The sequence below is a fragment of the Petromyzon marinus genome, chromosome 63 (assembly GCF_048934315.1).
Source record: "Petromyzon marinus isolate PM22_M1 ecotype Great Lakes invasive population chromosome 63, UKy_Petmar_22M1.pri1.0, whole genome shotgun sequence".
NCBI lineage: Eukaryota > Metazoa > Chordata > Hyperoartia > Petromyzontiformes > Petromyzontidae > Petromyzon > Petromyzon marinus.
In genome coordinates, this window is record NC_133729.1 from 3656750 (window position 1) to 3797944 (window position 141195).

Here is a 141195-nt window from a genome sequence, read left to right on the forward strand (position 1 = left end):
GCTCCGTGGAGGCGCTCCGCTCCGCTCCAGCGCCACAGTCCGAGGAGGTTTGCGCGCCCGACGCTCGCCCCGCTCGCTCGCCCCGCTCGCTCGATCGCCCCACTCGCTCGCCCCACTCACCCCGCTCGCCCGCCCCGCTCGCCCGCCCCGCTCGCTCGCCCCGCTCGCCCGCGCCGCTCGCTCGGTCCGCTCGCTCGCCATCAATATTTTATCGGTTCATATTTCATCGTTTCTTTTTCTATCGGTTCTTTTTTTATCGGTTCATATTTTCGTAATTCGGTAACGAACGCGAACGGGGAAAAAGTTCCGGCATAAAAAAAAAATCGGCCGCGTGAGCCGCAGTGCCACCCCTCCCCCCCGCTGTCCCCCACCACCACCCCCCCCCCACTACCACCCCCCACCACCACCCCCCCCCACCACCACCACCACCCCCCCCCCCCACCACCACTCACCACCTCTCGCCGGGTCTTCCCCACCCGCCTCCCGGCGTGCGGCGCAGGAGGCGGCGGCCGAGCGGGAGAGGCAGGGCCGCATGATGCGCGCGGCGCTGCAGGACGAGCGTCTCGTCGGCCTGCAGCTGGAGGGCGGCGCCACGCTGGCGCGCCTGCGCAAGGAGAGCACCGGCGCCACCGCCTCGCCCGACTGCAGGTGGGGGGAGGGGGAGGCTCTGCCTGCCGTCCGCTGTGATGTGCTACCTGCACTCTCTTGTTACCTGGTACCAGCTGTACTACCTGCACCCACTGTGTTAGCACCAGGGACTGGGTCTACCTGTGCCCACTGTGTTAGAACCAGGGACTGTTTCTACCTGCACCCACTGTGTTAGCACCAGGGACTGGGTCTACCTGCACCCACTGTGTTAGAACCAGGGACTGGGTCTACCTGCACCCACTGTGTTAGAACCAGGGACTGGGTCTACCTGCACCCACTGTGTTAGAACCAGCGACTGGGTCTACCTGCACCCACTGTGTTAGAACCAGCGACTGGGTCTACCTGCACCCACTGTGTTAGAACCAGGGACTGGGTCTACCTGCACCCACTGTGTTAGAACCAGGGACTGGGTCTACCTGCACCCACTGTGTTAGAACCAGGGACTGGGTCTACCTGCACCCACTGTGTTAGAACCAGGGACTGGGTCTACCTGCACCCACTGTGTTAGAACCAGCGACTGGGTCTACCTGCACCCACTGTGTTAGAACCAGGGACTGGGTCTACCTGCACCCACTGTGTTAGAACCAGGGACTGGGTCTACCTGCACCCACTGTGTTAGAACCAGGTACTGGGTCTACCTGCACCCACTGTGTTAGAACCAGGGACTGGGTCTACCTGCGCCCACTGTGTTAGAACCAGGGAATGGGTCTACCTGCACCCACTGTGTTAGAACCAGGGACTGGGTCTACCTGCACCCACTGTGTTAGAACCAGGGACTGGGTCTACCTGCACCCACTGTGTTAGAACCAGCGACTGGGTCTACCTGCACCCACTGTGTTAGAACCAGCGACTGGGTCTACCTGCACCCACTGTGTTAGAACCAGGGACTGGGTCTACCTGCACCCACTGTGTTAGAACCAGGGACTGGGTCTACCTGCACCCACTGTGTTAGAACCAGGGACTGGGTCTACCTGCACCCACTGTGTTAGAACCAGGGACTGGGTCTACCTGCACCCACTGTGTTAGAACCAGCGACTGGGTCTACCTGCACCCACTGTGTTAGAACCAGGTACTGGGTCTACCTGCACCCACTGTGTTAGAACCAGGGACTGGGTCTACCTGCACCCACTGTGTTAGAACCAGGGACTGGGTCTACCTGCACCCACTGTGTTAGAACCAGCGACTGGGTCTACCTGCACCCACTGTGTTAGAACCAGGTACTGGGTCTACCTGCACCCACTGTGTTAGAACCAGAGACTGGGTCTACCTGCACCCACTGTGTTAGAACCAGGGACTGGGTCTACCTGCACCCACTATATTAGAACCAGGGACTGGGTCTACCTGCACCCACTGTGTTAGAACCAGGGACTGGGTCTACCTGCACCCACTTTGTTAGAACCAGGTACTGGGTCTACCTGCACCCACTGTGTTAGAACCAGGGACTGGGTCTACCTGCACCCACTGTGTTAGAACCAGGGACTGGGTCTACCTGCGCCCACTGTGTTAGAACCAGGGACTGGGTCTACCTGCACCCACTGTTAGAACCAGGGACTGGGTCTACCTGCGCCCACTGTGTTAGAACCAGGGACTGGGTCTACCTGCGCCCACTGTGTTAGAACCAGGGACTGGGTCTACCTGCACCCACTGTGTTAGAACCAGGTACTGGGTCTACCTGTACCCACTGTGTTAGAACCAGGGACTGGGTCTACCTGCACCCACAGGAAAGCCTCACTAAATCTCACGACGCTTGGGGGGCGACCATTGGTAAGTGGATTCCAACCGAGTCATTTGCGGTGCAATTTTACAAACGTGGCAACAATGTTGATTGTGACACCGGTAACCACAACTGCCTCACTCTTGCCAACGATACCAGGGGGATCTTTAACATCCGCCGTGAAGCCGATGGCGCGTAGTGTTTTCACCGTTAATGGCAGTCAACCCACCGCAGCATTAACCAGGGCGGCCTGCCGGACTCGAACCGTGAACCTCTGCAACAGGTGGCAAACAGGGGCGCCACGGTGGCTAGGAGATGTTAACTGCCTCGCCTGGTATACAGGAGGTCGTGGGTTTGATCCAGACCCTGACCCCTGCTGTATATTTGCAGGGGTCAGGGTCTCTCTATCTCCCCGTGGTGGTCACGTGGATTTTTGTCCGGGTCCTCTGATTTTTTTCCATCCACGTGTTTTGAAATAACATGCGTTTAGAGTATTCGCTTGCTGTTAGAAATTTCCAAGCGACGATGATACGCCACCTTTGTCGCTAGTCACAGATCCCCTTCTGAAAACAGCTGTTATAGTAGCTCAGTTGGGGGCCTTACCTGGTTTAAAAAAAAATGTTGTTTAAACGCGCCTTTGCTGTGCAATGGTGACTTCGCAATCCAGCGGCCACCGGTTCCATCTCCATGCCTTCCGTCCGCCCTGGAGTATGAATGCGAGTGCCACGGTTAGTCTATGGTCGGCAGGTCGCTCGTGGTGGGGTGAAGAGTAGGCCAAAGTTCCCTCTAGAAAGAGCTCTGCAGAGCTGCCTCTGGTGGAGGAGGCCCTTCCGCCAGCAGTGGTGTAAGAGCGAGCAGTTGCAGGGGCTTCGCCTTTACCTTCTGCTGTGCAACTACGCTGGCGAGATTGAATACAGATAGCCCCCGACTTACGACGGTCCCCGACTTACGACGGTCCCCGACTTACGATATTTCGATCTTACGATGGCGATAGCGATACGACAAAATTGTTAAATATATTACATTTCGCGCGTGCAGGCAAACGCAGCAGCGTACTACGAGGTACGATGCTGTACGTTGTTTTTTTTTATATATATAGCAGATAGGATTGTTTCCTGAAAAAAAACTTTCTATGAAATTGCAGGTCATATAGGTAGGCTAAGAATTTACCTTGTTTTTTTTTACTTTACATTTTACTGTGCAATACAGTATTGTAATTCATAAATACACACAGTATATAGTTTATACAGTACAGTACTGTAAATTGCTCTGTTTTGCTAAATTATCACCATCCTTTAAGACTCCTGGGTAGGCTAAGGCCATCTTCGACTTACGATATTTTTGATTTACGATGGGGGTCGTCTTAACGCATCTCCATCGTAAGTAGAGGACTACCCTGCATTAAAAGATTGCGTTTTAATGAATTTGCATCCCTCTGTTAATCCGCTGCTGGATGAAGACGCATCCTTACCGTCTCACGCCATCGGCGGTAGTTTGACCGTACTTCACCGCGCCGGTTGGTGTGTGTTGGTGTACGTCTGGGTTGGTGGGAGGGGTTGGGGGGGGGGGGGTTCTACCCCGATTCCGATCTCACTCCCCACCGATGTTCGACGGGGCTCGGAATGCAACTCGCGTCGCAGGGTTCGCGGACGAGAGCCGAGCGCGATCCACAACGACGCCACGGCTCCACCCTGCGGCCGCACGACGGCGAGCGACGCGGCAGGCGCGGCGTGAGGTTGGGCAGGTGTGGTGGAGCACTTCAGTGTGGTGGTGGAGCACAGCGGTGTGGTGGCAGGGTGTGGTGGAGCACTTCAGTGTGGTGGTGGAGCACAGCGGTGTCGTGGCAGGGTGTGGTGGAGCACTTCAGTGTGGTGGAGCACACCAGTGTGGTTGCAGGGTGTGGTGGAGCACTTCAGTGTGGTGGAGCACACCAGTGTGGTGTCAGGGTGTGGTGGAGCACACCGGTGTGGTGGCAGGGTGTGGTGGAGCACTACAGCGTGGTGGAGCACTTCAGTGTGGTGGAGCACACCAGTGTGGTGGCAGGGTGTGGTGGAGCACTACAGCGTGGTGGTGGAGCACACCAGTGTGGTGTCAGGGTGTGGTGGAGCACACCGGTGTCGTTGCAGGGTGTGGTGGAGCACTTCAGCGTGGTGGAGCACTTCAGTGTGGTGGAGCACACCAGCGTTGTGGCAGGGTGTGGTGGGGCACACCAGCGTGGTGGCAGGGTCTGGTGGAGCACACCAGCGTGGTGGTGGAGCACACCAGCGTGGGTGGTAGCGTGTAGCGGGAAGGGTGGGGCGGGTGGAGGCACGCACAAACGGCACTTGGCAGGGAAGCGGGCGATGATTTGCACAGCTGTGCGAGTGCTGGGCCGTGCGCCGCACATAGCACGGCCTGTTCTCACGCGAGGGAAGCACGGTGCCTGCGTGCCACACTCCTCCTCCTCCGCCTCCCCGAGTGCAACCAACGCCCACACCGCTCCGCGAGAGCCACTTCCAGCTCCGCATTCCTCTCGCAGCAGCAGCAGCGCTAGCACCGCACGCGCGCGTGTTTACGCAGGGCTCCCGGCTCGCATACCTTCACGTACGCGGGACGGACGTACACACGCGTGTTTCGACTCGGCCTCCAACGAGTGCCTGGTGCGGCGTGTAAACATCGCCGCCGGGGAGGCAAAGGCGGCCGGGCGAGAGGCCGGCCACACCGCCGCCCCCCGCGTTGCTCCGTGTCTTGCCTTCATTAGCCGGTTGGTTGGATTCCCGAGCCGGCCGCCTGTTGTGCGGAGTTTGTTCTGCACGGGCTTCCTCTGGGTTCTCAGTTCCCTGCCGTGGATTGATTTATAAATAAATAAAAGCTACGGCGTAGCTATGGTATTGGGCAAAAAAATAAAAACCATCGCAAAGGCCGAAAGATTACCCCTGAAACTGGAATAAAACACAGCAGCAGCACCAGCAGCAGAATCCCCTCCACTGTTGACAACGTCTTGGCAGGACCCTCCTGTAAAAGAGTCTTCAGACTCAGGCTTTCCTGGTTCAGTAAGTGTAGGAATAATAATAATAAATCAATGCGTGCATATGCCGCACTGTGGGTTCACATGCCTGCACGCATACAGATGAATGTCCGTGTGCGTGTGTGTGTGACTTAACATTAATGTACGCCAAGTCCAGTTGCAAAGATCCCTCGTGTAGCCTGTCGCAGCCTGTTGGGGCAAGTGCAATTGGCAAGAAGCACCTATAAAGGCCTGCACTGGACACGAGGCGGATGTGTGGCGAGCACCACACCGAGCTGCCTTTGTCTCCTCGATGCCGCTGTTTACAAACCCGCACCAGGTACTAATTTAAGTCTGAGTCAACCTAGGGGAACCCCAGGACTGGTTCATGGTATTCCTCACTGGTGTAGGCCGTGAGCGGGGATCGAACTCGGTGGGGGGAGGTTCGGGTTCGTAGCGCAGCTCGCATGTGGCGCGAAAATAAGTTTCAACATCCATAAATACACTCCCACTCCCCAAAACGTATACAAGGACAAACATCCCCTGCATATCCTTAACAGACTGTAGGGGCAAGTGCTGTTAGCGAGAAGCACCTATGAAGGCCGGCACGGCACACGAGGGGGTGGGTGGCCAGCACCACGCCCGGCCGCCTTTGTCTCCCCAGTGGCGATGTTTACTACACACCGCACCCAGGTACTCATTTGAGACCGAGTTGACCTAGGGGAGGCCCAGGACCGGGTTCAGATAATCGTCACCGCGTTGGCCGCGAGCGGGAATCGAACCCGGGTACCGCCGTGATCGTAGCGCGGCGCGCTAGCCGCAGCGCTGCCGCTCCCCACAAAACGTGCACGTACACACTTACACACACATGCGCACGCACGTATAAAGTACGCCCTGTTTTCCGAGCCAAGTGAGAGTCCACCGAGACCGCGTGCAAGCGCTCTGTCTTTTTGTCAAGGGAGTCCCGAGCTGCAAAACAATCGGCAAAGAGCGGAGACGGAAACAAGAGTGGGGCCTTGTCAAAGAGAAAGGCACCAATTGACATTTAAAGAAATATTTTACTTCTTCTCCTTGAGTGAGTCTCAAGACTTATTTTTCAGGGTGCGTGGGACATTTCTTCTTCTTATTATTATTATCATTCGGGAATGCTGAACCGAGTCCCAAGACTTTTTTTTTTCGTGGAGGGTCCTGCCAAATGTTTTTTTTTTTCCGCGGTAGGGAAGCGATGTCGCTGCTGTGCGTGATCTCCTGGTTGAGTCGTCTGCAGGTAGTTTTTCAGCGTTGGCATGTTTTTGGCCAAGAACCAGTGAACATTTTCCTGCGCTGTGGGAGGAAAGATGAGAACCCCGGAGGGAAACCCCACGCAGAGCCAGGGGGAGAGAATACAAACACCGCACACTCTCAAACTCCGCCCACTCGCACGCACTGGCTCACACGCACTCACGCACACTCTGAAGAACGTGCCAAAGACAAAGATCCCCCGTGTAGCCTGTAACAGACTGTTGGGGCAAGTGCTGTTAGCGAGCACCTATGAAGGCCGGCACGGCACACGAAGGGGTGGGTGGCCAACACCACGCCCGGCCGCCTTTGTCTCCCCTTTTGTGATTTTTACACACCGCACCGGGTACTCATTTGAGGTTGAGTCGGCCTAGGGGAGGCCCAGGACCGGTTCAGAATATCGTCACTGGTGTTGGCCGTAAGTTGGAATCGAACTCGGGTCGCCGGGTTCGTAGTGCACCATGCTACACTACCGCTCCACACTTGGAGAACATATCGAAGTGGCGGTGACGTCACCACGGCTTTGTGCCAGGCCAGGTGCACTCCGAGGCCACGCGAAGTGTCGAAGGCTCGCTGACAGGAAGTCACGTGACAGACCCAGCAGGTGCCATGTATTGACTGCCCGAGATGAGTTGACAGCTGTGCGCCCCCCCCCCTTACTGTGCCAACTTGCTGCGTTTTATCCGCCCGGCGCTCCGGGGCGGTGGCTGGGCACTCGCGCGGCGAGCCTCTGCCACAGGCGGCAAAACGCACCACCACTGGGCCACCGCGACAGCGGCGACGATGGCGGCAAGCAGCGCGCTCGCACGTTCGCGAACGGACGAGCACGTATGCGGCGGTAAATGCTAAGTGGACCGCCACGCGTTCTGCCCTCTGCGCCACCCCCCCCCCCCCCTCCAGAGACGCGGTGGAGAGAGCGACGCGGCTGTACGGGCAGGCGGAGGAGCAGGTGCACAACCTCGTCATGCTGTCCAACGCCTGCGCGCACCGCCTCGACCGCCTGCTGGCGTACTGGCCCTTGCAGAAGAGGGCCGCGCAGGTATGGGCCCTCTTGCGCGTGTGTATCTCTAGATCTCTGTGTGAGTCTGTGTGTGTCTATGTGAGTGTATGGTTACTGTACGTGAATCTATAGATCTCTGTGTGAGTCTGTGTGTGTGTCTATGTGAGTGTATGGTTCTGTACGTGAATCTATAGATCTCTGTGTGAGTCTGTGTGTGTGTCTATGTGAGTGTATGGTTACTGTACGTGAATCTATAGATCTCTGTGTGAGTCTGTGTGTGTCTATGTGAGTGTATGGTTCTGTACGTGAATCTATAGATCTCTGTGTGAGTCTGTGTGTGTGTCTATGTGAGTGTATGGTTCTGTACGTGAATCTATAGATCTCTGTGTGAGTATGGGTGTCTATGCGAGTCTATGGTGTGGATCTATAGAGACGTGTGTGAAAGACCTGGGCAAAGTCCCATCGGTGAGCTCCTCTGGCAGGCAAGGCTGCGTTGGCTGGGTCATGTAGCCCGCATGCCCAGCCACCGCATGCCTAAACAGCTTTTGTTCGGCCGGATCAAGGGGGCTAAACGGGCGTGCCACGGGCTAGAAAAGAGATGGAGTGATGTGGTACAGGAGGACGTGGAGGAGGCTCATGAAGGACGCTACTGGGCAGTTGGAGGCAGTCGCCCTCCAACAACAACGGAGGGTGGCTAAAGCGCAGCAAGTTGGCACAGGAGGGGGCACAGGTGGTGCATCAGCCAGTCATCTCACTCATCTCAGTCAGTCGACCCGTGGCACCTGGGTCTGCCCCGTGACCTCCTGCCAGCGGATTTTCGACACTTCACGTGGCCTCAAGGTGCACATGGCCTGGCACAAGCATCGTGGTGACGTCACCGCCACTTAGTGGCGAATGGCGGTTGTTGTTGTCTATGTGAGTGTATGTATGGTTCTGTACGTTAATCTATAGATCTCTGTGAGTCTATGGGTGTCTATGTGAGTGTGGTTCTGTATGTGAATCTATAGATCTGTGTGGGTTTATGGGTATCTGTGAGTGTATGGTTCTGTATATGAATCGATAGATCTGTGTCTATGGGTCTCTATGCGAGTGGTTCTGTATGTGAGTCTATAGATCTCTGTGAGTCTATGGGTGTCTATGTGAGTGTATGGCTCTGTATGTGAATCTATAGATCTGTGTGATGTGAGTCTATGGTTCTGTATGTGAGTCTATTGATCTCCGTGTGAGTCCATGGGCCTCTGTGTGAGTCATTGGTTCTGAATGAGGCGGCCATTGCGTGCCAACGTCGTGGTCCAAATTCGAAAAATTGCACCGCTGGGGATTGGCGTGGCAATCATCGCCCCCTACTGCGAAAACTTGGCGGGACCCTCCTGGAAAAAGAATCATGAAGACTTGGTGAGGCTCTCTGGGGTAAGCAAAGTGTCGTCGTAATATTCTATGGTTCTTTCGGTAAAGTCACGTAACCAAAATAAAGTGAATACAAATATCACGACGTTTCGATCGCAACACAAGCGGCCCTCATAAGGAACAGGGAGGTTAGTCTCTGAGGGCAAACTGTTTATAAAGGTTTAGAGATGGGCGGGGCAGCTAATGTTAATGTAGGAAAGGGCTCCGACACCAACAGTAGGTCTACACCAATCAGAGAGCTGTTTATAGAGGTTTTAGAGATGGGCGGGGCAGCTAACGTTAATGTAGGAGAGGTCTCTGACACCGGCAGTAGGTCTACACCAATCAAAGAGCTGTTTATAAAGTTTTAGAGATGGGCGGGGCAGCTAATGTTAATGTAGGAGAGGTCTCCGACACCGGCAGTAGGTCTATACCAATCAGATTTATAAAGGTTTTAGAGATGGGCGGGGCAGCTAATGTTAATGTAGGAGAGGGCTCCGACACGGGCAGTAGGTCTACACCAATTAGAGAGCTGTTTATAAAGGTTTTAGAGATGGGCGGGGCAGCTAATGTTAATGTAGGAGAGGTCTCGACACCGGCAGTAGGTCTACACCAATCATAGAGCTGTTTATAAATGTTTAGAGGTGGCCGGGCCAGCTAATGTTAATGGAGGAGAAGGCTCCGACACCGGTAGTAGGTCTACACCAATCAGAGAGCTGCTTGTAAAGGTTTAGAGATGGGCGGGGCAGCTAATGTTAATGTAGGAGAGGTCTCCGACACCGGCAGTAGGTCTACACCAATCAGATTTATAAAGGTTTTAGAGATGGGCGGGGCAGCTCATGTTAATGTAGGAGAGGGCTCCGACACCAGCAGTAGGTCTACACCAATCAGAGAGCTGTTTATAGAGGTTTTAGAGATGGGCGGGGCAGCTAACGTTAATGTAGGAGAGGTCTCCTACACCGGCAGTAGGTCTACACCAATCAGAGAGCTGTTTATAAAAGTTTTGGAGATGCGCGGGGCAGCTAATGTTAATGTAGGAGAGGGCTCCGACACCGGCGGTAGGTTTACACCAATCAGAGAGCTGTTTATAAAGGTTTAGAGATGGGTGGGGCAGCTAATGTTAATGTAGTAGAGGGCTCCGACACCGGCAGTAGGTCTACACCAATCAGAGAGCTGTTTATAAAGGTTTTAGAGATGGGCGGGCAGCTAATGTTAATGTAGGAGAGGGCTCCGACACCGGCAGTAGGTTTACACCAATCAAAGAGCTGTTTATAAAGGTTTAGAGGTGGGCGGGGCAGCTAATGTTAATGTAGGAGAGGTCTCCATAACCTGCAGTAAGTACACCAATCAGAGAGCTGTTTATGAAGGTTTTAGAGATGGGCGGGGCAGCTAATGTTAATGTAGGAGAGGGCTCCGATACCAGCAGTAGGTCTACACCAATCAGAGAGCTGTTTATAAAGGTTTAGAGGTGGGTGGGGCAGCTCATGTTAATGTAGGAGAGGGCTCCGACACCGGCGGTAGGTCTACACCAATCATAGAGCTGTTTATAAAGGTTTAGAGATGGGCGGGGCAGCTAATGTTAATGTAGGAGAAGGCTCTGACACCAGCGGTAAGTCTACACCAATCAAATAGCTGTTTATAAAGGTTTAGAGATGGGCGGGGCATCTAACGTTAATGTAGGAGAGGTCTCCGACACCGGCGTTAGGTTTACACCAATCAGAGAGCTGTTTATAAAGGTTTAGAGGTGGGCGAGGCAGCTCATGTTAATGTAGTAGAGGGCTCCGACACCGGCAGTAGGTCTACACCAATCAGAGAGCTGTTTATAAAGGTTTAGAGGTGGGCGGGGCAGCTAATGTTAATGTAGGAGAGGTCTCTGACACCGGCAGTAGGTCTACACCAATCAAAGAGCTGTTTATAAATGTTTAGAGATGGGCAGGGCAGCTAATGTTAATGTAGGAGAGGGCTTCGACAACGGCGGTAGGTCTACACCAATCGAAGAGCTGTTTATAAAGGTTTAGAAATGGGCGGGGCAGCTAATGTTAATGTTGGAGAAGGCTCTGACACCGGCGGTAAGTCTACACCAATCAAAGAGCTGTTTATAAAGGTTTAGAGGTGGGCGGGGCAGCTAATGTTAATGTAGGAAAGGGCTCCGACACCAACAGTAGGTCTACACCAATCAGAGAGCTGTTTATAGAGGTTTTAGAGATGGGCGGGGCAGCTAACGTTAATGTAGGAGAGGTCTCTGACACCGGCAGTAGGTCTACACCAATCAAAGAGCTGTTTATAAAGTTTTAGAGATGGGCGGGGCAGCTAATGTTAATGTAGGAGAGGTCTCCGACACCGGCAGTAGGTCTACACCAATCAGATTTATAAAGGTTTTAGAGATGGGCGGGGCAGCTAATGTTAATGTAGGAGAGGGCTCCGACACGGGCAGTAGGTCTACACCAATTAGAGAGCTGTTTATAAAGGTTTTAGAGATGGGCGGGGCAGCTAATGTTAATGTAGGAGAGGTCTCGACACCGGCAGTAGGTCTACGCCAATCATAGAGCTGTTTATAAATGTTTAGAGGTGGCCGGGCCAGCTAATGTTAATGGAGGAGAAGGCTCCGACACCGGTAGTAGGTCTACACCAATCAGAGAGCTGCTTGTAAAGGTTTAGAGATGGGCGGGGCAGCTAATGTTAATGTAGGAGAGGTCTCCGACACCGGCAGTAGGTCTACACCAATCAGATTTATAAAGGTTTTAGAGATGGGCGGGGCAGCTCATGTTAATGTAGGAGAGGGCTCCGACACCAGCAGTAGGTCTACACCAATCAGAGAGCTGTTTATAGAGGTTTTAGAGATGGGCGGGGCAGCTAACGTTAATGTAGGAGTGGTCTCCTACACCGGCAGTAGGTCTACACCAATCAGAGAGCTGTTTATAAAAGTTTTGGAGATGCGCGGGGCAGCTAATGTTAATGTAGGAGAGGGCTCCGACACCGGCGGTAGGTTTACACCAATCAGAGAGCTGTTTATAAAGGTTTAGAGATGGGTGGGGCAGCTAATGTTAATGTAGTAGAGGGCTCCGACACCGGTAGTAGGTCTACACCAATCAGAGAGCTGTTTATAAAGGTTTTAGAGATGGGCGGGCAGCTAATGTTAATGTAGGAGAGGGCTCCGACACCGGCAGTAGGTTTACACCAATCAAAGAGCTGTTTATAAAGGTTTAGAGGTGGGCGGGGCAGCTAATGTTAATGTAGGAGAGGTCTCCATAACCTGCAGTAAGTACACCAATCAGAGAGCTGTTTATGAAGGTTTTAGAGATGGGCGGGGCAGCTAATGTTAATGTAGGAGAGGGCTCCGATACCAGCAGTAGGTCTACACCAATCAGAGAGCTGTTTATAAAGGTTTAGAGATGGGCGAGGCAGCTCATGTTAATGTAGGAGAGGGCTCCGACACCGGCGGTAGGTCTACACCAATCATAGAGCTGTTTATAAAGGTTTAGAGATGGGCGGGGCAGCTAATGTTAATGTTGGAGAAGGCTCTGACACCGGCGGTAAGTCTACACCAATCAAAGAGCTGTTTATAAAGGTTTAGAGGTGGGCGGGGCAGTAGGTTTACACCAATCAAAGCATTGCACCTCACTCCACACACCCACACTGCTGACGGTGTAGTAGTAATAATAACAATAGTTGGTTTCCATGATGCATTTCGGCCCTCATACCAATTGAGTGCATTGCCATTGGTGCTCTCGTTCTCATAGCGACGTTGTCTGCAGGATTTTCATAGTGGGGGAGGCGATGTTGCTGCTGTGTGTGATCCCGATCGAGTAATTTCCGGTGTCGTATTTCGAATTTGTCGCGCCGTGACGCCGGCACACCAACGGCCTCCTCTCTTCGCACGACGTCCCTGGGATCTCTAACGTCCGCAGCGAGCGAAGCGGAACGGCGCGTCGCCGCATCTTGCGGTTAACGCGCGCCGCCAGTAATTGACCAGGGCGGCCTGCCGGGTTCGAACCGTGGCATTCGGGAGAAGGCACTGCCGCCGGGGGCCTCGTCACCGCCACCAATTACATTTCAAATTTGCACTGTCAACTTTCCTCCATCGATGTCACCGTCCACAGGAACCGTCGTTATCCTCCACGTCGTCGTTATCCTCCACGTCGTTATCCTTTACGTCGTTATTATCCACGTCGTTATCCTCCACGTCGTCGTGACCCTCCACGCCGCCACGTCTTCCCGCAGGGTCGCTCGGCCTCCGTCCCCTGCCCACCTGACCTGCCCCCGTCCTAACCCCACGCTTTCTCGTCCGCATCCGAATTCCATCATCACGCGAACTGCCGGTCATCCTCGCATAGCAGCAGCGGCTTTTGTCTACGAAGCGAACAGAGACGGTGGTGGTCACCGCGTCGCGCGCGTTCAGATGTCCTTCCCGCGGCCGTCTGGAACGCGCTTCCTGCCGACGCTAGGAAGCCGCTGGAGCTGTGCACTTTTAAATCACCGACATTGAAAACTCATTTCTTTAGAAACGCTTTGTGTTTAGATTGTTGTCCTCCGCCCGCACCTGCGATTTTCTCGGTTCGCTACGTACGGTGCGAAAGAAGTTTCACGTACATACGTAGACTGACACAGGGACCCATAGGCTCGCGCAATGACCCATAGACTCACGCAGAGACCCATTTCTTTAGAATTACTTTTCTTGATTAGATTGTTGTCCTTCCCCCCCCCCCCCCCCCGCAACTACGATTAGCACGGTTGGCCCCAACGTATGGTGCGAAAGAAGTTCAACGCGCTGTTCTGTTTAGAATATTTCTCGTGCCCTTTCCCCGGCGCTTCACGGCACAAACCGACGGCGGTACATTAAGGGGCAGAAGGGGAGCAACGGGTGCGGTGGAGCGGCTGTCCGCGGGGGAGGTGACGGAATGGATGGAGGGACAGTGGCTGGGAATGGAGCTGCTGTTGCAGGGGTTAGGGAAGGAGGAATAAGGTGGAGTGTGATGGCGAAGGAGGGTGACAGATGGGTGCAACGTGGATGGGAGCCAGCGGGGCACGCGCGTGATGTGATACGATAGATGGACGCTGTTGCTGGGCATGGATGGGGGCAGGTGAAGGGTGGTCGTAGGAAGGAGAGGTCTTGTGTCCGGATAGAGTTGGGCTGATTGAGGAGCGCGGTGGAGGGCTCGGGGTTAGTGATTTGGTTCGACGCACGTGGACATCGCAAACCTCACTCGTCGCCCCCGGGGCTCCGCGTGGCGTTCAGATGCAAAGCTGGCTGGAGCAAGAGGGAGAGGGAGGGCTGCGGAGTACGGACGTTCTCCCGGACTCTCTGGCTTGCCTGCGCACCACTCACCAGGAGTTCCAGAGCTTCTACGCGAGAGCCAAGGTGATCCAGAAACAAACCCCGCGTCACATCGTTGTCGTTGAGCCGCCGTGGCCTGGAGATGTTAACTCCCTCGCCTGGTGTGTAGGAGGTCGTGGGTTCGGTCCCAACCCTGATGCCTGTTGTATATTTGGAGTTTGCGTGCCTCTCCTCGTAGTCGCGTGGATTTTTCTCCCGCGTCCTCCGGTTTTCGCCTCCACATTTAGGATCAACGTGCGTTTAGAGTATTTGGCTGCGATACATTTTCACACGTGATAAGCCGCTTCGTTGAGCTCTCATTTGTGACAGCCTTGTCGTTTCTGAGAAAGAGCTACACGTAGCCCAGTGGACAACATTGACGACGACGATGACGACGATGATGACAACGTTGACGACGATAACGACGACAATGGCGACGATGTTGACGACGTTGACGATGCTGACGACGACCTTGACGACGACGTTGACGACGTTGACAATGACTACGACGTTGACGACGATGACGATGTCGATGACGGTGTCGATGACAACGTTGATGACGTTGACGATGTCGATGACAACGGTCATGACGTTGATGACGTTGACGACGACAACGGTGATGACGTTGATGACGTTGACGACGACAACGGCGACGACCATGACGACGACGATGTTGGTGGCGTGCAGGAGCGCTGCGACGACGCCGCCGATGTCCTGCGGGAGCTGGAGCCATTTGGCGACGCGGAGCCCGGCCTGGAGCAGTGCGCCAGAACCGCGCGGGAGCTGCGGCCGCGCGCCGACGACTTCCGCCGGCGCCTGGAGAGCCGACGGGCCCACGTCCAGCAGGCCGTGCGGCTCTACACCTTCCTGGACAGAGTGAGCGAGGCCCAGGAAGGGATGGACTTGAGCGCGCATGTCGGGTGGCAAGGCCACGTGTGCTGCTTATATCCTGAGTAGCGTGCTTAAATCAGCCTTTGCCCTGTTGGTAACCACCCTACCACACTCCACTGACCTCCCCGCCAGTGTATCGTAAGGATGTGTTGCTTATATGAAGACTGTCCATAAATCCAGCTCCCAGTGTATTTACCCCTTAAACGGTGAGGTTAGGGCCCCTTCTTTGATGTCGTCGCCCCAGTCGCCGACCAGCGGAAGCCAATGACGCTGTGCGTGTGCACGTAGACACGACTAATCCCCTTGTAAATGTATGTGTGTGTAAAGCGTGTGAAGAGCGTGTGTGTGTGTTTGCGTGGGGAGCTGGGGGCATCTACTAGTCTGGTCCATCTGCGAGACTTCGACAATTCACGTGGCCTCAAAGTGCGCATGGCCTGGCACAGGAGCGCAGCGGTGACGTCACCGCAACTTAGTGGTGAACGGTGGTGGTGGGTGTTGTTGTTGTTGTTGGAGCAGTGGAACAGTGGTTCACACAGTGGTGGTGAGCACATCCCAGGCTCAGCTCCAGCTACTTTCGTTGGTGCCCAGTAATAACAGAGATTCACAGTGCAAAGCAAAGCGAGCTTGGCCGGGCCGAAGGGACATTCGGTGGTCCAGGGCCCCCCCCCCCCCCACCTCACCCCAGCCACCCAGCCCCCCTAGCGCCGCCGGCCCTGGTACCGTCCGCAGGCTCCGGCATGCGTGTTGTGGCAAAGCCTCGCCCACGGCGAAAGGGAGCCCCCCCCCCTGCCCCCCCCCCCCCCCCCCGTGTGCCGAGCTCGCCCCCTTTAGCCAGCCCCTCCCACGCGGCGGCGATATTCCCCGCTGCCAATTCGGCTGCGGGGTGCCGTCACCGCCGCCGCTGTCGTACGGGGGGTGTGCGGCAGACGCGTCCGGGCAGCGCCGGTGCCACGCGCAAGGGCGGTAGTTGCACGGCGGTGTCGTCGTCGTCGTCGCGACGTTCCGTGCCGGCTCCCCCCCCCCCCCCCCCCCCCCCCCCCGCCGCCACGCGGTTGCGTGTCTTCCCGAAGGACTTCTCGTGACAGGCGGGGCCGAGAGTAAAAGGGAAGGGTTCCGTTCCGAGAGGCCTGCGATGTGGTAAGACCCGTCGGGAGGACTCGTGGCTCGCGACCGTTCCGGACGTTCACCGTCGCGCCGCGGTCCGCCCTCGCCCCGCGAATGCGCCGTTGTTCGGAAACTTTGAAGGCCCCTCACCGTCGAGACGATGCTGGACTTGGCGGGGGCGGGGGGGGGGGGTGGACTTACGGAGGGACAGTGAGGGCTGCTCGTAAGCGCGGCAGGGTCTACGGGTTTGGCATTGTCGGGTTGGCATAGGCGCGGAGGCTGTTGGAGCAGCTGCTGCCGGTTATACAGCGGACGTGCGTGCGATGATGCGTGGGACACTTTCTATTATTATTCAGGAAAGATGAACCGAGTCCCGAGGCTCCTTTTCGGGAGGGTCCTGCCAAGTGTTTTTTCACAGCTTAGGGGGGCGATGTATGTGGCAATCCCATTGGAGTCATTGGCAGGTGATTTTTCAGCATCGGCGGGATCGGTTTTTGGTCAATACCGGTTACGTTGTATGGGTTTTTCTGTGCAATCTATCGGCGGTAACGAGAGAACCCAGTTGGAAACCCATGCAGGACAACAGGGCAAGAGAGACCGTACAAATCCCTCGCAGAAAGGTGCCCCTAGTCGGGGGTTGAACCCAGGTGCTACTTGCTGTGAGGGCCTCCCTGCTGCCAAACGTGACGAGAGTTCACAGGGATGGTTGCCGCCGCCGCTGCTGCTGCTGCTGCTACTGTTGCTGCTGTTGCTGCTGCTGCTACTGTTGCTGCTTTTGCTGCTGTTGTTACTACTGTTTATGCTGCTACTGTTGCTACTGTTGCTGCTGCTACTGTTGCTGCTGCTACTGTTGCTGCTGTTGCTGCTGTTTATGCTGCTACTGTTGCTGCTTTTGCTGCTTTTGCTGCTGCTGTTACTACTGTTTATGCTGCTACTGTTGCTACTGTTGCTGCTGCTACTGTTGCTGCTTTTGCTGCTTTTGCTGCTGCTGTTACTACTGTTTATGCTGCTACTGTTGCTACTGTTGCTGCTGCTACTGTTGCTGCTGCTACTGTTGCTGCTGTTGCTGCTGTTGCTGCTGCTACTGTTGCTGCTTTTGCTGCTTTTGCTGCTGCTGTTACTACTGTTGCTGCTGCTACTGTTGCTGCTGTTGCTGCTGTTTATGCTGCTACTGTTGCTACTGTTGCTGCTGCTACTGTTACTGCTGTTGCTGCTGCTACTGTTACTGCTGTTACTGCTGTTGCTGCTACTGTTACTGCTGTTGCTGCTGCTACTGTTACTGCTGTTGCTGCTGCTACTGTTACTGCTGTTGCTGCTACTGTTACTGCTGTTGCTGCTGCTGCTACTGTTGCTGCTGTTGCTGCTGTTGCTGCTGTTGCTGTTGCTGCTGCTGTTGCTGCTGCTTCTGTTGTTACTGTTGCTGCTGCTACTGTTACTGCTGTTGCTGCTGCTCGTGCTATTGCTGTTTGTGCTGCTGTTGCTGCTGTTTGTGCTGCTGCTGTTGCTGCTGTTGCTGCTGCGCGCGACACGGAAACGCAAATCGGAGTAAATGACTCACGGCCGTGAACAAGGACCCGCGTGTCAGCAGTGTGTGACAGTGAAGCCGCTGTGTTTTTGTCGGATGCCTTGGCATGGCCACGAAATCCTTCCAAAATACAATACCCGTTTGTGAACTTTCATCGAGTGTCCGTGCCCCCCCCCCTGCCCCCCCCCGCCCCTCCCACCCCATTCCTCTGTGTGTAGTCCGTGCTCACTCAAGAGGCGCCCGGGAAGGTCGTCGGTTCCAATTGGCCGGTTCACCCCTATCCCCCCCCCCCCCCCCCGAAACAGACATTGCCACACGCGAGAATAGAACCCCTCCATCCTCGTCAGATTTTATGGGTAGCGTAGAAATATATAAATATATATCAAAAAATAATTATTCATCCAATTTGTGCGGGGTTAGTTGTGGAATGTCGGAGCGCCGAATGAAAATGACCCCCCCCCCCCCCGGATGGTTCTTTTGGTTGGGCCTGGAGCGCACACCGCATACCGACGGTTAGCAAACCTTCCGGCACGGAGAGCCTGCCTCCTCCTCCTCAATTATACCACACGTCTGGAGTGATGAGCACTGTGGTGGGAATTACTATCAAGGTAACGCTTGCAGCAGATCCATTTGGTGGCGGGGTGGCGCTTTGTTTCCATCAACTTGTACGCGCGGTGTAGGGTGGCGCCAGCGGTAAACACTCGTGCCCCGCAGCAAAGCCGAAGGGGCCTTGGTCAGATTCCCGACTCGGGACCTCTTTCTGTACGCCACTTTAACACGAGGTAGGCTTTCGCGAACAATTTTATTCACACTAGAGGGGTTTCTTTTGGGTTGGATCGCGTTCCCGGTCTTGGCAGGAGGAGGTTGAAATTACTGGCGAAACGTCGTACTCGAATTGTAAACGTTGTGGGTTTACTCTCCAACACACCGGTGTGCTGAGCCCGTGGTTTACGTGACACAACCACAGTAATTGGATGTGTCGGGTGGGGGGCGGGTGTAACGACACATTTATATTCACGTGATCTAACCCAACAAAACTCTTGTGGAGTTTTGTGCGCTCTCACCTGTTCTGCAGAGAGTGTGAGTGAGTGAGTGTGAGAAGAGTGGTGAATGTTCTCTCCCCTGTTCTGCAGAGAGTGTGAGTGAGTGTGTGAGAAGAGTGGTGAATGTTCTCTCCCCTGTTCTGCTGAGAGTGAGTGAGTGTAAGAGAAGAGTGGTGAATGTTCTCTCCCCTGTTCTGCTGAGTGAGTGAGTGAGAGAGAAGAGTGGTGAATGTTCTCTCCCCTGTTCTGCTGAGAGTGAGTGAGTGTGAGAGAGAAGAGTTGTGAATGTTCTCTCCCCTGTTCTGCTGAGCGTGAGTGAGTGTGAGAGAATAGTGGTGAATGTTCTCTCCCCTGGTCTGCAGAATGAGTGAGTGAGTGTGAGAAGAGTTGTGAATGTTCTCTCCCCTGTTTTGCTGAGCGTGAGTGAGTGAGTGTGAGAAGAGTGGTGAATGTTCTCTCCCCTGTTCTGCTGAGTTTGAGTGTGAGAGAAGAGTGGTGAATGTTCTCTCCCCTGTTCTGCAGAGTGTGAGTGAGTGTGAGAAGAGTGGTGAATGTTCTCTCCCCTGTTCTGCTGAGTTTGAGTGTGAGAGAAGAGTGGTGAATGTTCTCTCCCCTGTTCTGCAGAGTGTGAGTGAGTGTGAGCAGAGTGTGAGTGAGTGTGAGAAGAGTGGTGAATGTTCTCTCCCCTGTTTTGCTGAGTGTGAGTGAGTGAGTGTGAGAAGAGTGGTGAATGTTCTCTCCCCTGTTCTGCAGAGTGTGAGTGTGTGAGTGAGTGAGAAGAGTGGTGAATGTTCTCTCCCCTGTTCTGCAGAGTGTGAGTGAGTGTGAGAAGAGTGGTGAATGTTCTCTCCCCTGTTCTGCTGAGTTTGAGTGTGAGAGAAGAGTGGTGAATGTTCTCTCCCCTGTTCTGCAGAGTGTGAGTGAGTGTGAGAAGAGTGGTGAATGTTCTCTCCCCTTTTCTGCTGAGTGTGAGTGAGTGAGAAGAGTGGTGAATGTTCTCTCCCCTGGTCTGCAGAATGAGTGAGTGAGTGAGAAGAGTGGTGAATGTTCTCTCCCCTGTTCTGCTGAGCGTGAGTGAGTGAGTGAGAAGAGTGGTGAATGTTCTCTCCCCTGTTCTGCTGAGCGTGAGTGAGAAGAGTGGTGAATGTTCTCTCCCCTGTTCTGCTGAGCGTGAGTGAGTGTGAGAGAAGAGTGGTGAATGTTCTCTCCCCTGGTCTGCAGAGTGTGAGTGAGTGAGAAGAGTGGTGAATGTTCTCTCCCCTGTCCTGCTGAGTGTGAGTGAGTGTGAGAGAATAGTGGTGAATGTTCTCTCCCCTGGTCTGCAGTGTGAGTGAGTGTGAGAGAGAAGAGTGGTGAATGTTCTCTCCCCTGGTCTGCAGAATGAGTGAGTGAGTGAGAAGAGTGGTGAATGTTCTCTCCCTTGTTCTGCTGAGCGTGAGTGAGTGAGTGTGAGAAGAGTGGTGAATGTTCTCTCCCCTGTTCTCCAGAGTGTGAGTGAGTGAGAAGAGTGGTGAATGTTCTCTCCCCTGTTCTGCAGAGTGTGAGTGAGTGAGAAGAGTGGTGAATGTTCTCTCCCCTGTTCTGCAGAGTGTGAGTGAGTGAGAAGAGTGGTGAATGTTCTCTCCCCTGTTCTGCAGAGAGTGTGAGTGAGTGTGAGAGAAGAGTGGTGAATGTTCTCTCACCTGTTCTGCAGAGTGTGAGTGAGTGAGTGTGAGAAGAGTGGTGAATGTTCTCTCCCCTGTTCTGCTGAGAGTGAGTGAGTGAGAGAATAGTGGTGAATGTTCTCTCCCCTGTTCTGCAGAGTGTGAGTGAGTGAGAAGAGTGGTGAATGTTCTCTCCCCTGTTCTGAGATAGTGTGAGTGTGAGAAGAGTGGTGAATGTTCTCTCCCCTGTTCTGCAGAATGAGTAAGTGAGTGAGAGAGAAGAGTGGTGAATGTTCTCTCCCCTGTTCTGCTGAGCGTGAGTGAGTGAGTGTGAGAAGAGTGGTGAATGTTCTCTCACCTGTTCTGCAGAGTGTGAGTGAGTGTGAGAAGAGTGGTGAATGTTCTCTCCCCTGTTCTGCTGAGTGTGAGTGAGTGTGAAAAGAGTGGTGAATGTTCGCTCTCCTGTTCTGCTGAGCGTGAGTGAGTGAGTGTGAGAATAGTGGTGAATGTTCTCTCCCCTGGTCTGCTGAGCGTGAGTGAGTGTGAGAGAGAAGAGTGGTGAATGTTCTCTCCCCTGTCCTGCATGGGTTTCCTCCAGGTTCCCCAGAACAATGTCACTGGTCATCGACTAAAAACTTCCCAATGCTGAAAAAAAAAAAATCGACACTGCAAATGACTCAGTTGGGATTACACGGCAAGTAGCGGCATCGCCCCCCCCTTGCTGCCAAAACTTGTCAGGACCCTCGTGAAAACGAGTCTTGCAACTCAGTTCGGCTCTCCTGGGTAAACAAGCATCATCATCATCATAACAGTAATGATCAAATATCCCAGGCCTCAGCGCACGCATGTCCACTGTACAGCGGGCAGACAGCTGCTACAGCAGCTTCCGTCTGTCGGACCTCAACAGCAGCGCCAAACCCTCTTTGAGACTCGGCGAGGCTTCCCTCGGGTAAAACGTAATGACGACTACCACACTAATAATGCCGCAGCGACTGAGAGAGTCACCCGTGAGTGGCTTGTCCCGTGTCGCGTGTCTCCCCACCGCGGAGTGAAGTCACAGTTGGCCCCTGGGGGGGTGGGAGCGAGGTGGGTGGTGGGGGGAGCGCGTTGGCTGTGAAGGACGCTGCTCTTGTTCATACCACCTGGCCAAGCCGGTTACTCCGCCACGTCGCGGCTCCCCGTCTCGTGCCACGTACGCGACGGCTGCGTCGCGTCCCGTACGTTGCTGGGGGTGGGGGGTGGCGGGGAGGTAGGGGGGGGGGGGTCCAAACATCGTTGGTTGCCAAGCGCAGGGCCCGAATTGACCCCGAAAAGGCCAAGCGGCGAGCGTCGTACTGCACCGTCGAAGGTGCAGTGGATAAGCGAGAGTAGTTAGCGCGTCGTCTCGAGCTGAGCCAGATTGTTGTTGTCGGAGCTTGGCGGTAATCGAGACTGACGCCCGTCGTTTTGTTCCCTCGTGGCGGCCCGGGAGCTTTTTCAGTCCCGTTGGAGAAGAAGCTCCCCCCCCCACCCCCCACCCCGACATGGTGGGGAGGGGTGGCGGGGGTGGGTGGCGAAACGTCGGACGTCGCGCCAATCGACAAGCAGCGGTAGAATTCGAAAAGGTATCGGAGAGAGGTGGGATATTTAACCTCTCTACCGTGGCACTCTCTGGATTGTCTATGATTATGATGAATTATTGTTAGGCGTGTTTACACGAGGAAGTAAATTGTCGGCCGTGTGCAATCTCAAATGAGCCACCTGCGTAGTCATTTTTTTGACTTGGCAAAGTTGGTACGGTGACACCGGCACACACGATGTCTCTCACCCGTTCCGCATGGCAGTTAACACGCACGCACGCACCGCAGTATTAACCCGGGCAGCCCGCCGGATTCGAACCGCGGGCATCCGCGTCACCGCCCCACCGAGACAGTGTGTTCGCGCAGCAAGCCCGGGCACGTGCTTCTTCAACTAACCCACCCAGTCGACGCCAAGTGTGTAATTAATCCTCAAATTTAAATCGAAGCAAATGACGACTGTCCGTGGTTATCCGAGCGCAGGTTACGTATTGCGAGTGGCTCTGCAGCCGAAGGTAATGCCGTTCTCGCGGTGGCTCGGCTTGCGAGCGGCCGCAAGCAGCTCGGGGTTTGTTTGATGTTCGTGACTCTAACCCTCTTCTTCTTTGGTTCTTTCGGTAAAGTCACGTAGAATGAGAATAAAATAATAAATTGATAAAATAAAATAACACAATAATATTCTCACGACGTTTCGGCCACAACACAAGCGGCCTTCATCAGGTGAAGGGACGAGACTGTCTGGAGGACAGGAGGGCAGCGCTGTCCTACCAGACAGTCTCGTCCCTTCACCTGATGAAGGCCGCTTGTGTTGTGGCCGAAACGTCGTGAGAATATTATTGTGTTATTTTATTTTATCAATTTCTTATTTTATTCTCATTCTACGTGACTTTATCGAAAGAACCAAAGAAGATTAATCCTTGCAGTCACGAAAGCTTTAAATCGAAATCTAACCCTCTTGTCCGTGTCGTTTTTCGAACTCCAGTTTCACAGAGTTCGCGCATTAGGCTCGCCGGTGTCTGGCCGTCTTGTGTGTAACGTGGGGGGGGGGGCGGGGTCAGGGGGTCACGGGGTCACGGGGTCACGATGACACCCCGTGAAGGTGACCCGATGCACACGTAACAGTTGCGTCGCTGTTAGGGACTCGCGCAGTCGAAAGGCAGGGTATTCCATCAAACTTGGCCAACGCACGCCGGGGCAAAGAGGAATATTTGCAAATACGACCGCACGAGTTTTGTCCTAATCGCTCTTCCGCCCCCCACCCCGCCCCCCCGCCCCCCCCCCCCCCCCCCCCCAGGCGTACGCGTGGTCCTTGGAGCGGATCCGCGGGCTGGCGAGGCTGCACTCCGTCCGCGACGCCGGCGCCGCCGCCACCGCCTCGGAGAAGCACGACGCGGCGGTGGCGGTGGTGAGGCGCTTGGAGGCGCTCTCCCGGCGCAGCCCCGACATCCCGGCGGCCGAGTTTGCGGAGATGGAGGAGGTGGCGCGGGGGTTGGCGCGCGACGCCGGCCACGTCGGCGCCCTGCGCCAGCTGCACTTCGCCCGGGGAAAGTGTCGCGAGGCCGGCCAGGCCTTCTCGCGCAAGCTGGAGGCGGCGCTCCTCCGGACTGCCGCCACGCGCGGCCGAGCGGAAGGCGGCGCGGCGCCGGCGGGCGGCCGGGAGCCCGACGCGTTCGGCGGGGACGCGTCGGACGGCCCGCCGGGGAGCTCGCGCGCGGACGAACCCGCGGGGGCGCGCCGCGACCCCCGCCGGGAAGAACGCGAATCGCTGGAGAGTTTGGTCTTCGAAGGGATGGAGTACTGGACATCGGACCGCATGGTGGGCGACCCGGGGGATGCGGGAGACTCGGAGGAGGCAGGCACGCCGAGCCCCGCGCCCAGAAGCGAATCCCGGCAGCGGTGCTACAGCGTGAACGACATGCGCGTCGACGAGCGGTCGGAGCCCGGGGGGCTGGCCGCGGAACGGCCGCCGCCGCCGCCGCCGCCGCCGCTCCTCGCCGGCCGCGGGGAGAGGCGGCTGCTGAGCGCGCCCGCGGGCGGGCCGAACCCGCGGGACGACTCGGGCGAAGCGCGCCACGGCGGGAAGGGCGGCAGGGAAGCTCGCGGCAGCTTCGCCCTGGAGCACGCGCACTCGTTCCTCGCCAACTGCAAGGCGGTGCTGCTGCGCGACAGGCGGAGGCTCTCGCGGGCGGCGGAGGACCGCACCGACGGGCGGTCGGCCGCCGCCGATTTGCGCAGGAGCCTGAGCGCCCTCGAGTCGATCGACGGGGGCTCCGTCGCCCGCGGCGACGGCGCGGCGCGCTCGCCGCAGCGGAGTCCCGCCAGGTCGCCCTCGGCCCGCGGCGGCGGCGGCGCCGACGCCGGCGGCTCGCGGCAGAGGGAGCAGCAGCTGGGCGGCGCCCGGCCGCCCCTGCGGAGGCTCGTCAAGGTGCAGAGCGTGGACGCCGGCATCGGGCGCAGCACGGAGGCGCTGGGCGGCACCGCCGCCGCCGTCGCCGTGGGTCTGTACCGCCGCGACGAGCCCGTGCTGCGGCACGGCAACACGGGGCTCTACATCCGAGGGCTGGAGGTGGGCAGCACGGTGGCCGTGGAGACCGGCTTCATGCCGCGGTCAGCATCGCACAGCGCCCTGCACTCTACCGTGAGTAGCGGTCGTGACGTCGTGGTCGTCGTTATTGTCGCTGGGCTTCCAACGGTTCCCCTTGGTGGGACCCTGCTGTGAGAAACCACGCGGGCGACAGCGTTGACCCCCCCGCGGTTGACCGAGCGCAACTCGCCCACCCTCGCTCCGCCGATGCGATGATTAGAAATCGCCCTTGTCACGTGATCGATGTTACTTTGTTTCTTTAGAACTGCGTTTTGTGTTTAGCTTGTCCCCACCGCCTCAACCTCCGATTAGCACTGTTCGGCTACGTATGGCGCACGAAAGAAGTTAAAAATTACATTTATTCTCTTTCCCGCTTGTCTTTCGCTCCCGACAGCAGCAACAACACCAGCAGCAAACAGCAAGTCAGCAGCCGTCGCCCACGCACCGCCGGCCTGCGCTCCTCCGCTCGGGCAGCCTGCCCGTGGCGCCCGTGCAGCGCCGCTTCTCCGAGACGGAGAGCCACAGCCGCGGGAGGTGAGTGGGCGACACTCTCGCTCGGGCAGCGTGTGAGCGCTTGTGTGCGTATGTGTGGCACGGTTGGCACCGTGCGAGAGCGGGGCGGGGGGGGGTGGTGGAGCTGCCAGTCATCTCGGTCGATCAACCCCGTAATACCTTGGCGGTGACCTGTATCAGCCGTGTCAAGATCGGCCTCTTTGGAGGCTCGTGAAGGACGCTACTGGATAGTTGGAGGCAGCCGCCCTCCAACAACAGCGGAGGAGCGACACTCAGGAAAACTTTGTGGAGTGCCGGGTGGTTAAAAATACGCTTGCAGCACTTGCCCCAGCCGCCTGTGTAGGCTACATAAAGGATTTTTTGTGTATAGGGAGTGGTGAAGCAATGGTTTGCAGATTGCCATATGAACCCGTCAACCCGAGTTTGATTCTAATAGCCCTATCCGAGAATCAAACCCACGCAATGAGGTTTATTGGCCGATGTAAAGTTTATATCAGAACCTGACCTGGTGAAGTGGGTTAATATCTGCGCTGGGGAGACAAAGAAGGGCTTGCTGCTGGCCACACGACCCGCCCATGCGCCTTGCCGGCCTTTATCGGTGCTTGCTAACAGCACCAATGGCCTGTTCAGGGCAATACAAGTAATCATTGGCACAGTGGGGAGCACAGGTGGTGCATCTGCCAGTCATCTCAGTCAACCTGTGGCAGCTGGGCTGGTGTCGAGACCTCCTGTTTGCGAACCTTCCAACAGTTTCCGTGGCCTCAAGGTGCACTTAGCCCAGCATAGGATCCACGTCACCGCCACCTGGTGGCGAACGACGACTGTTGTCGAGTGGGTTCTTGAGTAGCTGGTGCGACAAGAGTGGATTCGTGAGCGAGCTTGCTGTCGTCACTTGCGGGCGTGGTGGTTGAACATCCTCCCTCAAGTGAACCCGTGGCACCTGGGGGGGTCTGTCCCACGATGACACCCCCGAAAACCTCGCGTTCGGCCCGTCTCGCTCGCGCTCTTTTCCGCCGCCGCCACAGCAAGCTACGGCACGTGGTGGCGGAGATGATCGACACGGAGCGCGAGTACGTGCGGGCGCTGGCCTTCGTGGTGGAGCACTACGTGCCGGAGCTCGACGGCCCGGGCGCCGCGACGCCGCCCCCGCCGCCGGAGCTGCGCGGCCGCCAGAACGCGCTGTTCGGGAACCTGCGCGGAATCCTCCTGTTCCACGAGGGCTACTTCCAGCGCGAGCTGGAGCAGTGTGCCGTGCACCCGCTGCGCGTGAGCCACTGCTTCCTGCGACACGTGAGTGCAAGCGGCGCGAGTGGAATTATTTTTTTTTTTTCCTCTTTTTCCCTTTTGCGGCTAAGAGCTCCCGTCGTCGTGCGGCACTTCGCCAGTCCGGCGGCGCTCTATTAAGCCGCCATCGGTCGTAGATGGCGGTACAGGTCTTAACAGTGAATTGTAGATGTCGTGGGGTTTACTCTCCGACACACCGGTGTGCTGAACGAGTAACGAATGGACACGTTTTATTTACGTGATAAATCTTACTAATTGGTTGTGACGGGTGGTGGTGGTGGTGGTGGTGGGTTTAACGACAGATTTCTATTTACGCAAACTAACTCAGAAACCTCTATTATGGAGAGCGTCTGCTCTCTACGTGTATATTTTTAAAGGGCAGTCTCATCTCGGCATATTTCAAAGGGGTAAACCCCCCTCCTAGTGGCAGTTGGTCCCATGGCTCGGCAACTACCTACGAACATTGCCCAGAGACTTACATTTGCGCACGGATCACAGCGCTCCGCGATGATGACATGAAACGTACCCGGGAGGCGGCCTGGCTGGTGAACTCTGGATCAGAGCGGCCTCACGGATGGCTTAGTCGCTGCTGAGGCTCGTTTGTCCAGGCAAGCCTCAGCAAGGCCGCTTGTGGCACACCGATTGGCTCGGTGCGGGGCTGACCTGGGTGGCAAGGACGATGGGAGGGCAGGGGCGGTGGGCACGGGTGGAGCGGGAGGGGGGTAGCAGGCCCCCTTTTTATTCGTGCAACTTTTTTTTATCCGGCTGTGTCTCGCCATTGTTGGGCCACACCTGGCGGGGTAGTCCACACCTGGGCAGGGGGTAATGGGATTCGTTGATTCCAGGGGCCACGCAGATGTGGCGACCACAAGCGGAGGCAGTTTTAATGTCAGGATGCCGTTTAATAATGCATGAGCGGACCCTACTGTTGTGCACGCGAAACGGTAAAAGGCAGACTTTTCAATTAGATTAGCGATCGCAGTGGCTCGCTACGTTTTGGCGTTTGTAGGCCCTGTCGTTCCTGCGGCACGGGGGGCGATGGGCACGGAGGCACCGCACGGCTGTGTGCGTCACAAACACGGCCGCGCGGTGGTTTCGCATAAGGGGATCTTGATCCAAATTGAGTAGTTTGCGGTGTCGTTTTGTTTAAGTATGGCAAAGGGCATCGGTTTCCTCCCGCATGTACGAAACGCTCTTTAAATGGAGCTGGCCAAACATCCCAATATAGGGTCACAGTGTAGGTCTATGGGAGCCTTCAACATTGAAGTCTTTGGGAGCCTTTAACGTTGAAGTCTATGGGAGCCTTCAACATTGAAGTCTATGGGAGCCTTCAACATTGAAGTCTATGGGAGCCTTCAACGTTGAAGTCCATGGGAGCCTTCAACGTTGAAGTCTATGGGAGCCTTCAATATTGAAGTCTATGGGAGCCTTCAACGTTGGAGTCTATGGGAGCCTTTGACATTGGAGTCTATGGGAGCCTTTAACATTGAAGTCTATGGGAGCCTTGAACGTTGAAGTCTGTGGGAGCCTTTTACGTTGAAGTCTATGGGAGCCTTTAACATTGAAGTCTATGGGAGCCTTTAACATTGAAGTCTATGGTAGCCTTCAACGTTGAAGTCTATGGGAGCCTTCAACGTTGAAGTCTATGGGAGCCTTTAACATTGAAGTCTATGGGAGCCTTCAACGTTGAAGTCCATGGGAGCCTTCAACGTTGAAGTCTATGGGAGCCTTCAACATTGAAGTCTATGGGAGCCTTCAATATTGAAGTCTATGGGAGCCTTCAACATTGGAGTCTATGGGAGCCTTTAACATTGGAGTCTATGGGAGCCTTCAACATTGAAGTCTATGGGAGCCTTTAACGTTGAATTCTATAGAAGCCTTTATCAGAATCAGAATCTGAATATTTTTTTCAGATTCTGAAATAGAGTTTCACTTGGGAAATTGCTCGTGGGAGTACTGGCTGCCTTCCCACTTTGTGGTTTCTCACACACACACACACACACCTCCGAATCATTAAGTCTGTCCCAGATCGAATGAAAACGTCAGCGTTACGAATTCTAAACGATTTATTCCTCACCTTCCCCAACCCACCCCCCCCGCGCCTCCACGTTGCAGGCGAAGCAGTTTGAGATGTACGCCCTCTACAGCAAAAACAAGCCGCGCTCCGATGCCCTGCTCGCCAGCCACGGCATCGCCTTCTTCCGGGTACGCCACCAGCACACCGGCCACTCGAGCCAGCCAGCCCCCCCACCTCCTTGCGTCGCTCTTCTACCGTTCGCTGGCGTGGTCGCCGTTAGCTAGCCCGCCCCCCCCGCCCCCCCCCCTGCCTGCCATCCTCCCCCCCCCCCTCCCCCGACCGTTTTCGTCTCCAGCCACGGTTACGTTCAGCCAGGGGGGGTGACAGGGTGGTGACATTCTGCGTGTAAGTGTACGACGCTCGGTCTGGCGGACGCGGTGCAACTGCGTTGTCAGAGCGTGTCGCCAACCGATGGCGTCTGGCTCAACAGCCTGACTCTCTCTTAATCATTCTTGAAATTAACATTTGTTGAATGTCACCCCGGCCTGAAATCCTGGCTCCGCCCCTGCGTTCAGCCGAGAAACGGCGTCTTGACTCCCTTTGCCCCTTACGGCTTTGAAGGTGTCGGTTTTCGGTGGGGGGCGGGGGGGGGTGGTCACGTGGGGGAGGGGAGAAGCCTGTGCACTGCAACCGTTCAACATGTTTTTATAATAATAATAATAAATAGCAAATTAAAAACCCGCACAAACACATTGGGGAGTTTAAGCGAAACGCAGGTTAGGTTTCGAAGATGCGCCAAGAGGGTTTATAAGAGTGGCCAGCCTTGCCCCCAAACCTGCACAGTGTGCCCCTCTCTCCACGAGTTCTGCATTCGCGAATTTTCTCACATGTTCACGGCTTTCTAAATGTATACCAAATTCTATTTCAATGAGCCATTTCAATGCTAAATTATATGCTAATTCCTTTGTCAAAGCCCGTGGTCTTCTTCTTCTCACACAGCTTAAATGTCGGGATCTAAGCGTGGCTTCTTCCACTCCAGCGCTGTCCTCCAGACAGTCTCGTCCCTTCACCTGATGAAGGCCGCTTGTGTTGTGGCCGAAACGTCGTGATTTTTGTTATTTTATTTTCACCTACGTGACTTTACCCAATAGAACCAAAGAGTATGTATACCAAATCCCTATTCGCGACCCCATTTTTTCCCATGGAAAGCAAGATAATCTGCATTCGCGAATTCTGCATTCGCCAGTGTTTTCAAGAACGTAGCCTTCACGGATGAAGAGGGTTTTTTTACTTTAATTATCTAAAACTTATTTTGCACCGTACGTAGCCAACCGTGCTAATTGTCGGTGCGGGGGAAGGACAACAAACGAAACACAAAAAGCAGCTCTAAAGATATTAGTTTTCAATCTTGATGTAAAAGTGCATAGCTCCAGTGGCTTCCTAATGTCGGAAGGAAGAGCGTTCCAGACGGCCTCATAAGTGCATCTGAAAGCACCGCGCGATGCGGTGACCACCGTCTTTGCCGCGAGGATGACCGGAGTTGGCGTAGTAGTAGTAGTGCTGCACCGATACACCGAAATCACCGCGTGTAAACTTTTTACAACCGCGTAGGCGAGCGCGCAGCCCGGCACGGTGGTGTAATGGTTCAGCACGTGAACGTGGCCACCCGCCCAACTTTGCCGATTTGATCTCGAGGAGCGACAGTTGAAACAAAGGGGGGGGGGGGGGGGCAGGCCTTTGTTGGGACGGCTAGTCAAAAGCCGCCGCGAGGGTGACCGGAGCTCACTCGATGGCGGGGCTTGCGCTCCTTGCTGACGAGACCCGGCGAGGCATCGCCGGGTCTCGTCTTTTGTGGCTGGCTCTCGGGGCGTGTGCAACGGGCGCGGCGGCCTGCTCGTGGACCCGTCGACCGGTGCGCTGTCCGTCGTCGCGCGTGCGCAGCGGAAGCAGCTGGAGCTGGAGGACAAGATGGACCTGGCCTCTTACCTCCTCAAGCCCATCCAGCGCATGAGCAAGTACGCGCTGCTGCTGCGCGACATGATCAAGGAGAGCGCGGGAGCAGAGTCGGCGGGCCGAGTTGGCGGGGGGGCCTCCTCCCCCCTCCCGGATGGCCCCCCCGCCGCCGCCGCCGCCGGCGCCGCCTCCGAGCAGGACCTGGATGAGCTGCGCGCCGCGCTGGATCTCGTCAAGTTCCAGCTGCGGCACGGAAACGACCTGCTGGCCATGGACGCCATCCGCGAGTGTGACGTGAGTACCACCCCCCCCCCCGCCCCCCGCCTCCCCCACCATGCCACCACGGTGGCTATGAGATGTTAACTACCTCGCCTGGTGTGCAGGAGGTCGGATTTTTCTCCGCATCCTCTGCGGTTTCTCACTCCGCATTTAGAAACGGGCACTTCGAGTGTGTGGCTGCTGTAAATTTCCACACGATGCCAAGCCACTTTGGTTGGGCTATCATTTGTGACGGCCAAGGTCACTTCTGAAAAAGAGCCAAAAAGCTCTGTGGGCCTTACCTGGTTAAAATTAAAAAGAGTTCATAGTTTCGGACTTGCCACCTATGACTAGCAACTCCACGAGATTCGCCCGCTCGTGATTTAGCCGTTCGGTCGCTTTGTCTGAGAGTTGCCGATTTGCAGATACACCCCACACCCGCCTGGGCTCTTCAAGGCATCTACCACGTCTGTGTGCGTTTGTGGGGAACAGCAGCAGCGCCGCAGCAACGGTTCGCGCGCTGCGCTATGAGCCCGGCGACACGACTTCACTTCCTGCTCACAGTCAGCGCCAGGGACGTAGATCTGAAACCGTTCTTGGGCCACCCCCTATGGTTGATTCGGCCTGAAAGGAGTACCCGGTGCCGTGTGTAAACATCACCACTGGGGAGACAAAGGCGGCCGGGCGCGGTGCCGGCCGACCCAACCCCTCGTGTGCCAACAGTGCGGCATAGCATTGGGTGCTGCTCGCTAACAGTACTTGCCCCAACAGTCTGGTGTGGTGGGGGGGGGGTTGAATCTTTGTCGTTTTTTCGCGTGCGCTTGCAGGTGAATCTCAAAGAGCAGGGCCAGTTGCTGCGTCAGGAGGAGTTTGTGGTGTGGCACGGACGCAAGAAGATGCAGCGCAGGGTGTTCCTCTTCCAGGAGCTGGTGCTCTTCAGCAAGACGAAGCGTGCCGAGGGAGTGCAGGATGTATACGCGTACAAGAGCTCCTTTAAGGTGCGGCACCAGGCCCGGCAAGGCCGGTGGGGGAGGGGGGAGGTGGGGGGTTTAACCCCCCCCCCCCACCATAATAGCGCCAAGCAGAGTGAATTTGGTTCGGTGGTCCCGGGGCTCCTTATAACCGAGCTGGCGACGCCGGGCCCCATCCTGGCCTCTCGAGTTTAAACCGGTGAAACGAAAACGCGCTTGAAATGTTGCTCGGTGTCAAACGGGGTCAACTGGGCGGCGAGAGCTTGACCCTGGGTGGCCAGGGTCGTCCGTGACTGCCGTCAGGCGGGGAAGATGTAAACCTCTGGGTGGAGCCGGTCCTGCCCCCTCCCCCTGTGTTGCGTGCGACGAAAGTCCCAGTTCCCGGATTGTAGGAAACGGAACGAAACGGCCGCACGGTCGGCGGCGCGTGGCGCTTGCCCGTTGGCCGCAATTGTGGTTCGACTGCGCGCCGACGAGGTTGGTGACGATGCGATGACGACGTGAAACCCGGCAGACGGCGGAGCTGGGGCTCACCGAGAGCTTGGGCGAGGAAGGGCTGCGCTTCGAGATCTGGTTCCGCCGCCGGAAGTCGAGCGACGCGTTCGTGCTGCAAGCGCCGACGCCCGAGCTCAAGCTGGCGTGGACGAGGGACTTGTCGCGCATCCTGTGGCAGCAGGCGACGCGGAACCGCCGTGAGTACAGTACAACGCCCTTCGCCAGCAGCAAGCAGGTCCCGAGCGTTTGTCAGCGGTGGGAGGAGCTGCCGAGCGTTTGTCGACAAATTGTCATCTGTGAATGGAGCCAGAAATCGGCGCAGTACCAAGAAAACGAATCTAAGAACACACGCGCACACACACGTGTGCGTGCGCGACGTGGCATGTGCAAAAGCCTTGTCCAGATCACCAGCTCAAAAGAACCACATTTGGCCACGTTGAAGTTTTTCGGCCGACTGAGGCATGGCAGCGCAGCTGGCAATCGGTGATCGCTGCTATCCAGATGAGTCTTCACCTTTTCCCGTCCCGAGACGTCTGCAAGTTGCACGGTTTTTGTCCCCGTTCACCGCCGAAGCTCGGAACGCGCAAGCCCCGTTCGGGGTTAATTTTGTTTCGAGAGGCGTAGTAGCGGCGTTCTTTAAATTAAAGACACTGTACTCAACGCGGAGGATAGCTGGTGCGAAACCGTGCCACGCGCCCTCCCGCCGCGGCCTTATGGGAGACGACTCGGTACCGATGAGGTTCTTGCATTTTAGTTTTTCTCCCGGCTCCGATGAATGAGAACCAAAAATGGGTCCACGGTCGTTGTCGCCCCCCCCCCTGCCCCCCCCCCCTGCAGAGGTGCGCATGCAGGAACTGTCCTGCATGGGCGTGGGGGGGAAGCCCTTCATGGACATCCGGCCCAGCGCCGCGGCCATCAGCGACCGCGCCATCGACTTCTTCACCAGGGGCCGTGGTGAGAGTCGCCCCCCCCCCTCCCCTCTCTCCCCCGACACCACCCGCGGCTCTTACAGACGCCCCCGCGCTTCTCCCGCTCACGTTTTCGTGAAATGTCGCGAGCGGTCGACGGCCTGTGGGGTCATCTGTGGGTCGGGCCTTGGAAATCTTTTTTCTCCCACAAGCGGCATCATTGGCAGGCATCTTAGCCACACAAAATGGGGTGGGTGGTGGGGTGGGGGGGGGCGGCGGCGGGGGGGGGGGGGGGCGAGATATTGCGGACAATCCTGGCACGATCACAGGAGCCCCCCCCGCCACCCGAAGAGCCGAGGCTCAGCCGGGCTTTCCCCCGTGCGAGCAAGAAGAGTCGTAACAACGAGTGAATGTGGCCCGGCGTGCCTTCCGGGGGGGCTCCCCCCGCCCCCGCCCCTTTTGACGCGGCGCATTTTTCTCCAGGGACGCGGTCGCGAGCCTCCATTGCCGTGTCGTCCTTCGACCACTCGGGCCAGACCTCGCCGCACCGCCCCGCCTTCCTGTCGCAGACGGGCGGCCAGGCGTTCGGCGGCCCCTACTCCTGCGTGGGCCCCGTCGGCGGCGGTCCCTTGGTCAGCCCCGGGCGGATGGCGGCCGCCACCAGCGAGTTCCAGTCCTGCATCCAGGAGGAGGAGGACGCGACGGAGCCGGAAACGGGCAGCCAGCCGTCCGTGGGTGAGAGCAGTGGGCCCCCCCCCCCCCACCAACGCACTCGCCACCGCTACTGTGTTGGTGACATGGCCCTGCGGTAGCGCGCCAGCAGCGGAGGTTTGCGGTTCGAGGGCAGAGCGGCCTCCCTGGTTAATGCTGCCGTGTGCGTATCAATTGTAGAAAAACCACCTGCCGACGGCTTCGGCCTCGGTGGGCGTTACGTGCAGGGTGCAGGAGTAGGCCCATTGTGTGTGGCGTCCAAGTTCAAAGTACGCTGCAGATTAGTGAATTGGTGTTACACGTTGCGGTCTCGGCCCCATACCGGCAGACTCGTGTCCGCTCGCAAGTCAGGTGCCAGGTGATCTTGTGCCGTACGGGGGTCACGCTAACCTCTGCCAAAAGGAGTGTTGCAAAATTCCCGCGTTTGCGCGCACGTACACACACACGAGGAGTAAGCAGCTTGTGTGTGTGGGCACGCACACACGAGGAGCAAGCAGCGCACGCTTCTCTTGCAGCCACCGCCAGCACAGACTCGCTGTCGCAGTGCACGTCCAGCGGCAGCGGCGACAGCGGCTGCAGCTCGCGCTTCCTGTACGACGCCCCTGCCGAGGAGGGGGGCGCCCCTCCGCCTCTCGCCCGAGCCCCTCTCGGCCCCTTCCCCGGGCGAGGGCTCGGCCCGCCCGGCGCGCCGCCATCCCCGGCGTCGTCGGGCGACGAATTGCAGGCCCTCGCCGCGGGCCGCGGGCCGCGCTGCCGGGCCCTGCGGGCGAGCGGCGCTCCCGAGGGCGGCGCGCGTTATGGCCCCCGTGGCAACCGGGCAGAGGGCACGCGCTGGCAGGAGGACGACGCTTCTCGGCGTAACGGTGACAAGGTGAGGAGAAGCTCAGACTGTCGGTCCTGTCTTATTTGTCCACAGTTATTTGATTGTTTGGCCAGCGTGGGCCACGATCCACTCCTGTTAAGAGTTGCTCGTATCCTAGAGCTCCTGTTAGGAAGAGGGCCTTGTAACCAGAAGGGCCTCCCCTAGCAGTTGCCCACCAGGCAATGGAGCACACTGCCAATTGAGATCAGATCCGCCGAGTCAATCTCCACCTTTAAGTCTCAAAAACTCATCCGTTCAAAAGGTCTTACCGTCTGGCTTGAATTCCCTGCTCTACCCTCCCACCTTGTATATTCCGTCCCTTGAATTCTCCATGCTGCCCTTACGTTTCATACGTATGCCGTTGTTTTTTTTCATGTGGCAATTTTTTTTTTAGTATGTATAATATTGAATATTTGTTTTACTGTTCGGTGCCTTGAGCGTGGGAAGAGCGCCATAATAAGTAAAATGCATTACTATTATATTCTTAGCTCTTTCGGTAAAGTCACGTTGAAGGGAAACAATAAAATAATAAAATATATATAAAACAATAAAAATTCTCACGACGTTTCGACCATAACACAAACGGTCATCATCACCTGATGCTGACCGTTTGTGTTATGGTCGAAACGTCGTGAGAATTTGTATTGTTTTATATATATTTTATTATTTTATTGTTTCCCTTCAACGTGACTTTACCGAAAGAGCTAAGAATATGAATTACTGCAGTCACGAAAGCTTTAAATCAAAATTTGCATTACTATTATTATTATTAGAAGTGTTGTGAAGCAACACCAGGGCTTCCCCCCCCCCCCCTCGACCTTCAAGAGGTATCTGGCGACTGGGCGCTCTGAGAATTGTGTTGCCTCCATCTCCCTTTTTCAGAAGGGAGACGGCTTCCCGTGCAGCCCATCGACGCTCTTGTGACACCCTCCCACCTTCCTGCTCCCAAGTGAGAAGACACCACCACCCCCTTTTTGCCGTGTTTCTTTTTCCTTTGGGAGACCTCGATTTCACGCTCATCTCTTTGCCCGGCGGAATTTTAGACGCCCGAGGGCGCTTCGCGAGGAATCGAGGAACGGCACAACGACGGGCGTGATAGTGACGGCGGAGAGATGGGGGCCGGATGAAAAGCTAGTCGAGGGGAAGCGGCGGGCAAAATCTCCGCGAACCCGCGAATTCGGTGAAAGCGAAATTGATGACGTCTTGGCGCATCACCTTCCCTCACCGTTTGTTGGTCGCCCCCCTCCGCTCCGTCACGCCCCCCCCCTCCCCCCTCCCAGGTTTCCACTGCGCTGGAGAGATGAGGCGTCGGGAGGGCATGTGGACGGAGTGCCTGAAGACGTGTTTACACATTTCCACCGTCCTTGTGCCATCGGCGTCCGCTGCAGTCGCCGTTAATTCACAAAATGGGGGCAATGGTGGGCGCGGGGGAAAGAGGCATTGTCGTTTCTTGGTTCCCACGCGAGCACTGCATCGGCCACTATCGTGCAAAGTGCAATACGACATTGTGGTACTTGCTCTAAATTAATTGCCAAGGTCGGCTGCACTTCATCAAAAAGGGTGGCTTTAAATATCCCGCATTGTAGCAGTGGCATTTATTAGCTCGTCCATTGCAGTATGTCAGGTGTTTCACTTTTATATAATTTTAAAGCAACCCTTGTTCCTCACAGTAACTGTCTTTATAATATATATTTGAATCGTCTTGCGTTTATTTAAAGAGTTTTACGATTCCCTTGAACGTTAGCACTTAACGTTTTGTCCGTCGCTCGTCTCTCCGAAAGCTCTGACGCAACTGCTGCCCCCGCTGCCCCCGCCGCCGCCACCACCGCCACCACGCACTGCCGTGTGTTGGGGATAGGTTCAACGCCAGTTAGTGGAAGGGGCATTGTGACACCACCACCACCGTGCATGCGCGTGTGTTGGCGATTAGTTCAAAGCCAGTTAGTGGAAGGGGCATTGTGACACTGCCACCACAACCCCCCATGTTAAATCTGCTTTTGAAACAAGCGGCCAGTAACATTGCATGTAAAGTAAGTGGCTTGAGATTAAAGGCTGGTGGCTAGGGGGTGATTGAGCCACCATTGCCCGTCCACCATTGTAACTCACTCCGTGGGCATGCACGTGTCGGGGGTACGGGGGTGGTGGGGGTTTGAGATGAAACGACCGTCAAATGGAAACGTTACCCCCACGGCACCTCGAATTGACCCACCCTTGAAGGAAGCCATGTCCGTGTAAATAAAGTGGTGTGCCCAGCGGTGCCGGATGAAGCTAGTGCGGGGCCTGTAGCATGTGTTGTTATGAAGGGGCCCAAAGTTACCAAAAAGAACACGTAAATATGAAAACACAAATTTGTTACTTGAACGGTAAAGTAATTGTATTGTTTCATTTGCTCTACAGCCAGATAATGCGACAAATCGCTAACCTTGAACACCCAGTCCGTAAACGTCGAAGGCGGTATAGTACTATAGTAATAGAGCAAGTGCAGAATCACTGAACCGGAATTGATAGCTTCAAAGCATTTCGCGCGTGGGCCCTTGAAAGTGCGGTGCCCGTAGCTACATTTGTAGCCACTTTCGCTACGAGGATCATCCGGCACTGGTTCTTAGTGTTTGGGGGGGGGGGGGGAGGGTTGGTGGTGGTGTGTAAGGGGAGCCTTGATGACTCCGCTGTCAGGCGCAGGTGATCAGGGGGTCTTCAGGGGGCGGACGGACGGGGGGGGGGTGGGGGTCGCGTTACGTTGACCTTGCGTGGCCCGTTGGCCCCGAGGTGTGTGGCTGCGACGCGTTCGGCATTGCAGCACGCGATGTCTACGCGGACACCTGCCGATCCGGTACACTTTCGCTTCCTTTGTTGGTGGGAGTTTGTTTACGCGTTTCGTGAAGTGAGCGCGTGTTAATTAACGTGGCAGCAACGCGGCTCGGGGTTTTTTGTGTGTGTGTGTATGTGGAGATGTTGAGTGTCACTCCGCCGTGGGCCTGTGTCGGGGAATCAAATCCGTCATCTGGGAAAGCACTCCCAGCGTGTTCACAGCGTCCGAGCATCTTTCGTCACGACGACGTGTTCCCGTGTAGCCGACAAATGCGGGCATTTCTGTTGCTGTTTGTTATTGCCGACCCATTGCACTGACTTTGCAAGTTCATGTAAAGAAATCAAACTCTTTTGTCGTTCTGTGCCCGGTTATTAAAGTGCTCGCCAAGTTCGGAACGTGGAGTTGCTGCTGCCCCGCTGTGTCGTGGTCACGTGTCGGGTTGGTGGCTCGTGTCGGACTCTGCTGCCCTCTGTGTTGTGGTCACGTGTCGCCCTCTGGTGGACATGAGACGAACTACACCAATACCAGAAGAACGAACATACCCCCAAACGACAAGCCCCCCCCCCCAACCGACAATCCCCTCCCCCAACCGACAAGCCCCCCCTCAACCGACAAGCCCCCCCCCTCAACCGACAAGCCCCCCCCCAACCGACAAGCCCCCCCCCCAACCGACAATCCCCTCCCCCAACCGACAAGCCCCCCCTCAACCGACAAGCCCCCCCCTCAACCGACAAGCCCCCCCTCAACCGACAAGCCCGCCCCCTCAACCGACAAGCCCCCCCCCCTCAACCGACAAGCCCCCCCCCTCAACCGACAAGCCCCCCCTCAACCGACAAGCCCCCTCCCCCTCAACCGACAAGCTCCCCTCAACCAACAAGCCCCCCTCAACCGACAAGCCCCCCCTCAACCGACAAGCCCCCCCTCAACCGACAAGCCCCCCCCCTCAACCGACAAGCCCCCCCCCTCAACCGACAAGCCCCCCCCTCAACCGACAAGCTCCCCTCCTAACCGACAAGCCCCCCCTCAACCGACAAGCCCCCCCCCCTCAACCGACAAGCCCCCCCCCCCCCTTGTCGTTCTGTGCCCGGTTATTAAAGAGCTCGCCAAGTTCGGAACGTGGAGTTGCTGCTGCCCCGCTGTGTCGTGGTCACGTGTCGGGTTGGTGGCTCGTGTCGGACTCTGCTGCCCTCTGTGTTGTGGTCACGTGTCGCCCTCTGGTGGACATGAGACGAACTACACCAATACCAGAAGAACGAACATACCCCCAACCGACAAGCCCCCCCCCAACCGACAAGCCACCCCCAACCGACAAGCCCCCCCCCCAACCGACAATCCCCTCCCCCAACCGACAAGCCCCCCCTCAACCGACAAGCCCCCCCCAACCGACAAGCCCCCCCCCAACCGACAATCCCCTCCCCCAACCGACAAGCCCCCCCTCAACCGACAAGCCCCCCCCTCAACCGACAAGCCCCCCCAACCGACAAGCCCCCCCCTCAACCGACAAGCCCCCCTCAACCGACAAGTCCCCCCCCTCAACCGACAAGCCCCCCCCCTCAACCGACAAGCCCCCCCTCAACCGACAAGCCCCCTCCCCCTCAACCGACCAGCTCCCCTCAACCAACAAGCCCCCACCCCTCAACCGACAAGCCCCCCCTCAACCGACAAGCCCCCCTCCCTCAACCGACAAGCCCCCCCCTCAACCGACAAGCTCCCCTCCTAACCGACAAGCCCCCCCCCCCTCAACCGACAAGCCCCCCCTCAACCGACAAGCCCCCCTCAACCGACAAGCCCCCCCCCAACCGACAAGCCCCCCCCTCAACCGACAAGCCCCCCCCTCAACCGACAAGCCCCCCTTCAACCGACAAGCGCCCCCCTCAACCGACAAGCCCCCCCTCAACCGACAAGCCCCCTCCCCCTCAACCGACCAGCTCCCCTCAACCGACAAGCCCCCTCCCCCTCAACCGACAAGCCCCCCCTCAACCGACAAGCCCCCCTCAACCGACAAGCCCCCCCCCTCAACCGACAAGCCCCCCCCTCAACCGACAAGGCCCCCCTCAACCGACAAGCCCCCCCCCCTCAACCGACAAGCTCCCCTCCTAACCGACAAGCCTCCCTCAACCGACAAGCCCCCCCCTCAACCGACAAGCTCCCCCCTCAACCGACAAGCCCCTCCCCCAACCGACAAGCCCCCCCTCAACCGACAAGCCCCCCCCCTCAACCGACAAGCTCCCCCCCCAACCGACAATCCCCTCCCCCAACCGACAAGCTCCCCCCCAACCGACAAGCCCCTCACCCAACCGACAAGCCCCCCCCCCTCAACCGACAAGCCCCCCCTCAACCGACAAGCCCCCCTCAACCGACAAGCCCCCCCCTCAACCGACAAGGCCCCCCCTCAACCGACAAGCCCCCCCCTCAACCGACAAGCTCCCCTCCTAACCGACAAGCCCCCCCTCAACCGACAAGCCCCCCCTCAACCGACAAGCCCCCCTCAACCGACAAGCCCCCCCCTCAACCGACAAGCTCCCCCCTCAACCGACAAGCCCCTCCCCCAACCGACAAGCCCCCCCTCAACCGACAAGCCCCCCTCAACCGACAAGCCCCCCCTCAACCGACAAGGCCCCCCTCAACCGACAAGCCCCCCCCCCCTCAACCGACAAGCTCCCCTCCTAACCGACAAGCCCCCCCTCAACCGACAAGCCCCCCTCAACCGACAAGCCCGCCCCTCAACCGACAAGCTCCCCCCTCAACCGACAAGCCCCTCCCCCAACCGACAAGCCCCCCCTCAACCGACAAGCCCCCCCCCTCAACCGACAAGCTCCCCCCCCAACCGACAATCCCCTCCCCCAACCGACAAGCTCCCCCCCAACCGACAAGCCCCTCCCCCAACCGACAAGCCCCCCCCCCCCCCGACACATGGACATCCTCAACCCAAAGAAACCCACCACCAATGTCAGAGACCCCCCCCCCCCCCCCCGTGTAGCCTGTGGATGTCGGAACACGGCACACGAGGAGGTGGGTGGCCAAGCACCATGCCCGGCCGCCTTTGTCTCCCCGGTGGCGATGTTTACACACCGTGCCAGGTACTCGTTTCAAGCCGAGTCGACCTGTGGGGGAGACAGACCCAGGACCGGTTTTAGATATTCGTCCTCCGGTGTCAGATCCGAACTTGGATTCGTAGCTGGACACACCGACCGCTCTACGACCTCACCCCACACGGCTCCGGCGCGTCCTCTGGGACCCCAAACCCCCATTGGAACGCACACAACAAGCCGACAACTCGAAATCCTACGGAAGCATTTCACGTTGAAGTCTACGGGAGCCTTTAACATTGAAGTCTATGGGAGTCTTTAACATTGGAGTCTATTGGAGCCTTTAACATTGAAGTCTATTGGAGCCTTTAACATTGAAGTCTATAGGAGTCTTTAACATTGAAGCCTACGGGAGCTTTTAACATTGAAGTCTATGGGAGTCTTTAACATTGGTGTCTATTGGAGCCTTTAACATTGAAGTCTATGGGAGTCTTTAACATTGAAGTCTACGGGAGCTTTTAACATTGAAGTCTATGGGAGTCTTTAACATTGGAGTCTATGGGAGCCTTTAACATTGAAGTCTATGGGAGTCTTTAACATTGAAGTCTACGGGAGCTTTTAACATTGAAGTCTATGGGAGTCTTTAACATTGGAGTCTATTGGAGCCTTTAACATTGAAGTCTATGGGAGCCTTTAACATTGAAGCCTATTTGAGCCTTTAACATTGAAGTCTATGGGAATCTTTAACATTGGAGTCTATTGAAGCCTTTAACATTAAAGTCTATTGGAGCCTTTAACATTGAAGTCTATTGGAGCCTTTAACATTGAAGTCTACGGGAGCCTTTAACATTGGAGTCTACGGGAGCCTTTAACATTGAAGTCTATTGGAGCCTTTAACATTGAAGTCTATGGGAGTCTTTAACATTAAAGTCTATTGGAGCCTTTATCAGAATCTGAATGTTTACACTGCAGGAATCCGATGAGCGATGCAAATCTTTCTCACAGATGTCCAGTAGGGTCGGCTTAGAGCGTTGCAACAACAGTTACAAAAAACACGACAGTAGTGCAAAGTAGAAGAAAGGTGAACACACCACCCAACAAACATTCAACTGAAACATCACCATCCCTGCCAGGCAACACCCACAGATTTAAATCATTCTTCAGAAGCGACATGGCCATCACAAATGATAGCTCAACAGTGTGGCTTATCAATTGGACATTTAGAGCAGCAAAATACTCGAATCACAATGCATGTTTATTAACGTGGAGGGGAAAAACCCGGAGAAAAAAAATTCACGCGACCACGGGGAGAGAGAGAGAGAGACACGCCAACTCCAAATATACAGCAGCAGCAGCAGGCGTCAGGGTCGAGATCCAACCCACGACCTCCTGTACACCAGGCGAGGTAGTTAACATCTAGCCACCGTGATGATGGTGAGAGAGAGACACGCAAACTCCAAATATACAGCAGGTGTCAGGGTAGGGATCGAACCCACGACCTGTATACCAGGCGAGGTAGTTAACATCTAGCCACCGTGATGATGATGAGAGAGAGAGAGAGACACGCAAACTCCAAATATACAGCAGGTGTATATGCACACCAGGCGAGGTAGTTAACATCTAGTCACAAAATAAAGTATATAAGTTCAAATAGCATAATCAATTCCCAAGATTCTGAAAGGTGCAGTCAAACAACAGCAAAAACAGTCCCAGACCACTTCAAGACAAGAACAGCCTCTGCATAAAATTGTACATTAACAAAAAAATGCACTCTTAATACTTCGTTAAGGATAAAATTCATAAATCACATTTGCAAACGTGGCTCTAGCCAGCACTAAATCTTCGGCATTTTAAAGAATACTTTTGATACTCTTTGGTTCTATTCGGTAAAGTCACGTAAAAAAAATTCACGACGTTTCGGCCACAACACAAGTGGCCTTCATCAGGTGAAAGGAGCAGACTGTCTAGAGGACAGCGCTTTTTATTTTTTTATTTGTTGTTGTTTTTTACGTGACTTTACCGAATTGGACCAAAGAGTATGGATCCTTGCAGTCACGAAAGCTTTAAATCTAGAATAGTTTTGATGGCAATAGAGGAAACGAGGTTGTTGTTCCAAAACGTTGGTGGTGTGCTGCAAACGGCAAAGGCTTTGTCATCGATTACAATTTTTGTTCTTGGGAAAGTTAAAAAAGCAATTTAGATGGGGACGCCTTGGGTTTTCTTGGATTTAATGATGTGGTTAATGAATTAGCTAAGCATGGAGCAGATTTCCGAGTGATTTTATGGATGAACAAGGCCCAATGTCGATGTTTGTTTGCATCAAGTGATGAGAGGTTGAATCACAAGTCCGAGGTCACAATGGTGAGCCCTGTATGGTACATCCAGTGCAAATCGAAGATCAGAATAATAAAGGTGGGTTTAGGTCTGTTGAGTGATTCCTTAGTAGCTGATCTGTAGACAGCATCACCATAGTCAAACAATGGTAGCATGGATAGCTTCAACAATTTGCAGGCGTAATCGAATGGGAAAACAATACTTCTATATAAACATCCTATTTTTTAAAATTTTGATTTAAAGCTTTCGTGACTGCAGGGATTCATATTCTTGGTTCTTTCGGTAAAGTCACGTAGAAGGGAAGCAATAAAATAATAAAAAAATATTTTTATTGTTTTATATTTTTATTATTTTATTGTTTCCCTTCTACGTGACTTTACCGAAAGAACCAAGAATATGAATCCTATTTTTTACTTGATTTTCTTCAAGATATGATCAATATGGGGGTGGCAGTGTAAGTTTTTTTATCCATTAGTAAACCCAAGTATTTGAAGCACTCCGTTTTGTTCAACGATGTTGTTTCTGATATCAGTAATAGGTGAAGAGAACGATTTTTTTAGGAAAAGATATTGTTTTCTTTAGGGTTTAGGAGCAGTTTGAGTGATAGCAATTGATGTTGAATTAAATCGAAATCGTGTTGGAGATTGTTTGACTTCGTTAGATTTACCCGATACTAGCATGACAGTGTCATCAGCAATGACATTTAATTCTGAGTGATTTAAGTTTAGTCCAAGATTTGTTTAATTATAATGAGAACGGAATTGAACCCGGCACGAAACCTTGTAGAACACCTTTTGTTATTTTAATATTTGTGTACGAGATATTATCACTATGTACCCTTTGAGAACGGTCTGTTTGAGAGGTTGTTCTTAAGCCATTTTATTGTACTGTTTGAATGTTTTAGTTTGCAAAGTCCTGTTATGGAATATCACGGTCAACATGTATCAACGGTAAAGTCACGTAGAATGAGAATAAAATAATAAATTGACAAAATAAAATAACACAATAATATTTTCACGACGTTTCGGCCACAACACAAGCGGCCTTCATCAGGTGAAGGGACGAGACTGTCTGGAGGACAGCGCTGGAGTGAGAATATTATTTGTGTTATTTTATTTGATCAATTTATTATTTTATTCTCATTCTACGTGACTTTACCGAAAGAACCAAAGAAGATGAATCCTTGCAGTCACGAAAGCTTTAAATCGAAATGTATCAACGGCTTTTGTGACAAGGCGAGGAATGTGGCACAGCAGTAGTGGGCCTTTTACCCAGGTTACTGGAGACAACATTTAATACATCCAACCTTGCCGATTGCTTCTGTTGCAATCGAAACGTCGTGATAATTTTATTGGTTTATTATTTTTTATTATTTTATTATTTCCCTTCTACGTGACTTTACCGAAAGAACCAAGAATATTGCTGTGATGGTGCAGTAATCCTCTCGACAACCAGGCTGTTTACTGTGAAGGAGGTCGTGAGTTGCTAAGAACGCCTGTTTGCTACGGACCACTGTTGCTATGGACGTCGTTTTGATTTAAAGCTTTCGTGACTGCAGCGATTCATATTCTTGGTTCTTTCGGTAAAGTAGAAGATTGATTCTGGCTTAGCAATCATTGGAAGGATTTGGTAAACCATTTCGGGTCTTAATTGATTGTTCACGCTTACGGTGGCTGTCAGACAGCACACATTAATTTTTCGTCTCCCCCCTCCTCTTTTCCGAACATAATTGGACTCGTCCATCTAAACAAACTGTCAAATCGCTCTCCATGGTGCTAACGTTTAAAAATAAATAAAGAAAGAAATATATAAATACAAACCGCCACTTCTTTCAAATGTTCTTGCCGTTGGTTTTCACACCTGATGATGACTGCTTGTGTTGCAGTCGAAACGTCGTGAGAATTTTATTGTTTTATATATATTTTATTTTATTGTTTCCCTTCAACGTGACTTTACCGAAAGAACCAAGAATATGGACGTCGAAGCTACAGACACCTGTTGCTATGGACGCCTGTTGATACGGACACCTGTTGCTAGGGACGCCGTTGCTAGGGGCGCCGTTGCTAGGGACGCCTGCTGCTAAGGACGCTTGCTGCTACAGACACCTGTTGCTAGGGACGCCTGTTGATACGGACGCCTGTTGCTAGGGACGACGTCGCTAGGGACACCGTTGCTAGGCACGCCGTTGCTAGGCATGCCGTTGCGAGGGACACCGTTGCTAGGCACGCCGTTGCGAGCGACGCTGTTGCTAGAGATGCCGTTGCTCGGGATGCCGTTGCTCGGGACGCCGTTTCTAGGGACGCCTTCGCTCCGAAAGCCGTCACTAGGGACGCCTGCTGCTAGGGACACCGTTGCTAGGAACGCCGTTGCGAGGGACGCCGTTGTGAGGGACGCCGTTGCTAGGCACACCGTTGCGAGCGATGTTGTTGCTAGGGAGGCCATTGAGAGGGACAGCCGTTGCCGTGGACGCTTTGAATCGATTTCCCCCACAGTTTACCACGTGGGAGGCTTTCGGTACCAAATATCATCCACAATAGAGGTGTTTTTTTGGGTTAGATCGCGTAAATATATAAATGTGTCGTTAAAGCCGCCACCACCCGACACAGCCAACTAGTGAGGGTTATCACGTAAACAGAACTTGACCGATTCGTCACTAGTACAGCACCAGTGTATAGTGTAGTGTGTAGTGTATAGTAGTGTATAGTGTAGTGTATAGTAGAGTATAGTAGTGTATAGTGTAGTGTATAGTAGTGTATAGTGTAGTGTATAGTAGTGTATAGTGTAGTGTATAGTAGTGTATAGTGTAGTATACTAGTACAGCACACACCGGGTGTGTTGGAGAGCCGAGCCGCAACATTTACAATCTGAGTACGACGTTTCGCCAGTAATTACAACCAGCTTCATCAGGCGACAGCCAGATTTGTGGAGAAGTCCACCTGTTGTGTTCCTTATACAGAGGCGTAGATGTGGTGACCACGCTTCTGCGCTCTTGCACAAAGTGTGTGTGTGTGGGGGGGTGATTAATGAGTCAACGTAAATTATGCATGCGCATTATACGAGCCCTTTGTTCTTACTAATAGGGTGTTCCCCCCTTTTTTTCTGGCAACAAAACTGACACCTTTTGCAAGGGATCACGTTTACATTAACCACACATACTTGCAGTCAAAATGCAAACGAAAAAAAAACAAACAATACTCTGATAATGTATGCATTGTCCTTGAAACTGATTGGGCCACACCAGAGACAGCTTTTCTTTGAGCCTAGCCTCATGCGGCGTTCGACCCAGATGACGTTCCATCCTGTCCGTTGCGTGACAGCCGGCCAGCTGGGTTGCTCCATGCCCGTGGCCACTTCCCCATCCTGACAAGAGGAGCCGCCAGGCCGGCCCGGGGGGGGGGGGGGTGGTCGCGGGTCGGTCGTGGAGCGACGCAAGGCCTGACGGGACCCCGCCCGGGCAAGCGGCACACCGTGCAGATGGCCCGGGCGGCCGCGGTGCCGCTAACTGCGCTGTGCCCGACGGCGCTGCCTTGCGCCACCGGTCTGCTGCGCGCTCGACGTGTGGACATAGAACAATGACGTCACTGCCGGGCTGACACTTCCACGCGACTGCTTGTTTGGACGTACGGCACGGCGTCAACTACGTAGACCATTTCTCGCGCCTGGATATGAAAATGAAGCATGACGTCGCTACGTAGCTCCCCCTTCGAGTCCGCTCATAATATGGATGTGGTGCGTGACGTAATTCCGCAGTACAACCTTCCACCCCGCTCCTTATGGAGACGTGGAGCGTGACATCACTCTGCTGCCCACCCTTCCACTCCGCTCCTAATGTGAACAAGGAGCATGACATCACTACATAGCCCCCTTTCTACTCCACACATGGTCAAGGACAATGACGTCACTCCATAGCCCCCCTTCTCCATATATGGACCAGGAGAATGACGTCACTCCATAGCCCCCCTCTTCTACTCCGCATATGGATAAGGAGAATGACGTCACTCCGAAGCCAGCAGCCCCCCTTCTACTCCACATATGGACATGGAGAATGACGTCACTCCACAGCCTCCCCCCTTCTACTCCACATATGAACAAGGAGAATGACGTCACTCCGAAGCCAGTCGCCCCCCACACTCCTATAGGCAACTTTGCTTTGTCGACTCATGAGGAAGGGCCAGAGTTAGGATCGATATTTCCTCTTCGACTAAAAAAAGAATTAATCAAAATCATCTCAATGCATGTTTCTCAATGCGGAGGGAGAAAAATAAAAATCTAAGCCACCACGGGGAGAGAGACATCGCAAACTCCAAATATACAGCAGGCGTCAGGGTCGGGATCGAACCCACGACCTCCTGTAGACCAGGCGAGGTAGTTAACATCTCATAGCCACCGTGATGATGATGAGAGAGAGACACGCAAACTACAAATATAGAGCAGGCGTCAGGGTCTGGATTGAACCCACGACCTCCTGCACACCAGGCGAGGTAGTTAACATCTCATAGCCACCGTGATGCTGAGAGAGACACGCAAACTTCAAATACACAGCAGGTGTCAGGGTCAGGATCGCACCCACGACCTCCTGTGTACCAGGCGAGGTAGTTAACATCTCATAGCCACCGTGATGATGATGATGAGAGAGAGACGCACGCAAATTTCAAATACACAGCAGGTGTCAGGGTCTGGATTGAACCCACGACCTCCTGTATACCAGGCGAGGTAGTTAACATCTCCTAGCCACCGTGATGATGATGATGATGAGAGAGACACGCAAACTACAAATATACAGCAGCAGGCGTCAGGGTCAGGATCGAACCCACGACTTCCTGTACACCAGGCGAGGTAGTTAACATCTCCTAGCCACCGTGATGATGATGAGAGACGCAAACTCCAAATATACAACAACAAGCGTCAGGGTCGGGATCGAACCCACGACCTCCTGTATACCAAGCGAGGTAGTTAACATCTCCTAGCCACCGTGATGATGATGAGAGACGCAAACTCCAAATATACAACAGCAAGCGTCAGGGTCGGGATCGAACCCACGACCTCCTGTATACCAGGCGAGGTAGTTAACATCTCCTAGCCACCGTGATGATGATGAGAGACGCAAACTCCAAATATACAACAGCAAGCGTCAGGGTCGGGATCGAACCCACGACCTCCTGTATACCAGGCGAGGTAGTTAACATCTCCTAGCCACCGTGATGATGATGAGAGACGCAAACTCCAAATATACAACAGCAAGCGTCAGGGTCGGGATCGAACCCACGTCCTCCTGTATACCAGGCGAGGTAGCTAACATCTCCTAGCCACCGTGATGATGATGAGAGAGACACGCAAACTCCAAATATACAACAGCAAGCGTCAGGGTCGGGATCGAACCCACGACCTCCTGTATACCAGGCGAGGTAGCTAACATCTCACCACCGTACCCCCTATGGCCATATCGGTCATGGGTGGCAAGGGGGCTGGGGGGGGAGGGAAGAGGGAGGGTAGAGGGGGGGCAGTTGGCCATACTTCACCACGCTGGTCAATCGCGAAGTTTTTCACGTGGCCATCACGAAGGCCCAAACACCGGAACTCGAGCTGAATTGCTTCAGCTACGGGATGGCGCTTTTATCATTGATTCTGACACGGCCAATATGAAGCCAGCACCCCCCCTCCACTCCACCCCCCCGGAGAGAGAGAGAGAAGGAGAGGAGAGAGGGGAGGGACACCCATTCTGGGTATTAATCAGGGGTATGTATTCTCAGTGGCTCGCATAACAATGTTTAGAAACATCCCATCAGCGGGAACCCAATTAAAATCATCCCGCACGCAGCGAAAGGCCCCGAGCCCTGAACGCGAGTATTCAGGAACAGATAGGGAATAATAGTAATATGTGACCGTGACATAATTACAGTGAAATATAAAAGTACATTGTGATTATTACTGGTGGCCATACGCGCGCGTGCGTGTGTATTTGTGCATCGGGGAGCGGTGGCGCAGCGGTTAGCGCTACGCTGCGCTACGAAACCCGGCGGTCCCGAGTTCGATTCCCGCTCACGGCCAACAGCCCAGTGGCGATTATCTGAACCGGTCTTGGGGCTCCCCTAGGTCGACTCAGCATAAAATGAGCACCTGGTGCGATGTATAACAATCGCAACTGGGGAGACAAAGGCGGCCGGGCGTGGTGCTGGCCACCCACTTCCTCGTGTGCCGTGCCGGCCTTAATAGGTGCTGCTCGCTAACAGCACTTGCCCCCTACAGTCTGTTCAGGCTGTAAGTGGGGATCTTTGTCTTTTTTTTGTTTGAGTGTTGTATAGAGCACGTGGCCCAAAAGTCTGTGAAGGCCATACAGGGAATTTTGGTCTTTTTGTGTAGATTGCAGTGGTTATCGAAACGCGCTACAAACCCTTCCGAGACCCGAGTTGGATTCCTGCTCATGGTCATCAACCGGTGACGATGATCAGAATCTGAATCGATCCCGGCTCTCTCCGAGGTCGACTCAGCCTCAAATGAGTAACTTGGTGCGGTGTGTAAACACCGCACATTGGGGAGACAAAGGCGGTCGGGCGTGGTGCTGGCCACCCACCCCCTCGTGCGCCGTGCCGGCCTTCGTAAGGTGCTGCTCGCTAACAGCACTTGCCCCATCAGTCTGTTACAGGCTATACGGGGGATCTTTGTCTTCGTATGGGTGTGAGTGTCTGTGTGTGTGTGTATGTGTGCATATCTCATTGTTTAAGGACCAACGTCCATAGCTATACATTCCTTATAATTTATCTATGCTCTAATAACTTATGTCAGGGGCGATTTCCCATTGAAGAACATTCTCTGGGGCATTTAAAAAAAAACAGAATATTTTTCATATGCACGTCCCCATTATAACCTATTAGATGATAGAATTCTAATTCCCTTTAAGTGGACCACTGCGTAGTATTTAAATATATTTATAAATCTTGATACGTTTAAGGTATACTATGCGGTATTTTTTTAATCTACAAAATCTGACATATTTTTTTTCGGGAATATCCTGAGATTGCAATAAAATTAATACGGTACCTAATTTATAGCACATTTGCCGATCCACTGCTGGATGACAGTCTCCTTGTCTGTCATGGGGGGGGGGGGGAGTGGTGGTATTTGACCATACTTCACCACGCTGATTGTCGAGAGGGAGTTCACATGACACTCGCCGCTGATGTTAGCCCGCTGAGTTCGATTTACACACGGCAATAGCCTCGGTTGAAAAACTAAAATTTCTTTAGAACTGCTTTGTTGTGTGTTTAGTTTGTTGTCCTGCCCCCCCGCCCCGCACCTCCGATTAGCACGGTTGGCCACGTACGGTGCGAAAGAAGTTGAATATACACACATACACAGACTCACACAGAGACCCATAGACTCGCACACAGAGACCCATAGACTCACACACAGAGACTCAAAGACTCACACAGAGACCCATACACTCACACAGAGATTCATAGACTCACACAGAGACCCATAGACTCACATGGAAACCCATAGACTCACACGGAGACCTATAGGCTTACGCAGAGACCCATAGACTCACACACAGAGACTCACAGACTCGCACAGGGACCCATACGCTCACACAGAGATCAATAGACTCACACGGAGACCCATAGATTCACACAGAGACCTATAGACTCACACAGAGACCCATAGACTAACACAGAGACCCATAGACTCACACAGAGACCCATAGACTCACACACAGAGACCCATAGACTCACACACAGAGACCCATAGACTCACACACACAGAGACCCACAGACTCACACAGAGACCCATAGGCTCACACAGAGACCCATAGACTCACACAGAGACCCATATAATAACACAGAGACTCATAGACAAACACACAGAGACCCATAGACTCACACACAGAGACCCATAGACTCACACAGAGACCCATAGACTCACACAGAGACCCATAGACTCACACACAGAGACCCATAGACTCACACATAGATCCATAGACTCACACAGAGACCCATAGACTCACACATAGACCCGCAGACTCACACAGAGACCCATAGACTCACACAGAGACCCATAGACTCACACAGAGACCCATAGACTCACACAGGTATCCATAGACTCACACAGAGACCCGTAGACTCAAACAGAGATCCATAGACTCACACAGAGACCCATAGACTCACACAGAGACCCATAGACTCACACAGAGACCCATAAACTCACATATAAACCCATAGACTCACACGGAAACCCATAGGCTCACGCAGAGACCCATAGACTCACACAAAGAGACCCTCGGACTCGCACAGAGACCCATAGGCTCACACAGAGATTCATAGACTTACATGGAGACCCATAGATTCACACAGAGACCCATAGACTCACACACAGATACCCATCGACTCACACACAGAGACTTATAGACTCACACAGAGACCCATAGACTCACACAGAGACCCATAGACTCACACACAGAGACCCATAGATTCACACATAGATCCATAGACTCACACAGAGACCCATAGACTCACACAGACTCCCATAGACTCACACATAGATCCACAGACTCACACAGAGACCCATAGACTCACACAATGATGATCATAGACTCACACACAGAGACCCATAGACTCGAACAGACTCCCATAGACTCACACATAGATCCACAGACTCACACAGAGACCCATAGACTCACACACAGAGACCCACAGACTCACACAGAGACCCATAGGCTCCCACAGAGACCCATAGACTCACACAGAGACCCATAGACTCGCACAGAGACCCATAAACTAACACAGAGACCCATAGACAAACACACAGAGACCCATAGACTCACACACAGAGACCCATAGACTCACACATAGATCCATAGACTCACACAGAGACCCATAGACTCACACACAGAGACCCATAGACTCACACACAGAGACCCATAGACTCACACAGAGACCCACAGACTCACACAGAGACCCATAGACTCACACAGAGACCCATATAATAACACAGAGACCCATAGACAAACACACAGAGACCCATAGACTCACACACAGAGACCCATAGACTCACACAGAGACCCATAGACTCACACAGAGACCCATAGACTCACACACAGAGACCCATAGACTCACACAGAGATCCGTAGACTCACACAGAGACCCGTAGACTCAAACAGAGATCCATAGACTCACAGAGAGTCCCATAGACTCACACAGAGACCCATAGACTCACACAGAGACCAATAGACTCACAAATAGATCCACGGACTCACACAGAGACCCATAGACTCACACAAAGAGACCCATAGACTCACACAGAGACCCATAGACTAACACAGAGACCAAGAGGCTCACACACAGAGACCCATAGACTCACACAGAGACCCATAGACTCACACAGAGACCCGTAGACTCACACAGAGACACATAAACCCACACAGAGACCAATAGACTCAAACAGAGATCCATAGACTCACACAGAGACCCATAGACTCACACATAGAAACCCATAGACTCACACAGAGACCCATAGACTCACACAGAGACCCATAGACTCACACACAGAGACCCATAGACTCACACAGAGACCCACAGACTCACACAGAGACCCATAGACTCACACAGAGACCCATAAACTAACACAGAGACCCATAGACAAACACACAGAGACCCATAGACTCACACACAGAGACCCATAGACTCACACATAGATCCATAGACTCACACAGAGACCCATAGACTCACACACAGAAACCCATAGACTCACACACAGAGACCCATAGACTCACACAGAGACCCATTAACTCACACAGAGACCCATAGACTCACACAGAGACCCATATAATAACACAGAGACCCATAGACAAACACACAGAGACCCATAGACTCACACACAGAGACCCATAGACTCACACAGAGACCCATAGACTCACACAGAGACCCATAGACTCACACACAGAGACCCATAGACTCACACAGAGATCCGTAGACTCACACAGAGACCCGTAGACTCAAACAGAGATCCATAGACTCACACAGAGACCCATAGACTCACACAGAGACCCATAGACTCACACAGAGACCCATAGACTCACACATAGATCCACAGACTCACACAGAGACCCATAGACTCACACAAAGAGACCCATAGACTCACACAGAGACCCATAGACTAACACAGAGACCAAGAGACTCACACACAGAGACCAATAGACTCACACAGAGTTCCGTAGACTCACACAGAGACCCGTAGACTCAAACAGAGATCCATAGACTCACATAGAGACCCATAGACTAACACAGAGACCCATAGACTCACACAGAGACGCATAGACTCACACACAGAGACCCATAGACTCACACACAGAGACCCATAGACTCACACACAGAGACCCACAGACTCACACAGAGACCCATAGGCTCACACAGAGACCCATAGACTCACACTGAGACCCATAAACTAACACAGAAACCCATAGACAAACACACAGAGACCCATAGACTCACACACAGAGACCCATAGACTCACACAGAGACCCATAGACTCACACAGAGACCCATAGACTCACACACAGAGACCTATAGACTCACACAGAGACCCATAGACTCACACAGAGACCTATAGACTCACACAGAGACCCATAGACTCACACAGAGACCTAGAGACTCATACACATCCTTTTGTTAGATCTTCTTGTTAATGTTTGGTTTGTCGTCGCCCCCCGCACCTCCGATGAGCACGGTTGGTGGCTCCGTACGGTGCGAAAAAAGTTCAACGTGCACACAGACACACTGAGGCAGAGGAAAAGAGAGGCAAACACAGACACACGGACAACAACAACAACAACCGCCATTCGCCACTAAGTGGCGGTGACGTCACCACGACGCTTGTGCCAGGCCATGTGCACCTTGAGGCCATGTGAAGTGTCGAACGCCCGCTGGCAGGAGGTCACGGGGCAGACCCAGGTGCCACGGGTCGACTGACTCAGATGACTGGCTGATCCGCCACCTGTGCCCCCTGCTGTGCCAACTTGCGGTCTTTCAGCCACCCGGCGCTCCGCTCGTTGTTGTGAGCGTGGCTCCTCCGCCCTCCGTTGTTGTTGGAGGGCGACTGCCTCCAACTGCCCAGTAGCAGCGTCCTTCACGAGCCTCCTCCACAGAGGCCAATCTTGACACCGCTGGTACCAGTCATCGGCAAGTCCACTCAGCTCCACGTCCTCCTGTACCAGATCACTCCATCTCTTCTCTAGCCCGTGCCGCATCCGTTTAGCCCCCTCTATCCGGCCGAACAAAAGCTGTTTCGGCATGCGGTGGCTGGGCATGCAGGCTACATGTCCCAGCCAACGCAGCCTTGCCTGCCGGAGGAGCTCACCGATGGGACCTTGCCCAGATCTTTCAAGGATTTGTGAGCTCCTCACACAATCCAGTCTGGTTAAACCCAGGATGGATCGTAGGCAGGCCAGTCTAAATAGTTCTAACTGGTGAAATTGTTCCATTAGGGAGGTCCACGTTTCGCAAGCGAGAAGACCTGAAGCTTCGTGCGGAGTGATAGACCAGGTAGCTTCCACACAGCGTTACGCAACCGATGAAAAGATAATGCCGCTCGACTGATTCGGAGTGAGACCTCTGCTGTTAAACCGGAGCCGGTCATGAGCACACTGCCCAGGTATCGGAAACTCTCCACTCTCTCCACAATTGCCCCATCACCAATTGGGAGTTGTGGGGGTAGAGTTTCCGATGGTACAAAATACCCAGGCAGATGCTTAGTTTTGGTGGGGCTGATGGTAAGGCCCCACCTCTTAGTGGCAAGCTCCAGGTTCAGCAGCAGTGCCTCCAACTCCTCCTCTGAGTGAGCAGCTATTACCAAATCATCGGCATACATAACGTGGTTGAGCAATAGGGAGCCATCCCTTGACCGCACCCGGGCATCGATCAGCCTCCCATTGTATCCGTACCAGATGGAAATTCCTCCGGTACAGCCATCGAAGGCTTCACGAATTGCGTGGTCGAAATAAATGTTAAATAATGTGGGAGCCAGAGGACATCCTTGTCGCACCCCAAGGTCAACAGGGAATGGCTCTGACTCCCGTCCACGTAGTTTTACCCGTGCCCACTCACCATCATGAAGGTCCTTAATGATCGTGAGCAGAGTCAGGGACTCCAAAATAATGAAGAACAAACCAGAGCCCAGGCCTACTAATGGTATCATAGGCCTTGACCAGGTCAATAAAGCAGAAATGTAGGTCTTGTTGGAATTTCTTCCACCTCTGCTGTAGCAGACGGACAGAACATATGGCATCTGTGCAGGACCGCCCTTTACTGAAACCACATTGGGGCTCCGCAAGCCTCTCGTCAGTGTGTCTGGCAAGGCGGTGTTGAATAATCATTGGCAGGACCTTTCCCGGCACGCTGAGGAGTGAGATGCCCCTCTAGTTGTTACAAACACACACACAGACAGTCACACACACACAGACACACACAGACACAGACAGATACACACAGACACACACACACGGACACAAAGATCCCCCGTGTAGCCTTAACAGACTTTCGGGGCAAGTGCTGTTCGCGAGCATCTGTGAATGCCGGAAATGTGGCACACGACAGGGTGGGTGGCCAGAATCACGCCCGACCGCCTTTGTCTCCCCAGTGACAATGTTTACTACACACAGCCGCACCAGGTACTCATTTGAGGCTGAGTCGACCTAGGGGGAGGCCCAGGAACCGCTTCAGAGAATCGTCACCGCTGTTGGTGGCCGTGAGCGGGAATCGAACTCGGGTCGCCGGGTTCGTAGCGCGGCGTAGCGCTAACCGATGCACCACCGCTCCACCGACAGCAAAGATCCCCCGTGTAGCCTTAACAGAGTGTTAGGACGAGTGCTGTTAGCGAGTAGCAGCTATGAAGCCCACTCCCGGCCGCATTTGTCTTCCCAGTGGGTGGGTGGGTGGGGGGGGGGGGAGATTGACCAGAGTCGCCACACCGCTACTGGAGACTTTAAAAAAAATAAAAAAAATTCCATCAGGACCTCAATGACGTCTCGCCGTATCGCTAAGAAGTTCCATTCTGGGCGACGCAGGCCGACGGAGGAGACACGCGGAGAGAGACGAAGCGAGGGGTGATGGCGAGGTGGCCACCGGGGAGATGTTTAAACACTTCATGCGTCCAGCACCTGCCACTAGAGTTCAGTGCCGGATGAAGCGAGCGCGGGGCCTGTAGCATGATGATGTTATAAAGGGGCCCCTAAATAAAAAAAACACACACGCAAATATTCAAACGCATTTTTTTTTAAGTTGCGTAGTAAAGTAATTGCATTTTTTCATTTGCTATAGAGCCAGATAATACGACGAATCGCTATCCTTAAACACGCGGTCGTTCTTCGTAAAAGTTGAAGGCGGTATAGTACTATAGTAATAGAGCAAGTGCAGAATCACTGAACCGGAGTTGATAGCTTGAAAGCATTTAGCGCGGGGGCCCTTGAAAGTGCGGGGCCCGTAGCTACTACATTTGTAGTAGTAGCTACTACATATGTAGTACATATGTAGTAGTAGCTACTACTACATATGTAGTAGCTACTACTACATATGTAGTAGCTACTACTACATTTGTAGTAGTAGCTACTACATGTGGAGTACTACATGTGTAGTAGCTACTACTACACATGTAGTAGTTACTACACGTGTAGTAGTAGCTACTACACGTGTAGTAGTTACACAAGTGTAGTAGCTCCAAGTGTAGCCACTACACTTAGAGCTGCTACACTTGTAGTAGTAGCTACTACATATGTGTAGTAGCTACTACTACAAATGTGTAGCTACTATACATGTGTAGTAGCAGCTACACTTGTGTAGTAGCTACTACACTTGTAGTAGCCACTTTCGCTACGAGGATCATCCGGCGCCTGCTCGAGTTGTTGATTTTTATCGCTCCGTCTCCCCTTACGACGTCCATCCCCTCTCCAGGACGCGCCCAACCACTGGGTCCCCCGCTCTGTTATTAGTCTCAAATGTGTGCCTGTGTGTGTGTGTAGAGTATAGTGCAGTGGTGTAGAGCGGAGTGTGTACGTATGTTTGTTGTTGGACTTCTTTCGCACCGTACGTAGCCAACCGCGCTAATCGGAGGTGCAGCGGGCGGTGGTGGGTGGGTGGGGGGGACATCAAACTAAACACACACACACAAAAGCAGTTCTAAACAAATGAGTTCGTCAATCGAGATGATGATGATGATGACTTCAAAGTGCCATAGCGCCCAGTGGCTTCCTGACATCGGTAGGAAGAGAGCGTTCCAGACGGCCGCACGCAACGACGACGATGCGGTGACCTCCGTCTCTGTTCGAGGGCCCGGCAGCCAGGAGCCGCTGCCGCTTAGAGAATGACCCGGAGGTTGGCATGGATGGGTGGCTGATGTCCCCTTGGAGACATCAGCCACGGTACAGCCCGTTCATTTGCGGCGAGCGCTCTCTGCGTGCAATTGCCTGGAAGCTTATCACGACATACACGTAGGCTTTCGCGACCAATATTAATTGTGTCGTAACCCTCCACCACCCGACACGGGCCAAACAGTAAAAAAAAATAATGTGTCACGTTTACAAAGGACAAATAGTTGTGAACTGATAGTAGTGGAACTATTTGTCCTTTGTAAACGTGACACATTTTTTGTTGGGTTAGATCGCGTAAATAAATATATAAATGTGACGTTAAACCCGCCACCACCCGACACAGCCAATTAGTATGGGTTGTTACGTAAACAGAACGTGACCAATTCTTTACTAGTACAGCACTAGTGTATAGTGAAGTGTATAGTAGTGTATATTGAAGTGTATAGTAGTGTACAGGGTAGTGTATAGTAGTGTAGTGTATAGTGTAGTGTATAGTGAAGTGTATAGTAGTGTATAGTGAAGTGTATAGTAGTGTACAGTGTAGTGTATTGTAGTGTAGTGAATAGTGTAGTGTAGAGTGTAGTGTATAGTAGTGTAGTGTATAGTGTAGTGTATAGTGTAGTGTGTAGTGTAGTGTATAGTGTAGTGTACAGTAGTGTAGTGTATAGTGTAGTGTATAGTAGTGTAGTGTATAGTGTAGTGTAGTGTATAGTGTAGTGTGTAGTGTAGTGTATAGTGTAGTGTATAGTGAAGTGTATAGTGTATAGTAGTGTAGTGTAGTATGCTAGAACAGCAACACCGGTGTGTTGGAGAGCCAAGCCACAACATTTACAATCTTGAGTACGACGTTTCGCCAGTAATTACAAACTAGCTTCATCAGGCGACAACCCTTACTAATCGTCTGTGTCGGGTGGTGGCGGGTTTAACGACACATTTATATATTTTTACGCCGTCTAACACCGCCCATGAAAACCCCTCTATTATGTAAGATGTTAACTACCTCGCCTGGTGTGCAGGAGGTTGTGAAGATTATACGCACGCTGCGCGTACGTTGAAACTTCTTTCGCACCGTACGTAGCCAAACCCGTGCGTGAACGCAATTGAACAAATCGCGGAACGCCTTTTTTAAAAATGATGAAATCGATTATTTTTTTTGCCGCGTGAACAAAAAAAACATAGCTTCGAAGCCCATCGGATTCCTTCGGCAGTCTCAACACAAAGATGATCTCATTCTGGTTCGCGACACCGTCACGGTTATCCCCGCTTCCAGAGCGCCTTTACAGTCGCTCCAACATGAAGCGATGGTGCCACGGTGGCTAGGAGATGTTAACTACCTCGCCTTGTACGCAGGAGGTCGTGGGTTCGATCCCGACCCCGACCCTGACACCTGCTGTGTATTTGGAATTTGCGTGTCTCTCTCTCTCTCAACATCATCATCACGGTGGCTAGGAGATGCTAACTACCTCGCCTGGTACGCAGGAGGTCGTGGGTTCGATCCCGATCCTGACACCTGCTGTGTATTTGGAGTATGCGTGTCTCCCTCTCATCATCATCATCACGGTGGCTAGGTGATGTTAACTACCTCGCCTGGTATACAGGAGGTCGTGGGTTCAATCCAGACCCTGACGCCTGCTGCTGTATATTTGGAGTTTGCGTGTCTCTCTCTCATCATCATTATCACGGTGGCTAGGAGATGTTAACTACCTCGCCTGGTTCGCAGGAGGTCGTGGGTTCGATCCCGATCCTGACACCTGCTGTGTATTTGGAGTATGCGTGTCTCCCTCTCATCATCATCATCATCACGGTGGCTAGGTGATGTTAACTACCTCGCCTGGTATACAGGAGGTCGTGGGTTCAATCCAGACCCTGACGCCTGCTGCTGTATATTTGGAGTTTGCGTGTCTCTCTCATCATCATCATCACGGTGGCTAGGAGCTGTTAACTACCTCGCCTGGTACGCAGCAGGTCGTGGGTTCGATCCCGATCCTGACACCTGCTGTGTATTTGGAGTATGCGTGTCTCTCTCTCATCATCATCATCACGCTGGCTATGAGATGTTAACTACCTCGCCTGGTATACAGGAGGTCGTGGGTTCGATCCCGAACCTGACGCCTGCTGCTGCTGTATATTTGGAGTTTGCGTGTCTCTCTCTCTCTCTCATCATCATCACGGTGGCTAGGAGATGTTAACTGGCTAAGATTGTTCATCACGGCTCAACAAGTAGCGAATAACTAGCGTGGTGAAGTATGGTCACCTGTAGTGTAACTAGAATGGTGAAGTATGGTTATCTGTGTAACTAGCGTGGTGAAGTATGGTCACCTGTAGTGTAACTAGCGTGGTGAAGTATGGTCACCTGTAGTGTAACTAGCGTGGTGAAGTATGGTCACCTGTAGTGTAACTAGCGTGGTGAAGTATGGTCACCTGTAGTGTAACTAGCGTGGTGAAGTATGGTCACCTGTAGTGTAACTAGCGTGGTGAAGTATGGTCACCAGTAGTGTAACTGGCGTGGTGAAGTATGGTTACCAGTAGTGTAACTAGCGTGGTGAAGTATGGTCACTAGTAGTGTAACTAGAGTGGTGAAGTATGGTTACCAGTAGTGTAACTAGCGTGGTGAAGTATGGTCACCAGTAGTGTAACTATCGTGATGAAGTATGGTCACCTGTAGTGTAACTAGAGTGGTGAAGTATGGTCACCAGTAGTGTAACTAGCGTGGTGAAGTATGGTCACCTGTAGTGTAACTAGCGTGGTGAAGTATGGTCACCAGTAGTGTAACTAGAGTGGTGAAGTATGGTCACCAGTAGTGTAACTAGCGTGGTGAAGTATGGTCACCAGTTGTGTAACTAGAGTGGTGAAGTATGGTCACCAGTAGTGTAACTAGCGTGGTGAAGTATGGTTATCTGTAGTGTAACTAGCGTGGTGAAGTATGGTCACCAGTCGTGTAACTAGCGTGGTGAAGTATGGTCACCAGTAGTGTAACTAGCGTGATGAAGTATGGTCACCTGTAGTGTAACTAGTGTGGTGAAGTATGGTCACCAGTAGTGTAACTAGCAGTGTCAATAACAACAACAAAAACACGCATTTTAAAACGCGATTTTAATTAAAACAAATTTCAAGTTTTCACTCTCATGCTCCACGTTTTGTTGTTTCCATTTAATAATTTAATTTAATCCGAGAAGCAGTCAAGGTCCGGGCAGCCCCCTCCCCTATAGTGTAGTGTATAGTGTAGTGTATAGTAGTGTAGTGTATAGTGTAGTGTATAGTAGTGTATAGTGTAGTGTATAGTTGTGTAGTGTATAGTGTAGTGTATAGTAGTGTAGTGTATAGTGTAGTGTATAGTAGTGTATAGTGTAGTGTATAGTGTATTGTATAGTGTAGTGTATAGTGTAGTCTATAGTGTAGTGAATAATGTAGTGTAGAGTGTCGTGTATAGTGTAGTGTATAGTGTAGTGTACAGTGTCGTGTATAGTATAGTGTATAGTGTAGTCTATAGTGTAGCGTATAGTGTAGTGTATAGTGTAGTCTATAGTGTAGTGTATAGTATAGTGTATAGTGTAGTGTATAGTGTAGTATAGTGTATAGGATAGTCTATAGTGTCGTGTATAGTGTAGTGTATAGTATACTGTATAGTGTAGTGTATAGTGTATAGCAGTGTATAGTGTAGTGTATAGTGTAGTGCATAGGATAGTCTATAGTGTCGTGTATAGTGTAGTCTATAGCGTAGTGTATAGTGTAGTGTATAGTGTAGGGTACAGTGTAGTCTATAGTATAGGGTATAGTGTAATGTATAGTGTAGTCTATAGTGTAGTGTATAATGTAGTCTATAGTGTAGTGTATGGTGTAGTGTATAGTGTAGTGTATAGTGTAGTCTATAGTGTAGTGTATAGTGTAGTCACTGTAATGTATGGTGTAGTGTATAGTATCGTCTACGGTGTATAGTGTAGTGTATAGTGTAGTGTATAGTGTAGTGTATAGTTGTATATAGTGTAGTGTATAGTGTAGTCTATGTGTAGTGTATAGTGCAGTGTATAGTGTAGTGTATAGTAGTGTAGTGTATAGTGTAGTGTATAGTGTAGTCTATGGTGTAGTGTATAGTGTAGTGTAAAGTATAGTCTATAGTGTAGTGTATAGTGTAGTCTATGGTATAATGTAGTGTATAGTGTAGTGTATAGTGTAGTCTATAGTGTAGTGTATCGTGTAGTCTATATTATATAGAGCGCACCTTGTGAGTGCAGTGGTTCTTAACCTGGGGTGCAAGATGCCCTTTCTGGGGGAGTAGCGATACGGCCAGACTTGTTGTGTTTGTAAGTTAAATAATCGAAAACACAAATTAAGCACGGGACACGTTCAGTTACAACTTACTTTGTTTAATCAAACCCTACAACTACTACGTGTTTATTAACATTGCAGTAAATGTTAAGGACCACTGATGTCGAGGATGATGATCCTCATGATTCTGTAATGAGGGCGATGATGAGAGGGATAGTGGCAGTGGTGGTGATGATGATGTTTCTATTGACGATGATGCCTGTGATGATGATGTTGCTATTGACGATGATGCCTGTGATGATGATGATGTTGCTAGTGACGACGATGCCTGTGATGATGAAGGTGCATCATCTTCTAAACAAGACAACGTTCGCTTTCAGATGCGCTTTCGGCGGCCGTCTGGAACGCTCTTCTTTCCGATATTTGGAAACCACTGGAGCTGTATGGCACTTTAAAATCGTCTAGACAAGTGGGTTATTACCCTTTAACCTGCAGTCTTGCACCCGTTCGGTTGTCAATCCTTACACAATGTACAATGTTACACAAGGGGACATTTCTTGATCAGTGTCAATGTATAAGAAAAGGTTTCACCCTTGCTGGCAATATTATCAGAGCGTGTTTTTGGTTTTTGCATGTTCACCACAAGCACGAATCCAGACACGATTCATTGCCAAAAAGGTTTCTGTTTGGTCATTTAGCATCTTAACGCAACTGTTTTATTGCTAGAAATGGTAAAACCGCGTCTTATATATTGATGCTGGCGATGGAGGTCCCGTGATGTGGCTTATCGCCCCGAGCTGTCAATGTCCTGATAGTGGAATTGTCTTTGTGCTGTTCGCATTTTTGCCGTCCTCCTCTGGTCGAACGCCGTTTTGAGACCGAGGCTCTAAAGAAAACTGGTCTCTGGTGTGGACCAATCAGTTTCAAAGACAATGCGTCATCATCATACACTACACGAACATGCTTTTTAGCTTGCACCTTCACCACAAGTCTACGTCTGTGTTTAATGCACACCTGGTTCCTCGTAATGGGTATCTATTTTGTGGTTTGCACATCTGAACACAGCTGTTTTATTGCCAAGGGTAACGCCGATTCTGAGAATGTACAATGTTAATAAACACACAGAGTGTTTCGATGAAACAAAGTAAGTTGTAACTTACCGTGCCCGTGCTTAAATTGTGTTTTCGTTGATTAACCTTCTAAATCAGTTTTTTTCAAACTTCCGGCCATGTCTCGCTCCACCCCTCCACTCCCCCCCCAAAGGGCATCTCGCACACCCAGCGTGGTGCAACGTGCACCATCAGGTTAAGAAGAACCACTGGTCGAGATCGACACGCACATGTCTTCTTTGGTGCTTTCGGTAAAGTCACGTGTGTTGTGGCCGAAACGTCGTGAGAATTTTATTGTTTTATGTTATTACTTTATTCTCACTCTACGTGACTCTACCGAAAGAACCAAAGAAGATGAATCCTTGCAGTCACGAAAGCTTCAAATGGACACTCATGTCTGTTAGAACTGCTCGTTGTGTGCAGCGCCGGATGATACTAGCAGCAAAAGTAGCTACAAATGTAGCCACTTTCAAGGGCCCCCGCGCGAAACGCTTTCAAGCTGTCAATTCCGGTTCAATTATTCCGCCCTTGCTCTATTACTATAGTACTAGACCGCCTTCAACTTTTACGAACGACTGCGTGATTAAGGTTAACGATTTGTCATCGTATTATCTGGCTGTATAGCAAATGAAAAAGTACAATTACTCATTCACGCGTTTATTTTTTGTATTTAGGGGCCTCTTTATATAGCAACATATGCTGTAGGCCCCGCACTCGCTTCATCCGGCACTGGCTCTGTGAGGTGTGTAGTTTCTTGTTCTCAGCCCCTCCGCCCCCCACCACTGCTGCTCCGATGAACTTACATTCGTACAATTTGCGTTAATTCCCACTACCCTAGGTACACGTGCATACATCCGCCCCCCCCCCCCCGCCCCCAAATGAACAATTCGAGTGCATCGCTGAGCGCGTTGCAGATCTGATGAACACGATTCCTTATTTTTGTTTACTTTACCCCCCCGCAACAGCATCGAGATTCTCCCTGGAAATCATTATGTACGTGTAAAAAAAAAGAAAATAAAAAAATCTTATTGTAATATACATTAAATAAATTAACTGCCGCATCAACATTTGCCGTTCGAGCCATCGAATGACACTCAAAACACCCATAATGCCGTGCTGTTTGTCAACAGAGGCCGTTGCTCGGCACTAAATTTTGCGGTAACGTCACCACGGCGCTTGTGCCAGGCTAGGTGCACCTTGAGGCCAGGTGCACGATGGAAGGTTCGCATACCGTGTCAACCCGTACGGTTTACCCCGTATTCTTGTACAGGGAAATTGGGTTTCAAGGTTCATACGGCGTCACAGCCGTTTCAATACGGGCAACAAAAACCCACAAAGTTTGTGTTTCTCCCTGATGATGGAACTTTGCAGGATGAACGTTGAGATTTATAAGGGGCACGGGGTGACCAATAAGGTCTGAATTGGTCTGTTATAAAGTAGGGCACTGATAAGGGGTTGACAGGTATGGGATCTCTGCTGGCAGGACATTATGGTACAGACCCAGGCGCCATGGGTTCACCAACTGAGATGAATGGCAAGATGCATCATCTGCGCTCCCCACTGTGCCAACTCGCTGCGTTTTAGCGGCCCGGCGCTCCGCTCGTTGTTGTGAGCGTCGCCCCCCTCCGTTGTTGTTGGAGGGCGACTGCCTCCAACTGCCCAGTAGCGTCCTTCACGAGCCTCCTCCTCCACAGAGGCCGATCTTGACACCGCTGGTACCAGTCATCGGCAAGTCCACTCAGCTCCACGTCCTCCTGTACCACATCACTCCATCTCTTCTCTAGCCCGTGCCGCGCCCGTTTAGCCCCCTCTATACGGCAGGGCATGCGGGCTATGTGACCCAAGCCAACGCAGCCGCTATTTCCGGAGGAGCTCACCGATTAATGGGGACTGTGTACAGGTGGTTTAACAATCTGTGAGCTCCTCGCACAATCCAGTCTGGCTAACCCCAGGACGGATCGAAAACAGGGCCAGCCTGAATGTTTCAAACCGGCGCAGTTGTTCAACAATCAGAATATTTATTTTATACTGCGAGGAATACGATGGGCCTTGAAGCTTTTTTTCACAGATAGTCCGGTAAACGGCTCCAGGTTTCGGAAGCAGAGTCAAGGGAGGGCACAACAGTGGCCCGATACCAACAACAACAACAATAAACCCGAAGCTTCCATGGAGCAGCGTTACGCAGATTTTCAATATGAAAAACAAACAAACATTCGACACATTCAAAATCCACGGTTACATTTGGGTTTAAAATTTCTCTAATCAAAGCTAGCAAATACAATCGAGCAAACGAACTTGTTTGCATAGTGCATACGGTGGTTATTTTAAATTAACATTAGGCTCAAGGCTCAAGCAAGTACGTGGACGTTCGTATTATGGTTTCGGTTCACGTACACACAAAGACAAAGATCCCACCCACCCTGTGATAGCCTCAGCAGACTGTTGGGGCAAGTGCTGTTAGCGAGCAGCACCTATGAAGGCTACCGGCACTGTGGCAAACGAGGGGGATGGGTGGCCAGCACCACGCCCGGCCGCCTTTGTCTCCCCAGTGACCATGTTTGTACACCGCACGTGGTATTTATTTGAGGCTGAGTCGAACTAAAGGAGGCCCAGGACCGGTTCAGATATTCGTCAGCGGTGTTTGCTGGCCGTGAGTGGGAATCGAACTCGGGTGGGCTGGGTTCGTGGTGCGGAGCGCTGACCGCTACACTACCGACACACACAACAAAGACAAAGAGCTCCCCTATAGCCTTAACGAACTCTTAGCGAGCACCCACACACATATACATACACTCCGATATATATAACATGCACGTGTACAGCAAGACCCTGCTGTCAATCCACTGCTGGATGAGAACCTCTCCCACGCCATGCGGGTTATTTGACCATACTTCACCACGCTGGTCTGTTGGGAGCATAGACGTCAGAGTCACCAACCCCGCCTGCTGTCCAATACGCAGGCCCCAAAGTCTATCAGGTCTCAGGGGCTGTTCATAAATGACGTCACGCGATTTTGGACGACTTTTGACCCTTCGTCACACGGCGTCACAAAAAGTCAGACCCCCCCCCCTCAACTATGACGTCATAAAGCTCTGCCCCCCACCCCCCACAAATAAAACATGCTTCAAATCGCTTTAAACTATTAAACTATTGTCATTGTAGTGCGTATTTAATGTGGCGCTGCACTCTGATGTTGTAGGAGACGACATTTATTAAAAAGTATATTTTATTAAGTAGAACATGTTGTCTATATTTATTTAACGTTGCGCATTTTGATGTGACGTCACATTTCTCAAACTCCCCCCCCCCTCGTCACACATCGTCACAAATGTCTGCCCCCCCCCAGGTGCGTGACGTCATTTATGGACGGCCCCTTATTAAAAATACACACGTCTCGTTTATTTGGGCCTATAATTAAATTCACGTTAGTTTTGGATGCGCATGAGATGTTAACTATCTCGCCTGGTATACAGGAGGTCGTGGGTTCAGTGATCACAAATCACAGTTCGACGAAGTGGCTTATCACGTGGAACGGCGTGGTTGGGGAGGACATGATGCATGAGCCGAGTCTAGCCAATGGGAAGCGATTGCCACGCAATGACTGACCAATGAAAAGCGTCGAGGGGGTCGCGCCACGGGATGCGAGGCCGTTACGGGGTCGAGCATGGGATCGGAATCGCAATTAGTGGATTCGGAATGGCTATTCATTATCTCGATTCCTGATCCATAACTCCTATAGTGGGGAGATGTTAACTAATTCGCGAGGTATACAGCAGGTCGTAGGTTCGACCCCCCGACCCTGACGCCTGCTGCTGCTGTATATTTGGAGTTTGCGTGTCTCTCTCATCATCATCATCATCACGGTGGCTAGGAGATGTTAACTACCTCGCCTGGTGTGCAGGAGGTCGTGGGTTCGATCCCGACCCCTGACGCCTGCTGCTGTATATTTGGAGTTTGCGTGTCTCTCTCTCTCATCATCATCATCACGGTGGCTAGGAGATGTTAACTACCTCGCCTGGTGTACAGGAGGTCGTGGGTTCGATCCCAGACCCTGACGCCTGCTGCTGCTGTATATTTGGAGTTTGCGTGTCTCTCTCATCATCATCACGTTGGCTATGAGATGTTAACTACCTCGCCTGGTGTACAGGAGGTCGTGGGTTCGATCCCGATCCCGACCCCTGACGCCTGCTGCTGTATATTTGGAGTTTACGTGTCTCTCTTTCTTCAGGGCCCTCTGCGTTTTTCTCCTCCACGTTTAGAATCAACGTCACCACGCGCTTAGAGTATTTGGCCGCTGTTATGAATTTCCACGCGATGATGATGATGATGAAGCCACTTTCGTTGAGCTCTCATTTGTGATGGCCAGGCCCAGTGGGGCCTTACCTGGTAAGATGAAAAATTGTTTAATAGTTTAGTTTAGTTTACAGTGTTTCGAAATGCAATATTTTTTATGTATTACTTTCTCTTCCAGCGATGTTAGATACCGCTTTTTTTCTTTGTTATCAACGATGCTATATGTACAAAAAATAATTCTCACAACACCTGTAATGCACTGTGATCACCCATCCAAACATTATCCAGGCTCAGACCTGCTTAGCTTGCGAGAGCCAGACGAGCCCCATACTCAACTGAGTGGTGGAAATCCCACGATCCCACGACGGAGCCAGTACATCCGTATATTCGACTGCCAGTGTAAACACTTCACGAAGTTGTAAACTGTACTCAAATTTTACCTGCCCTGAAGCGATGATGGGCTGAATTGCCAAACCCACCCTCCGGAACAATCCTTCGTTAACGCTGCTCAGACCCGCATGGGTGTAGGGCGTGTCGGCGTAAGGCACTACCAATAGAGTACGCCGATATATGAAGGCCTGAGTGTAGCTCAAATGCCATCGCATTGCACGTCCATTGGACGCCACGCGGTTCCCAGAGGAGATAGAGGCGCAGCCCTGCAACGCCTTGCAGGGCGAGGTGAGTAGTGGTGAGGTGAGGAGGAATTGCGAGTTGACTCGGTGGGTGAGGGTGGGGTGAGGCAGGAGGCGCCACGGAGCGAGCGGCATCCGCGATGAGGCGAAGAAACCACGGGGTTCGCTTCTTCTTCTTCATCATCATCAACTGGAGCCTCCGTCGCCAGCCACTAGAGGCCGCTCTTCCCCCCCCCCGCCCTTGTGTTGCACAAGGGCGGGTCGCCGCGTGGCGGTCGCTCCCACGACGGTTCGTGTCACGGAGACTCTCGGTCTGGGGTTCATCACGGCCAGCTGAGACCCGGACTCAAACCCAGGCTCTCAGTCTGTGTTCATCACGGGCAGCAGAGACCCGGACTCAAACCCAGGCTCTCAGTGGTGCTGGCTATGCGACTTTTGACACGGCCATTATGAACTCAACCAAAGAGAGACGAGGGTGGAGTGGTGGCACAGTGGTTAGCGCACTGCACAAGTGGGATTCCCAGGCACGGCTAACATCAGTGGCGAGTGATGCCACAAACTAGGCCTTAACCCTTCCCCTGACCAGCGTGGTGAAGTATGGTCAAAAACACCACGCAAAGGCATGGTACGGGGAGGCCTCCTTCAATTGGTCAATTGAGAATGACTGGATTGCTCACGTATTTCGAGAGAGAGAGAGAGAAAAATACCCAGAGATACAGGTGTCAAACCCATGCTGTTGAAGCTGACGATTCAGACGGAGACAGAGAGGGAAAGACACTCAGCCACCCCTCCACATGCACCGTGTGTGTGTACGTTGAACTTCTTTCGCGCCATACGTAGCCAACCGTCAGAATCGGAGGTGCGGGATAATGACAACAAAAATCAGTTCTAAATAAATGGGTCTCTGTGTGAGTCTATGGGTCTCTGTGTGAGTCTATGTCTCTGCTGGAACCGAGAATAGAGACTCACACAGAGATCCATAGACTCACACAGAGACCAAAAGACTCACACAGAGACCCATAGACTCACACAGAGTCCCATAGACTCACACATAGAGACCCATAGACTCACACAGATACCCATAGACTCGCACAGAGACCCACAGACTCGCACAGAGATCCATAGACTCACACAGAGACACATAGACTCACACATAGACACATAGACTCACACAGAGTCCCATAGTTTGTTGTCCTTCCCCCCCCCCCACCGCACCTCCGATGAGCACGATTGGCTACGCACGACACCAATAAGTTCAACGTACATGACGTACATGACGTACATGACGTACATGACAATTCGCATTCTTTTCCGCACTCGCTATTTACAAATGGACCGAGATTTTACATCCGGGCTGAACTGCACTGACCCCGGATAGATCCCTGCACTCCTGCCAACACCTCTATCCTGGAAGACATCACTCGCGTCTCCCAGCATCTCCTCCTCTTCCTCCTCCTCCTCTTCCTCCTCTTCCTCCTCCATCCCGGTCTCCTCCTCAACCTCCCCCTCCTCCGTCTCCTCCGTCTCCTCGTCTCCGTTGAAATATTCCCCACGGTCCAGCGGTCCCGACGTTTCGTGGAGACCACCGCGGCCGTCGCCACCGCCCCCACCGCTGCCACCACCGCTGCCACCACCGCCGCCGCCACCACCACCACCACCACCGCTGGCACCACCGCTGGCACCACCGCCACCACCACCAGCACCGCTGCCACCACCACCGCTGCCACCACTGCCACCACCGCCGCCACCGCCGCCGCCGCCGTGAGCAACAGCGGCGCGAGTGAAGGGAGGCGCCGCCGTCACCGTCGCCGCGTTGAGAATCACGGCGGCGTTGGTGGAGCGACGGTGATCCGGCCAGAGAGCCAGGTTCGTGTGGCCGCCAGCGCCGCCAAAGCTCCCGACTGGAATTCCTGGCGAGGGAGCGGGGAGGGTAGGGGTGAAGACGTTGAGGCGAGACGGCATGATGATGACGGTGGTGTTGGTGGTGATGGTGGTGGTGGAGGTGTCAACTTGTAACGCTGCACCACCACCGCACAGCTTCCACTCCTCGCTCTCGCGGGGAGAAAGGAGAGGGGGCAGAATCAGAAGATGATACCCTTAGGTTCCTTCGCTGGCTGTTGCGATCGTAACGTCATGATCTTTTATTGATTTATTTTCCTATCCACGTGACTTTACCGAAATAACAGAAGAGTATGAAATCCTGCAGTCACGAAAGCTTCTAATCAAAATCAGAATATGGATTTATACTGCAGGAGAAATCCGATGAGCTATGAAGCTCTTTGTTCACTGGTGTCCAGTAGACTCGGAGGCCCCAGGAGGAAGAGGAACCACAGATGAGGAGCCGGGAAGGTCAGCGGCCGCCGCAGCAGCAGCCGATATTAGGAAGCCACTGGAGCTATAGCTCTTTTAAATCATCATCTAGATTGTCAACCTCACTATACACTCACACAGAGACCCACAGACTCGCACAGAGATCCATAGACTCACACAGAGACCCATAGACTCGCACAGAGACCCATAGACTCGCACAAAGACCCGTAGACCCGCACAGAGACCCGTAGACTCACACAGAGATCCGTAGACTCGCACAGAGACCCGTAGACTCACACAGAGACCCATAGACTCGCACAGAGACCCATAGACTCGTACAGAGATCCATAGACTCGCGCAGAGACCCATAGACTCGCACAGAGACCCGTAGACTCGCACAGAGACCCGTAGACCGGCACAGAGATCCGTAGACTCACACAGAGATCCATAGACTCGCACAGAGACCCGTAGACTCACACAGAGACCCATAGACTCGTACAGAGATCCATAGACTCGCACAGAGACACACAGACTCACACAGACCCATAGACTCACACAGAGACCCATAGACTCACTCAGAGACCCATAGACTCGCACAGAGATTCATAGACTTACACAGAGACCCATATACTCGCACAGAGATCCATAGACTCACACAGAGACCCATAGACTCGCACAGAGGTCCACAGACTCGCAGAGACCCGTAGACACACACAGAGACCCATAGACTCGCACAGAGACCCGTAGACTCACACAGAGACGCGTAGACTCGCACAGAGATCCATAGACTCACACAGAGACCCATAGACTCACACAGAGACCCATACACTCACACAGAGACCCGAAGACACACACAGAGACCCGTCGACTAATACAGAGACCCATACACTCACACAGATACCCATAGACTCGCACAGAGATCCATAGACTCACACAGATACCCATAGACTCGCACAGAGATCCACAGACTCGCAGAGACCCGTAGACACACACAGAGACCCATAGACTCGCACAGAGACCCGTAGACTCACACAGAGACGCGTAGACTCGCACAGAGATCCATAGACTCACACAGAGACCCATAGACTCACACAGAGACCCATACACTTACACAGAGACCCGAAGACACACACAGAGACCCGTCGACTAATACAGAGACCCATACACTCACACAGAGACCCATAGACTCGCACAGAGACCCGTAGACTCACAGAGAGACCATAGACTCGCACAGAGACCCATAGACTGACACAGAGACCCATAGACTCATACAGAGACCCGTAGACTCACACATAGACCCATAAACTCGCACAGAGACCCGTAGACTCACGCAGAGACCCATAGACTCACGCGCCTGCGATTAGCACGGTTGACTACGTACTGTGAGCACGGACTGCACATACCGATGGATCAGCTGTGATGCACCCAATTAAACCGATGGCGGATTTTGAGAACACTTGTATTATCGTCATCATCATCGTCGTCATCATCATCATCGTCATCATCATCATCATCATCGTCGCCGTCGTCGTTTCAGCTGGCGACCTCCGGGGGGGAGAAGGGATGAGGGGGATGGGTAGAGGGGGGGAGTTGGGGGGATTGGGGGGGGGGGAGCTCGTTGTGGTGAGCGTACCCGATGGTAACGCGGAGGAGGTGGGGGGGAGCCCGCTGAGTAGGAGGAGGGGGCCCTCCAGTGACACTCGCCTGCCCCTCCTCGTGACGGTGCTGTTGCTCCACACGTGGGTGCCCATGTGCACCTGCAAAGACAAAGATCCCCCGTGTAGCCTTCACCAGACTGTCAGGGCAAGCGCTGCTCGCGAGTAGCGGCGCCGGTGAAGGCCGGCACGGCACATGAGGCGGTGGGTGGCCAAGACCACGCCCGACCGCCTTTGTCTCCCCGGTGGCGGTATTTACACACCGCACCGCACCCGGTACTCATTCGAGGCCGAGTCGACCTAGGGGAGGCCCACCAGGACCGGTTCAGGTAATCGTCACCGGAATCGACATTGGGTCGCGGGATTCGTAGCGCGTCGCCCTAACCGCTACACCACCGCTCCACACCTGCATCATAATAGGCATCGTTATCGTAATTTTCATCATCACTTTCATCATAAAAGTAGGGTTTGTCATCATCATCATTGCCGCAGTCATCATCATCGTCACCATAATAGTAATCGTTGTCATCATCGCAAACTTCATCATCGCTGTCACCATCGTCATGATGACAGTAAGTCGTCAACGGTGCGTTCCACGCGTTTCCGAACGGAAGAACCCACGTGACGGCAGAAGCCCCCGTGAATCGACCTTCCGGGACGTACCTTGAGGTTGCCCTTGGTGGTGAACGCTCGCCCGCAGACGCTGCACGCGAAGGGCCTCTCCCCCGTGTGGGTGCGCTCGTGGATCTGCAGGGCGCTGCTCGAAGAGAACGCCTTGCCGCACGTGGGGCAGTCCCGCTGCTTGTGCGAGCGCCGGCCCGCCGCCGCCGCCGTCGGCGACGACGGAGACCCCGCCGGCGGAATTCCGTGCGAAGACGCGACGAGCGACGGTCGCTCGCCGACGCCCGCGGCCGGAGCCGTCCGCGCTTCGCCCGCGCCGCCGACCGCCGAGATCGGCGGGAAGCACCCCGGCTCCGCGCCGCCCGCCGCGAACAGGGCCACGGCGTCGGCGGGCAGGTCGGCGCGGTGGGTCATCAGGTGCTGCTTCAGGTTGCCCTTGGTGCTGAAGCCGCGGCCGCAGTAGGTGCAGAGGAAGGGCCGCTCCTTCGTGTGGCTCCTGTGGTGGATCTCGAGCGCGCTCTGGCACGAGAAGGTCTTGCCGCACGCGAGGCACGCCACGCAGCGCGCGCGCTCGCGGTCCCGGCCGGCGAACGCCGGGCGGCCGCCGCTGCCGGGACGCGACCCCTCCGCTCCGCCGGCCCCCGCCTCCACCCTCGGTTCGGGGCCGGCGTCCCGCGGCGACGGAGGTGACGCCGAGGCCACGGAGCTCTCCGACGCCCGGTCGCCCGGCGGGCTCGGCGGCGACGCCGTCCCCGAGCCGCCGTGGCCGCGCGGCCGCTCGCGGGGCTCCGGCCCGACGCCCGTCGTCCGCGGCGCCGGAGAATCCGGGCTCGGCCAGCGGGCGGCGGGGGCTCGCCACCCGTCGTGGTCGCCCGCGTCGGAGCTCCCGTACTCGGACGTCCAGTCGTCCCGGTCCGCAGCGCCGCCACCCCCCTCCTCTTCCTCCTCCTCGACCTCATCGACCTCCTCGTCCTCCTCGTCCCCGCCCGCGCCCCCTTCGGCTTCGGCGTCCGGGCTGCCACCTCCTCCTTCTCCTCCGTTCGGCATCACCGCCGCCGCCGCCGCCGCCGCCGCCGCGACGCCCTTGTGCACCGAGTAGTGCGCCTTAAGGTTGCCCTTGGTGGAGAAGGCACGGCCGCACACGCGGCACTGGAAGGGCCTCTCCCCCGTGTGCGTGCGGTAGTGCATCTTGAGCGCGCTCTGGCAGCTGAGCACGCGGTGGCACACGAAGCACCGGTTGGGCTCGGCCGGACGGCGGTCCATCCGCTCCACGAGCTGCTGCAGCTTGGACGTCTCGGGCGCTCGCGGGGGTCTGCCCGCGTCTCCCGCCGCGTCCCCGCCTCCCGGTCCCTCGTAGCCGAACGGAACGGCGTGCGGCTCGCGGCCACGAGGCCCGCGCCGCCACGAGGCCCGCGCTCCGACCAGGCGCGATGACAGCGACGCCGGATCGCCGCCGAAGCCGGACATCGACGACGATGACGCCGCCAGCATCGCCGCCGCCGCGTCCTCGTCGCCGCTGAAGGTTGCCCCGAAAGGGATTCGCGGGCGCTCGGGAAAGCCGACGCGGGGGTCATGGCCGAGGCGCGTCAACGCCTCCCCATGACCGCGCAGGCGCGAGCCGAGGCCCGCTCGGCCAGCCTGGCGGTTTCCGAGCGCCCGGCGCTCGCCAGAGCCAGAGCGTGACTCCGGGGCCCCGTCTCCGCCGAACGCCTCGGACTTCACCTTGATCCTGGGCGCGCTCTCCGGAGAGAGCCGGCCGTCTGCGAAGTCGTCGGTGGCGACGGGCTGGCTGGCGGCCATCGATCGGGTCGCGGTGCCGCCGGCGGCGGACGTCCCGCGGAGGCGGGAGCGGAGTCCGATGGGGTCCGCGCCGAACGGCGACGCGTTCGCATTGCGCCGCGGGGAGGAGGAGGACGCCGCCGGCGGGGACGCGGGGCCGCTCGGGATGGAAGGGAGCGGTGGCTCGTCCCCTCCGTCGAAGTCTCTGCAGAGCTGCTGGGCTCCCGGGGAAGGTCCGCCGGCGGTGGGACGCGGCCGCTTGCCCCCACGGGCCGTAAAGGACGCGTGCGGGGCGATGAGCACGATCTGCTCGCGGATCTCGTCGATGAGCCGCAGCTGCTGGACCTGCTGCCGCTGCAGCGCCACCAGCTGGCTCACGATGGCCGGCAGCGTCGAGGGGCATAGCGGAGGAGGGGCAAGAGGAGGAGGAGGAGGAGGGGGGGCAGGGAGCAGGGGAGCCCCGCTCCCGTTCGGCGAGCTTCCGTCACCGATGTCATTGTCGCCGTCGCTGCCGGACCGCGGGTCCTGGCGGCGGTCCGGAGCGTCGGCCTCGCTCTCCGCCTCGTCGCCCCCTCGTGGTCTCTGCCCGTCCCCGTTGGGCGACGTCAGCGGACGTTGTTGCTCGACGCGGTGTCGCGGCGACGACGCCGCCGCCGCCGCCGCCACCGCGAGTCTCTTCGAGAGTTGCTCCTCCAGGCGCTCGGAGCGCAGTCGCTTGAGGCCAGCGGTGGCGGCCGGCTCCGCCGAGGCCTGCGAGCGCCTCTCCGGGTGGAACCCCAAGGCTCCGTTCCCGTTCTTCTCCCGGCTCGAGCCGCCTGCGTGGAGAAATATAAAAAGAAAAAATTAATATTTTTGTCAACTTATTTTACCAGGTAAGGAGGCCCCGCCTCCGTTCGGCATCACCGCTGCCGCCGCCGCGACGCCCTTGTGCACCGAGTAGTGCGCCTTAAGGTTGCCCTTGGTGGAGAAGGCACGGCCGCACACGTGGCACTGGAAGGGCCTCTCCCCCGTGTGCGTGCGGTAGTGCATCTTGAGCGCGCTCTGGCAGCTGAGCACGCGGTGGCACACGAAGCACCGGTTGGGCCCGGCCGGACGGCGGTCCATCCGCAACCGGGGCCACAAACGATCGCAGCTGAATACTCTGAACGCGCGACATTCGGTCTGATTGTGGAGGGAGAAACCCGGAGGACCCGGAGAAAAATCCGCGCGACCACGGTGGGAGAACATGCAAACTCGAGCGCATGACCTGCTACACCAGGCGATGTAGTTAACATCTCGCCACCGCGGCACCCCCATGTACTGAGATAACAAGATGGTGGGCAAGATGAATGAATGAACGTGGTGTTGACTGGGAGCAGTAGAAATAAAAACTGAACTATTTGTTTTTTTTATATATTGCACCAGGTAAGGCCCCATTGAAGCTGTGTAGAAGCAACGCCGGCCATCACAAACGATAGCCCCCACGAAAGTGGCTTTATCATCATCACGTGGACATTTATAGCGGCGAAACACTCTAAACGCATGCTTCTAGGGAGAGATCAGAGATCCAGAGAGACCCATACTCAACGAGACCCATACACCCACAGAGACCCACAATAACCCACAGAGACCCATACTAAAACTAAGCTACTTTTTATTTCAGCAGGTAAGGCCCCACTGCTGAGCTGTGTGGCTCTTTTTCATAAGCGACCCTGGCCATCACAATTGATAGCTCGACAAAAGTGGCTTCATCATCACGTGGGCATTTATTGCAGTGGTGGTTGATTAAAAATGTGGAGGGTAACAACCCATGGCGAGAGAGAGAGGGAGACACGCAAACTCCAAATATACAGCAGGTGTCAGTGTCAGGTTCGAACCCACGATCTCCTGTACACCAGGCAAGGTAGTTAACATCTACCACCGTGGCACACACGCACGCTGGCAATACGGTGTATCTGTCATACGGTGTATAGCAGGGGACGATGCCAACGCCGGCTGCAAGTGATGATGAAATTGTCACTTGCAACTTTCATCATTTAGCTGAGACCAGGCCAACATGGGTTTGAATCGGGTCCTGAGTGTACACCCACCACCGGAATGGCAGGCACATCTTACAGATGACAAGTCGATGGTCAGTGGGCAGATTAGCTCCATGGTAGGTCCTGGTGTCAAGGACATGGGCCCGCATCCGCTGTCCCGTCACTATGTAGTCCAGCAGATGTTTTTGCTTGGACCCGGCATGCATCCATGATGTTGTGTGGACGCGCCAATGCCGGAACAGCATGTTGGTAATTATAAGCTCATGGGCTGCACAAAAATCTAGCAGCCTCCTACCGTTGTTATTGAGCTGATCTGGTCCATGCCTTCCAATCACTCCAGACCAGGTGCCAGCATCATGACCAACTCGGGCATTGAAGTCACCCAACAAGATGGCCTGTGACAGGAGGTCATAGAAGGCATCTGACTCATCGGCCTTGCCTGCATCCATCTATGGATGTTCGTCTTCGGTGGGGGCATAAGTAACCACGACCACCACTCCTCGCCTCTGGTTGATGGGAAGGCGAGTACCAAAGTAGCCCGGAGCTTACAGCTTCCCACACCTCACTGCCACGCTCCCATGCTCCCTTCATTTTTTTGTTCAGAAGAAGAAACACTCCCTGTTGTTTGGCAGACACCTCCTGCCCCGAGTAGAGGACTGTTCACTCCTCATGGTGGCAGGAGCCAGAGCCGGTCCACCGGACCTCCTGAATACCACAGAGATCTAGGCGATACCGGTCCAGCTCCCAACAGAGGAGTGGCAGCCTCTCCTCCGCAGTGAGCATTCAAACATTCGACGTGGCCACCCGTAGTGGTTTTTCGTTCTTTCTGGAGGAGCCCCGAGGGTAGATATTCAGTCTCCTGGCTCCGCCAAATGAGGTTTGACCAGGAGACGTCATAGACGCCTGCCCCCCCCCCCCCCACCGGGGCCTCCGGCACAAGCTTAATTAAAGTTTTAAATCGTGGTTTAGTGGTAATTCATTGAAGGTGGAGGGGTTACCAGCCCCTCGCACCCATCCAGAGCCCCCATTTGGCCGCTGTGGTGGTTACAAACGCCATGAGGGGAATGGCCAATCTAAATTGGCCCTCCCCCCCCCACGGCACTGCTCACCACAGCGTTGCCGTCCGGCACCAACGCGGAGGTAGGGAGGTGGTTTTGCCGGACACACGCACGTCGACTCACACACACACACCGACTTACACTCACACACACATACCGACTTACACTCACAAACACACGCATCAACTTACACCCACACACACATCAAGTTCACACACACGAGCACGACAATTCACAAACGCAGCAACGGCCAACACGTGGTCGACTCGTGGCCCAGCCAAGCCCAGCCAGCGCTATGGGCCACGTGTCTCTCTGTCTCTCTCTCTCTCTCTCTTATCACCTGTGGTGGATCGTCCATCGATGGAGCGACGATCTAAAGGTCAACTTGGCTTGACCTCTGCGAGAAGAGGATGGAGGGGGGGGGGTGCGGCGGTTATGGAGGGTGGGGGGGGGAATGGCTTTTGTATAGCTGCATTGGGCCAAAATGCATTGTACTGTACTTCCTTGCAAAGTTTCCCCGAAGCCTGAACGTCCTCTCGTGAATACACGATGTGACGTGAATATACGACGTGACTGACAAAGATCACCCTCCCCTGTGAGCGAGTGGCGCGGTCTATGAAGGCTACTGGGAAGCCACGTGGAGCTGGACGCTTTTAAATGATCTCGGTTGAAAGCTCATTCGTTTCGCAACTGCGTCTTAGTGTGTGTTTAGTTTGTTGTCCTTATCCCCTCCCCAGCCGCACCTCCGATTATAACGATCACGGTTGGCTATGTACGGTGCGAAAGAAGTTCAACGTACATACACTACGCTATACACTACACACACTTCGCTATACACAACTCTATATATGACAATACACTACACTATACACTGCAATACACGATACACCACACTACTATACACTACTATACACGACACCACGATAATAAATTGAATTAAACGAACTTCTTTAGAACTACTTTTGTGTTTAGTTTGCCGCCCTTCCCCCGGCATCTCCGATTCGCGCGGTTGACGACGTACAGTGCGAAAGAAGTTCAACAGACAGCACACAATACACTATACACTACAATATACACTACACTATACACTAGTATAGACTACACTATACACTACACTATACACTACACTACTATACACTACACTATACACTACACTATACACTACACTACTATACACTACACTATACACTACACTATACACTACACTATACACTACACACGCCACGCTATACCAGGGCCGTATTATCCAATAGGCACAGTTGGCACTGTGCCTTAGAGCCGACGAAAAGTAAAGGGCCTACAACACATATACAACATATCTACAACATACATGCAACATACATACAACACACATGCAACATACATACAACATACACGCGACATAATGCAACATGCATACAACATGTAACATATCTACAACATACATGCAACATACATACAACATACATATAACATACATGCAACACACATACAGCATACATATAAAATGCATGCAACATACATACAACATACATGTAACATACATACAAATTGCAACATATCTAAAACATACATGCAACATGCATGCAAACATACATGCAACATACATGCAAATCGCAACATACATACAACATACATGCAACATACATGCAACATACATATAAAACATACATACAACATACGTGTGAGTCGCAGGGTAGAGTGGCCAGCACCTTACATCCGGCCGTCTTTGTCTTCCACAGCGCTGACGTTTTTGACAGATCGCATCGAGAATTCAGTTAAGGCCGAGTAGACCTAGGCGAAGGCTCAGGACCGGTTCGGAAAAAAATCCGCCGTCGAAGTCATCGCTCGCGAGCGGGAATCCAACTCGGGTCGCCGGGCGGCTCGTAGCGCAGTGCGCTAACCACTGCGCCCACCGCTCCCCACAAATTAACTATTTTTGTTTATAAATTTGACCAGGTAAGGCGCCACTGAGCCACGTGGCTCGTTTTCAGAAGCCACGCGGCTAGCCACGAATGATAGCTCAACGAAAGTGGCTTCACGTCGTGTGGAAATGAAGAGCAGCCAGACGCTCTGGGAACGCGCAGCGATGATTCTAAAATGTCGAGGGGAGGAAACCCGGAGGCAAATCCACGCGACCACGGGGAGAGAGAGAGAGACACGCAAACTCCAAATATACAGCAGCAGGCGTCAGGGTCGGGATCGAACCCACGACCTCCTGCACACCAGGCGAGGTAGTTAACATCTCCTAGCCACCGTGATGATGATGAGAGAGAGAGAGACACGCAAACTCCAAATATACAGCAGCAGGCGTCAGGGTCGGGATCCAACCCACGACCTCCTGCGTACCTAGCGAGGTAGTTAACATCTCCTAGCCACTGCTGCGCCCTTTATAAAGGCAAAGGACAAGCTACCCCCCTCCCACCCCCACTCTCTACCTCTAACAGACATTTTGGGGGCAAGTACTGTTCACGAGTGTAGCCAGCACCTCTGAAGGCCGGCAACGTTAGCACACGAGAGAGAGAGAGAGGGGGTGGGTGGGGGGGGGTGTCCAGCCACTACGACCGCCCGTACGCCTTTTGTGTGCGCTAAAGCACTCGGATCCCAGCTCGCTACGCCCGATAGCATTCTGCGTTAAGCGTCCGTCAGGGTAATTGATGATCCCGGCCGTCACCCATTCAACCCCAGCGGTTCTCGCTCACCTGCGGTCAGTCGCCTCCTCGTCGCTCTGCTGTCGCTACTACCGCACGGAGTCTACGCCACAAGTTGCACTCGAAGGCGATGGATCGAAGTCCGTGTCGAGGACTCGGTCTCGACTCGGACTGGCTGATTCGTCTCGTCCACCGCGCTGTGTTCAACGACTGAATACAGTGCAGGTCACAATCACCTAGTCACCCACTCACTCATCAACTCACTCACTCACTCACCTACCCACCCAACCACCTAGTCATCCACTCACTCAATCACCCACCTACCCACCCACCCACCTACTCACTCATCCATCCATCTACTCACCCACTCACTCATCAACTCACTCACTCACCTACCCACCCACCTAGACGCCCACTAACTCATCAACTCACTCACTCACCTACCCACCCAACCACCTAGTCATCCACTCACTCAACCACCCACCTACCAACCCACCTACTCACCCACTCACTCATCATCCACCTACTCACCCACTCACTCACCTACCCACTCACCTAGTCGCCCACTCACTCATCAACTCACTCACTCACTCACCTACCCACCCAATCACCTAGTCATCCACTCACTCAATCACCCACCTACCCACCCACCCACCTACTCACTCATCCATCCATCTACTCACCCACTCACTCATCAACTCACTCACTCACCTACCCACCCACCTAGACGCCCACTAACTCATCAACTCACTCACTCACCTACCCACCCAACCACCTAGTCATCCACTCACTCAACCACCCACCTACCAACCCACCTACTCACCCACTCACTCATCATCCACCTACTCACCCACTCACTCACCTACCCACTCACCTAGTCGCCCACTCACTCATCAACTCACTCACTCACTCACCTACCCACCCAACCACCTAGTCATCCACTCACTCAACCACCCACCTAACCACCCACCCACCTACTCACCCACTCACTCATCCATCCACCTACTCACCCACTCACTCATCAACTCACTCACTCACCTACCCACCCACTTAGTCGCCCACTCACTCATCAACTCACTCACTCACCTACCCACCCAACCACCTAGTCATCCACTCACTCAACCACCCACCTACCCACCCACCTACTCACCCACTCACTCATCCATCCACCTACTCACCCACTCACTCACCTACCCACCCACCTAGTCGCCCACTCACTCATCAACTCACTCACTCACCTACCCACCTACCCACCTAGTCATCTACTCACTCAACCACCCACCTACCAACCCACCCACCTACTCACCCACTCACTCATCCATCCACCTATTCACCCACTCACTCACCTACCCACCCACCTAGTCGCCCACTCACTCATCAACTCACTCACTCACTCACCTACCCACCCACCCAGTCATCTACTCACTCAACCACCCACCTACCAACCCACCCACCTACTCACCCACTCACTCATCCATCCACCTACTCACCCACTCACTCACCTACCCACCCACCTAGTCGCCCACTCACTCATCAACTCACTCACTCACCTACCCACCCACCCACATAGTCATCTACTCACCCACCTACAAACCCACCCACCTACTCACCCACTCACTCACCAATCCACCTACTCACCCACTCACTCATCCACTCACTCACTCCCCTACCAACTCCCCCCCCCCCGTCGTCGTCACACGGCGTCACAAAAAGTCAGACCCTCCTCAAATATGACGTCACAAAGCTCTCACTCACCCATCCACCTACTCACTTATCAACTCACTCACTCACCCACCAACCAACCCACCAATCTACTCACCCACTCACTCAACCACCCACCTACCTACCCACCCACCTACTCACCCACTCACTCATCAATTCACTCACTCACCTAACCTACCCACCCACCTACTCACCCACTCAACCACCTACTCTCACACAATCGCCTATTCACTTGCTCATCGACTCCCTCACTCACCCACTTACTCACCCAATCATTCACTCACACACTCACTCCCTTACTCACCCACCCACTCACCCACTGACTCACTCATCAACTCACTCACATACTCACCCACTCACCCACTCACCCATCTACTGTCACACTCACACAATCGCCTACTCACCCACTCACTCACCCACTCGATCACCGACTCGCTCATTCACTCACCCACCTACTCACCCAATCACTTACTCACCACACTCACTCACCACACTGCAGGTAACGACAACACACACACTCACCCACTAACCCCGTTAACCACTCTCTCAATCAAACAAAGATCCCCCGTGTAGCCTGAACAGACTGTAGGGGCAAGTGCTGTTAGCGAGCAGCACCTATGAAGGCCGGCACGGCACACGAGGGGGTGGGTGGCAAGCACCACGCCCGGCCGCCTTTGTCTCCCCAGTGGCGACGTTTACACACCGCACCAGATACTCATTTGAGGCTGAGTCGGCCTAGGGGAGGCCCAGCACCGGTTTAGATAATAATCGTCACCGGTGTTGGCCGTGAGCTGGAATCGAACCCGGGTCGCCGGGTTCGTAGCGCAGCGTAGCGCTCACCGCTACCACTACCTCCCCAAATCCAAGACGCGCGTTACGCTCTTATCCATTACAGCGCTGCTAGTTGCTGGCCGTTTGGCCGCGCATTTATTTATTTATTAATGCGCGTGTGCGTGCGCGCGTGTTTAGGAACGGCGATAAAAAACAGAGACATCCTCCCCCAAACACTCCCGTTGCTCTCCCTTGCCTCCGGCTCGATGTCCCCCCCCCCCCGACCCCCTCGGCTGTGAGCGGAAGAGAGTTCTCGTTGGGGGAATTCTTCCTGCAGCTAGGCGGAAAAATGTGGGTCACCTTTCCTCCGCCGAGTCGTACAATTTAACGACGGCACCAAACGAGAAGCCGGCGAGTGGACAATTGAAATCGTGCCCCGTGCGCTCTGCGTCTGTCGATTCCTCCCTCCCCGTCGTTGGCGTCGGAAGCGGCGAACTCCCGAAATAGCACGCGGCATGCTCTGCTGCTGTCGCCGTTAAAGCGTCGCCTGTGTCGAGCAACCGGGGCCAGACGTGGCTCTGTGATGCCCTCTTCCGCTGACCATTCCGCGTGGACCAGAGTGTCACGTGATAGAAGGAGGGTCGGTCTCAGACGTGGCTCTGTGATGCCCTCTTCCGCTGACCATTCCGCGTGGACCAGAGTGTCACGTGATAGAAGGAGGGTCGGTCTCAGACGTGGCTCTGTGATACCCTCTTCCGCTGACCATTCCGTGAGGACCAGAGTGTCACGTGATAGAAGGAGGGTTGGTCTCAGACGTGGCTCTGTGATACCCTCTTCCGCTGACCATTCCGCGTGGACCAGAGTGTCACGTGATAGAAGGAGGGTCGGTCTCAGACGTGGCTCTGTGATACCCTCTTCCGCTGACCATTCTGTGTGGACCAGAGTGTCACGTGATAGAAGGAGGGTTGGTCTCAGACGTGGCTCTGTGATACCCTCTTCCGCTGACCATTCTGTGTGGACCAGAGTGTCACGTGATAGAAGGAGGGTTGGTCTCAGACGTGGCTCTGTGATACCCTCTTCCGCTGACCATTCCGTGAGGACCAGAGTGTCACGTGATAGTTGGAGGGTTGGTCTCAGACGTGGCTCTGTGATACCCTCTTCCGCTGACCATTCTGTGTGGACCAGAGTGTCACGTGATAGAAGGAGGGTTGGTCTCAGACGTAGCTCTGTGATACCCTCTTCCGCTGACCATTCCGCGTGGACCAGAGTGTCACGTGATAGAAGGAGGGTTGGTCTCAGACGTAGCTCTGTGATACCCTCTTCCGCTGACCATTCCGTGTGGACCAGAGTGTCACGTGATAGAAGGAGGATTGGTCTCAGACGTAGCTACCACTTCCGCTGACCATTCTGTATGGACCAATATGTCACTTGAAGAAGGAGGAGGGTTGGTCTCAGACGTGGCTCTGTGATACCCACATCCGCGGGCCATTCCGTGTCAGACTAGAGTGTCACGTGAAGGAGTAGGAGGGTTAGTTTCAGACGTAGCTCTGTGACATCCACATCCGCGGGCCATTCCGTGTCGGACCAGAGTGTCACGTGAAGGAGTAGGAGGGTTGGTTTCAGACGTAGCTCTGTGATTGCCGCTTCCGCGGGCCGACGGCGGAGAGGAGGAGGGGGAGCAGGGAACGGAGTCGCGTTGCCTTACGCCCCCTCCGTCTCTCCCTCTCAACCCGCACGCCCCCGTGCAAGTGTCGCTTTGCGTGTCGCTACGACGTGAAACGCCACTGGGGATGACGCAGCTGTGTCAACAAAGGCGGCCCTGGACAAATAAATCGGTCACGAGACCCAGGCACCATCGCCCCGCCACCCGTAGGCCGCACCGGGCGAGTCCGTTGCGGCTCGCGAGTGGACTTAGCCCCCCCACCCACCCACTTACTCACCCACTCACCCACCCACCTACTCACCCAACCACCCACCCACTCATCCACCGACCCACTCACTCATCCACATACTCACCCACTCACCCACCCACCCACTCAGCCCCCGCCCAACCACCCACCCACTCACCCACCTACTCACCCAACCACCCACCCACTCATCCACCCACCCACTCACTCACCCACCTACTCACCCAACCAACCACCTACCCACTCACCCAACCACTCACCCACCCACCACACCCACTCACCCAACCACCCACCCACTCACCCCCCACCAACCCACCCACTCACCCACTCACCCCCCACCCACCCAACCACCCACCCAACCACCCACCCAACCACCCACCAACCCACTCATCCACCCACTCACTCACCCACTCACCCAACCCCCCCACTCACCCACTCACCCTCCCAATCCGCTCAACCCCCCCACCCAACCCCCACCCCCCCAGAACCCCCCCCTCCACCCCCCGCTTGGTTGAGCAATGTCTACCTGTCCAGCAACTCGCGACGTTGTGTGTGGTGTGTGTGTGTGGTGTGTGTGTGGTGTGTGTGTGTGGTGTGTGTGTGGTGTGTGTGTGTGGTGTGTGTGTGTAATGTGGTGTGTGGTGTGTGTGTGTGGTATGTGTGTGGTGTGTGTGTGTGGTGTGTGTGTGGTGTGTGTGGTGTGTGTGTGGTGTGTGTGTGTGGTGTGTGTGTGTAATGTGGTGTGTGGTGTGTGTGTGTGGTATGTGTGTGGTGTGTGTGTGTGGTGTGTGTGTGGTGTGTGTGGTGTGTGTGTGGTGTGTGTGTGTGGTGTGTGTGTGTAATGTGGTGTGTGGTGTGTGTGTGTGGTATGTGTGTGGTGTGTGTGGTGTGTGTGTGGTGTGTGTGGTGTGGTGTGTGATGTGTGTGTGTGGTGTGTGTGTGGTGTGTGTGTGGTGTGTGTGGTGTGTGTGGTGTGTGATGTGTGTGGTGTGTGTGTGGTGTGTGTGTGATGTGTGCGTGTGTGCTGTGTGTGTGGTGTGTGTGTGTGTGATGTGTGTGTGTGGTGTGTGCTGTGTGTGTGATGTGTGTGTGGTGTGTGTGTGCTGTGTGTGTGATGTGTGTGGGTGTGTGTGGTGTGTGTGGTGTGTGTGGTGTGTGTGTGTGGTGTGTGTGTGTGGTGTGTGGGGTGTGGTGTGTGGGGTGTGTGTGTGATGTGTGTGTGGTGTGTGTGTGATTTGTGTGTGTGGTGTGTGTGTGATGTGTGTGTGTGGTGTGTGTGTGGTGTGTGTGGTGTGTGTGTGGTGTGTGGGGTGTGGGGTGTGTGTGTGTGGTGTGTGTGTGTGGTGTGTGGTGTGTGGGGTGTGTGTGATGTGTGTGTGATACGTTTGTGTGGTGTGTATGTGTGGTGTGTGTGTGGTGTGTGTGTGGTGTGCGTGTGTGTGTTGGTGTGTGTGTGGTGTGTGTGGTGTGTGTGGTGTGTGTGTTGGTGTGTGTGTGTGGTGTGTGTGGTGTGTATGTGTGTGTGTTGGTGTGTGTGTGTCCGGCAAAACAACCCCCTACCTCCTCGCGGTGCCGGACGGGCAACTCTGTCGTGGACAGTGCTGTGGGGGGAGTTCCAATTTTGATTGGCTCCTCCCCTCATGGCATATGTGTCCACCACAGGGGCTAAACGGGGGCTCTGGACGGGTGCGAGGGGCTGGTAACCCCTCCACCTTCAATTAATTACCACAAAACCACGAATTAAAGTGAAATATGTAACAACTAAGCTTGTGCCGGAGGCCCCGGGGGGCCAGGCGTCTATGACGTCTCCTGGCCAAACCCCAATTGGCGGAGCCAGGAGATTGAATACCTACCCTCGGGGCTACTCCAGAAACAACGAAAAGCCACTACGGGTGGCCACGTGGAATGTTCGAACGCTCACTGCAGAGGAGAGGCTGCCACTCCTCTGTCGGGAGCTGGACCGGTACCGCCTGGATCTATGCGGCATTCAGGAGGTCCGGTGGACCGGCTCTGGCTCCTGCCACCATGAGGGGTGGACAGTCCTCTACTCGGGGCAGCAGACTGCCAAACAACAGGGTGTGGGTCTTCTTTTGAACAAAAGAATGAAGGGGGCGTGGGAGCGTGGCGGTGAGGTGTGGGAAGCTGTAAGCCCCAGGCTACTTTGGGCTCGCCTTCCCATCAACCGGAGGCGAGGAATGGTGGTCGTGGTTACTTATGCCCCCACCGAAGATGAACATCCGTGGAGGGATGCAGGCAAAGCCGATGAGTCAGATGCCTTCTATGACCTCCTTTCACAGGTGCTGGCTAAAGTGGCCCCTCGGGATAGAGTCATCATGTTGGGTGACTTCAATGCCCGAGTTGGTCATGATACTGGCACCTGGTCTGGAGTGATTGGAGGGCATGGGCCAGATCAGCTCAATAACAACGGTAGGAGGCTGCTAGATTTTTGTGCAGCCCATGGGCTTGTAATTACCAACACGCTGTTCCGGCATCGGCGCATCCACACAACATCATGGATGCATGCCGGGTCCAAGCAAGAACATCTGCTGGACTACATAGTGACGGACCAGCGAATGCGAGCCCATGTCCTTGACACCAGGACCTACCGTGGAGCTGATCTGCCCTCTGACCATCGACTAGTCATCTGTAAGATGCGCCTGCCATTCTTCCACTCCGGTGGTGGGTGTACACCCAGGACCCCATTCCAACCTAAAGTGGCCTGGTCTCAGTTATCTGATGAAAGTTGCAAGCGAGAATTTCATCATCGCTTGCGGCTGGGATTGGCATCGTCCCCGACTCCTCCTGATGTCGAGGGTAAATGGGCGAGGTTTAGGACTGTGACTCATGCAGCTGCAATGGCTGCTTTGGGTACGCGGTCCAGACCTCCCCAGACACCCTGGATGACAGAGGAGTTGTTCAGGATGGTTGAGAAAAAGCGACAGGCCCACTGTCATCGGCTACAGAATCCCACGTCAGCAAATGAGGAGGCTTACTGCAGCCTTCGCTCGGAGGTTCGGAGAGCCGTGAGGCGCTGCAAGGATGGGTGGTGGTCGCGGGTTGCTGAGGAGATGGAGTCTGCCTCAGTGGCCCGTGATCACAAATCGCTATTTAACTCCATCAAAAAAGTAACCTGCAGCGCCACACCTATTACCATCATTAGGGGAAAAAACGGTGATCCAATTTCCGACCCCCAGGAACAGGTTCGCAGATTTGCTGAGCATTTCTGTGAGGTCCTGGGGGAGGGAAAATCCCACAGCCAGGAAAACATCGTGGCACAAAGTGAGGATGACCCTGCTGAGGCTGCGGTGCCTCAAATATTGGATGAAGTCACCCCCTGTGAGTGGCTGGCTGAGGTGCCATCTGCTGAGGAAGTATTGAAGGCGATACGGAGTCTGAGACCAGGAAAGGCAGCGGGCAGAGATGATCTCCCAAGCGAAATGCTGAGGGAGGGTGGCGTTTGTGCACAGACTGCCCTATATGACATCATAACAACAGTCTGGACCACTGGACGGGTTCCGCAGGATTGGAAGGATGCCCTGGTGGTCCCCCTTTTTAAGAAGGGGGACCGCACAGACTGTAACAACTACAGGGGCATCTCACTCCTCAGTGTGCCGGGAAAGGTCCTGGCAAGGATTATTCAGCATCGCCTTGCCAGGCACGCTGAGGAGAGGCTTGCGGAGCCCCAATGCGGTTTCAGGAAAGGGCGGTCCTGCACAGATGCCATATTTTCTGTCCGTCTGCTACAGCAGAGGTGTAGGGAATTCCAACAAGACCTACATCTCTGCTTTATTGACCTGGTCAAGGCCTATGATACCATCAGTAGGCCTGGGCTCTGGGTCGTTCTTCGTGCTTTTGGAGTACCTGACCCTCTGCTCACGATCATTAAGGACCTTCATGATGGTGAGCGGGCCCGGGTAAAACTACGTGGCCGGGAGTCAGAGCCATTCCCTGTACACCTTGGGGTGCGACAGGGATGTCCTCTGGCTCCCACATTATTTAACATCTATTTTGACCACGTAGTTCGTGAAGCCTTCAATAGCTGTACCGGGGGAATCTCCATATGGTACAGATATAATGGGAGGCTAATCGATGCCCGGGTGCGGTCAAGGGATGGCTCCCTATTGCTCAACCACGTTATGTATGCTGATGACTTGGTAATAGCTGCTCAGTCAGAGGAGGAGTTGGAGACGCTGCTGCTGAGACTGGAGCGTGCCACTAAGAGGTGGGGCCTTACCATCAGCCCCACCAAAACTAAGCACCTGCCTGGGTATTTTGTACCATCGGACACTCCACCCCCACAACTCCCAATCGGTGATGGGGCAGTTGTGGAGAGAGTGGAGAGTTTCCCATACCTGGGCAGTGTGCTTATGACTGGCTCCAGTTTAACAGCAGAGGTCTCACTCCGAATCAGTCGAGCGGCAATATCTTTTCATCGGTTGCGTAACGCTGTGTGGAAGCTACCTGGTCTGTCGCTCCGCACTAAGCTTCAGGTCTTCTCGGCCACGGTCATTCCCTCCCTTCTCTACGCTTGCGAAACGTGGACCCCCCTAATGGAACATCTTCGCCGGTTAGAAACATTTAGGCTGACCTGCCTACGATCCATCCTGGGTTTAACCAGACTGGATTGTGTGAGGAGCTCACAAATCCTTGAAAGATCTGGGCAGGGTCCCATCGGTGAGCTCCTCCGGCAGGCAAGGCTGCGATGGCTGGGTCATGTAGCCCGCATGCCCAGCCACCGCATGCCGAAACAGCTTTTGTTTGGCCGGATTGAGGGGGCTAAGCGGGCGCGGCACGGGCTAGAGAAGAGATGGAGTGATGTGGTACAGGAGGACGTGGAGCTGAGTGGACTTGCCGATGACTGGTACCAGCGGTGTCAAGATCGGCCTCTGTGGAGGAGGCTCGTGAAGGATGCTACTGGGCAGTTGGAGGCAGTCGCCCTCCAACAACAACGGAGGGCGGAGGAGCGACGCTCACAACAGCGAGCGGAGCGCCGGGTGGCTAAAGCACAGCAGGTTGGCACAGTAGGGGGCACAGGTGGTGCATCAGCCAGTCATCTCAGTCAGTCGACCCGTGGCACCTGGGTCTGCCCCGTGACCTCCTGCCAGCGGGCGTTCGACACTTCACGTGGCCTCAGGGTGCACATAGCCTGGCACAAGCGTCGTGGTGACGTCACCGCCACTTAGTGGCGAATGGCGGTTGTTGTTGTTGTTGTTGTGTGGTGTGTGTGGTGTGGTGTGTGTGTGGTGTGGTGTGTGTGGTGTGTGTGTGTGGTGTGTGTGTGTTGGTGTGTGTGGTGTGTGTGTGGTGTGGTGTGTGTGGTGTGTGTACGTGTGGTGTGTGTGGTGTGTGTAGTGTGTATGTGTAGTGTGTATGTGTGGTGTGTGTGTGTGGTGTGTGTGGTGTGTGTGGTGTGTGGTGTACGTGTGGTGTATGTGTGTGGTGTGTGTGGTGTGTACGTGTGGTGTGTGTGGTGTGTGTAGTGTGTATGTGTAGTGTGTATGTGGTGTGTGTGGTGTGTGTGTGGTGTGTGGTGTGTGTGTGGTGTGTGTGTGGTGTGTGTGGTGTGTACGTGTGGTGTGTGTGTGGTGTGTGTAGTGTGCATGTGTAGTGTGTATGTGGTGTGTGTGTGTGGTGTGTGTGTGTGGTGTGTGTGGTGTGTGGTGTGTGTGTGGTGTGTGTGTGGTGTGTGCGCTATGCTGCGCTACGAATCCGGCGACCCGAGTCCGATTCGCGCTCACTGCCAACGCCAGTGGCGATTATGTGAACCGACCCTGGGCCTCCCCTAGGTCGACTCAGCCTTTGACGCCTACTGCTGTATATTTGGAGTTTGCGCGTCTCTCTTTCTCATCATCATCACGGTGGCTAGGAGATGTTAACTACCTCGCCTGGTGTACAGGAGGTCGTGGGTTCGATCCTGACCCTGCCCCCTGTGTGTGTATATGTATTGAGAGCTCTTTGTCAGAAGCGACCTGGTCACGAATGACAGCTCACCGGAGTGGCTCATCGTCTGGAAATGTTTGGCAGTAGCCAAAACACTCTGAGCGTGCGATGTGGATTCTAAACGTGGAGGGAGCAGCCGGAGAAAAATCCACGCGACCACGGGGAGAGAGAGACGCAGACTCCGAATATACAGCAGCAGCAGCAGGCGTCGTCGGGGTCGGGATCGAACCCACGACCTCCTGTACACCAGGCGAGGTAGTTAACATCTCCTAGCCATCGTACAGGCAATGACACCCCCCCAACCCCCACATCTCCCTCTCAGGCACGGGGGCCCAGTGCAAGGCGGAGCTGCCCGCGATGCACTCAGCGGCTTACGGCGAGACCCGCGGACTCACCACGCGACGCATCCACGAGATGAAACCCCCCTAAGACCCCCACCCTGACCCCTCCACCCCCAACCCCAACCCCCCCTAACCCCCCCACCCCCCCTAACACCCCCACCCCAACACCCCCTAACCCCTCCACCCCTCAAACCGCTCCACCCCCAACCCTCCATAACCCCTCCACCCCCAACCCCCCCCCTAACCCCCTCCACCCCCCTAACCCTAGTAGCTTGTAGCTACTACTACTACACATGTAGTAGCTACTACTACACATGTAGTAGCTAGTAGCTACCACTACATTTGTAGTAGCTACTACACATGTAGTGGTAGCTACTACATGTGTAGTAGCTACCACTACATGTGTAGTAGCTACTACATGTGTAGTAGCTACTACATGTGTAGTAGCTACTACACATGTAGTAGCTACCACTACTACTACACATGTATCTACTGTAGTAGTAGTAGTAGCTACTACATACGTATGAATGTAGTAGCTACATATGTAGTAGTAGATACATGTGTAGCTACTACAATGTGTAGTAGCTACATATGGAGTATTAGATACATGTAGTAGTAGCTACTACAAATGTAGTAGCTACTACTACATGTGTAGTAGTAGCTACTACTACACATGTAGTGTAGCTACTACTACATTTATAGTAGCTACTACACGTGTGTGTTTATATTTATGTAGCAACCGCTTTATAACATCATGCTACAGGCCCCGCACTAGCTTAGTCCGGCGCTGGCTGGGGGCCCCTGGTATTGCATCCGCCAGACGAGTCAAGGCATGAGAAGAGGTTTTCCCCTTTTCTCTGCCAACAAAACAGCTGTGTTGAGATGTTAAAACATCAAACTGAAACCTTTTACAAGGAAATCATGTCTGCATTAACCACGATGCTTGTGGTCAGAATGCAAACAACAAAAAATATACTCTGATATTCTATGATGCATTGTCCTTGAAACTGATTGGTCCACACCAGAGACGGCTTTCTTTCGAGCCTCGTCTCAAACGGTGTTCGACCAGAGGCCGCCAAAAGGCGTACACACCACAAAGACAACGCCACTATGAGAGTAATGAGAGCCCGGGGTGGCCAGCTACATCATGGGGCCTCCTTTGCCGGTACCAAAATGTGGGGTGAAGGCAATGTCACTCCGCTTCTCCCGACTCGTTGAGCAAATCGGCGGGGCTCGCATTCCCCAGGTCTCACAGCGCTGCTGCCACCAGCGGGAATGTCCACGTTTCTATGACGAAGGAAATGCTTCCCCTCCTGGTGGTTTCCCTGACAAAGTGGTACCTATTTTATCGCCCCCCCCCCTCCCCTCCCATGTGTGGGTCTATGGGCTCGAATCTGTGTGTGAGTCTATGGGTCTCTATTTGAGTTTTTGTGTCTCTGTGTGAGTCTATGTGTCTCTGTGTGAGTCTATGTGTCTCTGTGTGAGTCTATGTGTCTCTGTGTGAGTCTATGTATCTCTATGTGAGTCCATGGGTCTCTGTGTGAGTCTATGGGTCTCTGTGTGAGTCTATGGGTCTCTGTGTGAGTCTATGTATCTCTATGTGAGTCCATGGGTCTCTGTGTGAGTCTATGGGTCTCTGTGTGAGTCTATGGGTCTCTGTGTGAGTCTATGGGTCTCTGTATGAGTCTATGTGTCTCTATGTGTCTCTATGTGAGTCTATGTGTCTCTATGTGAGTCTATGTATCTCTATGTGAGTCTATGTGTCCCTCAGTGAGACTATGTGTCTCTATGTGAGTCTGTGTCTCTGTGTGAGTCTATGTGTCTCTATGTGAGTCTATGTGTCTCTATTTGAGTCTATGGGTCTCTGTGTGAGTCGATGTGTCTCTATTTGAGTCCATGGGTCTCTGTGCGAGTCTATGGGTCTCTGTGTGATTCTATGTGTCTCTATGTGAGTCTATGTGTCTCTATTTAAGTCTATGGGTCTCTGTGTGAGTCTATGTGTCTCTATGTGAGTCCATGGGTCTCTGTATGAGTCTATGTGTCTCTATCTGAGTCTATGTGTCTCTGTGTGAGTCTATGGGTCTCTGTGTGAGTCTATGGGTCTCTGTGTGAGTCTATGTATCTCTATGTGAGTCCATGGGTCTCTGTGTGAGTCTATGGGTCTCAGTGTGAGTCTATGGGTCTCTGTGTGAGTCTATGGGTCTCTGTATGAGTCTATGTGTCTCTATGTGTCTCTATGTGAGTCTATGTGTCTCTATGTGAGTCTATGTATCTCTATGTGAGTCTATGTGTCCCTCAGTGAGACTATGTGTCTCTATGTGAGTCTGTGTCTCTGTGTGAGTCTATGTGTCTCTATGTGAGTCTATGTGTCTCTATTTGAGTCTATGGGTCTCTGTGTGAGTCTATGTGTCTCTATTTGAGTCCATGGGTCTCTGTGCGAGTCTATGGGTCTCTGTGTGATTCTATCTGTCTCTATGTGAGTCTATGTGGCTCTATTTAAGTCTATGGGTCTCTGTGTGAGTCTATGTGTCTCTATGTGAGTCCATGGGTCTCTGTATGAGTCTATGTGTCTCTATCTGAGTCTATGTGTCTCTGTGTGAGTCTATGTGTCTCTGTGTGCGTCTATAGGTCTATGTGAGTCTATGGGTCTCTATGTGAGTCTATGTGTCTCTATGCTAGTCTATGGTTCTCTGTGTGAGTCTATGGGTCTATGTGAGTCTATGGGTCTCTATGTGAGTCTATGTGTCTCTATGCTAGTCTATGGTTCTCTGTGTGAGTCTATGGGTCTATGTGAGTCTATGGGTCTCTATGTGAGTCTATGGGTCTCTATGTGAGTCTATGTGTCTCTATGTGAGTCACCCTCCCTTCCACCAAAGGCCTCCCTCGTCACCCCACCCCTACCGCTATCTGATGTTGAGAAGCGGCGAAATGAACGAGAACGATCTTTACAAACTCTGCCGACAAGCGTGGGGCGCACACGTGGAAAAAAATAAGAATTGCACAAAACTTGTGGTCGACCAAAACGCAATCTTTGTCTTAAGCAAACCCCCCTCCCCCCTCCCCAATTGAGAATGCTCGCGTGTTTTTATTTAATCATTTAATGATTTCGTTCCATATTGCAATCGCTCCACCACCACCACCACCGTCTCCGCAGAACGCCCAATCAGTGAATTTCTTAAACGTATTTGCCAACAACGCGGGCACGGCGAGGGCCACGGACGGGGTCGGGGGTCACCGGCGGTGCCTCAAAGGTCACGGGGACGCTGAGCCGGCTCACACAGAGACCCACAGACTCACATAGAGACCCACAGACTCACGCAGAGACCCACAGACTCACGCAGAGACTCACAGACACATACAGAGACCCACAGACTCACATAGAGACACACAGACTCACACGGAGACCCACAGACTCACACAGAGACCCACAGACTCACGCAGAGACCCACAGACTCACGCAGAGACCCACAGACTCACGCAGAGACTCACAGACTCACGCAGAGACCCACAGACTCACGCAGAGACCCACAGACCCACACAGAGACCCACAGAATCACATAGACAACCACAGACTCACACAGAGTCCCACAGACTCACGCAGAGACCCACAGACGCATGCAGAGACCCACAGACTCACACAGAGACCCACAGACTCAGAGACCCACAGACACACACAGAGACCCACAGACTCACGCAGAGGCCCACAGACTCACACAGAGACCCACAGACTCACACAGAGACCCATAGACTCACGTAGACAACCACAGACTCACACAGAGACACATAGACTCATGTAGAGACCCACAGACTCACACAGAGACCCACAGACTCACACAGAGACCCACAGACTCAGAGACCCACAGACACACACAGAGACCCACAGACTCACGCAGAGACCCACAGACTCACACAGAGACCCACAGACTCACACAGAGACCCATAGACTCACGTAGACAACCACAGACTCACACAGAGACACATAGACTCATGTAGAGACCCACAGACTCACACAGAGACCCATAGACTCACACAGAGACCCACAGACTCACGTAGACAACCACAGACTCACACAGAGACACGTAGACTCATGTAGAGACCCACAGACTCACACAGAGACCCACAGACTCATGTAGAGACCCACAGACTCACACAGAGACCCACAGACTCACACAGAGACCCATAGACTGACACAGCGCGGTTGGCCGTGTCGTACGGTGCGAAAGACGTCCAACGTACACACAGACACACGCACACACGCACGGTAGAAACACCACGTGGAATACCATCAAGATATTTGCACGGAGTGGTGTGGGGGCGGGTGGCCTCCGATAAGTACAGCGCGCGTTGTGCAAATACTGCAGCATCGTAAACGCCGCATATGCAATAACAAGACAGCTGCATTTCGCAATAAAGTTGCTTGGACTAACGTGCCCTCTCTGGACCCCACCCCCGGTGCCTATGGAGAAGAGATTGTTGCCAGAGGCCTGCTCCCTGTAGCGAGGTCACCTCGAATGAACTCCTCCAGAGAGGCAGAGTCAAGCTGTGCTGGGGCTGCGCCTTTGCCCGTCACCTTCACTGTGCGTGTGACGAGACATGGCTGTGCGTGTGGCTGTGTGTGTGTCTGTGTGTGTCTGTGCGTGTGTCTGTGCGTGTGACGATTCGTGTCTGTGCGTGTGGCTGTGTGTGTGTCTGTGTGTCTGTGTGTGTGTGTCTGTGCGTGTGTCTGTGCGTGTGACGATTCGTGTCTGTGCGTGTGGCTGTGTGTGTGTCTGTGTGTGTCTGTGTGTCTGTGTGTGTGGCTGTGTGTGAGTCTGTGTGTGTCTGTGCGTGTGTCTGTGTGTCTGTGTCTGTGTGTCTGTGTGTGCGTCTGTGTGTGTGTCTGTGCGTGTGTCTGTGTGTGTGTGTCTGTGCGTGTGTCTGTGTCTGTGCGTGTGTCTGTGTGTGTCTGTGCGTGTGTCTGTGTGTGTGTCTGTGTGTGTGTCTGTGCGTGTGTCTGTGTGTCTGTGCGTGTGGCTGTGTGTGTCTGTGTGTCTGTGTGTGTGTCTGTGCGTTTGGGGAGCGATAGTGTAGCGGTTAGCGCGCTGCGCTATGAACCTGGCGACCCGGGTTCGATTCCCGCTCACGGACAACACCAGTTACGATTATCTGAACCGGTCCCGGGCCTCCCCTAGGTCGACTCAGCCTCAAATGAGTACCTGGTGCGGTGTGTAAACATTGCCACTAGGGAGACAAAGGCGGTCGGGCGTGGTGCTGGCCACCCACTCCCTCGTGTACCGTTCCGGCCTTCATAGGTGCTCGCTAACAGCACTTGCCCCTACAGTCTGTTAAGGCTATATGGGGGATCTTTGTTTTCTTTATTTGTCTGTGTGTGTGTCTGTGTGTGTCTGTGCGTGTGTCTGTGCGTGTGTCGGCGTGTGTCTTTGTCTTTGTGTCTGTGTCTGCGTGTGTGTATATGCTTGTGTCTGTATGTGTGGGGAGCGGTGGTGGAGGGTTGTAGCGCTACGCCGCGCTACGAACCCGGCGACCCAATGTTTGATTCCCGCTCACGGCCAACACCCAGTGACGATTATTTGAATCGGTCCTGGGCCTCCCCTAGGTCGACTCAGCCTCAAATGAGTACCCGGTGCGGTGTGCAAACATCGCCACGAGGGAGACAAAGGCGGTCGGGCGTGGTGTTGGTCACCCACCCCCATGCGTACCATTCCGGTCTTCATAGGTGCTCGCTAACAGCACTTGCCCCAACAGCTTGCCAAGGCTACGCGGGGGATCTTTGTCTTTATATTTGTATAACGTTGTTGATATACGAGGTGCACATTTAGGGGTGCGTCCAATTGTGCAATTAGCAGTCATTAATTAGACTTATTTGTTTTGTTTCCCCAAGCAGTAATTTTCAGAGCAATAAACGTGCACGGTGATTGATGTAGAGGTCTCCTTGTCGCTCCACTGCTGGATGGAAGTACTTCTTCTTTGGTTCTTTCGGTAAAGTCACGTAGAATGAGAATAAAATAATAAATTAATAAAATAAAATAACACAGTAAAATTCTCACGACGTTTCGGCCACAACACAAGTGGCCCTCTCGTTATTTTATTGTATTAATTTTTTATATTTTATTCTCATTCTACGTGACTTTACCGAAAGAACCAAAGAAGAGGAATCCTTGCAGTCACGAAAGCTTTAAATCGGAAGTACTTCTCTCGCAGCCGTTATCGTCTGACCCATACTTCGTGATTCTGCTCACGTGTGTTGTCGGCTTGGTGCAGGGCACTGGTCCTTAACATTTACTGCAGCTCTGCATCCCCTTTGTTTTGAATCGTTAAACGATGTACAATGTTAATAAACGCGCAGGCTGAGATGAAACAAGGTAAGTTGTAACTTAACGTGGCCCCGCGTTTCCGACGATTTTCGTTTAAAAAAAAAGAGAAAAAAAAATATCCGTCCGCGTCACGCTACCCCCAGCAACCACGCCCGGCCGCCTTTGTCTCCCCAGTGGCGACGTTTACTACACACCACAGCAGGTACACATTGGAGGCTGAGTCGACCTAGGTGAGGCGCGCAGGCTCGGTTCAGATAATCCTGGGGGGGGGGGGGGGGTGCGTGCGTGCACCCCCCAGGTTAAGGGGGGATCATTGGTGCGGAAAGCGAGGCCAAAGGCGGTTTTATATCACTCAAGAGTCAACGCTGACGTCGTCCCACAGTGTCAATCAAAGCGTTTAAACCGCATCGTGGCATGTCTACCGTGGCCGTCCTGCGATGATAACTGACACGCTGCCGTGGGTAACGTGGAATTTCCACTGCCTTGCTCGTGGCGGGGATGCCGCGTGTCACGGGCATGACGGAGTTGGCTTTTGTGACGTCACCGATGACCGCGAAGCACGTGGTTAGCCGCGTCCCGGACTCAAACCCGGAACTATCAAGATATCTGGCTCAGTTGATCGAACACGGCCCAATGCGAACGCTATGAGAGACTACTTTTTGGTTATATTCTTGGTTCACGTAGAAGGGAAACAATAAAATAAAAATGTTTTATATTTTTTTATTATTTTATTGTTTCCCTTCTACGTGGTGACTTTACCGAAAGAACCAAGAATATGAATCCCTGCAGTCAAGAAAGCTTTAAATCAATACTCTTTGATTATTTCGGTAAAGTCACGTGTAAAGAAAATAAATTAAATAATATAATAATACGACGTTTCGATTGCAACACAAGCAACCGTCATCAGGTACGAATGAATGAGAAAACAAACATAGTGAACTTAGAAATATAATGCCATACAACCCACAGAGTCGGCTAACACAACAGTCAACACCCTACCTGGTTGATTAACGTTCTTCCAAAGAATGCTAAATTTGAGAAAGAGAGACAAAACACAGACACGGAGACACACAGACAGACACACACAAGCAGAGAGAGAGAGAACACACAGAGAGGGACACACACACACAGAGAAACACCCAGACCCAGGGCTCGAACCCAGTTTAGCAGCGGCTTTGGCAGCTCGGTTATCTCCGACGCTGCCATTGTGAATCCCGTGAGAGATTCATCGAGGTACAGAGACAGAGAGAGAGATACCCAGACCCAGGGCTCGAACCTAGGTTCAGGCGCGGTCATTATGAAATCGCTCGAGGCCCGCTCCTCAGCAGTCGCCCGCCTCTTATCTCGATGCTCGCAGAGGGCTCCGTCCGTCTGTCGCAAGGACCTCCAACTTCGTTGCAAATTATGGAAATGATCCTGGACGCGGCCAATGGAACCCTGCCATTGACAAATCCGAACGGCGTTCGAGAAGTTCACAGCGCGTCGACGCACGTGCGGTGTGACGTCTGAACCGGTCCTGGGGCTCCCCCCCTCCCCTAGGTCGACTCGGCCTCAAATGAGCACCTGGTGCGGTGTGTAGTAAACATCGCCACCGGGGAGACAAATGCGGCCGGGCGTGGTGCTGGCCACCCACATACCTCGTGTGCCACATTGCCGGCCTTCATAGGTGCTCGCTAACAGCACTTGCCCCAACAGTCTGTTGCAGGCTACACGGGGGATCTTTGTCTTTGTTCCATCCCGGTGCATTTGCCGCTGGCGTTGTATCGTGATTCGCTGGCCGCCTCTCGCATCGCATTCCTCCGGTACAAACACCGATTCTGACGTCAGAATCGGTACAAACCCCAATTCTCACGTCAGAATCGGTACAAACGCCGATTCTGACGTCAGAATCGGTACAAACACCGACTCTGACGTCAGAATTCGAGGCGACAGGACGCGCGCAAAGGCGCAGCCCTGCAACAACTTGCGGGAGGAGCTCAATTTAGACCGGGCCGGTTTTGGACAGCGAGTGAAAACAGGGGGAACATAGACATAGAGTAGGGAGAGAGGGGGTAGAGAGAGAGAGAGAGGGGCGGGGGGGGGGTAAGAAGGAGGAGAGAACAGCGTGACATCTTTTGTGTGAATCATTCCCATCATTCACACTGCCGCGCCGGAAGATCTCTGCGTCGCAAAAAAAAAACCCGCGGCCTGACCACCGCCTGCGACTGCTTTGCCCAACATCGGAGCGAGCAGCTACGCACCGCCAAGGACGACGACCTCAGAGCCGTGACGCGCATGCGTCGTTGTGACGGCAGAATCGATTATCACTTCGGCAGTAGATCTGCCGATCACTCGGGCCACGGCCATCAGAAGGAGATGTGGGGGGGAGGGGGGTGACTCCTTGCCTGTACGGTCATCATCTAGGGCGCTGCGGTGGGCTAGGAGATGTTGACTACCTCGCCTGGTGTGCAGGAGGTCGTGGGTTCCATCACGACCCTGACGCCTGCTGCTGCTGTTTATTTAGAGTTTGCGTGTCTCTCATCATCATCACGGTGGCTAGGAGATGTTAACTACCTCGCCTGGTATACAGAAAGTCGTGGGTTCGATCCCGACCCTGATGCCTGCTGTGTATTTGGAGTTTGCGTGTCTCTCTCTCTCTCATCATCATCGTCACGGTGGCTAGGAGATGTTAACTACCTCGCCTGGTATACAAGAAGTCGTGGGTTCGATCCCTACCCTGATGCCTGCTGTGTATTTGGAGTTTGCGTGTCTCTCTCTCTCCCCGTGGTCGCGTGGATTTGTCTCCGGGCCCTCTGGGTCTCCCCCTCCGCGTTTAAAATGAACGTCACCACGCGTTTAGAGTCTTTGCTTGATGTGCATTTACACACGCGATGATGATGAGCCACTTTTGGTTGAGCTATCATTTGTGATGGTCTGGGTCGCTCTTTAAAGAGAGATAAACAGTCGCTCAATGGGCCTTACTTTGGTCGAATATAACAAAAAATATTTTGATTTAAAGCTTTCGTGACTGCAGGGATTCATAGTCTTGGTTCTTTCGGTAAAGTCACGTAGAAGGGAAACAATAAAAAAATATATAAACAATAACATTCTTACGACGTTTCGACTGCAACACAAGCAATCATCATCAGGTGAAAACCACAGCAAGACATTTTCTTGCTGTGGTTTCTTGCTGTGGTTTTCACACCTGATGATGATTGCTTGTGTTGCAGTCGAAACGTCGTGAGAATTGTATTGTTTTATATATTTTATTATTATTTTATTGTTTCCCTTCTACGTGACTTTACCGAAAGAACCAAGAATATAACAAAAAATAGTTAAGGTTTAGTTTATCTGGTGGGTCATCAGCTTTGATTCAAGTAAGCCTGGCTGTGCTGATGGAGACGTTGAATGTCGAAACCACGTTTTGCTTGTCCTGCATCAACGCTGATGAAACTACGCACACTCCCAGGAATAAAAACGAGTCAACCAGCGGTCCCTCCTTCTTGACCTGGGGTGCACGCTGCATCATCTGGGGGTTCGAGATGCCCTATCTTGGGGTAGTGATGGGGGTGGGGGGGTAGCGAGACACGGGGAGATTTTTTTAGAAGGTATCAACACAGCTTAAGTACGGGCAGGTAAGTTGCAACTTACTTTGTTTCGATTTAAAAGCTTTCGTGACTGCAGTGATTCATATTCTTGGTTCTCTCGGTCGCATCACCACGTTGAAGGGAAACAAAAAATAATAAAATATATAAACGACACAAACATGAACAACACAAGCAGTCATCATCACACCTGACGATGGCTGCTTGTGTTGCAGTCGAAACGTCGTGACAATTGTATTGTTTTATATATATTTTATTACTTTATTGTTTCCCTTCAACGTGGCATATATATATATTACTTTGTTTCATCAACTCCCTGTGTCTTCATTAACATTGTACATGTTTATTGATTGAGAACCGAAAGAGCGCAAGAATGCAACAAAAGTTAAGAACCACTGAACTAAACAGTTATTTATTTATTTATTTTTCCAATGTAAGGCACGCTGAGCTGTGGAGTTATTTTTTGCAGAAGCGACCTGGCAATCACAGATGATAGCTCAACGAAAAGTGACATTCTTATAATCATCACGTGGGAATGCATAGGAGCCAAATATTCCGAACGCGTGGTGTTGATTCTAAGCGTGGAGGGGAAAACCCGGAAGACACGGAGAAAAATCCACGCGACCACGGGGAGAGAGACTCCGCAAACTCCAAATATACAGCAGCAGGCGTCAGGGTCGGGATCGAACCCACGACCTCCTGCACACCAGGCGAGGTAGTTAACATCTCCGAGCCACCGTGATGATGATGATGAGAGAGAGAGACACGCAAACTCCAAATATACAGCAGCAGGCGTCAGGGTCGGGATCGAACCCACGACCTCCTGCACACCAGGCGAGGTAGTTAACATCTCCTAGCCACCGTGATGATGATGAGAGAGAGAGAGACGCAAACTCCAAATATACAGCAGCAGGAGTCAGGGTCGGGATCGAACCCACGACCTCCTGCACACCAGGCGAGGTCGTTAACATCTCCTAGCCACCGTGATGATGATGAGAGAGAGAGAGAGACGCAAACTCCAAATATACAGCAGCAGGAGTCAGGGTCGGGATCGAACCCACGACCTCCTGCACACCAGGCGAGGTAGTTAACATTTCCTAGCCACCGTGGCACCGCGAGAAGAAGGCCATGCAGCTGATGGGATAAGATACAAAACAAGAACAATACAACCACTGAATAATACTGCACACACACGACGGGGGATGGGGGCTCCTATAGGACAGCGGTCGACGTCGGGAAGGAAATTGCAGGGCCGCGCCTTTATCCCGTGAATGTCAACAACGCGCGGACGCAGTGGCCTCCTGGCCACGTGTCTCGCTCGCGCCGACGAAGGCGAGAGACGATGACCCCCGATACGCACCCACCCACCACCACCACCCACCCACCCACCCACCTCGCCCCACCATCACCCACCCACCTCGCCCCACCACCACCCACCCACCTCGCCCCACCATCACCCACCCACCTCACCATCACCCACCCACATACCTCGGCCCACCACCACCCACCCACACACCTCGCCCCACCACCACCCACCCACCTCGCCCCACCACCACCCACCCACCTCGCCCCACCACCACCCACCCACTTCGCCCCACCATCACCCACCCACCCACCTCGCCCCACCACCACCCACCCACCCACCTCGCCCCACCACCACCCACCCACCTCGCCCCACCACCACCCACCCACCTCGCCTCACCATCACCCACCCACTCACCTCGCCCCACCACCACCCACCTCGCCCCACCACCACCCACCCACCTCGCCCCACCACCACCCACCCACCTCGCCTCACCACCACCCACCCACCTCGCTCCACCACCCACCCACCTCGCCCCACCACCACCCACCCACCTCGCCCCACCATCACCAACCACCCACCTCGCCCCACCACCCACCGACCCACCCACCTCGCCCCACCACCACCCACCCACCTCGGAGGCTCGCCGCCGCCTCCGCGTCCTGACGGACTTTTGGTCAAATGTTGAGTCTCGTAAAGTGCACACGGCTCACCGGCAAACTCACACCCACCCACACAAAGACGAAGTTCCCCCGTGTAGCCTCAACCGTGAGCGGGAATCGAACTCGGTTCGCCGGGTTCGTAGCACAGCGTAGCGCTGACCAACTACACAACGCACCGGGTACTCATTTGAAGCTGAGTCGACCTAGGGGTGGCCCAAGATCGATTCAGATAATCGTCACTGGGTGTTGGTGGCCGTGAGTGCTGACCGCTGCGACCACCACCGCCACCGCCGCTCCCCATCCACCCAACCCCCCGTCACGTGGACTTTAGATCCCTGCGAATTGACGCCACCGTTATTAACGAGATGCCTACGATTGAGTTGGGCGCAGTGGACTTTGAGATTGCGTGAAGATCGGACATGTCCATATTTGCAGCTGGTCGCCCAAAACTGCCTCTTCCCCCACCACCACCACCACACACCCACCTCGCCCCACCACCACCACCCACCCACGCACCCACCTCGCCCCACCACCACCCACCCACCCACCTGGCCCCACCACCACCCACCCACCTCTCCCTACCACCACCACCCACGCATCCACCTCGCCCCACCACCACCCACCCACGCATCCACCTCGCCCTACCACCACCCACCCACCCACCTCGCCCCACCACCACCCACCCACCTGGCCCCACCACCACCCACCCACCCACCCACCTCGCCCCACCACCACCCACCTGGCCCCACCACCACCCACCCACCCACCTTGCCCCACCACCACCACCCACCCACGCACCCACCTCGCCCCACAACCAACCCCGCTTTAATAAAGCGTTGAAGCAGATTAGAAACGAACCGCCGGGCAACCATTTATTTATTTATTTGAGAGCAAACTCATTCTCTCTCTCTCTCCACGTGAGCCGTCTCCTGCCTTTAAAGACTCTGGCGATCGTGCCGGGTTTTTTTCAGTTTGTTTGTGTTTTGTAACTCTCCACCACATTCAGCTCTGCCGCGTGCGGATATTTTAGTCGAAGTCGACTCTGCTTGTCAACTTCTCTCCTCCCCAGTCGCGTCCGACTTCGTGTCGCATCGCGCTGTGCGACTCCATTCGCCCTCTTCACCCCTCCCCTCACCCCCACCCGGCCCCGCTCGCTGTGCCTCGAGTTGCTCTCAGACACCACCGCCTTCATTCATTCACCTCTTGTCCACCCTCTCGCTAACAGCGCTTGCCCCTACAGTCTGTTAAGGCTATACGGGGGATCTTTGTTTGTGTGTTTGTATGTGTGTGTGTATGTGTGTGTGTATGTGTGTGGTGTGTGTGTGATGTGTGTGTGTGGTGTGTGTGTTACGTGTGGTGTGTATGTGTGGTGTGTGTGGTGTGTGTGTGATGTGTGTTTGTGTGGTGTGTGTGTGTGTGGTGTGTGTGATGTGTGTGTGTGGTGTGTGTGTTATGTGTGGTGTGTGTGTGATGTGTGTATGTGTGGTGTGTATGTGTGGTGTGTGTGGTGTGTGTGATGTGTGTGTGTGTGGTGTGTGTTGTGTGTGGTGTGTATGTGTGGTGTGTGTGGTGTGTGTGTGTATGTGTGGGGTGTATGTGTGGTGTGTATGTGTGGTGTGCTTTAATATTTAAGTATGTTTTTTATTTAGCTTCATCCGCACACTTGTTATCAGCCATTCTTTAGCTACTGGATTGACTACCCCTCGTTCAATTTTAGTGTAACCCAGTAAGTACAACCCCCCCTCCCTCCCTCCCACCACCATTGCCTAAACCCAACAGGGTTCTGAGAAATAAATTGTACGCATGATGAACGGCGATATTTTAACCCAACCGTCCATTGTAGTGAGCTGTCCCCTAATAAGCTATCTAGTGCAGTAAAACATTGGATTGCGAGTAACTTGGTCTGCGAGTGTTTTGCATGACGAGCAAAATGTTTAAATAAATATTAATTTGATAAACGAGCGAGGGTCTTGCAATACGAGCAGTAGTACGTGTACACGCTTTGTACTACCGAGCGTCACGTGATCACAACGAGTGCTTTGATATACGAGTGCTTTGATATACGAGTGCTTTGGATGACAAACACGTTTCCAGAACGAATTATGCTCGCAATCCAAGGTTTTACTGCATACTTGCAAGCGAATGAAAATCATCAGCAGACAAACACTATCAAATAATACAAAATAAAGTGAATAAAAATAAAGTGAATAAAAACAAAAACCACGACGTTTTGATCGCAACACAAGCGGTTGTCATCAGGACGACTCTCGGCTCCCAACGCGGTTTTATTTTTTTTGTTACAAATGTCCAAAAATATTCTGATCAGCTGGTGACGGCTGAAAAAAAAATATTTTTACTTTTTAGTGCACTTTAAAATAAAACCGTTGGTTAAAAAAAGCAAATGTTCGGAGTTTATTTTTTCATTTTTTAGTCTTGATTGTAACAATGATTCCCCCCCCCCCCCCTCCAAAGGAATATTCTTTTATTGCCTTTTCAAAATACTTGCAAAAAATAGACAAGTCTAAGACTCTTTTGTGGACCTCACCTTTCATAGTACGATCCGAGAGCACTGTTCTTAACTCTATGCATTGCCTTGATGTCGTTTGCAATGTACTCAACCAGATTTGTCCGTATCAGATGTTGACACACAAATCGAGCTTCTTTTAATCTGGTTGATGATTTCTCATTCGATCAATTGCTGCTAACGCGGTTAGTTTTCGGTTGTCCAAATCTCCAATTCAAAGTCCATCCAGCGAGCGAACACGACTTAAGGCTTGATCCGCATTTTGTGCACTGTCGATGCCAATCGTAGAATCGTTCAGCTGTACCATAGCCACGATTAGCAGGGAACTACGCGGATTTCGGCTTTATTTCGTGTGTGCTGTCCTTGCCAAAGTCTATTTCAACTATTTGGAGGTATTCGTCTTTCGTGCAATTGTGCACGACTAGGAATAGGCCTAGTGATTTTTTTTCTGATAGATCCAATTGCACCATTTACAAGTCCTTTAGAGACATCAATGTTGGATCTTGACATGACTTTGGCTCCTACAAATATGATCAATTCACGTGGCAGGCCTCCAGTCTTATTGATGTCCTTTGGAATTATTGTGTTCATTTCGATATTTTCAACATCCCTCGTGGCATCCGCCAATTGAACTTGTGCTTACTCTTTGGTTCCTTCGGCAAAGTCACGTGGTAGATAGAAAATGTAACAGATGGCGACGTTTCGATCTCACCTGATGACGGTCGCTGGTGCTGCGATCGAAACGTCACGTGGTCTATTAATTTTTCTACCTACTATGGATTCCTGCAGTCACGAAATATTGATATTGTGCTGTTATTGTGTACATAGGGGTCTTAAGAACTCTGACGTACCATTGGAACCTCCTGTCTTTGCCTTTGAGTTGTGCGCCTTTTGGCGTCATCTGGTCCAACACCAACGTGAGACTAGGCTCTAAGGAAAGCTGTCTCGGGTGTGGACCAATCAATTTCAAGGACAGTGCCAATACATTATCAGAGTTATGTTTTTTGTTAGCATTCCGACCGCAGGTATTGTGGTCAATGCAAACATGACTCCTTGTAAAACAAGGTGTCAGTTTGTTACCAGATAAAAGGGTAAAAAAAAATAACGATCAACTCTGAAGCATTGAAGCACTGCTTCATTATCAGCATCCCCTTGATTCATTCGTTGGACAGATTCGCAGAGCTTTATCTATGGCAAACTCTTCCATTGGTTCTTGAAGACGTCTGCTTTCCGATACTGCGGAATGCTCAGCTCTCATTTCTCCAACTCGCAGTGCATTCAATACATTGATGAACGTAATTATCACCCTGCTGTGTCATATTTTCTTGAAGCTCGCACAGTGCGAATAATCTCCATAGACGAGTGGCTGGTTGTAGATGTTCTGGCTGATCATGTATAGGAGTGACAGTTGTCTTATTCGGTCTAACTGGAGGAAGCTGCATCAAATCGCCAAGGAACAGGATATTGATACCGCCGAAGAATTGATCATACTTATTCTTCAGCTGTCGAAGACGCATTTCAATCATGCATCATAGCATGTGATATGAGATTATCGATATCTTATCGGTCGTGACGCAATCAATGTCCTTCCATTGTAGTCGCGTGGTTCTTAATTAATGTCCGGTTAATGGTGACATGGTAGCGCTTCGACCATCTCTTTGAACAGGCGATTTCAATGTGGAATGAATAGTTGATCCACCGATAAGGCGCACAGCAACTCCAGCTAACGCACAGACTATTACAGCTTTCTTTGCAAAAGCAACGATTGATTTGATTTTTCAACAATTTCAGTAGGAATGTTTTTGCCTACTCCAGCTCCACCAGTGATGAAGACTCTTAATCGTTCAGGAGAGTCTTCAGTCTCAGGGTCTTCATGCTAATTGCTTGTTAATGCTTTCTGTGACCATTCTAAACATTTCCCGTTGTCCATACATTCATTGCTCTACGTGCCGAATGGAATCGTTCTTCATCCATTGGCACATCTGCCACCTCTTCTTCTTCTTCATCTTCCATTTGAACTGGTACATCTTCTTCGAGAATGTTGAGTGCACGAACTTGATTTAATGCATCCTCAAGTTGTCTGTCACGTTCACGATGCACTTCCATACGGTCACTCATCTGTTTGAGCTGTTGTTCACTTGCCAGAAATGCTTCCTTTGCAGTATCGAATCCTTGCAATAGCTTTTGTTCACTTCTGCATGGTTTCTATTGAACCAGAAGGCTATGATAGTAGTTTTCAGGATCTGTTGCAAACAAAAAAGCATGGCACTCTAACAACTGCTGGAACATTTATTTTGACCATTTTTTGTGCTATCAGTGAGCGTGATCACCTCTCTTCCTCTCGCAGAGATCTCTACTTCTTCATATGCATCTCCATCGATGTTAACTTGAAGATCGTCTTGCGCTTTTGCGCAATGTGGTTCAAACAACATTTGCAAACTCTACCAAGCACGTATCTTGATATTGCAAAGGACGCTTTTAGTATCGTTCAAAGATCTTGGCGCAATATCCAGATGCTTGACCTTAATAATAGGGGTTTTCCCCTTTTTTTCTGGCAACAAAACTGAAACCTTTTTCTTACGAGGATTCATATCTGCATTAACCACAATACTTGCAGTCAAAATTCAAACAAAAAAAGACACTCTGATAATATGATGCATTGTCCTTGAAACTGATCGGTCCACACCAGAGACGGCTTTCATATGGTCTAGCACCAATTGAGGCTAGGCTCTAAGAAAAGCTGTCTCTGGTGTGGACCAATCAGTTTCAAGGACAATGCATACATTATCAGAGTGTGTTTTTTGTTTGCATTTCGACTGCAGGTAATGTGGTTAATGCAAACATGAATCCTTGTAAAAAAAAAGGTTTCAGTTTTGTTGCCAGAAAAAAGGGGAAAACCCTATGATTATATTTTGGTACTGGCAAAGGAGGTCCAATGATGTTTGACCTTGTTCATTGAATCTCAACACTCCGTCTCGATGCTCGGGGTTTTCGAGTGTTGAGGAAGACACATTTTCTTGAACTCGCTCGAAGGTTCGAATGACATAATCGTAATTTATATTCTTGGTTCTTTCGGTAAAGTCACGTAGAAGGGAAGCAATAAAATAATAAAAATATAAAACTATTTTTTCTTATTTTATTGTTTCCCTTCTACGCGACTTTACCGAAAGAACCAAGAATATGAATCCCTGCAGTCATGAAAGCTTTAAATCAGAAAATATAATCGGAATACACAATCAACTAGCTGAAACCCGTCGCTCCTTCATTATTCTCATGCAGATCTTGAACAGTTTGAGCGACACGTCATTTTCTTCACGTTGAATTTGCTGCATTGCTTGCCTGATTGTCGGGGCAAGCTCCGTAGGTTCTGATTTAGCAATGCACTTTGCAATGTAGTCCGCGATTGAGTCATTTCATCCGCATGGCTGGATGTCCATATTTCCTTTCCAGAGCTAGAGGAGCGTAGGATTGTAATTGTTAATCCATCGGTCTTCGTATCTTCGCTTCAGCAAGCATATTCGAGCACCATTGCGAATGAAGTCATCAAATGTTTCAGAGACGATGCGGGTTTTTCAGCACAAACTTGTCGTGGGAATTAGAAGTGGCACCCTAATGATGAGTCGTCATCATTCTTCTTGCATGCGTTTGTATGACGGTGAACCTGGCACTTTTTCACGATGCTCATATATATTCTTGGCTCTTTCGGTAAAGTCACGTAGAAGGGAAACAATAAAATTATAAAAATATAAAACAATAAAATTCTCACGACGTTTCGACTGCAACACAAGCAATCATCATCAGGTGTGAAAACCACAGCAAGAAAAATTTGAAAAAAGTGGCGGTTTTTTTTACGTTAGCACCACGGAGAGCGATTTGGCAGTTTGTTCAGATGGACGAGTCCATCTATGTTCGGAATGGAGGAGGGGGGAGACGAAAATAATGGATGCCGTCTGAAAGCCACCGTAGCTCAGAACTCTCATGCGGCTCTTTTGCTGTGCACACTTTGTCAATTTGATTGATTCCCTCAGGGGTATTGAATGAGGGGTGATCTTCTAGCCACACCAGCACGTGTATATGTGGACTTGCACGATTCTGGAACTCGATTCGCCAGCAGTAATCCTTCAATCGACCACCAAACACTTCATGATTATTTCTTAAGAATTTCAGAAGTGCGTTCAATCGAATATGGTACAGTTGAAACCTCTATGTAAAGTACAAAAAAATCTTAATTTAAAAAACCGTATTATTTTCATACCTGAGAATTGAACTTTTGACCTTTAGATCGGAAGACCAACACTCAAACGATTTGTCCACTACAACCAACTTAATTAAAACATTTAAATGGATAAAACCTTTATATCAATGTTAAAAGTTCACTAAATGTTCACTGCAAAAGTTCACTGCAAAAATGACGTCACTGACCCTATCCATGCATTGTCCCGTTCGATGCACGACATCATAATAAAAAAACCTTTTGTATAGACACCGAAGCATTTCATGTTACTCTTTAACTTAACAATGGAAAAATAAAAAAAATGTAAAAAATATATGTTTCGGCCGAGTTTCGAACTCTCGACTCATATGTTGGTATTAAACATTTTTTTTCACAAAACCTGTTCGCAAACCACTCGGCCACTAAGGCTTCCATACAAAATATTAATTGCTTTAAACGAGCCAATTAATTGATTAATTGATGCCGATGTTGATTACAGACATGCATTGTCTCCGGATCTGAGTTCGTGTGCACAATTTGGGATCGATTGGACAACGGGAAATATGGATTACAAGATTTGACCACGACAGACATAGGAGTCAAGTTCAGTAAAACCGTTGAAAAATAAATACAAATAAAACCGTTGAGAAATAATACGAATACAACCTTTGAAAAATTAATAAAAATAAAACCTATTCATATTCTTAGCTCTTTCGGTAAAGTCACGTTGAAGGGAAACAATAAAATAACACAAACGGTCGTCATCAGGTGTGATGACGACCTTTTGTGTTATGGTCGAAACGTCGTGAGAATTTTTATTGTTTTATATATATTTGTATTATTGTATTGTTTCCCTTCAACGCGACTTTACCGAAAGAGCTAAAAATATGAATTACTGCAGTCACGAAAGCTTTAAATCAAAAATAAAACTGTTGAAAAATAATAAAAATAAAACCGTCGAAAATTTAATAAAAACAAAACCGTTGAAAAATTATTAAAATAAAATCGTCGAAAAATAATACGAATAAAACCTTTGAAAAATAAATACAAATAAAGCCTTTGAAAAATAATACGAATAAAACCGTCGAAAATTTAACAAAAAATAAAACCGTCGAAAAATAATACAAATAAAACCTTTGAACACAAAGCAGACCTAATACACGGTAGGACCAACACCTCGGCCGTGGCAGATCACTGTTATAATTTAGTAGGCTCACATGACATTGACTTCTCCAAGACAGAGGTTCTTTGCAAGCCATTTGGCTACCATGAGAGATTCGTTCATGAGGCTATCCACATATACAAGCACAGAGACAATTTCAACCGAGAAGATGGATTCTGGCTTAGCGATCCTTGGAAGGATTTGATAAACCATTTCGGGTCTTAATTGATTGTTCACGCTTACGGTGGCTTTCAGACCACATCCATTATTTTTCGTTTCCCCCTCCTCTTTTCCGAACATAGATGGACTCGTCCATCTGAATAACTGCCAAATCGCTCTCCGTGGTGCTAACGTTAAAAATAACCCCCACTTTTTTCAAATGTTCTTGCTGTGATTTTCACACCTGATGATGATGATTGCTCGTGTTGCAGTCGAAACGTCGTGATAATTTTATTGTTTCATATTTTTAATTATTTTATTGTTTCCCTTCTACGTGGTGACTTCACCGAAAGAACCAAGAATATGAATCCCTGGCAGTCACGAAAGCTTTAAATCAAAACAAATAAAACCGTCGAAAAATTTATAAAAGTAAAAACGTTGAAAAAAGGCGCTCGGCCGGTCACCCCCTCGTGTGCCACAGTGCCGGTAGCCTTCACAGGTGCTGCTGCTGCTCGCTAACAGCACTTGCCCCTAGAGTCTGTTACAGGCTACACGGGGGATCTTTGTTAAGTGTACGTTATTCATAACACCGGTTGTATTCATAACGTGTGATGCAATTGTGCAGCAACGTGTGTACACTATCGTGTATACGCGTCGCACGTAACAGTGCAGTAGAAATCAACTGGAACTGTTTCGCAACAAACAAAAAACAACAACAACAAACGGTGAACCGGTAACCGTTTTCGCAATCAAATTACCGGTTTTAGAAATCGTTCGGTCGCGAATGAACCAACGGAACGAAACGCGTTGGAGGTGCAAACGGCGGCACAAGTCACCGCTTGTTACCCTCGCTCGCTCAGGCAACGAAGGTGACAGGCAATGGCCCTGCGATTGTGGAAGGCGCGAGGTGGGGGGGGGAGAGGTGCTGCACCGGAGGTGACCTCCTCGCCACGGTGGCTAGGAGATGTTAACTACCTCGCCTGGTGTGCAGGAGGTCGTGGGTTCGATCCCGACACTAACGCCTGCTGCTGCTGTATATTTGGAGTTTGCGTGTCTCTCTCTCTCTCATCATCATCACGGTGGCTAGGAGATGTTAACTACCTCGCCTGGTGTGCAGGAGGTCGTGGGTTCGATCCCGACACTAACGCCTGCTGCTGCTGTATATTTGGAGTTTGCGTGTCTCTCTCTCTCTCATCATCATCACGGTGGCTAGGAGATGTTAACTACCTCGCCTGGTGTGCAGGAGGTCGTGGCGTCGATCCCGACACTAACGCCTGCTGCTGCTGTATATTGGGAGTTTGCGTGTCTCGCTCTCTCACCGTCATCACGGTGGCTAGGATATGTTGACTACCTCGCCTGGTTGTCAGGAGGTCGTGGGTTCGATTCCGACGCTGACGCCTGCTGTATATTGGGAGTTTGCGTGTCTCTCTCTCATCATCATCACGGTGGCTAGGAGATGTTAACTACCTCGCCTGGTGTGCATGAGGTCGTGGGTTCGATCCCGACCCTTACCCTGATAAAATAAAATAAAAATGTTAAATAAAAATTAATATTCTTTGCTTCTTTCGGTAAAGTCACGTAGATAAAAAAAAAAAATCGAGTTAATAAAATAAAAGTGAAAACTACGACTGTTTTTTTCTCCCCTCCTGATGACGATCGCTCGTGCTGTGATCGAAACGTCGCAGTTTTAACTTTTATTTAATTTACTTTTATATCTTCTATCTACGTGACTTTGCCGATCGTACCAAAACAAATAATGAATTACCCGCATGTCACGAAAGTTTTCGGTCAAAATTTTAAAAAAAATGTAGCGTTTCGTTTCAATTTGGTAGGCGTCCCCACACCTTACCCCCAGCCTGTGAATCACTTGGGTGGACACAGTACGTGCACAATGCGGTTACCTGTAATAACCCACAACAATGTTTTAACGGCCACAATACGCACACGCGGAAACGCACGATCCTATGCGTCCGTATGTGTTGGCTACGTACGGTGCGAAAAAAGTTCAACATACTGCACAAAGACAAAGATCCACCGCATAGCCTGCAACAGCCTGTTGGGGCAAGTGCTGTTAGCGAGCGCCTATGAAGGCCGGCACGGCACGCGAGAGGGGTGGGTGGCCAGCACCACGCCCGGCCGCCTTTGTCTCCCCAGTGGCGATGTTTACACATTGCACCAAGTACTCATTTGAGGCTGAGTCGACCTAGGGGAGGCCCAGGACCGGGTTCAGTTAACCGTCACCGATGTTGGTGGCCGTAAGTGGGAATCGAACCCGGGTCGCTGGGTTTGTAGCGCAGCGTAGCGCTAACCGCTGCACCACCGCTCCCCTACGTCTGTATGTGTTGGCTACGTACGGTGCGAAAGAAGTTTAACATACTGTACATACATACTAGAAGACTTGCCCCAAAAGTTTGTTAAGGCTATACGGGGGATCTTTGTATTTGTACGTGTGTGTGTGGGGAGCGGCTGGGTCATGTAGCCTGCATGCCCAGCCACCACATGCCGAAACAGCTTTTATTCGGCCGGATTGAGGGGGCTAAACGGGCGCGGCACGGCCTAGAGAAGAGATGGAGTGATGTGGTACAGGAGGACGTGAGGCTGAGTGGACTTGCCGATGACTGGTACCAGCGGTGTCAAGATCGGCCTCTGTGCAGGAGGAGGCTCGTGAAGGATGCTACTGGGCAGTTGGAGGCAGTCGCCCTCCAACAACAACGGAGGGCGGAGGAGCGACGCTCACAACAACGAGCGGAGCGCCGGGTGGCTAAAGCACAGCAAGTTGGCACTGTAGGGGGGCATAGGTGGTGCATCAGCCACTCATCTCGGTCATCTCAGTCAGCCGACCCGTGGCACCTGCTGGGTCTGCCCCGTGACCTCCTGCCAGCGGGCGTTCGACACTTCACGTGGTGGCCTCAACGTGCACCTAGCCTGGCACAAGCGCCGCGGTGACGTCACCGCCACTTAGTGGCGAATGGCGGTTGTTGTTGTTGTTTTTGGGGAGCGGCAGAGCAGCGGTCAGAGCGCTCTGCGCTACGAACCCGGCGGCCCGGGTTCGATTCCCGCTCACGGCCACCAACACCACGTGACGATTATCTGAATCGGTCGAGGGCCTCCCCCTAGGTCGACTCAGCCTCAAATGAGTACCTGGTGCGACGTGTAAGCATCGCCGCTCGGGAGAGAAAGGCGGCCGGGCGTGGTGCTGGCCGTATCATCCCCATCGTGTGCCGTGCCGGCCTTCAAAGGTGCGAATGGCCAACAGCCCTTGCCCCCAGCAGTCTGTTAAGGCTATACGGGGGACCTTTGTCTTGTTCCGTGTATGCATCAATCGAGTACGCACGTGTGCATGTGTGTGTGGTCGTGGTGGTGGTGGTAGGGAGCGGTGGCGCGATGGTTAGCGCACTGCGCTACGAACCCAGCTGCTCAAGTTCGACTAAACGCGTAGAACGTTCGCACCGGTCCTGGGCCTCCCCTGGGTCGACTCAGCCTCAAGTACGCTGTGTAAACATCAGCATTGGCGGAGACAAAGCCGATCAAACCGTGTGCTGTTGACCACACACCCCTTGCCCTAACAGTCTGTCAAAAGGCGTATAACTGGAGCCTTTTGTCTGTGTCTTTGTGTGCAGCCACTCAAACTTAAGAGAATATTGTTGCGTAGTCAAGTTCAGCTTCCGTCGAGGAAGAGGCTCGTGAAGGACGCCGCCGCCGCCGCCGCTGCTGCTGCTGGGCAGTTGGAGGCAGTCGCTCTCCAGCAACGGCGGAGGGCGGAGGAGCGACGCTCACAACAACGAGCGGAGCGCCGGGCGGATAAAACGCAGCGGAGTTGGCACGGGAGGGAGCACAGGTTGATGCACCTAGCCTGGCACAGCAGTCAACCCATAAGCACCTGTGTCTGTCCTGTGACCTCCTGCACCTAGCCTGGCACAACAAGTCAACCCATAAGCACCTGGGTCTGTCCTGTGACCTCCTGCACCTAGCCTGGCACAGCAGTCAACCCATAAGCACCTGTGTCTGTCCTGTGACCTCCTGCACCTAGCCTGGCACAACAAGTCAACCTATAAGCACCTGGGTCTGTCCTGTGACCTCCTGCACCTAGCCTGGCACAGCAGTCAACCCATAACACCTGGGTATGTCCTGTGACCTCCTGCACCTAGCCTGGCACAGCAGTCAACAGATAACACCTGGGTCTGTCCTGTGACCTCCTGCACCTAGCCTGGCACAGCAGTCAACCCATAACACCTGGGTATGTCCTGTGACCTCCTGCACCTAGCCTGGCACAGCAGTTAACCAATAACACCTGGGTATGTCCTGTGACCTCCTGCACCTAGCCTGGCACAACAGTCAACCCATAAGCACCTGTGTCTGTCCTGTGACCTCCTGCACCTAGCCTGGCACAGCAGTCAACCCATAAGCACCTGGGTCTGTCCCGTGACCTCCTGCACCTAGCCTGGCACAGCAGTCAACCCATAAGCACCTGTGTCTGTCCTGGGACCTCCTGCACCTAGCCTGGCACAGCAGTCAACCCATAGCACCTGGGTATGTCCTGTGACCTCCTGCACCTAGCCTGGCACAGCAGTCCACCCATAAGCACCTGAGTCTGTCCCGTGACCTCCTGCACCTAGCCTGGCACAGCAGTCAACCCATAAGCACCTGTGTCTGTCCTGTGACCTCCTGCACCTAGCCTGGCACAGCAGTCAACCCATAAGCACCTGAGTCTGTCCCGTGACCTCCTGCACCTAGCCTGGCACAGCAGTCAACCCATAAGCACCTGTGTCTGTCCTGTGACCTCCTGCACCTAGCCTGGCACAGCAGTCAACCCATAAGCACCTGTGTCTGTCCCGTGACCTCCTGCACCTAGCCTGGCACAGCAGTCAACCCATAACAAATGGGTCTGTCCTCTGACCTCCTGCACCTAGCCTGGCACAGCAGTCAACCCATAGCACCTGGGTCTGTCTTGTGACCTCCTGCACCTAGCCTGGCACAGCAGTCAACCCATAACACCTGGGTCTGTCTTGTGACCTCCTGCACCTAGCCTGGCACAGCGGTCAACCCATAACACCTGGGTATGTCTTGTGACCTCCTGCACCTAGCCTGGCACAGCAGTCAACCCATAGCACCGGGGTCTGTCCCGTGACCTCCTGCACATACGAACCCGGCGACCCTGGTACGTTTCCCGCTCACGGCCAACACCGGTGACGATTATAATCTGAACCGGTCCTAGTCCTCCCCTAGGTCGACTCAGCCTCAAATGAGTACCTGGTACGGAGTGTAGCAAACATCGCCACCGGGAAGACAAAGGCGGTCGGGCGTGGTGCTACCCACCGATCCCCTCTTGTGCCGTGCCGGCCTTAATAGGTGCTCGCTAACAGCACTTTCCCCAACAGCAGTCTGTGCAGGCTATAGAGGGGATATCTGTAAATATGTATGCATGTGTGTACGTACCCAGGAGTATACACACACACACGTGTACGCGCACACACGTGTACGCACGCACACGTGTACACACACACGTGTACACACACACACGTGTACGCGCGCACACGTGTACACACACACGTGTACACACACACACGTGTACGCGCACACACGTGTGGAGCGAGTGGCTCACACTCGGAAAGGAAGGAGTTCAAAGCCTGCTAGGTGGGTTGTGCTGGGCGGTTAACTCAGCCCATCATCCGGACCGGGGTCGATAAAACAGAGTACCGCTTTGTTTGGGGAGTACCACTCAAGTAGTGGCACATGTCGTCGGTAGACGCCACCAATGCGCCACCCCCGTGTATGGAAAGGCAGGGGAGGTGAGTTTAAAGTTTAAAGTGGTGAGCGTTCAAGGCGGGACCTACAGACAGCGAACGACTTCTAAGTCAAAGCGTTGTTGTGTCGTCTGGGAGCTGCGCCGAGGAGACATCCTGATAACTCAACCCACTCACTCACCCACCCACTAACTCACTCACTCACCCACCCACCCACTCACCTACTCACCCACCCACTCATCTACTCACTCACCCACTCACCCACTCACTCACTTACTCACCCACTCACTCACCCACCCACCCACTCACCTACTCACCCACCCACTCACCCACTCACTCACTTACCCACTCACTCACTCACCCACTCACTCACTCACCCACCCACCCACTCACTCACTCACCCACCCACTCACTCACCCACCCACCCACTCACCTACTCACTCACCCACTCACCTACTCACTCACCCACTCACCTACTCATCCACTCACCCACTCACTCACCCACTCACTCACCCACTCACCCACCCACCCACTCACTCACCCACCCACTCACTCACTCACCCATTCACTCACCCACTCACTCATCAACTCACTCACTCACCCATTCACTCACCCACTCACTTACCCACTCATTCATTCACCCACTTACTCACCCACTCACTCACCCACTCACTCATCCACTAACCCATTCACCTACCCACTCACTCACCCACTCACTCACTTACCTACTCACCCACCCACCCAATCACTAATTTTCCCACTCATTCGCTCACTCACTCACTCATTCACTCACTCATTCAATCACTCATTCACTCACTCATTCACTCACTCATTCACTCACTCACTCATTCACTCATTCACTCACTCACTCATTCACTCACTCATTCAATCACTCACTCATTCAATCACTCATTCAATCACTCACTCACTCACTCATTTACTCATTTATTTATCAGTTCTTGCGAAATATTGCGGGGCTAACCCATTAAAGGGGGGGCTCGTAGGTCACAGCGGCCCCCCATTAAAGGGGGGCTCGTAGGTCACAGCGGCCCCCCACTAAAGGGGGGCTCGTAGGTCACAGCGCCCCCCCCACTAAAGGGGACCTCGTAGGTCACAGCGGCCCCCCCACTAAAGGGGGGCTCGTAGGTCACAGCGGCCCCCCACTAAAGGGGACCTCGTAGGTCACAGCGGCCCGCCCACTAAAGGGGGGCTCGTAAGGTCCCATAATCCCACTCGTGACTCAAACCGCGGCTCTCAAACTCGGAGGGAATCGCAGCGCTCCGCGAAGCTCACGCCAAGAAGTATAGCTGCTCACCACCCCCCCCGCCCGCCACCCGCCACCCGCCACGTTCACAGCCCCCTACGGAGATTACGGCGGTGGCAATTCCACATTCTCGCGGTGGAGCCAGGCGAGGCGCGCGCACGCGCGGGTAGAAGGCGACCGCCTCCACCACGTGGAAACAAAACCCAAACCCACCGGTTGACACACAAAAGTGGCGCCACCATCACCACCACCACCACCACCTCCACCCCACACACATTTTATCGACCACACACACCCCTGCCGCAGAGTGTGATTGGCCGGGGTCATCAACACAACGCGTGGCCGTGGGGATCCGTGCAAGCCCCCCCGCCCCCCCCCCCCCACCACCCCACCCTTTTGACCCATCACGAGCCACTTGGCGTCTGCGATGCGCACGTGAACACCCCGACAGCTACAGCTGTTGCTGCTACACATTTGCTGATGTTGTTGTTTGTTGTTCTCGTTGTTGTTCTAGTGGGGCTGTGGTGGTTGTTGTTATTGTTGTTGTTGGTTCACGTTCACAAGTCTTCGCGTGACGCTGGCGCTTCGGGTACTGCAGGAACTCTCTCGGTGGGACAGATCGCGAAATGTGTCCCGGGACGGTTTTTGTTTGTGCTGCTGCTGCTGTTCCCAGTTATAAAATTACGAAACAAAATAAGAATGCGGCGTTTTACCCCTCCTTTTCTGGAAATAAGACGGGAGTTGTGTTAAGGTTTAAAAACAAATAGACACCTTTTAATCTAGATTTGAATCCCGTCTTACCCTGGCCACGGGTGCTCTTCCGCCGACTTGAGCGTTTTGCTCGCCGCGGTGATCCCACCCGATGGAGGATCGCTTGTGCTGCGATCGAAACGTCGTGATTTGTTTTATTTTAGAGTATGAGTCTGTACTAGTTGTTGTTGTTGTTATCTCTGCATCTAACATCAGCAGCAGCAATAGCAGCCGTACGAGTAAAACAAATAAAAACACACACAGCAAACACACTACCAACGTCTAACGGGGAATTCGCCCGCCACATCTGCCACGGCCATTCGGCCCAGCGCACGTGGTCGAGCGAGCCACGATCACGGCCCATCGACAGATGCCAAGGCCGAGTGCTGGGGCACGAATTGCCGTGTTCTATTTCTACCCACGTGACTTTTACCGACAGAACCCAAGAGCACGGGACACCTTTTTTTTTGCTAGCAATCAAGTTATCGCATTGATCGCACGCGGCGCTTGTGGTGAACATGCAGACAAAACGCGCCTCTGATCATGATCAATATGTGGGTATTGGTTTAACAAACAAAATAAACTTATTGGCCTTCTTCGTGGCCTCGTCTTACCACCAGCGTCAGACCGGAGAATGACGCCACAAGGCGAACGGTACAAGGGCGATGCCACACGGAGAGCTGGGGGGGGGGGGGTTTGAGCAGCTGTCTAATGGCAACCTTTTGTGCCAATGTCAAAGGATGACAAAATTAAATGAGGTTTTTTTTAACCCCCTTTCTGACAATAAAATTGGTCCAATCTGTATTTGAAGCTTTCGTAACTGCAGGAATACATACTCTTTGGTTCTTTCGGTAAAGTTATCATTTTTATTATTTTATATCTACGTGATTTTATACGAAAGAACCAAACGATAGTACAACAGGAGGCGTTAAGACGTTCAAACACCAAATAGACACCTTTTGCACACAGCGCTTGTGCTGAACATGCAAACAAACACGTGGCTCTGATAACAATAATAATGTTTGACACGTAGCAGGAGGCTTTCGCGACCAATATTATTCATAATAAAGTTTTTTTGTAGTTGGATCGCGTTATTTATAAATGTGTCGTGTAACCCTCCACCACCCGACACGGCCAATCAGCAGAAAAAAATGTGCACGTTGACAAAAGACAAAATAGTTCACTGCTTTAGCCCACCGGTGTGTTGAAGAGTGAATCAACATCATTCACTCTTCAACAGTCGTGAACTATTTTGTCTTTCGTCAACGTGACACTTTTGTTGCTGGTTGGCCGTGTCGGGTGGTGGAGGGTTACACGACACATTTATAAATAACACCGATCTAACCAAAAACACCGTTATTATGAATAATATAATGGCATTGTCTTTGAAACCGATTGGCCTTACACCAGAGGACAGCCTTGTTATTCATGGCCTAGTCTCACCACCAGTAACAGACCAGAAAATAACTCCAAAAGGCGGACAGCACACTGACAATGCACGTGTCAGAGCCTTTATAGCTCGGGGTTGAACAGCAGCTACATCAAGGAATACCCTTTTTGCCAGCATCAAAGTATGAATTTAAAAAATAAAAAAAAATAATAGGGTGGTTTTTTACCCTTTTGTGGGAAATGAAACGGGATGTCTGTTCAGGTATTCAAACACCAAAAAGATTTCACCTTTCGCAAGGGGACTCAAGTTTGCGTTCATCACGGAACTTGCGGTGAACATGCCAAATCGCATCGGTTTATTGCGCGATAGTTGGGTAGTTGCAGTTCTTTAGCGTCAATATACTGAATGCCTCTGTTGATATGCAAACTCTGACTTTAGCATAGCCCCACTTCCGTGACCAGCTGCATGCTAATTCCTCACATTAACATCATGCTAACCTCCCAGTTACATGCTAATTTTCCACCTTAACATCCTGCTAATCTCTCACATTAACACAGCTACTTCAATGCGAAATTCTTCTCTTGATATCTAAACTCCTTCGTCAAGGCGCTCTGCTCCTCCAAACCAGCTTGGCAGTGTTCAGCGAAGCGCTGTCGTCCCGACAGTTCTGTTTCTTCACCTGAGGACGGCTGTTTGTGTTGTGGCCGAAACGTCGTGAGAATTTTATTAAGTTTTATTATTTCCCTTCTACGTCACTTTACCCAAAGAACCAAGAAGATGCCAAATCAGTTTCAAAGTCAACGCGGAACATTTCAACAGAGCGTCTTTGTCTGCACGTGCACCACAAGCCCTGCGTGTGGTGAACGTGCAGTTGCTTGACTCCTTCGATGTCCGAACACCTGAACGCCTCCAGTTGCATTGCCAGAGAGGGTTAAAAAAAAAAATACCCCCGTGTTATTTCCCGTGAGCGTGTCGTCAAACCCGCCACCACCCGACACTTGAGTCGAGGGGTCTCTGTCACGTCAACAACGCGTGGCCTGACGAGTTGGCAGCTTGCGTGGTGGAGAGTTAAACCCACAACCTCCACCTGCACCCCATGCCCTCTCAGCCACACACACACACAAACAAAGATCCCCCGTATAGCCTGTAACAGACTGTTGGGGCAAGTGCTGTTAGCGGGCACCTACGAAGGCCGGAACGGTACACGAGGGGATGGGTGGCCAACACCACGCCCGGCCGCCTTTGTCTCCCTAGCGGCGATGTTTACACACCGCACCAGGTACTTGTTTGAGGCTGAATCGACCTAGGGGAGGCCCGGGACCGGTTCAGATAATCGTCACCGGTGTTGGCCGTGAGCGGGAATCGAACCCGGGTCGCCGTGTTCGCAGCGCAGTGTAGCGCTAACCGCTGCACCACCGCTCCCCCCACACACAGACACGGACACACACACCAGAGACACACACAGAGACACAGACAAACACAGACACACACACAGACACACACACGGACACAGACACAGAGACACACACAGACATACAGACACCATAACACACACAGAGACACACAGACACACACACAGAGACACACACAGAGACACAGACAAACATAGACAAACACACAGACACACACGGACACAGACACACACAGACATACAGACACACACACAGACACACACGGACACAGAGACACACACAGACATACACACAGACACCATAACACACACAGAGACACACAGACACACACACAGAGACACACAAAGACACACACACAGAGACAAACAGACACACACACAGACACACACAGAGACACAGACAAACATAGACACACACACAGACACACACACACGGACACAGACACAGAGACACACACAGAGACACACAAAGACACACACACAGAGACAAACAGACACACACACACAGACACACAAAGACACACACACAGAGACAAACAGACACACACACACAGAGAGACACACACGCACAGACAGAGATGGACATCAACCCGGCGACTTCAACAGCAACAACAACAACAACGCACGTGCACGCGGTCACTCAGCAACTCTCTCACCGCAAGCCGTAGGAGCGCTGGCCGCAGATGCCGCGGCTTTTGAGGCGTCGTCGGTCGCCCTGCGCTGCTGAGGATTGGGCTGCTTACGTCGGGACATTTTCCACCAGCACCACCGCCACCAGCACCACCACCACCGCCGCCGCCGCCGCCGTCACGCTGAGTGGCTGCATGGGGCGTCCTCGATGCAGGCTGGGCCGGTCGCTCGCTCGTGCGCGTTCGTCTGTGTGTGTGTCTGTGTGTGTGTGTCTGTCTGTGTGTGTGTCTGTGTGTGAGAGGTGGGTGGGTGCGAGATGGGGGGTGGGGGAGGGAAAGTGGGAGAGAGAGTGGCTGGTAGGTGTGTGTGTGTGAGAGAGTGGATGATAGGTGTGTGTGTGTGAGAGTGGATGGTAGGTGTGTGTGTGTGTGAGAGTGGATGGTAGGTGTGTGTGTGTGAGAGAGTGGATAGTAGGTGTGTGTGTGAGAGAGAGAGTGGATTGTAGGTGTGTGTGAGAGTGGATGGTAGGTGTGTGTGTGTGTGAGAGTGGATGGTAGGTGTGTGTGTGTGTGAGAGTGGATGGTAGGTGTGTGTGTGTGAGAGAGAGTGGATTGTAGGTGTGTGTGTGAGAGAGAGTGGTCTGGTAGGTGTGTGTGTGTGAGAGTGGATTGTAGGTGTGTGTGTGTGAGAGTGGATGGTAGGTGTGTGTGTGTGAGAGAGTGGATTGTAGGTGTGTGTGTGTGAGAGTGGATGGTAGGTGTGTGTGTGTGAGAGAGTGGATGGTAGGTGTGTGTGTGTGAGAGAGTGGATGGTAGGTGTGTGTGATAGTGGATTGTAGGTGTGTGTGTGAGAGTGGATGGTAGGTGTGTGTGTGTGAGAGTAGATGGTAGGTGTGTGTGTGTGTGTGAGAGTGGATGGTAGGTGTGTGTGTGTGAGAGAGAGTGGATGGTAGGTGTGTGTGTGAGAGAGAGTGGTCTGGTAGGTGTGTGTGTGTGTGTGAGAGTAGATTGTAGGTGTAGGTGTGTGTGAGAAAGAGTGGTCTGGTAGGTGTGTGTGTGTGTGTGAGAGTGGATGGTAGGTGTGTGTGTGTGAGATTGAGTGGATGGTAGGTGTGTGTGTGTGAGAGAGAGTGGATTGTAGGTGTGTGTGTGTGAGAGTGGATTGTAGGTGTGTGTGTGTGAGAGAGTGGAATTGGCTGGTAGGTGTGTGTGTGTGAGAGAGAGTGGATGGTAGGTGTGTGTGTGTCTATGCGTCGGTAGGTGTGTTTGTGTCTGTGCTTTGGTAGGTGTGTGTGTGTGCGTTGGTAGGTGTGTGTGTGTGAGAGAGTGGATGGTAGGTGTGTGTGTGTGAGAGTGGATGGTAGGTGTGTGTGTGTGTGAGAGTGGATGGTAGGTGTGTGTGTGAGAGTGGATGGTAGGTGTGTGTGTGAGAGTGGATGGTAGGTGTGTGTGTGTGTGAGAGAGTGGATTGTAGGTGTGTGTGAGAGTGGATGGTAGGTGTGTGTGTGTGAGAGTGGATGGTAGGTGTGTGTGTGTGAGAGTGGATGGTAGGTGTGTGTGTGTGAGAGAGTGGATAGTAGGTGTGTGTGTGAGAGAGAGAGTGGATTGTAGGTGTGTGTGAGAGTGGATGGTAGGGGTGTGTGTGTGTGAGAGTGGATGGTAGGTGTGTGTGTGTGAGAGTGGATGGTAGGTGTGTGTGTGTGTGAGAGAGAGTGGATTGTAGGTGTGTGTGTGTGAGAGAGAGTGGATTGTAGGTGTGTGTGTGAGAGAGAGTGGTCTGGTAGGTGTGTGTGTGTGAGAGTGGATTGTAGGTGTGTGTGTGTGAGAGTGGATGGTAGGGGTGTGTGATAGTGGATTGTAGGTGTGTGTGTGAGAGAGTGGATGGTAGGTGTGTGTGATAGTGGATTGTAGGTGTGTGTGTGAGAGTGGATGGTAGGTGTGTGTGTGAGAGAGTGGATGGTAGGTGTGTGTGATAGTGGATTGTAGGTGTGTGTGTGAGAGAGTGGATGGTAGGTGTGTGTGATAGTGGATTGTAGGTGTGTGTGTGAGAGTGGATGGTAGGTGTGTGTGTGTGAGAGTAGATGGTAGGTGTGTGTGTGTGTGTGAGAGTGGATGGTAGGTGTGTGTGTGTGAGAGAGAGTGGATGGTAGGTGTGTGTGTGAGAGAGAGTGGTCTGGTAGGTGTGTGTGTGTGTGTGTGAGAGTAGATTGTAGGTGTAGGTGTGTGTGAGAAAGAGTGGTCTGGTAGGTGTGTGTGTGTGTGTGAGAGTGGATGGTAGGTGTGTGTGTGTGAGATTGAGTGGATGGTAGGTGTGTGTGTGTGAGAGAGAGTGGATTGTAGGTGTGTGTGTGTGAGAGTGGATTGTAGGTGTGTGTGTGTGAGAGAGTGGAATTGGCTGGTAGGTGTGTGTGTGTGAGAGAGAGTGGATGGTAGGTGTGTGTGTGTCTATGCGTCGGTAGGTGTGTTTGTGTCTGTGCTTTGGTAGGTGTGTGTGTGTGCGTTGGTAGGTGTGTGTGTGTGAGAGAGTGGGATTGGCTGGTAGGTGTGTGTGTGTGTGAGAGAGTGGATGGTAGGTGTGTTTGTGTCTATGCGTCGGTAGGTGTGTGTGTGTCTGTGCGTTGGTAGGTGTGTGTGTGTCTGTGCGTTGGTAGGTGTGTGTGTGTGTCTGTGCGTTGGTAGGTGTGTGTGTGTGCGTTGGTAGGTGTGTGTGTGAGAGAGAGTGGGATTGGCTGGTAGGTGTGTGTGTGTGAGAGAGAGTGGATGGTAGGTGTGTGTGTGTGAGAGAGAGTGGATGGTAGGTGTGTGTGTGTCTATGCGTCGGTAGGTGTGTGTGTGTCTGTGCGTTGGTAGGTGTGTGTGTGTGTCTGTGCGATGGTAGGTGTGTGTGTGTCTGTGCGTTGGTAGGTGTGTGTGTCTGTGTTTTTGTAGGTGTGTGTGTGTCTGTGCGTTGGTAGGTGTGTGTGTCTTTGCGTGGGTGGGCGTTTGTGGGGAGCGGTGGCGCAGTAGTTAGCGCGCTTCTCAACGAACCCGGTGACCTGAGTTCGATTCCGACTCACGGCCGACATCAGTGACGCTTCTGTAAACCGGTCCTGGGCATCCCGTAGGACGATTCAGCCTCAAATGAGTACTTGGTGCAGTGTTCAAACATCGGAACTAGGGAGACAAAGGCGGCAGGGGCGTAGTTGCTGGCCACCCACCCCCTCGTGTGCCACCGTGCCGGCCTTCATAGGTGCTCGCAAACAGCACTTGCCCCAACAGTCTGTTACAGGCTACACGGGGGATCTTTGTCTTTGGTGTGTAGTAAACATCACTACTAGGGAGACAAAGGCGGCCGGGCGCACTTGCTGGCCACCCACCCCCTCGTGTGTCACGGTGTGGGCTGTAATGCATCGCATGCTAGTTAGACTTCTTTCGCACCGCACGTAAACCCCCACCCCACCACACAAAAAACCCACCGTGCCATTCGCCAACGGCACTTGCCCCAAAGGTCTGCCGAGGCTACACGGGGCGTGGACCTTTGTCTTTGTGAGAACGTGTCGGGATGAAGTGAGGTGAAGAAGGAGGAGAGAAAGGGAGAGAGACATGGAGAGGGAAAGGAAGAGAGACATGGAGAGAGACATGGAGAGAGACATGGAGAGAGAAAGGGAGAGAGACATGGAGAGAGACATGGAGAGAGAAAGGGATAGAGAAAGGGAGAGAGACATGGAGAGAGACATGGAGAGAGACATGGAGAGAGAAAGGGAGAGAGAAAGGGAGAGAGACATGGAGAGAGACATGGAGAGAGACATGGAGAGAGACATGGAGAGAGAAAGGGAGAGAGACATGGAGAGAGAAAGGGAGAGAGACATGGAGAGAGACATGGAGAGAGACATGGAGAGAGACAGGGAGAGAGAGACATGGAGAGAGACATGGAGAGAGAAAGGAAGAGAGACATGGAGAGAGAAAGGGAGAGAGACATGGAGAGAGAAAGGGAGAGAGACATGGAGAGAGCCATGGAGAGAGACATGGAGAGAGACATGGAGAGAGAAAGGGAGAGAGAAAGTGAGAGAGAAAGGGAGAGAGACATGGAGAGAGACATGGAGAGAGAAAGGGAGAGAGACATGGAGAGAGACATGGAGAGAGAAAGGGAGAGAGACATGGAGAGAGACATGGAGAGAGAAATTGTAGCACAACATCGCTGCACCACCTGGGGGTGTTCCTCGCACCAGAGGAGGAACCACCGCAGAGGAACTGGGTCGAGCTGGAGGAGAAGGTGGAGGAGCGGCTGGGCACCTGGAGTCACCTATGCAAGTTCCTCACCTTCAGGACAAAGACGTTGGTGGTGAACCAGCTGGTGACGTCCATGCTGTGGCACCGACTCTTCTCCCCGCACCCCCCCATGAGCCTCGTCAACGCACTTCAGAAGCGAGTCCTCGACTTCTTCTGGTCGGGTGGAGGACACCGGGTCGCGGCTGGGGTCCTGGCCCTGCCACTGGACGAGGGCGGTCACGGGCCGGTGTGCGTGCGGAGTCAGCTGGCCACCTTTCCGACTGCAGGCCGCGCAAAAGTTCCTGAACGCCGCCCCGGCACCGGCCTGGAGCGTCACGGCCTCCTTCCTCCTGAAACAGCTGGGGGGTCTGCAGTGCTCCAAACACCTATTCTACACAACTATTCTACATGGACCTGCAGGGCCTCCCACTGGGACAGCTGCCAACTTTTCTACAGGAGCGTCCTGCAGAAATGGAGCTCCCTCGCCATCAGGAGGCTGAACCAGCCACGATCGGCCGAAGATCTGGTCTCCGAACCGATCCTCAGGAACCCACAGACAAAGCTGCCATCCACCACCGCCACCCCAGGCATGGAGAGGCGCCTCGCCAACGCGCGGCTCACCAGGACGGGAGATCTGGTGGAGCCTGAAACACGGAGCCGGTGGCTCGGACCGGCAGACGTGGCCGCAAAGACAGGGGGGCTGCAGTCGCTCCGGGTGGCTGCCCGGATCCTGGCCGAAGCCAAGGGGGCCTTCTCAGCGGCAGCGGGGGAGAATGCCACCCCCATCGGCGTTGGGGATGACGAGGCCCCTCTCGGTCCCCCTCCACTGGAGCTCTCAGTCGTGCCACTGCATCGCCAATGCCGACAAACGAAGGCGGATCACAACCTGTGCCGGCTGGAAGACCTGCCGGAGGTGGCCTTCGCAAATGTAAAGAGGAAGGTGCTCTACTCCTACATGGTCCGGTTCCACCAACAGGACACCCTGAGGAGCCACAAAGACCATGCCTGGAGAAAATCCCTGCCCTGCGTCTCTCCGGAGAGGCCTCGCTGGAGGCAACTCTACTCCAGCCCGACGTACAACCGCATCGGCGACCTCAGCTGGAGCATCGCCCACGGCACCGTCACCACCAACGCCTCCCTGGCTCGCTTCACCGACACGTCCCCAGAGTGTCGGTTCTGCGGTAAAGTGGAGATGGTGGTGCACCAATACGTGGAGTGTAAGAGCCTGGACTCGCTGTTCAAGGTCCTGAGAAACATCCTCCTAAGGTTCAGCCTCCACTTCTCCCCGACGGTCCTCATCTTTGGATACCCAAAAGGCGACGGACCCCAACATATTCAGGGGCTGGTCAATGTGCTCTTCGGCTACGCCAAGCTCGCCGTATACAGGGCGAGGAAGGTAGCCCTGGAGGGGCAACGTCCGGCCAGCAGCCTGGGCATCTTCCGCGCTCTGGTCGGAGCCAGGGTGTGGCTGGAATTCCGCCATGCGCGGCTGACCCACGCCGTGCCGGCCTTCAAGGAGCAGTGGGCGCTGGAGGAGGCCGTGTGCTCGGTGGCAGATGACGGAGAGCTCTGCATGCAGATCTGAGCTACCCGTCGGAGGTCGTTTGACTGTGGGAAGGGCTGCGTGCAGATGCAGCACTTGTCGTAGTTATAAAAAAAGAGAGAGCGAGAGAGTGAGCGAGAGAGCGAGAGAGAGAGCGAAAGAGAGCGAGAGCGACATGGAGTAGGAAGAGACGGGGTAGAGAGAGAGGGGGGGGGGCGGAGAGGGAGGAAAGGGGTAAGGAGAGCAGAGCGAGAAATATTTTGTTAAATCTTTCATTTAAAAAGTGTGGGGGGGGGGGGGGGTTACATAAAGCAAAGCATTTAGAAAAACGAAATGATGAACGAAGCAAAGTGCCGACTACACCGAGCATCTTCTTGTTTCCTCTGATCGTAAAAAAACAGAGAGAGACATGGAGAGAGAAAGTGAGAGAGACATGGAGAGAGAAAGGGAGAGAGACAGGGAGAGAGAGAAAGGGAGAGAGACAGGGAGAGAGAGAGACATGGAGAGAGAAAGGGAGAGAGACACATGGAGAGAAAGACATGGAGGAGCAGGCTGTCGCGACCAACATGATTCATAATCGAGGTTTGTGGGTGAGATCATGTGCAGTGTACACGTCGTGTCGAACCCTACACCACCCGGCACGGACAAGCAGTAAGGGATTTGTGACGTAAACACAACGCCAAATAGGTCACGACTTCGCTCTTCAACACACTGGTGGGCTGAAGTAGTATACTACACTATACACTACACTACTACACTACACTATACACTACACTATACACTACTATACACTACTACACTACACACTCCTATAGACTACTACATACTACACTATACACTACTACACTATACACTACACTACTATACAGTACTACATTACACTATACACTAGATACACTACACTATACACTACACTATACACTACACTATACACTACACACTACACTACACACTACACTATACACTACTACACTACATTACACGACAACACTTCACACTCCTATACACTACTACACTATACACTACACTACTATACACTACTACACTACACTACTATACACTACTACACACCACACTATACACTACTATACGCTACTACGCTACTATACACTACACTACTACACTACTATACACTACACTATACACTTCACTCTACACTACACTACTATACACCACACTATACACTACACTATACACTACACTATACACTACATTACTACACTATACTACACTACACTACTACACTATACTACACTACACTACTACACTACTATACACTACTACACTACACTATACACTACTACACACTACACTATACACTACTATACACTATACTATACACTACACTACTACACTACACTATACACTACTACACACTACACTATACACTACTATACACTACACTACTACACTATACACTACACTGCTACACTACTATACACTACTACACTACACTATACACTACTACATTACACTAAACACTACTACACACTACACTATACACTACTATACACTACACTACTACACTATACACTACTACACTATACACTACTACACTACACTATACACTATTACACTACACTATACACTACTACACTATACTAGTAACTATTTGACGTTTTGTTTACGTGACAAATCCCTTACTGATTGTTCGTGCCGGGTGTTGGAGGGTTTCCTCACACGGCATTTATACTGCACGCGATCTAACCAAAAAGCCTTTATCATGCAGAGAGAGAGAGCTATATGCTGTTAAAGGTTGCCAAATGTTTGTCTGTTTGGAGAAGCATTCGCCCTCCTAACGCTGCAGCAGACGCCGACGGAAGATCTCAATTCGTACACGGACAATGCATTTGTGAAACGCGCGTGTGAGCTGTGTAAGTGAGTGCGTTGTGTGCGAGTGTGTTGTTGTTGTGTGGGTTTGTGCTGCGTGCGAGTATGTGTTGTGTGTGAGTGTGTTGTGTGTGAGTGTGTTGTGTGTGTTGCGTTGTGCGTGTGTGTTGTGTAGGTTTGTGTTGTGTGTAGTGTGTGTTGTGTGTGTGTGTGTTGTGTGTATGTGTTGTGTGTAGTGTGTGTTGTGTGTAGTGTGTGTTGTATGTGAGTGTGTGTTGTGTGTAGTGTGTGCTGTGTATGAGTGTGTTGTGTGTGAGTGTGTTGTGTGTGAGTGTGTGTGTTGTGTGTGAGTGTGTTGTGTGTAAGTGTTGTGTGCGAGTGTGTTGTTGTTGTGTGGGTTTGTGCTGCGTGCGAGTGTGTTGTGTGTGATGTGTTGTGTATGATGTGTTGTGTGTGTTGTGTGTGTTGTGTGTGATGTGTTGTGTTGTGCGTGTGTGTTGTGTAGGTTTGTGTTGTGTGCGTGTGTGTTGTGCGAGTGTCTTGTTGTGTAGGTTTGTGCTGCGTGTGAGCTGTGTAAGTGAGTGTGTTGTGTGCGAGTGTGTTGTTGTTGTGTGTGTTGTGTGCGTGTGTGTTGTGCGAGTGTCTTGTTGTGTAGGTTTGTGCTGCGTGCGAGTGTGTGTTGTGTGTGTGTTGTGTGTGAGTGTGCTGTGTGTGAGTGTGTTGTGTGTGTTGTGTGTGAGTGTGCTGTGTGTGAGTGTGTTGTGCGTGTGTGTTGTGTAGGTTTGTGTTGTGTGTGTTGTGTTTTGGCGAGTGTCTTGTTGTGTAGGTTTGTGCTGTGTGCGAGTGTGTGTGTGTTGTGTGTGAGTGTGTGTTGTGTGCGTCAGTGTGTTGTGTGTGTGTTGTGTGTAGTGTGTGTTGTGAGTGAGTGTGTGTTGTGTGCGTGAGTGTTGTGTGAGTGTGTGTTGTGTGTGAGTATGTGTTGTGTGTAGTGTGTGTTGTGTGTAGTGTGTGTTGTGTGTGAGTGTGTGTTGTGTGTTGTGTGTGAGTGTGTGGTGTGTGTAGTGTTTAGTGTGTGTTGTGTGTGTCTTGCGTGTAGTGTGTGTTGTGTGTGAGTGTGTGTTGTGTGTAGTGTGTGTGAGTGTGCGGTGTGTGTAGTGTGTAGTGTGTGTTGTGTGTGAGTATGTGTTGTGTGTATGTGTTGTGTGTAGTGTGTGTTGTGTGTGAGTGTGTGTTGTGTGTAGTGTGTGTGTGGTGTGTGTAGTGTGTAGTGTGTGTTGTGTGTGAGTATGTGTTGTGTGTGAGTATGTGTTGTGTAGTGTGTGTTGTGTGTGAGTGTGTGTTGTGTGTGAGTATGTGTTGTGTGTAGTGTGTGTTGTGTGTAGTGTGTGTTGTGTGTGAGTGTGTGTTGTGTGTAGTGTGTGTGAGTGTGTGGTGTGTGTAGTGTGTGTTGTGTGTGAGTATGTGTTGTGTGTGAGTATGTGTTGTGTGTAGTGTGTGTTGTGTGTGTTGTGTGTGAGTATGTGTTGTGTGTGTGTGTTGTGTGTAGTGTGTGTGAGTGTGTGGTGTGTGTAGTGTGTGTTGTGTGTATGTGTTGTGTGTGAGTATGTGTTGTGTAGTGTGTGTTGTGTGTGAGTGTGTGTGAGTATGTGTTGTGTGTAGTGTGTGTTGTGTGTAGTGTGTGTTGTATGTGAGTGTGTGTTGTGTGTGAGTGTGTGGTGTGTGTAGTGTGTGTTGTGTGTGAGTATGTGTTGTGTGTAGTGTGTGTTGTGAGTGTGTTTTCAGTGAGTGTGCGTGTGTGAGTGTATTGTGTGCGTGAGTGTGTTGTGTGTGTTGTAAGTGAGTATGTGTTGTGTGCGTGAGTGAGTGTGTTGTGTGTGAGTATGTGTGTTGGGAGTGTGTGAGTGTGTATTGTGTGTGCGTGAGTGTTGTGTGTGTTGTGTGTGAGTGTTGTGTGTTGTGAGTGTGTGTTGTGTGTGAGTGTTGTGAGTGTGTGTTGTGTGTGAGTGTGTGTTGTGAGTGAGTGTGTTGTGAGTGTTGTGTGAGTGTGTGTTGTGTGTAGCGGTTAGCGCTACGCTGCGCTACGAACCCGACCACCCGAGTTCGATTCCCGCTCACGGCCACCAACAGCGGTGACGATTCTCTGAACCGGTCCTGGGCCTCCCCTAGGTCGACTCAGCTGCAAATGAGTAGCTGGTGCGGTGTGTAAACATCGCCACTGGGGAGACAAAGGCGGCCAGGCGTGGTGTTGGCCACCCACCCCTGTCGTGTGTCACATTGCCGGCCTTCAAAGGTGCTCGCGAACAGCACTTGCCCCGAAAGTCTGTTGAGGCTACACGGGGGATCTTTGTCTTCAGTGTCGGTACGCTAAGCACGTGCCTCTATGGCCCAACTCCTTGGTAAGGAAATGTACAGCGGGATAAACTGGCACCCGTCCATGGGAATGTGGAGTTTCCCAACATTGGTTCTGGAACGCCAAAGAAGATTGATACATGATGATTGTGGTGAAGATGGTGACGGTGGTGGCGATGGTTTGTGACGATGATGATCGGAGTGATCATGATGATCATGATGTCGTGATGAAGATGTTGATTCTGCATGATGACGATGGCGGTGGTGACAATGATCGAGTGTGAATTCAACCGTGGGTGTACCGCTTCATGACCGTACTCGGCCTCGTCGTGGTAACGTCCAACGCTCTTCAACCGCCGAACTTAGCCGCGGACAGCGAGCCTCAGCCCAGCAGCCTCGGTGGAAAGTCCACATTACCACGACGGTGGCCAAGTCCATCCACGAGCAAGACATCACCGCGGCTGATTGTCCGCTGCACGCTGCCACTAATGGCCCTGTTCATTGTTCATTGTTGCTGACCTCCACTCGTCTCTCCAAGCACCACCGGAGCTGACCTCACCTACGAAGACGCGGGTTCAACCCCCCCCCCCCCCCCCCTTCCACCCCCGATGAAGCTTGGGACAGCCGAATGGAGTTCAGGAAAGAACTCGCAGACAAACACCGCCACGCTGTGAAACGCCGAACGGAGAGGATCATCCCCTGCGATGTTGACGTCTCACGAGGGCTGCTCGCGGCCCCACGCCCCTGAAGCATTGCGAACACGTGGTAAGCATTGAGAACACGTGGTAAGAATTGAGAACACGTGGTAAGCATTAAGAACACGTGGTAAGCATTGAGAACACGTGGTAAGCATTGAGAACACGTGGCAAGCATTGAGAACACGTGGCAAGCATTGAGAACACGTGGTAAGAATTGAGAACACGTGGTAAGCATTAAGAACACGTGGTAAGCATTGAGAACACGTGGTAAGCATTGAGAACACGTGGCAGGCATTGAGAACACGTGGTAAGCATTGAGAACACGTGGCAAGCATTGAGAACACGTGGTAAGCATTGAGAACACGTGGTAAGCACTGAGAACACGTGGTAAGCACTGAGAACACGTGGGAAGCATTGAAAACACGTGGTAAGCATTGAGAACACGTGGTAAGCATTAAGAACACGTGGCAAGCATTGAGAACACGTGATAAGCATTGAGAACACGTGGTAAGCATTGAAAACACGTGGTAAGCATTGAGAACACGTGGCAAGCATTGAGAACACGTGGTAAGCATTAAGAACACGTGGTAAGCATTGAGAACACGTGGTAAGCATTGAGAACACGTGGCAAGCATTGAGAACACGTGGCAAGCATTGAGAACACGTGGTAAGAATTGAGAACACGTGGTAAGCATTAAGAACACGTGGTAAGCATTGAGAACACGTGGTAAGCATTGAGAACACGTGGCAAGCATTGTGAACACGTGGCAGGCATTGAGAACACGTGGTAAGCATTGAGAACACGTGGTAAGCATTGAGAACACGTGGTAAGCATTGAGAACACGTGGTAAGCATTGAGAACACGTGGTAAGCATTGAAAACACGTGTTAAGCAGTGAGAACACGTGGTAAGCATTGAGAATACGTGGTAAGCATTGATAACACGTGGTAAGCATTGAGAACACGTGGCAAGCATTGAGAACACGTGGTAAGCATTGAGAACACGTGGCCTCATGTTGCTGACGGTGACGACGATGACGACGATGATGATGACGACGATGACGACGATGATGATGACGATGATGATGATGATTCACTCCTCCGCTACTGCTCCTGACGCGGTTGTCATCTGGCCTTCAAACACCTGAATGTGAAATAGTAAAGTTGTCATACCTGTCAACCCCTTATCAGTGCCCGACCTTATTACAGAACGATTCACACCTTATTGGTCACGCCGTGCCCCTTATAAATCTCAGCGTTCATCCTACAAAGTCCCTTCACAAGGAGAGAAACGCAAACAAAATAGACACAAATATAAATATTTTTTATTTGCCCGGATTGAAACGGCTGTAACGCCGCATGCACCTGAAAACCCAAATTTCCCTCTACAAGAACACGGGCTAACCGCTTACGGGTTGACACGTGATATGAGCAGAGCCGGATGAAGCTCGTGCGGGGCCTGTAGCACATGTTGTTATAAAGGGGGATCTAAACACATAAATAAAAACACCTGTACATTTTCAAAGACAATTGTTTTTACTTGCACTGTAAAGTAATTTTTTTATTTGCTATACAGCCCCAGATAATACGACGAATCGCTAACCTTAAACACCCGGGTCGTTCGTAAACGTCGAAGGCGGTATAGTACTATAGTAATAGAGCAAATGCAGAATCACCGAAGCGGAATTGACAGCTCGAAAGCATTTAGCGCGGGGGCCCTTGAAAGTGCGGGGTCCGTAGCTACTACATTTGTAGTAGCTCCAAGTGTAGCTACTACAAATGTAGTATCTATTATATGTGTAGTAGCTACTACAAATGTAGTATCTACTATATGTGTAGTAGCTACTACACGTGTAGTAGCTACTACATGTGTAGTAGCTACTACAAATGTAGTAGCTACTACAAATGTAGTAGCTACTACACTACATGTGTAGTAGCTACTACATTTGTAGCCACTTTCGCTACGAGGATCATCCGGCACTGGGTATGAGTCTGCGTCTTGATTTGAAGCTTTCGTGACTGCAGGAATCCATACTTTTTGGTTCTTTCGGTAAAGTCACGTAGGTAGAAAATTAAAAAAATAAATCGTAACATTTTGGGCGTAAACACAAACGTCCATCATCAGGGACGCTTGTGTTGCGCCCAAAACGTCGTGATTTATTTTTTTATTTTCTACCTACGTGACTTTACCGAAAGAATCAAAGAGTATGAGTCCGTAGTTGTTGTTGTTGTTGTCTCTGCATCCAGCAGTAGCCGTACGAGTAAAACAAATAAAAACACACAGCAAACACACTACCAACGTCTAACGGGGAATTCGACCTCAACATCTGCCACGGTCATTTGGCCCAGCGCACGTGGTCGAGCAAGCCACGATCACGGCCCATTGACAGATGCCAAGGCCGAGTGCTGGGGCACGAATTGCCGTACGCATTACAACTCAATTACCACCGACTCAATTACCTTCACTGCCATTTAGTTAATTATTACAACAACTACGACAACTACTAAAAGGTTTGAAAAAAAGGCGTGGCCACTGCATGCAACTGCGCGCTCACGGCCACTGCCAGCGTAAGGTGGTGGGGGTTGTGGTGGTGGTCGGGGTTGTGGTGCGGGTGGGGGTTGTGGTGGTGGTAGTGGTGGGGGTTGTGGTGGTGGGGGGGGGTGTGGTGGTGGGGGTTGTGGTGGTGGTGGGGGTTGTGGTGGTGGTGGGGGTTGTGGTGGTGGTTGTGGTGGGGGTTGTGGTGGTGGTGGGGGTTGTGGTGGTGGTTGTGAGGGTTGTGGTGGTGGTGGGGGTTGTGGTGGGGGTTGTGGTGGTGGTGGGGGTTGTGGTGGTGGTTGTGGTGGGGGTTGTGGTGGTGGTGGGGGTTGTGGTGGTGGTGGGGGATGTGGTGGTGGGGGGGGGTTGTGGTGGGGGTTGTGGTGGGGGTTGTGGTGGTGGTGGGGGTTGTGGTGGGGGTTGTGGTGGTGGTTTGGTCACGCGTCTTCAAGAAGATGCGGAGGTGGCCACGGTTTAACAAAACAAAGACGCGCCTTGTAGCCTGTAACAGACTGTAGGGGCAAGTGCTGTTAGCGAGCACCTATGAAAGCCGGAACGGCACACGAGGGGGTGGGTGGCCAACACCATGTCCGGCCGCCTTTGTCTCCCCGGTGGCGATGTTTACTACACACCGCACCAGGTACTCATTTGAGGCCGAGTCGACCTAAGAGAGGCCCAGTACCGGTTCAGATAATCGCCATCGGTGTTGGCCGTGAGCGGAAATCGAACCTAGGTCGCCGGGTTCATAGCGCAGCGTAGCGCTAATCGCTGCACCACCGCTCCCCTACGGTGCAACCCACACACACACCACACACACCATACATACACTACTGTTGTATATGCCGTGTGTTGTAAATGTAATGAAAATAATAAAAATTAAATGAAATTTGGAAGAAGAAAATGCGTAATTGTCTTAAATTATGTTAATTGATGTGATTATGTGCATAAATTATGCCAATTAGAGAGATAATCTTATTGATGTATGTGAATGTATGCGATTATGCCAGTGGGCAGTTATGATAATTAGGCTTAGCTTCGTTGCCCAGGGTCGTATCATCAATCGGGATAATACAATTAATTGTATGAAGTTATGCAGGTGCGCTGTAAGTATGCCAGATTAAGCTCGGCTTCGTTGTCTAGGGTCGTATTATCAATCGGTATAATACAATTATTCTCGCTTTAACATTTACTGATTATGTCTTAGTGTGTTTATATCAGGTCTCCAAATTCAAATCTCACCGCAGGATACAGTTCTTATAATTAAGATTATTATGCATGAACTTAGGAAGGCACCACTCAGACACTTCTGTGTTAAGCAATTTTAATTTCTTAACAAAACCTTACCACTCTAATATGCTAACTCTTATGCTTGGAATTGTCAACACAGTACTCCAGGAGATGTTCCCCTCATCGATCCATACATTTAACCCTCAATGATCACGTTTGTTAACTGGGTAACAGTACATTCGATTATTCCTCAGAGTACGCGAGCATACACGGCGAGAGGAAAAGTCCTTAAAAATTCATGCAACGATATTCATACGAAAGGCAATGAAGAAACATGTCCCGAAGGCAAGAGTAGCTATCAATTAATTCATTGGTAAGATTATGCAATTAAAAAGAAAAAAACGAACGAGTAAATTACTTCTAAATGACCGTATCCACGTAACTCAATGGGCCGTAATGTGCTTCGTTATCAGTTAATAGTTGACGCACTTATCATGAGTCTTCGTGTACGTGTTAATGTGTGAGTGTTGTTGGTGTCAGTAATAGGTTTTACCCTTTTTACTGGCACAAAAACTGACACCTTTATTCAAGGCATCATGTTTGCAATAACCACAACACAAGCAGTCAAAATGCAAACAAAAGAGACAACTCTGTTAATAATATGCACTGTCCTTGAATTTGATTGGTCCACACCCGAGACGGCTTTTCTTAGAGCCTAGTCTCCACTGGTGTTGGACCAGATGACCCCAAAAGGCGAATAAAGGTGTCAGCTTTTGTGCCAGTTAAAAGGGTAAAACCTATTACTATATCGTGTTACTGGTAAAGGAGGTCTCTTGCAGATGTGTATGCTTTAACTTTAACATCGCCTTTTCTGTGACCAGTCACAAGCTAATCACTCAGTTATTTCAATGCTAAATTCGCCTAGTTATTTCAATGCTAAATTCTCCTGTTTGATTTGTACTAGGTGCCTCGGTGAATGTATATGCTCTGACTTTAACATAGCTATTTCTGTGACCAGTTACAAGCTAATCACTCAGCTATTTCAATGCTAAATTATATGCTAATTCCTTTGTCAAGGAGTGCCTCTGCGGATGTGTATACTTTAACTTTAACATAGCCTTTTCTGTGACCAGTCACAAGCTAATCACTCAGCCATTTCAATGCTAAATGATATGCTAATTCCTTTGTCAAGGCGCTTTGTTTCTTCTCACACAGCTTAAAGGTCGTGATCTCAGCGTGGCTTTCTCACTCCAGCGCTGTCCTCCAGACAGTCTCGTCCCCTTCACCTGATGAAGGCCGCTTGTGTTGTGGCCGAAACGTCGTGAGAATATTATTGTGTTATTTTATTTTATCAATTCATTATTTTATTCTCATTCTACGTGACTTTACCGAAAGAACCAAAGAAGATCTCATAATGTTGTTGGTCTTCTTGCGTTAATTCATTGCGTTAAGCAGACGCCGGGGTTGGGCATCCCTTCATTGAAAAATGTGTTTGTTCCCTGCGGAGCGGTGAGGGTTGTGAGGGTGTGAGTGTATCATACGGACAGCTTGACACTCCCTCTTTCACACGGGCGGCCACAGTTTCTGTCCACAGCTGGCTGGAAGGGTCGGCACGGCGCTCGCCGTCGGCGCGCGATGATCCGTCGTCAGATAGCGCCCGCAGCTCTTCCGCTCGCCGCAGTTCCTCACTCTTGTCGTGGTTCCCAGCCGGTGCCGGTCGGCGTGGCGTGTGGGTCGAACCCACGGCGCGCTCGCTGGCGCCGACGCTCTCGCTCACGGGCGGCCGGTCAGGCTCTTTCCCCTGCTGGATGAGCCGAGTCGGCACAACGCTTGTCCGCTGGCAGCTGTCACCCTTTGCTCGGCGGCGCTGGTGGCGCTGCTGCGCGACTCTCTCTTGCTCCGTCTCTCTCTCTCTGGCAGTGCCGATTGCGCGTGCAGCTGGTTTCTGCAACGCTGGCTTGGTCGACGTTAGGCCCTCTCCGCCCCTTCTCGAGGTTGATTGCCTGACGCTGAGAATAACTTTTAGCCATACTCTGTCGGTCCATGCCGCATCACCTCGCCCCTCTTCTCCGCGATGCACCACACGCGTTGTTGTTGATCTCGAGGCCATGCTCCGGAGCTGGCTTGCTGTCCTCTTCCGAGCTGCTGCGTGTCTTCTTGTCGAGCTGATCTGTGTGTGTGGAGTCGCTGGCTATATGTGGAATTTCGCCCACCTCTGCTCACCTTCTCACAAAGGACCGAAACTTCCTTTCATCTCGCTCTGTGTTGTGGTGGGGGGGGGGGGGGGTTGTACGTGTGTCCGTGTGTGTCATATTTATTGAGGTAATGAGTTTCATCAAGGCATGGTTCCCTGTCGCCTGCCTCAAGCCATCCCGCCATCAAAAGGAAACAGCTTAAAAGGACGCGACCTGGGCTGGACTGTCTTCACTCCAACGCTGTCCTCGTGACAGTACGGTCCCCTTCACCTGATGAAGGCCACTTGTGTTGTGGCAGAAACGTCGTGATTTTTGTTGTTTCATTTTTTACCTACGTGACTTTACCGAATAGAACCAAAGAGTAAGGAAACCGATGCTCCAGACTGCCCCGAGTGCGTCCTTCTTTCTCACCCTCTGCACTAATTAATCTGTAAGGAGGGGGAGTGCCCCCTGTCCGGTCGACTCCTCTCCCCCCTGCCCTTCCCTCCCGGTGTGTGACATTATGTTGACTCGCACAAAGGGTGTGTGGAGGCTTTTGAAGTTTAAACATTTATTTTACCTCGTAGTTTGATACCGTACCACTTGTAGTTATGATTCCGTACGTGAATCAAGGTATGTTGTAGTAGTATTTCCATCGTGGCGTTTGATTTTTATTTTTAAGGGGAGATGCTCTCTGCCTGCGTATGCAAATTCTTATCACGCGCTGCGGGAAGACAAAGGCGGCCGGGAGGCTCTCTTTCTCTCTGGGATACATTTATCTTGGTCACGTGATCGACACACCTCGCCTAATCTCTTCTGGCTGGCCCCCCGGTTTAATACTGCATCATTATTATTTGGTTTATGTTTCCCCAGATTCGTGATTTAACATTATCATCACCACGTATTTATTAGGGTTTATTAACTTTCGTTCCCACCGCCGGTATCCTGCGTTTGCGCTGTTTGTTCTCGAGTTATTGTTATTATGTGATATCCCGAGGTTTAGAGAATTCGTTTTGGCTTAGGAATAACCCCGACTGCCAGAATTCTTCTTGATGCTTCGGTCAGATCGTGTAGAAAATTATTAAAGGTGAAACTAACATTTAGTATTGAATGAATGAATGAGGAGTGACGATCCACTGATGCAGATTGTAGCCTGGTTTTTAATTGGAGTGAGTGTGAGGGTCGATAATGTTAGCTTCTTGTTTGGTCGCTAAGTTTTGGAATTTTTACCATTTGTTAGAAGCATGGAAAAGTTAACCAAAACGAAACGCTTGTTTGTTATCCTTCGTCCGGGGAGGGGGGGGGGGTGTATGTGTTTTTTTTATTTGACTTTATGACTGACCCTTTCCGTTAAGTGGGAGGGGAGGGTGTCATTATCTTTGCGAGAGTGACAAGACAGCTCCTGGGGGGGGGGTTCCGTTTGTTTGTGCTCCCAGCGACCCCGCGAGTGATTATATGAAAACAAAAATATTGGCAAAATCATTATTAATATAAAAAATGGAAAAAGGCCTATATATACAACACCAAACACACACACACCACACATACACACACCACAGACACCACACACATTCACTAATTGTCGTCTACGCGCAATCGTGTGTGTCCCGTGAGATCCTCGTAATGGTGAGCACACGGTGGCTAGGAGATGTTAACTACCTCGCCTGGTGTGCAGGAGGTCGTGGGTTCGATCCCGACCCTGACGCCTGCTGCTGTATATTTGGAGTTTGCGTGTCTCTCTCTCTGCCCGTGGTCGCGTGGATTTTCCTCTGGGTCTTCCCGTTCCCCACCCCCTCCACATTTAGAATCAACATCACCACGCGCTTAGAGCATTGGGCTGCTACAAATTCCCGCGTGAGCTCCCATTTGTGATGGCCAGGTCGCTTCTGAAGAAAAAAAGGGGGCTACATAGCTCACTGGGCCTTACCTGGTAGAATAAAAACGCCAAGTTTAGTTCATTAATCTCGATTTGAAGCTTTCGTGACTGCAGGAATCCAGACTCTTTGGTTCTTTCGGTAAAGTCCACGTAGTGGGTACAGAATAAAATAAACCACGACGTTTCGATCGCAACACGAGCGACCGTCATCACGTGGAACAGATGCAACAGGAGAACTGCTTCTACGTCAGCAGTTCCACCCGATGACGGTCGTATGTGTTGCGATCGAAACGTCGTGATTTCGCTTATTCGTTGAAACATACGGGTGAGTTTCTGAGATCGCCCCCCCCCCACCTCTCTCTGTCCACCACCCAGCACAGTAAATGAATGCCCCGTGCAGTTAGTCGATCCGTGGGCAGAGGTCACGTGCGGTGGGGTGAAGCGTGGGTGTTCCAAAACCTCTGCGCTGGTGGCGGTGACCTTGCAGTTTGTATTTATTTATTTTAAATATTTTAAATAAAAACCGCCACTAAATAAAAACCGCCACTTCTTTCAAATGTTCTTGCCGTTGGTTTTCACACCTGATGATGACTGCTTGTGTTGCAGTCGAAACGTCGTGAGAATTTTATTGTTTTATATATATTTTTTATTATTTGTTTCCCTTCAACGTGAGTTTACCGAAAGAACCAAGAATAATGATAAACATAATAAGCACAACTTTAGACATCTAAAGAAATAAAAAATGGCCGCCACCAAAAAATTGGTGGCCCGTGTGGCAAAAATGGCGGCCATTTTGTTTGTTTAAAGTCTCTAACGAATGATTTTTTTCCTCCCGAAAAAAAGCACCCACACTTGTAAATGTATCTCCACGGCAAGTTTCATGCTTGTATCACGATTTTTTTTACGATTCCCACGACGACCAAAAGACGAAAAAAAGGACTGATCTGCTTCACTAACAGGTGGCTATAAAGGTGCTCTGCAGCGGTAACATTAATTCATGGTTCCACCTAAACCTTGATCGTGCATGAAGGCTGTAAAGCGAAGAGCAAACAGCAGTCGCGAATTGAATGCGGCCCTTTATTAAACTGGGTGAGAGTCCATTGAGTTTGCTTATCTCTGCCGGTGCATGCCCTTTTATCCTTGTACTGTATGACCACACCAGTCCATTGATGGGAACGTATCGATGAATGAAGATGCTCTATTTGCACCACACCAGGGCACATTGATGTTTATCTACCTGGTCGACGTCCTTTATGAAGTCAGGTGAAAGTCCTTGGAAGTTCGTTTTTTCTTAAATGATGCAAATTCCTTTCTTTCACCAGGTTAGGGTCCCATCGTATGTACGCTGGGCTTCTTTCGCACCGTACGTAGCATTGAGCCCGTTG

General features: G+C 52.4%; 2 protein-coding genes across 2 annotated transcripts; one reads left to right on the forward strand and one right to left on the reverse strand.

Moving 5' to 3' along the window:
* The first annotated feature begins 532 nt into the window (after nucleotides 1-532).
* Nucleotides 533-37848, forward strand: LOC116955990 (uncharacterized). The gene is made up of 18 exons (XM_076053839.1): nucleotides 533-648; nucleotides 4003-4069; nucleotides 4339-4556; nucleotides 7527-7665; nucleotides 14249-14371; nucleotides 15014-15202; nucleotides 23383-24726; nucleotides 25067-25206; nucleotides 26211-26475; nucleotides 28585-28674; nucleotides 30428-30733; nucleotides 31525-31695; nucleotides 32183-32360; nucleotides 33001-33117; nucleotides 33555-33806; nucleotides 34298-34653; nucleotides 35527-35593; nucleotides 35925-37848. Exons 1-17 carry the CDS (start codon nucleotides 533-535, stop codon nucleotides 35566-35568), a joined length of 4113 nt encoding a protein of 1370 aa, XP_075909954.1. The 3' UTR covers nucleotides 35569-35593; nucleotides 35925-37848.
* A 32-nt stretch (nucleotides 37849-37880) lies between these two features.
* Nucleotides 37881-121658, reverse strand: LOC116955989 (uncharacterized). The gene is made up of 5 exons (XM_076053840.1): nucleotides 121358-121658; nucleotides 72098-74649; nucleotides 71413-71536; nucleotides 69023-69379; nucleotides 37881-37966 (listed from the first exon to the last, which is right to left on the reverse strand). The coding sequence occupies exons 1-5, from the start codon at nucleotides 121452-121454 to the stop codon at nucleotides 37881-37883; spliced, it is 3216 nt and encodes a 1071-aa protein (XP_075909955.1). The 5' UTR covers nucleotides 121455-121658.
* Nucleotides 121659-141195: the final 19537 nt, after the last annotated feature.

Excerpts from the sequence above, each read along its gene's own strand:
- LOC116955989 (XM_076053840.1), bottom strand. The coding sequence starts at position 121,454 with ATGTCCCGACGTAAGCAGCCCAATCCTCAGCAGCGCAGGGCGACCGAC. Across the intron at positions 74,650-121,357 it reads CAGCGCTCCTACGGCTTGCG|GCGGCTCGAGCCGGGAGAAG; the intron begins GTGAGAGAGTTG and ends TTCTCCACGCAG. Across the intron at positions 69,380-71,412 it reads CTCCTCCGCGTTACCATCGG|GAATTCCAGTCGGGAGCTTT; the intron begins GTACGCTCACCA and ends CTCCCTCGCCAG.
- LOC116955990 (XM_076053839.1), top strand. The coding sequence starts at position 533 with ATGATGCGCGCGGCGCTGCAGGACGAGCGTCTCGTCGGCCTGCAGCTG. Across the intron at positions 649-4,002 it reads ACCGCCTCGCCCGACTGCAG|GGTTCGCGGACGAGAGCCGA; the intron begins GTGGGGGGAGGG and ends CTCGCGTCGCAG. Across the intron at positions 33,807-34,297 it reads GGGCAGCCAGCCGTCCGTGG|CCACCGCCAGCACAGACTCG; the intron begins GTGAGAGCAGTG and ends CTTCTCTTGCAG.